The sequence below is a fragment of the Oncorhynchus tshawytscha genome, linkage group LG31 (genome assembly GCF_018296145.1).
Source record: "Oncorhynchus tshawytscha isolate Ot180627B linkage group LG31, Otsh_v2.0, whole genome shotgun sequence".
Lineage (NCBI taxonomy): Eukaryota > Metazoa > Chordata > Actinopteri > Salmoniformes > Salmonidae > Oncorhynchus > Oncorhynchus tshawytscha.
The window spans coordinates 18,085,727-18,229,905 of NC_056459.1; the positions used below are offsets into that span (position 1 = coordinate 18,085,727).

General features: G+C 42.0%; 3 protein-coding genes, 1 long non-coding RNA gene and 2 pseudogenes across 9 annotated transcripts; 4 read left to right on the top strand and 2 right to left on the bottom strand.

Annotated features, from left to right (window-relative positions):
- Positions 1-16,023: 16,023 nt before the first annotated feature.
- Positions 16,024-19,304, top strand: LOC112229577. The gene is made up of 6 exons (XM_024395505.2): positions 16,024-16,184; positions 16,533-16,579; positions 16,761-16,816; positions 17,169-17,548; positions 17,769-17,910; positions 18,005-19,304. Exons 2-6 carry the CDS (start codon positions 16,575-16,577, stop codon positions 18,076-18,078), a joined length of 657 nt encoding a protein of 218 aa, XP_024251273.1. The 5' UTR covers positions 16,024-16,184; positions 16,533-16,574; the 3' UTR covers positions 18,079-19,304.
- Positions 19,305-25,195: 5,891 nt separating this feature from the next.
- On the top strand, positions 25,196-29,004 carry LOC112229258. Its single transcript, XR_006080570.1, has 3 exons — positions 25,196-25,274; positions 25,788-25,807; positions 25,917-29,004. It is a non-coding gene; the product is annotated as an uncharacterized LOC112229258 (long non-coding RNA).
- An 11,868-nt stretch (positions 29,005-40,872) lies between these two features.
- Positions 40,873-43,997, top strand: LOC112229238 (annotated as a pseudogene).
- Positions 43,998-51,068: 7,071 nt separating this feature from the next.
- LOC112229237 lies at positions 51,069-53,420 on the top strand (annotated as a pseudogene).
- A 4,579-nt stretch (positions 53,421-57,999) lies between these two features.
- On the bottom strand, positions 58,000-86,497 carry eya3 (EYA transcriptional coactivator and phosphatase 3). 5 transcript variants are annotated; one of them, XM_024395500.2, is made up of 19 exons: positions 86,348-86,492; positions 74,537-74,607; positions 74,049-74,145; positions 73,229-73,278; positions 72,757-72,854; positions 69,869-69,952; positions 69,497-69,566; positions 68,631-68,740; positions 68,148-68,288; positions 67,509-67,585; positions 65,085-65,265; positions 63,956-64,125; positions 63,427-63,510; positions 63,118-63,266; positions 62,786-62,946; positions 62,144-62,258; positions 61,896-62,017; positions 61,573-61,673; positions 58,000-61,378 (listed from the first exon to the last, which is right to left on the bottom strand). In XM_024395500.2, exons 1-19 carry the CDS (start codon positions 86,348-86,350, stop codon positions 61,298-61,300), a joined length of 1,965 nt encoding a protein of 654 aa, XP_024251268.1. In that variant the 5' UTR covers positions 86,351-86,492; the 3' UTR covers positions 58,000-61,297. The 5 variants fall into 5 exon arrangements, with proteins under 5 accessions (XP_024251268.1, XP_024251267.1, XP_024251270.1 ...); XM_024395499.2 differs by having other exon boundaries at positions 62,135-62,258; XM_024395502.2 differs by lacking the exon at positions 74,537-74,607 and having other exon boundaries at positions 62,135-62,258; positions 74,049-74,148; positions 86,348-86,497.
- Positions 86,498-89,757: 3,260 nt separating this feature from the next.
- Positions 89,758-107,089, bottom strand: LOC112229574 (serine/threonine-protein kinase Sgk1). Of its 2 annotated transcripts, none has more exons than XM_024395498.2 (9): positions 106,842-107,089; positions 96,309-96,384; positions 94,686-94,758; positions 94,283-94,468; positions 93,864-94,108; positions 93,404-93,623; positions 92,744-92,899; positions 92,498-92,587; positions 89,758-92,250 (listed from the first exon to the last, which is right to left on the bottom strand). In XM_024395498.2, exons 1-9 carry the CDS (start codon positions 106,867-106,869, stop codon positions 92,089-92,091), a joined length of 1,236 nt encoding a protein of 411 aa, XP_024251266.1. In that variant the 5' UTR covers positions 106,870-107,089; the 3' UTR covers positions 89,758-92,088. The 2 variants fall into 2 exon arrangements, with proteins under 2 accessions (XP_024251266.1, XP_024251264.1); XM_024395496.2 differs by lacking the exon at positions 106,842-107,089 and adding an exon at positions 96,911-97,143.
- Between the last annotated feature and the right edge of the window lie 37,090 nt (positions 107,090-144,179).

Consider the following 144,179-nt stretch of genomic DNA (forward strand, 5'->3'; position numbering starts at 1 on the left):
TTTGGATAACCCTTCGTGGGAGGTTTTAGGCGAGAGACTTTCCAGTTGGAGATGTGTAAAATTGAGGCAGAACGAGAACAGCGGCATTTAGATTTGGAGATGTGTAAAATTGAGGCAGAAAGAGAACGAGAACAGCGGCAGATGACGTTTAAAATGCGCCAGATGGAACTGGAGGCAGAGACAGCGAGGCTAGCCTCCGGGATGCCTCTTCGTGCCAAGCCGCCAACAGGTGTTGCTCTAATTCGTACGATTGTGAGGTCTGCAACAAAACAGGTGCCTCAGGGTAACTGCAGTTTGAAAGTCTCAGTCCCCGACCGCAGTTATGAACCATTCATTTTCGAGGGGTTTGTGTCCCTAACGAATGATGAAGCGTCTCAGCGACCGGTTAAAATCCTTCGAGATACTGGTGCGGCGCAGTCGTTTATATTGTCTGATGTGTTGCCCTTATCTGACGATACATACTGTGGTTCCAGTGTGTTAGTGCAGGGTATTGAAATGGGTTTTGTCCCAGTGCCATTGCACTTTGTGAAAGTACACTCTGAGTTAATCAGTGGAATATTCAGAGTGGGGGTACATCCTATGTTGCCAGTGAAAGGTGTGACCTTTATAATGGGTAACGATATTGCCGGAGGAAAGGTAGTACCCGTATTGGAAGTATTGGATAAAAGTGACCACTCTCTCTCGAATGAGTTGGCACAGAGTTATCCACATGTGTTCCCCGCTTGTGCTGTCACTTGTGCTCAGTCACGACAAGAGGGTGACGTGATAGATTTGTCAAACACTGTTCTGTTCAAAGAGGATGATCAAGAGGATGGATTGTGTGATACCTCTGAGAAGCTGATCACCTCTGACAAACAGCCCAGGAAAGAATCAAAGAACGTTGAACTTATTGCTGAGGCAATACAGTTACCAGTCACTCGTGAGCAGCTGATTGCTAACCAAAAGGTTGATGACAAGCTTTGCTAAATGTTTTTCTAGTGTTGTCTCATTGGAAGATGTAAAGATGAAGAACATGGCTTATTTCATTGATGGTAATCTCCTCATGCGTAAATGGAAATCCCATGTTGACGCGGGTGGAGATTGGAATGCTGTTTACCAAATCGTGATTCCTACAGCCTTTCGACAAAATGTGTTATCCCTTGCTCATGATCACCAGTGGTCTGGTCATTTAGGAATCACCAAGACTTATGATCGGATCCTTCGACATTTCTTTTGGCCGGGTTTAAAACAAGATGTGGCTCAGTTTTGTCGGACATGCCACACATGTCAGATAACAGGAAAACCAAATCGGGTTATTCCTCCCGCTCCTCTTGTCCCATACCTGTCATAGGTGAACCATTCGAGCATGTGGTGGTTGATTGTGTCGGACCGTTGCCGAAGACAAAATCGGGTAACCAGTTTTTGTTAACGATAATGTGTATGGCTACAAGATACCCCGAGGCCATTCCTCTGAGAAGGATTACAGCCCCGGTAGTGAGTAAAGCCTTAATAAAATTCTTCACGACATTCGGGTTACCTAAGGTGGTACAAAGCGATCAAGGTACCAATTTCCTATCCAAGCTCTTCAAGCAGGTGTTAAAATCCTTGTCAATTACGCACCGTGTGTCACGCGCATATCACCCAGAGTCTCAGGGTCCGCTTGAAAGATGGCATCAGACACTGAAGTCTATGCTACGTAAATATTGTTTGGAATCTGAGAAAGATTGGGATGAGGGAGTTCCTCTAGTTTTGTTTGCTGCTCGTGAAACTGTGCAGGAGTCCCTAGGTTTCAGCCCGGCTGAACTAGTGTTTGGTCATACAGTGAGAGAACCAATGAAAGTCCTTAAAGAACAGTTCTTGTCCCAAGAGTTGTGTACAGGAGACGAGAATGTGTTGGACTACGTTAGTCGCTTTCGTGAGCGCCTACACCAAGCTTGTGCTCTCGCAAAGGAAGCTCTGTCTTCCTCACAGAGAAGCATGACAAGACACTATGATAAAGAGGCTGTTTCTCGTCCACTACAGCCAGGTGACCAAGTACTGGTGTTATTACCTGTTCCAGGATCTTCACTGTCAGCTCGTTTCTCTGGTCCTTATTTGATTGAAAAGAAAATAAGTGAAACTATGTGCTTCAAACTCCTGATAGACAACGCCAATCTCGTGTGTGTCACATTAACATGTTGAAAGCTTATCACACCCGACCCATCACACAGTTAGATAGTTCAAAAACAGAGGAAGGTACTGCTGTCTCCTCTGTTACTACTGCTATCATAGTGGACTGTCATGATGATGATGATGATGATGGATTGGAGTTGCGCAACACTCAACAGCAGTGTGTTAGATTGCCCAACTCAGAAATGCTGCTGTCTATCCAGTCCGGTCTGGTTCATTTAACGGATGGACAGCCTAATGATATTGTGAGGCTACTACACAGTTTTCCATGTCTCTTTAATGACGTTCCTACTCGCACAAATGTGTTGGAACATGACATTAATGTTGGAAATGCTACACCTATCAAGCAACACCCATATCGTATCAACGCTTCCAAGAGGAAGATAATGAGGGATGAGGTGAAATATTTGTTGGAGAATGACCTGGCTACGCCAAGTTCCAGCCCTTGGAGTTCTCCTTGCATTTTGGTTCCTAAACCTGATGGTACGTCCAGGTTATGTACGGATTATCGAAAGGTAAATTCTGTCACAATGCCAGATTCGTTCCCGTTACCCAGACTGGACGACTGTATCGACACTATTGGTGCTGCTAAGTATGTAACTAAGTTGGACCTCTTAAAGGTTACTGGCAGGTTCCGTTAACTTCACGTGCTTCTGAGATTTCTGCCTTTGTGACCCCAGACAACTTCCTACAGTACTCAGTCATGGCTTTTGGGATGCGAAATGCACCAGCCACTTTCCAACGACTGGTTAACTCCGTATTAGCTGGCGTTCCTAATTGTAGTGCATACCTTGATGACCTAGTGATTTATTCGTCTGAGTGGTCAGATCATGTTGACTCGCTAAGGGTAGTATGTGAACGGTTGGCAGCTGCTTCTCTAACCCTGAACTTGGCAAAGTGCGAGTTTGGGAAGGCTACTGTTACCTATCTCGGTAAAGAGGTTGGCCATGGACAGGTGCGCCCTGTTGATGCCAAGGTCTTGGCTATAACTGCATTCCCTGCACCTACCACCAGACGAGAGCTACGCCACTTTTTAGGGATGGTTGGCTACTACCGTAGCTTCTGTAAAAATTTCTCTGCGGTAGTTGCTAGATCTCTGCGGTAGTGGCTAGATCATTTGTGGTCCCCTGATTGTAAGAGAGCTTTTGAATCAGCGAAAGCACTCTTATGTAGTACACCTGTACTTGCTGCTCCAGATTTTGAACAACCGTTCAAACTTGAGGTAGATGCTAGTGCCAGAGGTGCTGGTGCTGTTCTACTGCAGCAGGACAAGAGTGGAGTGGATCATCCGGTTTGTTATTTTTCACATAAATTTAATAAATGTCAAACTATGCGACAATAGAACAAGAAGCTCTTGCTTGTTGGCTCTGCAATACTTTGAAGTATACATTGGTTCCAGTGCCCTACCAGTGATTGTGTATACTGACCATAACCCCTTAGTTTTTCTCCACCGAATGTACAACCAGAACCAGCGCCTTATGCGTTGGGCGCTGATTGTACAAAATTATAATTTGGAGATCCATCACAAAAAGGGTTCAGATAATGTGTTGGCAGATGCTTTGTCTCGTGTGTAATAATTGTATGTTTTGCAAGGTTGTTGTGAGTATTCATTAATACTGTGGGTCGCAATCCCCCCTAGGGTTGCTCTTTTAAGGGTGGGAGTGTTACGGATACAAGTATCCTGTGTCTGTGTATCCTGTGTACTTTTCTCTCCTTCTCCCCTCACAGGTGAACATCATCACTCTCCAATCAGTCAACAATCAATCATCAATCAGAAGACACACCTCCTCCTGTTTCCTACCCTATCACAGTTCCTTTCCCTTGGTTTAAAAACCCCAACAGTTGTTTGCTCTAGAGCTCAATCTCTCTGTAAATGCCATGTATGTAGATCTCTGTGTTTCACTCTCTCTTTGTGTCTTAACCTCTCTTTTGTTTGAGCACCTCCAAATCACTTTGTCATCTCCTGTGAGTATTGTTTTTGGTTATGGTGTTTGTTTGATTGCTGGTGGGAAAAGGGGAAACCAAGACAAGTCGCCCATGGGCATACACTACCCGTAGGTAGACTTAGTTAAAAACACTAGTTAGAACTGGGCGGACCACCCACTGTATTTTTGGTTAGTTAGCTGTTGTTAAAATAGGCTAGTCTAGTTTAGGGGTGTTTTGGATGCTTATTGTTTCTTTCCTTGGGTCCAGCTCAGCCCCTTTTCCTGCTCCCCCATTACCGTGTGTTTTACAATAAACCCGGAGTTTGACGGTATAATTTCAGTTGTCGTGGTTATTTCGTTCACACTTTTACTTTGTCACAAATATAATTTGCATGAGTTATGTTACGGGTCTCATTACCATCCCCCCCTAAGACTGTCGGGTCAAAAGGGATTCGTAACAACCTGTTTGTGAGCAAATGTGTGCACAAAATGAGAGAAATAAGCTTTTTGTGCCTATGGAACATTTCTGTGATCTTTTATTTCAGCTCATGAAACATGGGATTAACACTTTGCATGTTGCGTTTTATATATTTTTCAACGTATAGCACTTGATCTGTTACTCAGTGTTGAAAATGAAAGTTTTGTGAAATTGTGATTCCTAGGATTTGTGTGTGGTGTCAATCTGACTAATTTTTGTAACTACTTATTTTGTTCCCCCTGTTATTCAAAGGTGCTGTCAGGTGAAACTTTCACATCCAAAGCTACAGATGGCGAGACGGAGAAGTTTGTCATAAGGTTGCTGCAGCTTGCACCAGACCTAGACGGAGGCAGAAAGGAGAGGACCAAACACAGCCAGGAGAGTGCGGATAGACCCAGAGACTGATGCATTTACATACATTTTTAAAGGATAAATGCCAACACTTTGAACATTATCTGGAAATAATGGACTACTTGGTACTGCCTGAGTTTATTAGCACCAGATAATGTATAGAGTGGAGGCGTTTATCCCGCTTATACCAGGGTTGCCAAAGAAACAAGCACACATTTACCGGTAAAATGTTTTCATTTATATTTTAATAAGTAAATTCATCCTTTCATCCTGTCACTAAATCTGGTTAGTTCTATCAATTAGCTTGCTAGAGAAGCGGGCTGGTCGTTCATTCTCTTTGTTTGATTGCTAAGCTGGTTGGCAATGTTCTTATCCCTTGCTTGCTAGCTAGCCAACTACGTCTAACAAAGTCACTGTTTGACTGTTAAATGACGAGACAGAGGCTTTGATGCGAGTAACCAGTCTTGTTCAGTACATGACAACACATCCGGGTATCTCAAGCACCCCGGTAAAACACAAGAATTGCAGTAATAAACATTTACCAACAGATGGCATCACTGTGCCATCTTACACCCATAACATCTTCCATTTAATAAAATAGGACAGGAGGTGTCAATTCACTAACAAAACAAACCTAGTAACAATTTCCAACATGAACAGTTTAGTAATGTTTTTTTTTTTTTCAGGTAACAACACATTTTGATATTCTCTTCACTTTTATCTCTGTCAACAATCCCTGATGGGAAACCTACAGATTAAGTATTTTTGGTGGCTGGGACAGACTCCCGCAGTGTGAAAAGACAGGGGGCTTGTCTGCGAGGACTGCGGGTTCCCGCACAGGCGTGTCACCTGAATGTCGGTAAGGGGAGAGTTGATGGGCGAGAGAGCGGCCGACCTGTGATCCCCTGGCTCTTCGCCCAGTGCCTCAGGCCCCATGTGACTTGCTGGGATTCTGTCTTTTGTCATGCGACCCCTTTGACCATCAGGGTTCTGAGTAGGTGCTGGCTCAGCAATCCGAAGGTCAACCCTGTTACGACGGTACAGCGATCCATTCACTTCGACCAAGTAGGAGCGTGGTGCCACTTTCTGTACACAGGATCCGAGTCTCCAGAGGCCTGTCCGGTCCCCTGGTAGTGGCTTCATTCGCACCGTTTCACCCACCCTGAGCTCAGGTAAGTCTTTTGCTGATTTGTCGTAGATGAACTTGGAGACCTGTCTTCTGTGACGTAGCTTCACCAGCACGTCTGTCACCACACGTGGCTCCAGGAGAGTGCTGGCTACTGGCAGAGCTGCTTTTAAGCGCCGTGCCATGAGGCGCTGTGCCGGGCTGCTGTCCATACCTTCTGTCGGGGTATTGCGCCACTGCAGGATTGCTTTCCAGGCATCTTTGCCCTCTCGCAGAGCCTTTTTGCAGAGGTTCTTCGCAATTTTTACTGCAGACTCCGCCTTCCCATTAGCTTTTGGGTGTTGTGGTGATGAAGTGACGTGCTCGAATTCCCATCCTGCAGCAAATTTTCAGAACTCAACTCCGGAGAATTGGGGTCCATTGTCTGAAATTACCCTATCTTTCTGGCCATAGCGGGCAAACTGAGCCTTGCAGCGTTTGATCGTTGTCTCTGCTGAGAGGTCGGGGAGGAGGTCGATCTCCCAAAAGTCTGAGTAATGATCGACTACCAGCAGAAAGTCTTTGCCACTGTGCTGGAAGAGATCTAGACTTACTATCTGCCAGGGGCGCATCGGTAGCTCGTGGGACATCATCGTCTCTCTCTGTTGCTCAATGGCATATTAATTGCAGATTGTGCATTTACTGACAGTCTTTGATTTCACTCTGCATTCCTGGCCAATACAGTGTCACGTGCTTGTCTGTAACAGGCCTCACCTCCTATGTGACTTGAGTGCACGCGTGCCAACATCTCAGGGCGCAGAGACCGGGGAATAACGACTCTCTGACTCTTGAATATTACTGGTCTGTAACATTGAGGTAGTCAGCCTGGTTGATGTGTTCAACATCCACTTGCTCTGTTTGTAAGCTGCACACTGCGTGTTCATGCATGGAGCGTGTGTGAGTGCCTGATGCAGTAGCCCTGCTGAGCGTGTCACTCACATCTCTGGCCCTGACTTATACACCTTGAGGTTGTAGTTTTGTAGGGCCAGTAGCATGCTCTGCAGTCGTTTTGGGGCATTCAGGAGAGGCTTGCTGAATATAGCAATAAGGGGCTTGTGATCTGTCTCTGCCCGTACAGGTAGTGGTGGAAGCATTGGCATGCAAACACAATGCTGAGGCAGTCCTTCTCTATCTGGGCATAGTTCTGCTCTGTTGGGGTGAGTGCCCTAGAGGCGAATGCCACAGGCTGGCCCTCCTGCATGAGGCAACAGCCAAGTCCATACTGGCTTGAGTCACTCTGAATCATGACAGGTTTTGACACATTGTAGTATCGCAGTACAGGTGTCTGGGTGACCAGTTGTTTTATTTCCCTCACCGCTGCGTCATGTTTTGGGAGCCAATGCCAGATGGTGTCCTTGTCCATGAGCCTCAGTGGCTCACACACTTCAGAGAGCCGCGGTAGGAATTTGGCAGTGTTCTTTTCCTCGTCCATGAAAAATGCCACAATATCGGCATGTATTGGGGTTGTCTACTGCAGAGTTGGCTGTAGTATTAGCATTAGCTGTGGCAAAGGGGAATTTCTTTACTGGCTGCCTGAATGTAGCATTGACATTGTCCGTATGTTGCCTTTCTAGCTCCATGGACCTCATCCATATATCAGTAAGCTCTGCTGCACGGCATGTCTCCACTGCCAAGGCCAGCGTCAGGTCAGGTGCCCTCATCAGTTATGCCAAGCACAATCGTATTTCTGATCAGTTCATCTCTTAAAGCACCATAGTCACATGTAGCTGCCTTTTCCCTTAACCTAGTGACAAAGCTGTCAATGGACTCCCCGTCCTCCTGTTTGTAACGACTGAAAACATAACGCTCGTAGATGACGTTCTTTACTGGCGTAAAGTAATGTTCAAGAGCATCAAGAATAGCTGCAGCGTTACTGTTAGTGGAATTCTAAATTCCTCTGTATTATTTCCCAATCAGAATTATTACTCTGTCAATGCATTCTAAAGGGATTGTAAGACCCAATATTTTTATAAGAAATGGACAGAGTCCCGGTCTTAAGTCAGGTAGCAGCGTTTATTACAAGAGTACTGAAGCAAAATACAAAGAACCTTACATTTTAAAGAGGACATGAAATGACATCAGTTTCTCACACTCTCTCCGATCCACACAATGGCACAGAGTTTTCAGGTCTGGAGATGTCTGCTACTCCCCTCATAAACCAGACATTCCAATCTGTCTAAAAGATATCCACTAATGGAATATCAAGGACCATTATCTGTCAGAAAAGATATATCATCCCTCTCCCTTAAACTTCCCGCAAGGTACAGACAATTAATTCGTTTTACTTATATTTTCAGTAACAGCTTAACCAAGAACCCATACATTTCATACCATAACAGTATTAGAATAAATGGTTCTTAAATAAATGTATACATAATTAATCATTTCAACTATAATTTCCTCCAACAGTTACCTTGCTGTGCTGCTGTTAGGTTCAGGTTGTGTTTGTATAAGTGTCGGCATTCAGTTCCCATTATAGTCCTTAAAGTGGCAGCCACTACCTCATCTTCCTTTTCCAGAAGTCCCGTTGCTAGCGCTTAGTCCTCCCATTCACCTCTAAACGTATCCCAGTTCGTGCTCCAATCCCCGCTGAGCTTCATAACGGCAGGAGGGGGAATGTTCGCTGCCATGTCTAACCGGTGCTAACAACACTGAAGCTAACTAGCAAACTCACTCTAGCTTAAGGCCAATTCCGGGCGAAATTTTACATTTGTTTTAAACCAGAGCATGTGACTCTAATTTGCGGAAAGCATGGTTAGTTATTCGACTCTGACACCATGTTTGAATGTTAAATGATGAGACAGAGGCATTGATGCGAGTAACCAGTCTTGTTCAGTACATGACAACACATCCGGGTATCTCAAGCACCCCGGTAAAACACAAGAATTGCAGTAATGAACATTTACCAACAGATGGCATCACTGTGCCAGTCACGTCAACTCAACAGATGGAATAACATCAAAGTGTGCCTCCCGTGTGGCGCAGTGGTTAAGGGCGCTGTACTGCACACTAGAGACTCTGGGTTCACACCCAGGCTCTGTCGTAACCGACCGACTGGGAGGTCCGTGGGGCGATGCACAATTGGCATATCGTCGTCCGAGCTGGGGAGGGTTTGTCCGGTAGGGATATCCTTGTCTCATCGCACACCAGCGACTCCTGTGGCGGGCTGGGCGCAGTGCACGCTAACCAAGGTTGCCAGGTGCATGATGTTTCCTCCGACACATTGGTGCGGCTGGCTTCCGGGTTGGATGCGCTATGTTAAGAAGCAGTGTGGCTTGGTTAGGTTGTGTATTGGAGGATGCATGACTTTCAACCTTAGTCTTTCCGGAGCCCGTATGGGAGTTGTAGCGATGAGACAAGTACAATTGGACACCATGAAAAAGGGGGTAAAATAAATAATAACATCAAAGTAGCTGAATTTGCTGTTTTCTAGTGATGTTTATTTGGATTCATCCATCTATACATGTTGAGGGATGACAGTGTTTTCTTCCAGTTCTCTGCTGCCAATGATTGGAACTAATTGCAAAAATCTGAAGCCTTATCTCCCTCTAACTTTAAGCATCAGCTGTCTGAGCAGGTCTGGCCGGGTCGCAGTTGTAAATGAGAACTTGTTCTCAACTGGCCTGGTTAAATAAAGGTGAAATACAATTTTTTAAAGTCAATTTCATCTAGTCTTAAAATGAGAATGTATTTTATGTTCATAGTTTGTTTAAGAGCTGCAGTATTACTACCTACTTTTTAATATAATATTGAGTGGATTTGGGACATTGCTGGGAATATTCTGGTCCTAAAATTGCAGCTTTGGCTCAGTTCAGGCTTGGCCCTAGTCTGTACCGTCATTCATTTTGGTCTCGGGGCGGATCCGGCTGCCAGACCCGGGCCAGCAGTTTGATGTTTGTGTTTGTGCTACTTCGTCATCACAAATGACACCCTATTTCCTATATACAGTAATTCACTACTTATGACCAGACCCCTATGGGCCCATATGACTGGAATAGAGCAGTCTTCACTTTCTCCACCAAGGTGGCATAGCAGTTCAGATGTCTTTTGTCCTCGTCTTGTCGTGTCCTGTGTGTGTGTGTGTGTGTATATATGTGTGTGTGTGTATATATGTGTGTGTGTATGTATATATATATATATTTACAACTTTTTCACATACATTTTATTTTCCATCAACTCCTCTTCAAAACACTCTCCTGCAACCCGCCTCACCAATTTATATTTATAAAAAAGTATTATTTACCTCAAATCTGTAATCCTCCAAGAAGCTAGCCAGAAGCTAATCAGAAGCTAGTTCAGAAGCTAGTTAGCTTCTTTACTGGCAAATCGTTAGTATTCAGCTAACCACGGTTTGTGGTCATCAGCTATCCTTTAGCTCAAATCTATCGCCAGTTCTGTACGGCGCGGCTCGGAACGGAACACACCGGACCAATTTTTCTCTCCATGTCCCTGGATTTCGACTGCTCTCTGGACATTCATACCCGGATCTCACAGCTAGCTAGCTGCTATCCGTGTGACTATCGGCCTTCGTCGATTCCGGAGCAAACATCAATTATTCCGGAGCTAGCCAGCTCTGTCAATCACTCCTGAGTTCCATCAGTCACTCCTGGGCTGCAGTCACCTATCCGGACCCGTTTTACTGCCTACGCGGAGCCCCACCGGGCCTTCACAACTGGACTGCCGACGTTATCTACCCGAAGGAGTTATCCGGCTGGCTCCTCCGTCGCGACGTTACCTGAACGCCCATCTGCGGCCTGCTAACCGTTAGCTGTCTTACCGGCTGCTATCTGAATAGATAATCGGACAATTTATTTATTTTTATTATTATTATGTTTTCTTCTTGGGCCTATATAACTATCTATTTTTATTTTTGTTGTGTAATTTGGATTAATCCCCTCTACCACACGGAACCCCACTAATCTACTGACGGAACGCAAGAGGTGGCTAACAACAGACCTCCATCCTATGCTAGCTTGCTACCGATGGCCTGGCTGTGACCCCCAACCAACCTCTCCACTCACTGGACCCTTTTGATCACTTGACTAAGCATGCCTCTCCTTAATGTCTATGTCTTGTCCATTGCTGTTCTGGTTAGTGTTTATTGGCTTATTTCACTGTAGAGCCTCTAGTCCTGCTCACTATACCTTATCCAACCTATTAGTTCCACCACCCACACATGCAATGACGTCTGGTTTCAATGATGTTTCTAGAGACAATATCTCTTCATCACTCAATACCTAGGTTTACCTCCACTGTATTCACATCCTACCATACCTTTTGTCTGTACATTATACCTTGATGCTATTTTATCGCCCCCAGAAACCTCCTTTTACTCTATGTTCCAGACGTTCTAGACGACCAATTCTCATAGCTTTTAGCCGTACCCTTATTCTACTCCTATGTTCCTCTGGCGATGTAGAGGTGAATCCAGGCCCTGCAGTGCCTAGCTCCACTCCTATTCCCCAGGCGCTCTCTTTTGACGACTTCTGTAACCGTAATAGCCTTGGTTTCATGCATGTTAACATTAGAAGTCTCCTCCCTAAGTTTGTTCTATTCACTGCTTTAGCACACTCTGCCAACCTGGATGTTCTAGCTGTGTCTGAATCCTGGCTTAGGAAGACCACCAAAAATTCAGAAATTTTAATTCCAAACTACAACATTTTCAGACAAGATAGAACTGCCAAAGGGGGCGGTGTTGCAATCTACTGCAAAGAGAGCCTGCAGAGTTCTGTCCTACTATCCAGGTCTGTACCCAAACAATTTGAACTTCTACTTTTAAAAATCCACCTCTAAAAACAAGTCTCTCACCGTTGCCGCCTGCTATAGACCACCCTCTGCCCCCAGCTGTGCTCTGGACACCATATGTGAACTGATTGCCCCCCCATCTATCTTCAGAGTTCGTGCTGCTAGGCGACCTAAACTGGAATATGCTTAACACCCCAGCCATCCTAAAATCTAAACTTGATGCCCTCAATCTCACACAAATTATCAATGAACCTACCAGGTACCTCCCCAAAGCCTTAAACACGGGCACCCTCATAGATATCATCCTAACCAACTTCCCCTCTAAATACACCTCTGCTGTCTTCAACCAAGATCTCAGCGATCATTGCCTGCATCCGTAATGGGTCAGCGGTCAAACGACCTCCACTCATCACTGTAAAATGCTCCCTGAAACACTTGTGCGAGCAGGCCTTTCTAATCGACCTGGCCGGGGTATCCTGGAAGGATATTGATCTCATCCCGTCAGTAGAGGATGCCTGGATTTTTTTTAAATGCCTTCCTAACCATCTTAAATAAACATGCCCCATTCAAGAAATTTAGAACCAGGAACAGATAGCCCTTGGTTCTCCCCAGACCTGACTGCCCTTAACCAACACAAAAACATCCTATGGCGTTCTGCATTAGCATCGAACAGCCCCCGTGATATGCAGCTGTTCAGGGAAGCTAGAAACCATTATACACAGGCAGTTAGAAAAGCCAAGGCTAGCTTTTTCAAGCAGAAATTTGCTTCCTGCAACACTAACTCAAAAGTTCTGGGACACTGTAAAGTCCATGGAGAATAAGAACAACACCTCCCAGCTGCCCACTGCACTGAAGATAGGAAACACTGTCACCACTGATAAATCCACCATAATTGAGAATTTCAATAAGCATTTTTCTACGGCTGGCCATGCTTTCCACCTGGCTACTCCTACCCCGGACAACAGCACTGCACCCCCAACAGCAACTCGCCCAAGCCTTCCCCATTTCTCCTTCTCCCAAATCCATTCAGCTGATGTTCTGAAAGAGCTGCAAAATCTGGACCCCTACAAATCAGCCGGGCTAGACAATCTGGACCCTTTCTAAAATTATCTGCCGAAATTGTTGCCACCCCTATTACTAGCCTGTTCAACCTCTCTTTCGTGTCGTCTGAGATTCCCAAAGACTGGAAAGCAGCTGCGGTCATCCCCCTCTTCAAAGGGGGGGACACTCTTGACCCAAACTGCTACAGACCTATATCTATCCTACCGTGCCTTTCTAAGGTCTTCGAAAGCCAAGTCAACAAACAGATTACCGACCATTTTGAATCTCACCATACCTTCTCTGCTATGCAATCTGGTTTCAGAGCTGGTCATGGGTGCACCTCAGCCACGCTCAAGGTCCTAAACGATATCTTAACCGCCATCGATAAGAAACATTACTGTGCAGCCGTATTCATTGATCTGGCCAAGGCTTTTGACTCTGTCAATCACCTCATCGGCAGACTCGACAGCCTTGGTTTCTCAAATGATTGCCTCGCCTGGTTCACCAACTACTTCTCTGATAGAGTTCAGTGTGTCAAATCGGAGGGTCTGCTGTCAGGACCTCTGGCAGTCTCTATGGGGGTGCCACGGTTCAATTCTTGGACCGACTCTTCTCTGTATACATCATTGAGGTCGCTCTTGCTGCTGGTGTGTCTCTGATCCACCTCTACGCAGACGACACCATTCTGTATACTTCCGGCCCTTCTTTGGACACTGTGTTAACAACCCTCCAGGCAAGCTTCAATGCCATACAACTCTCCTTCCGTGGCCTCCAATTGCTCTTAAATACAAGTAAAACTAAATGCATGCTCTTCAACCGATCGCTACCTGCACCTACCCGCCTGTCCAACATCGCTACTCTGGACGGCTCTGACTTAGAATACGTGGACAACTACAAATACTTAGGTGTCTGGTTAGACTGTAAACTCTCCTTCCAGACCCATATCAAACATCTCCAATCCAAAGTTAAATCTAGAATTGGCTTCCTATTTCTCAACAAAGCATCCTTCACTCATGCTGCCAAACATACCCTTGTAAAACTGACCATCCTACCAATCCTTGACTTTGGCGATGTCATTTACAAAATAGCCTCCAATACCCTACTCAACAAATTGGATGCAGTCTATCACAGTGCAATCCGTTTTGTCACCAAAGCCCCATATACTACCCACCATTGCGACCTGTACGCTCTCGTTGGCTGGCCCTCGCTTCATACTCATCGCCAAACCCACTGGCTCCATGTCATCTACAAGACCCTGCTAGGTAAAGTCTCCCCTTATCTCAGCTCGCTGGTCACCATAGCATCTCCCACCTGTAGCACACGCTCCAGCAGGTATATCTCTCTAGTCACCCCCAAAACCAATTCTTTCTTTGGCCGCCTCTCCTTCCAGTTCTCTGCTGCCAATGACTGGAACGAACTACAAAAATCTCTGAAACTGGAAACATCTCCCTCACTAGCTTTAAGCACCAACTGTCAGAGCAGCTCACAGATTACTGCACCTGTACATAGCCCACCTATAATTTAGCCCAAACAACTACCTCTTTCCCAACTGTATTTAATATTTATTTATTTATTTAGCTCCTTTGCACCCCATTATTTTTATTTCTACTTTGCACATTCTTCCATTGCAAAACTACCATTCCAGTGTTTTACTTGCTATATTGTATTTACTTTGCCACCATGGCCTTTTTTTGCCTTTTACCTCCCTTCTCACCTCATTTGCTCACATTGTATATAGACTTGTTTTATACTGTATTATTGACTGTATGTTTGTTTTAATCCATGTGTAACTCTGTTGTATCTGTTGAACTGCTTTGCTTTATCTTGGCCAGGTCGCAATTGTAAATGAGAACTTGTTCTCAACTTGCCTACCTGGTTAAATAAAGGTAAAATAAATCAAATAAATTCAGCATCCAGAACAGCATCAGTTAAGACAACACCTGTTTGTGTTTGCCACCAGAGAAGCTAGCATGAGTGTTTAGCATCAGTATATGGAGTTACTGAGTGTGACCAACAGTTTGAATGCAATTATTCTGCACAGTAGACAATGATGTTAGCCCCCTGAACAAAAACCAAGGCATTTGTTTAGTCAGTTTCAGCATCATTCCTGTACTGCGCTATTTGTGAGGCTTTTTATAGGCTAGCAAACTGAATGGAGCTTTTACTATTGCTGAACTATATCTGAGTCACGAACAGTTCTTAGTCTACTTTTTAGGGGCACTTCTTAAAGTGTAATTCATCGCTGCTCTTCTGATGCAGTGCTCCCTTTGAAAAAGAGACTTTAGTCTCAGTGGGGCTACCTGCTTAAATAATGGTAAATAAAAGATGACAGTCTATCAGACAGCGATCCTTGATATAATTGAATAAATCCTATGGCTACATTTGGGGCCAGGGGTTATATAATGGGCATCTTCTAGTCGCTGTCTGTTCTTACCATGATAAATTTTGTGTTATATTCATTTTACCCATAAACTTAATGTTGTGCACCTGACTGCCCCCTCTTTTCTTGATTGTGTGCATTAGAATTATCCCCAGGTTATAGGAAATTGTGGCATCTAAACTTTTTGTTATTGTTTGTATTTACCACTAGAACGTTTGGGTGGTGCTCTCTAGTGGCAGAGTTTGTGATATTTATAGTAGGCCTACTGAGCAAATGGTTGACACTAGCTGCTACCCCCATATGGACAGCTTAGGATCATTTAGGTGGCAGGTTAGGATCATTAACGTGGCTGGTTAGGATCGTTTACATGGTAGGTTATGAGAATTAGGTTAGGAAAAGGGTTAGGGTTAAATAAAATGCTGGTCGTACAGTAGTTGTACTCTCCCTAGTCACAAACACCCTTCATTTTTCAAACCATAGAGAATGATTTTAGGCACAGAGTTTCTAAACCCAGAGTCGCAACATCGCAAGACTTCTGGAATCTCTTGCGAAGCAGACTAAGTAGACCAGGCCGGGGTTTCAGTTATTCATTTTCTCGAAATCTCAAGTCACAACCTAAATTCGAGCCAATTGAGAATTTGAACATGTTATTACTCCAACTTCGTGACAGTGACAAACTGACACGTTTTTGTTTTCGTCAAAAACGACTTAATACTGTAGGAGTGCCTTTGCTTTGACTGCCTCCACTTGCGCAGTTGAGCGGAAACTCAACCGGATGCGTCACACTTGTACATCCTGTGAATCATCTGGCTCATCTGACGTTGTTTACTTCAAACGCGGAAAAGCAAACAGAAGAAATTGCACAGCGGTCCGTTCTCTCTTCGTATCTACAGAGTGAGGATAGAAGCATCTTACATGCCAATTCACGACATTTCGTCACAATAGTGGCAGGTAAAGCTTAATTAAATTGGTGAAATAAATTATGATTGCGTATGTTGGTTGCATTTCAAGTTTTTGTGCTCAATAGTTTCACTTTCACTTTTGATAGCTTTAGGGTCTTTTTATGTCTATGTTTTAGAACATTTCTTTCAAACCTTTTCTTTTAGTAGATCTAATTATATCAAATATTTTTGACCTTTTATGTTACATGAAATGAGCAGTTGAACAAGCTGTCAGACAATAATAGCAGTTGAAAGCTGCGTTTTGTCTTGTCCAAACGTTATTCAACATGAGAGATGCTCCTCTAATGGTGACTGTCCATGCGTCCTGTCTTTATATTCTGTTTCCTTCCTAATTCAGAAAACGTCAACTGCCCTTGACCAGGCTACAGCACATACAGAAATGGCGTAAGGGATTTCTTAAATTGAGCAGACTCACTCAAATATATCTAGTTAGTGTGTTGTAATGACACTGCAATAAATCATGTGTGGTGGGGTTGACGTCATTAAAGAGCTGTACACACAAATCCAGTGTTAATTTAATAAAAACTCATGACAGTTTGTTTCTGTTGGTCTATATCCCATACAGATCTGCATGCTATCAGGACATTGAGAAAGATTTCATAAAATGTGGAGAAACACAAGGTACCTATTGATTTGTTGACTTGATCATACCTTGGCTTTGGTCACTCAACAGTTTGTGATAATATGGTAGCTGCATAGCAGTTGGTTAGCCTACAGCAGCAGCTTTTGTCACCAGTAACATTATTGTAAGCCTCAGCATTTAAAATAGATTTTAAGAAACATGTTTTGGTCAGAGTTTTAACCCTAATGAAGAAATATTGACCAAAATGTTGCCTTTAAGATCTATTTAACGTTGTGGAGCATAGACCTAGCATACAATAATATGTTAGGCTAAAACAAAAACCTGCATATATTCTACACCTGCTCTTCAGTAATTTAGTTTGACACTTTTGTTTAACAATATCTTCAACAGATTCAAGGAAATACCTACAGCAGGTGTCTGATGCAGTGTTCAAACATCATCATGCTAGTATTGCTCTCAAGAAGCCAAAGGAATCAGAGTGGAAGATTGCGGGCCTGGATGACACGTCCTACAAAGGAGAAGAGGAAATTAAGGAGTGGAAGAACTTCTACCTAAACAGTGTGGAGATGGAGGTGTTAGGAGCTGTGGAAAACCTCGTCCCGACAGAGAGTGGCCAGCTGGTCATAATGCTGTGTGAGGACCGTCAGGTGTATGCTTATGACGGAGAGGAGATGCACCTGGTCGCTCTGAGCCTGGGGGAAGTCTTTGACTCTGGGCTTCAGTATCCTGGCATCAAGTCCTTCTACAGAGGGGAGTGCTTTAAGAACATGGTGAGAATCAATCTGTAGTGAATCAAACAGTTGTTATAGCTGGTAAGAATTTAAAATGTAGTGATTCAAGTAGAGTAACATTTATCATTATTTATTTGGTATAGTTTTGTTAATATTGATATTGATAACGGATCAGGTGCATTTACAAATCTTGAGGAGTGATCATGCTTGATATCTAACACTTATGTTGTGCTGTTTTGCGTTGCATTCCGTTGTGTAGACTAAAGAAGACTGGGCCACGGTAAGACAGGGCATAGTGGGGAGGAGACTTGAAAAGGAGCACCAGGATTTACTGAGACAAGCCAAACCCAGCTTCCTGAGTTGTCTTGACTCCATCAAAGGAGCAAGCCGCACAGTCACAGGTGGGCAGGTTTAATGTGTAGCACCCTGTTTAGATAGAAAAGTAGCAATTTTTGGATTTACTCCTTAACAAGCACCTTTGCCCTTCCCTCACAGGTGCCTGTAGCTATCACAAACCAGTGGAACCTCCAACAGTACTTGATGGACTTCGTACGGTTGAAATCCTGTGAACGGGATCCAAATTCAAACAAATCTCATAATTCAAATTCCTCAAACATACACGTATTATACACCATTTTAAAGATACACTTGTTGTTAATCCCACCACAGTATCCGATTTCAAAAAGGCTTTACGAGCATACCATGCGATTATGTTAAGTGAGTGCCTAGTCACAAAAAACAGCCATTTTTCAAGCCAAAGAGAAGAGTCACAAAAAGCAGACATAAAGATACAATTAATCACTAACCGTTGATCTTTATCAGATGCCCCCCAAAAGAAATATGCCGTCTGTAGCCTGCACTCTTAATAGCGTTTGGAGATTACGTGATATGTTTTTAATTTTCCAGGTAGGCTACATCGTTTGTAAAGCGGATTGTGCTTAATTTTAAGAATTGAGCTATGAATATAGCAACATGAGAAAGCTGGGATCCTCTTTTAAATAGTAGCCACTCAAAACTCTGTTCTCACACACGATTGCGCAATGACTGGGCTTATAAGAACCCATTTCACTAGGCTCTGTAGGCTATGGGCTCTCCAACTGTGTTCCAGGGGTCTTGGGACTACATGCTACGTTTGGAGTTATTTGGCCACTTTAGTTGTGAATCAACGTTATCAAAACATATAGGCCTATGTGCTAGGCTACATGAAGCTTGCGAGTATGATTAGAAAAACTCCCACAAAAAAATGCATGCGCTGTTTCTTGCCTTAGACTGCACACGCTGGGCATCATTCACAAGTGATAATATTCTCACCCCCATCAAACTATTTTCAATTTAATCTAGTCTTTACACATACTAAATAATATGTGTGAAATTTGGTTTTGATTTAGAATTGGCCATTATCATGCACCTGTTGGAACAGGGGATGGGGGAAAAAGACATGTTGTCCTTGAATAGCAAATGGAGGATGCTTTCCCCTAGGTTAATTTTCTTGCCAGCCAGTTCGGCTACTCCAGTAGCCGAAGTCTTATCTGACTGTATATTTACAGCAGTGGTAGAAAATTCAGTAAACATGTTGATAACTTTGAATGTTTAACTTTTTCCCCTCCAAAGTACGCATGTTACCTGTTTAAACCTCTCCTGCACATTCTTCCTGTCACATCACTCCTGAACCATTCCATACTCTACAGCTCTACAGGAGTCTACACTACCAACCAATCACTTAATCTGCCCCAGAAGCTCTGTGCTGGACCAATCATATATTTTGTGCACTAATAAACAAATATACACAAATTAATTATTGTGGATCATTTTTATTTGTAAGTGTTGATTAGGTCTATGGGTGCATTTTAATAGTGTGAAGTGGTTTCTTCTCCATCTCAGAAAACAGGACACTGACAGGTAGAAACAACATTGGGGATGTCTACAGGGCTCTCATGTGCAATGATGTCAGTACAGATTAAGGAAAGGTGATGAGGAGAAGAAGCAGGAAGCCACTTGTGGTGCACCCTAGCAGCTCTGAGTTTGTGGCCAAAATAACAAGAATAATGACTAGTTTTTCTCCTTGATGTCGTCACGTTTGCATCAAGGGAATTCACTGCATTTCAGACAACTTTATATATGAATTTGTGAATGTACTTTATTACCTGTACTAACGCAGTTGGATTATATTCAGGGGTGTTTCTAGGATTTTAAGACATTGGGGGCTAAATCCCTAAGCAAGTAAGGGGTCTCAACACCTAAATGCAGGAATGAAAGAATTCCACAGTGTACAAACACATACACTCTCTCACCTACAAATGATTTGTAAACCACATTTTACTTTTTCACTGTATTTCACCTCTTGTAATTTGTGCAAATAAATATAACTAATTAGAATCTATAGAACAGCTTGAAGTGATAGTCTACTGTGTACTCAACCCACCTCTTTTCTGTCTCCATCTGCCCTCTTCTGTCACTTTCTCTGTGTCTTGTCTGTTGCTGTTTCAGGTTCTTGTTTATTACTGTCTCCTTTGTCTGTCCTTTTCTGTTCTTCTGGTGTCTATTATATCCTATTCTTATGTTGCTGTCTCTGTCTTGTCTGATGTGTCTTTAGTTTTGCAATCCAAAACGGTCAAGGGGACATTGGGGTAGCTTAACTTGTTTTGGGCATGTGTCTGGGTCACCTAAAAGGGGGCCCCCCTTTGGTGCATGTTTTGGTTTTTACATTAGCACTACACAGCTGATTCAAATAATCAAAAGCCTAATGATGAGTTGGTATTTGAATCAGCTCTGTAGTGCTAGGGCAAAAACCAAAACGAGCACTCGGGGGTTCCCAGGACTGAGTTTTGGAAACACTGATCTAAATCATCCTCTTCCCTACAATTTGCCCTTGCCTGCTGTTCTCATCTGTCCTCATCCTTAACTCATCTGAAAGGGAGCAAGGTGCCACATGTCATTATTTCATATTAAAGGGTGACTGCACTTCCTGATTTTGCTTAGTTTTAGATTTGGGACCATCAATAAATGACCATGTAAATTAGACAATTTTCATGCTGGACACCTTTTAGTTTTCTCAAATGCTTTCGATATTTATAGTTGGTTTGAGGTTTTAAAGTCATGGAATTTTGGAACTATTGGAATTTAACATAATTACTGATCGTCCCTAACTTGCCCCGTAGGAATATCCAAAGTCAACCCAAATTTACCACAGGCATTACATGAAAGAATAACATGTTTGAGGAAAGTGCACAGTTGCGGACTTCGAAAGTTATTAATAAACCAATTAGGCACATTTGGCCAGTCTTGATACAACATTTTGAACAGAAATGCAATGGTTTATTGGATCAGTATAAACTGTGCACATACACTGCTGCCATCTAGTGGACAAAATCTGGGCTGGGCTGGAATAATACATTATGGCCTTTCTCTTGCATTTCAAAAGTGATGGTACAAAAAACCGCATCTTTTTCTTTGTATAATCTTTTGCCAGATCTAAACTTCAAAGTGTTTCCTTTCAAATGGTATCAAGAATATGCATATCCTTGCTTCAGGTCCTGAGCTACAGGCGGTTAGATTTGGGTATGTAATTTTAGCCGAAAATTGAAAAAAAGTGTGGATCCTCAAAATATCACGGACAAAATGTTCAACTGCCCCTTTATGGATGGGAGGTTACCGTGGTAACAGGGCCACACAAGTCCGTGCACGTGAGTCTGTGATTTGGGTTCTGACAAGGGTCAGAACCCAAATAGCGTCTCTTTATAGCGTCTAAAAGCTATAAGTTGAAGCAGCAGATGCAAACTATAGTTGTTAAACAACCAAGACTTTTGAGTAAATTAGACCAACTTCTATGCCAATGCCTCCAAAAATGAATCCATCAGCACTTCTCTCATTGTACACAGCTCCCCTGCGTTTCTGCGTGAGGTGGGATATAGGATTCGTATTTATTTGTGCAAATTGCAGCAATGAAACAAAAGAGCAGAAATAAACTCCGCAAGAAAATAAATGTCCTCTCACTGTCAACTGCATCTATTTTCAGAGAACTTAACATGTGTAAATATTTGTATGAACATAACAAGATTCATCAACTGAGACATAAACTGAATAAGTTCAACACACATGTGACTAGCAGAAATCGAATAATGTGTCCCTGAACAAGGGGGTCAAAATTATAAGTAACAGTCAGTATCTGGTGTGGCCACCAGCTGCATTAAGTACTGCAGTGCATCTCCTCCTCATGGACTGCACCAGATTTGCCAGTTCTTGCTGTGAGATGTTACCCCACTCTTCCACCAAGGCACCTGCAACTTCCCGGACATTTCTGGGGGGAATGGCCCTAGCCCTCACACTCTGATCCAACAGGTCCCAGACGTGCTCAATGGGATTGAGATCCAGGCTCTTCGCTGGCCATGGCAGAACACTGACATTCCTGTCTTGCAGGAAATCACGCACAGAACAAGCAGTATGGCCGGTGATATTGTCATGCTGGAGGGTCATGTCAGAATGAGCTTGCAGGAATGGTACCACATGAGGTAGGAGGATGTCTTCCCTGTAACGCACAGTAATGAGATTGCCTGCAATGACAAAAGCTCAGTCTGGGGTTACTGCCCCAGACCATGACGGACCCTCCACCTCCAAATCGATCCCGCTCCAGAGTACAGGCCTCGGTGTAACGCTCGTTCCTTCGACGATAAACGCGAATCTGACCATCACCCCTTGTGAGACAAAACCGCGACTTGTCAGTGAAGCACACTTTTTGCCAGTCGTCATGCCTCCTTTCAGCGTGCCTAAGGCACGTTCACACAGATGAGCAGGGACCCTGGGCATCATTCTATTGGTGTTTTTCCAGTGTCCGTAGAAAGGCCTCTTCAGTGTCCTAAGTTTTCATAACTGTGACCTTAATTGCCTACCGTCTGTAAGCTCTTAGTGTCTTAACGACCATTCCACATGTGCATGTTCATTAATTGTTCGTTTTTACCTTTATTTAACTAGGCAAGTGAGTTAAGAACAAAATTCTTCTTTTCAATGACAGCCTAGGAACAGTGGGTTAACTTAACTGCCTGTTCAGGGGCAGAATGACATATTTGTACCTTGTCAGCTCAGGAGTTTGAACTTGCAACCTTCCGGTTACTAGTCCACCGCTCTAACCACTAGGCTACCCTGCCGGTTCATTGAACAAGCATGGGAAACAGTGTTTAAACCCTTTACAATGAAGATCTGTGAAGTTATTTGGATTTTACTGAATTATCTTTGAAAGAGGGTCCTGAAAAAGGGACGTTTCTTTTTTTGCTGAGTTTACTTTAAAAACAGCTACTCCAGCATTTTTCTAACCGTAACTCGCACATATGCTCATACTTGACTTTTGACTATTTTTATTCACAAATGTAATAGAGCACCACCGTGTTGGTGTCATAATACCCATAAAACCTAGTGGTCAAACAGGGATATTCCCCGTAGGGGATTTTAGAAAATAAGGGCTGTGTATTGTGCAGGCTTACCCTGGTGTGATGTTTTGGATAACCATGTATATCTCTCTCACACAAGGTGACTTTTATCAATTTATTCGGCTCTATTTACCCTCATATTAGAAAATGCTCATCAGCATCAAAGTAGACCTCATGCAAGACTACAAATCCCTGCAAGCTCCTGTACTTCATCTCCAGCTGACACCTTTGCTAAACTTGTATTGTCAATTTAAAGCTTGCATAAGACAGTTCACAGAATTGTCAATATAAAGAAATGTAGCCAATTTATTCATTACTACATTTAGCTAACGTTAAATAGATACATTCTTACCTTTGCCTCGATTCGGCAGTCTCGTCCAGATCACCATGGTATTTGTAGTTCTTTATGATAGCCACGTTAGCAGCTGATTAGCATACAAATAATATGGTTAAATACAGGCAAACATGTTGAAAAGTGACCTTGTCCTAGAGAGATTTACACTGTTATTAAAATGTCACGCCAGGATAAGCCTACACGCAACACATCATTTATTTGAAGTGTTTCTAAAATCCCCCATGGGAAAAATGATGGAAATATTATTGGAAAAATGTCCATGTTGACTGCAAGGTTTTATGAGTATTATGAGTCTTACTGTGGTATTCTTTGCTCTCACTGTTGAGCCCTGCAAATTGACCAACCCCCAACATAGCTGGTGAAATAGACATTCTTTACCCGCCATTGCTAAATCTACCCGCATTTGCCAAACCATGAATAACAGGCTCAGACCATTATTGTTCCTCCACCGAACTTTACAGTCTGCACTATGCATTGTGGATGCAGTCGCTCCGTCGCCCTCCTCTCGACACCATTGGAAGTTCGTTGTGCGGCCCATCTCGTGGTCTCTCGTGTGTGGTCTCGCAAGGGGCTGTGTACGGGGGTTCGTCAGGGTGGTGTCCGTCGGTGGGCTGAAGGCGGACCGGTGGGGAGTTGGGTCCGGAAGTTGGTGGCGGCAACTCTGGACGCGCGCCAGGCCCTTCTGGAAACCCATTTCATGAAGCCCATGACGAACAGTTATTGTGCTGATATTACTTCTAGCTGCAGATTGGAACTTGGTAGTGAGTGTTGCAACCGAGGACAGATTATTTTTATGCGCTACACGTTTCAGCACTAGGCGGTCCTGTTCTGTGAGCTTGTGTGGCCTACCGCTTCGCGGCTGAACTGTTGTTGCTCCTAGACACTTCACAATAACAGCACTTACAGTTGACCAGGGCAGCTCTAGCAGGGCAGAAATTGGACGAAATGACTTTTTGGAAAGGTGGCATGCTATGATGGTGCCATGGTGAAAGTCACTGAGCTATTCAGTACGGCCATTCTACTGCCAATGTTTGTCTATGGAGATTGCATGGCTGTGTGCTTGATTTTATACATCTGTCAGCAATGGGTGTGGCTGAAATAGCCGAATCCATTAATATTAAGGGGAGTCCACATACTTTTGTATATATTGTGTATAATATTTGACTAAAACATAATAATTTCAAACCTTTACATTTAGGGACATTGCCCTTCGTAGAGTGCCATCTTTCGGATGGGAAGTTGAAACGGGTGTCCTGACTCTTTGTTATCATTCAAAATACCATGGCACTTATTGTAAGAGTACTGGTGTTCATCCCGGTGTCGTTGCTAAATTCCCATCCTGGCCACATTCCATCATGGCCACCTAATCATCCCCCTCATTCCTAATTGGCATACATCACTCCTCACCTCTCCACCTGATAGCTGATGTGTGGTGAGTGTTCTGGCACAAAAATGGTTTCCATGCATCATTGAGGTGGGTGCTACGCATTGTTGGTGGATGTGGTGAGTTTCCACCTACTATGTAATGCGCTTTGAATACCTCAGTTGGTATAAAAGTGCTATATAAATCCAATAAATTATTATTGATTATTCTTTGTGTACGATCATGTCTCTCTATTATGCGTGGGAATATGTGGGAACAGATTTACTAAATGAAATCACTTGGAGCTGATTTTCTGGTGTTTTTACAGTCTTTTATGTCCAACATTTTATTTTTTATGAAAGAAATATAAACAATAAAATAATTATTTATCTATCTGTCTGTCTGTCTGTCTGTGTTTTTTGATTGTTTGTTATTTTTCTCAGAAAACTTGTGGGGCCAAATAAAACCAGTTGGGGAACCCTGGACTATGGTCTCATGAGTTTTCTCAATTCCGCCTGTGGATAGGTCAGGTACCACCAGAGGTCCTAGTTCCCCTAGTTGGGAACTAGGCTATTATGCGTTAGCCGATTTACTTTCATTTTCATATTTGCAACTACCAAAAAAATGGTGAGTAGCCTTTTTACTTCGTCTGTTGAGAAGAAATGAAGAAACACGACAAACATCAACATTTGAACACACATGATATTTTATTAATCTATCGATTTTGCCAAAACATATAAAGATAAATTCGAGCGATGTGAAGGGCACGCACGCGCGCACAGACACACCTATGCAAATTTTTATTTATCGAGACAAGTCAGTTAAGAACAAATTCTTATTTTCAATGACGGCCTAGGAAATGCCTGTTCAGAGATAGAACGACAGATTTGTACCTTGCCAGCTCAGGGATTTGAACTTGCAACCTTATGGTTACTAGTCCAACGCTCTAACCACTAGGCTACCCTATTTGGCCTAGTCTACCATCTTTGTCCTATACTCTCAAAAACGTAGTTTTTTCGGAAAGTAAATTTGGCGATATTCAAATAAGTATTAACCTTCTCATGACTTTTCATAATAGCAGTAGCAGTTATTGTAGTTTTAGTTTATTAACTGTTTATGACGTTATCTTTCCCATGACAGGAGACCGGACTACGAGAGAGGTGAGCCTCAACATAGTAACCATTAATTCTTCTTTTGATATTTCAATACATTAATTGATTACACACTTATTTATTGAGAAAATGTATATTGTGTCATTAAATTTTTTAGGGCAGAATTGTTTTTGCTGACTGAAGACAGTTTTAGGATGAATGCCTACAATATCATCTGTGAAATGGACAAACTACACGTAACTAAGGAATATGTGGATGAGGTATGCATGTACCCCTTTGAAGACAAAGGTAAAACAAGTTTCAGGTTGGATATTCGATGGATATTCACCTGCAGTTTTCCTTACGTCCACCTACAGCAGTTAGGGACCGTCAACATAGTGATAAATCACATTTTTGACATTTCAATAGCTCTTTAACCATTACTCCTAAAACTTTCAAAACTGGTTCTAGCTAATTTGATGACATAGACACACATTGCGCACACTTTTTTTTGTAGGTTTACATCTCGCACTATTTTAAATTCATTATTTACATTTTTGAATTTCAATAGCTCTTTGGTCATGTGACTTACTGACTTCAAACAAGGTTCAGAATGTACACTCAGTGGCCCTACGCAATGCACACCCTTTAGTTTGTCCATTTTAAACTCACACGTTTTTACATGAATTTTTCTAACTTTCAAATGTCAATAGCTCCTTGGTCATGTGACCTACTGACTTCAAACAAGGTTCAGAATTGTCCATTTTAATCTCACCAGATTTTACATTAATTTGCCTGCTCTGCCCCCCTGAAGGACAGTGTCACTCACACACCTATTCACTTGGGCCTTCTCCCTGGGGCCTTTCTGACCTCCAGGCAGGCCCCCATTGACCTGGTGACCTCTGACTCCTGACCTCTAGGCCTACACTCCCTGCCCGCCTGCCTGCCCTGGGCCTGAGAGTGTATAGCTTACTCCCTGGAACTACAGACCTCCATACCTACTCTCCCTACCCGGTCAACACCCCCTCTTGGTCTTAGAGTATAGCTTACTCCCTGGAATTACTAAGACATCTATAGTCCCGCTGTCAGGAACCACGTGCACCTGGTAACCCGTAACAGGCTCTGTGCATCTGGTAACCCGTAACAGGCTCTGTGTACCTGGTAACCCATAACAGGCTCTGTGGTTCTGGTGACCTGCCCGCTTTTTTCTGCTCACAGACTAAGTCCCCACTCCAACCTCCATGGCCTGAGTGCTGCCCCCAGCCCCTGATTAACGTCCGGTGGTATCATCAGAGGCTTTTCTGTCTTACAAACTGGACATCAGTTGCCGCTACAAACCTTCAGCTGACTTTGACTGTTGTTTTTACACCCAATCGACATCAAGTACCAGCGCAATACTTATAAGCTTGAGGACCAAATACCCCTCGCTGTATCTAGCGGCACCATCAACCGGGTGTCAGAAGAAGCAACAGAAAATAATCCTCCCCTTTCAATCATTTGCTTTCCCAGTCAGCCCAGAACCATAGGAACCACCTTTACCAGCGCTTCATCGATATTCCTCACTTTGACATGAGGGGGTCACAGTCACCCAACGGGTGATTTGAGTGTTACTGTGACAGGTCGGAACGCTCCTTTGAATTTGAATTTCAAGTTGACATTCATTGATCCATGCCCAGTGGGAACCTAGGCTTCTTCCGTCAATTTTATGGATCCGCAGCAAATCGATGAGTGTGGATGGTACTACCCACATCAGATGTAGGCCCCCTCCCCAGACAAGCTGGAGATACCTCTCCCCACTTCGTAGGGCATGAGCCAGATCCATGCAATGCCCTATCACTGCGGGCCAATGGGTTTAGTCTCCGCCTCAAGTGTAGTGAGCGTAGAGGAGACCTCCCCACCTACGGTGCTCGTTGGTGTGGGGGCGGCGAGCACCGTAGCTGGGGAGATCCGCGAGAAGGGCCTGGCGCGCGTCCAGAGTTGCCGCCACCAACTTCCGGACCCAACTCCCCACCGGTCCGCCTTCAGCCCACCGACGGACACCACCCTGACGAACCCCCGTACACAGCCCCTTGCGAGACCACACACGAGAGACCACGAGATGGGCCGCACAACGAACTTCCAATGGTGTCGAGAGGAGGGCGACGGAGCGACTGCTCCCCTTGACGCAGCTTGAGCTAAGCCCCACTTCGCACCCCAGCCCGACCGACCCAGCCCTTAGAGCTCTCTTCTACCCCTAAGCCATAAGACTACTGAACATCTAATCAAATGACTACCCAGACCTTTCACTGTAAGGTCTACACCTGGTGTATTTGGCGCATGTGACAAATGCAATTTGATTTGATTTGATTAAACTTGCCAGTCTATGTCATGGAAAGAGCAGGTGTACATTATATTTTGTACACTCCGTGTCTATGTTAACATATTTTCTGCTGTCTGCTCCCCATAGGCAGGGTCTATAATAGACTCTCCCTGCTCATGTACAGGTAATAAAGTAGCTAAATACATGAATGAATAAATATATACAGTTGTGTGAAATGCAGTGGATGATTTTAATGCAACAGTGAAGACTTCAAACGGGAGAACAACGATTAATTATTTTAGTTAATTCAGGCTGATTCTCACAGAGCTGCTAGGGTGCACCTCAATAGTCTACAGTAGCTTCATGCTTTCTCTCCTCATCACCTTTCCCAGCTTTGCTGTTGAACCCCTAACTTTATTGGATAACATTTTAGTTTAAATCTACTTGTAAATATGCATTTAAAAAACAACAACCTAAAATGACCTCTCAGCACCAATCTTTTCTGTGCTTGCTTGCCATTGGTGCCTGTCCCCTGTTGTGTAACATACGTTTCTGGCTGTGAACAGTCTGAGTATTTGGCACATGCTGGTGGAAGGTGGAGACAGAACGTCAGAGAGGCTGAGAGGGGAGAAACAGAGTCTGATGGTAGGGAGACAAACAAGAAGACGTATTGTAGAGCATCATGTCAAAGGAGCTTTATCAGACTGTTGATATTTGGTTTCTAACATTATTATGTTAGTCCTACTATAAATTATTTTGATGGAATCACATTCTGACATGCATTTGATAATGCAAAACATGTCCTTGTGTCAATTCTTTAAAATGTGTTATCAATACAATGAGAAAGGGAATAAACCATGTGTGGGTTTTTCTTTTTGCATATAATGTATTTTTATTCTCTCTTTTGTTATTGAATGGATTCAAGTGTGCAATTAAAATACTCTAAAATAAATAGACTCCAAACATGTCAGATTTCAGTAGTTGTGTGTGTGAGTTAGCAAGGAAAGCTACTTTCACTTCACAACCATGTCTTTGTCCTGCCTAGTTTTTAGTAATGTGAGGAACTGTAGCAAATTTTCATTGGCTCTAAATCCTGCTTTGCATAGTAATTTCTTCATGCTTTGCGGACTGTTTCATACTTTCAGTATCTAGGTTTTCATCCAATTGATGACAGATTGTCATGCAAATATTCTGAAATCTGCATAAAAACAATATGCACATTTTCCCACCAGAGTTGTTTCAGACTGATTAAAGGGAAAAGCTTCTTCCAGTCCGTGGTGAGTAATCCCAGTTCTGATGTCCATAAATTATTTTCGGTCATAAGAGACGGACGCAGCAACATTATGTACAAAATAAGTTAAAAATAGTTACAAAAACAACGCAAAAAATGAACAAAAAAGCACAATTGATTACAGGCATGTAAAACGTCAGCCATCCTCTTCGGCACCATTTTCGGGATAAGCTGTTTACATGCACCTTTGATATACCGATCACGAGTATCCCTGTATACGTGAATGAACTAAATATTCCTCATTTAAATTCATACGGGTTAAATGGAATAGTAACTGAAATATGGACACGAATGTAGGCCTATAACCTCTCACATGAAGCATTATATAATAATAACCAGTGGTGGAAAAAGTACCCAATTATCATACTTGAGTAAAAGTAAAGATACCTTAATAGAACATGACTCAAGTAAAAATGAAAGTCACCCAGTAAAATACTTTGAATTGCTAAAATATACTTTTTATTTGTATTCATTTTATCTTTATTTAACCAGGTAGGCCAGTTGAGAACAAGTTCTCAAATACAACAGCGACCTGGCCAAGATAAAGCAAAGCTGTGCGACAATAAACAACACAGAGTTACACGTGGGATAAACAAAAGTGCAGTCAATAACACAATAGAAAAATCTATATACAATATGTGTAAATGGAGTAAGGAGGTAAGGCAATACATAGGCCATAGTAGCAAAATAAATACAATTTAGCAAATGAACACTGGAGTGATAGATGTGCAGATGATGATGTGCAAGTAGAAATACTGGTGTGCAAAAGAGCAACAAAAAAAGTAAATAAAAACAATATGGGGATGAGGTAGGTAGTTGGATGGGCTATTTACAGATGGGCTGTGTACAGCTGCCGCAATCGGTAAACTGCGCAGATAGCTGATGCTTAACGTTAGTGAGGGAGATATCAGTCTAGAACTTCAGCGATTTTTGCAATTCGTTCCAGTCATTGGCAGCAGAGAACTGGAAGGAATGGCGGCCAAAGGAGGTGTTGGCGTTGGAGATGACCAGTGAGATATACCTTGTGGAGCGCGTGCTATGGGTGGGTGTTGTTATGGTGACCAGTGAGCTGAGATAAGGTGGAGCTTTACCTAGAAAATACTTTTTGATAACCTGGAGTCATTGGGTCTGGAGACGAATATGTAGTGAGGGCCAGCTGACGAGAGCATACAGGTCACAGTGGTGGGTGGTATATGGGGCTTTGGTGACAAAACGGATGGCACTGTGATAGACTACATCCAATTTGCTGAGTAGAGTGTTGGAGGCTATTTTGTAAATGACATCGCCGAAGTCGAGGAATGGTAGGCTAGTCAGTTTTACGAGGGTATGTTTGGCAGCGTGAGTGAAGGAGGCTTTGTTGCGAAATAGGAAGCTGATTCTAGATTTCATTTTGGATTGGAAATGTTTAATATGAGTCTGGAAGGAGAGTTTACAGTCTAGCCAGACACCTAGGTATTTGTAGTTGTCCACATATTCTAAGTCAGAACCGTCCAGAGTAGTGATGCTAGTCGGGCGGGCGGGTACGGGCAGCAATTGGTTGAAGAGCATGCATTTAGTTTTACTAACGTTTAAGAGCAGTTGGAGGCCACGGAAGGAGAGTTGTATGGCATTGAAGCTCGTCTGGAGGTTTGTTGACACAGTGTCCAAAGAAGGGCCAGATGTATACAGAATGGTGTCATCTGCGTAGAGGTGGATCAAGGAATCACCAGCAGCAAGAACAACATCATTGATATATAGAGAGAAAAGAGCCAGCCCGAGAATTTAACCCTGTGGTACCCCCATAGAGACTGCCAGAAGTCTGAACAACAGGCCCTCCAATTTGACTGACACTGAACTCTGTCTGAGAAGTAGTTGGTGAACCAGACAAGTCAGTCATTTGAGAAACCAAGGCTGTTGAGTCTGCCGATAAGAATACGGTGATGGACAGAGTCGAAAGCCTTGGCCAGGTCAATGAAGACGGCTGCACAGTACTGTCTTTTGTCGATGGGGGTTATGATAGCTTCCTATTTCGCAGGCCCAGACGGCATCCCCAGCCGCGCCCTCAGAGCATGCGCAGACCAGCTGGCCGGTGTGTTTACGGACATATTCAATCAATCCCTATACCAGTCTGCTGTTCCCACATGCTTCAAGAGGGCCACCATTGTTCCTGTTCCCAAGAAAGCTAAGGTAACTGAGCTAAACGACTACCGCCCCGTAGCACTCACATCCGTCATCATGAAGTGCTTTGAGAGACTAGTCAAGGACCATATCACCTCCACCCTACCTGACACCCTTGACCCACTCCAATTTGCTTACCGCCCAAATAGGTCCACAGACGATGCAATCTCAACCACACTGCCCTAACCCATCTGGACAAGAGGAATACCTATGTGAGAATGCTGTTCATCGACTACAGCTCGGCATTCAACACCATAGTACCCTCCAAGCTCGTCATCAAGCTCGAGACCCTGGGTCTCGACCCCGCCCTGTGCAACTGGGTACTGGACTTCCTGACGGGCCGCCCCCAGGTGGTGAGGGTAGGCAACAACATCTCCTCCCCGCTGATCCTCAACACTGGGGCCCCACAAGGGTGCGTTCTGAGCCCTCTCCTGTACTCCCTGTTCACCCACGACTGCGTGGCCATGCACGCCTCCAACTCAATCATCAAGTTTGCGGACGACACAACAGTGGTAGGCTTGATTACCAACAACGACGAGACGGCCTACAGGGAGGAGGTGAGGGCCCTCGGAGTGTGGTGTCAGGAAAATAACCTCACACTCAACGTCAACAAAACTAAGGAGATGATTGTGGACTTCAGGAAACAGCAGAGGGAACACCCCCATCCACATCGATGGAACAGTAGTGGAGAGGGTAGCAAGTTTTAAGTTCCTCGGCATACACATCACAGACAAACTGAATTGGTCCACTCACACAGACAGCATCGTGAGGAAGGCGCAGCAGCGCCTCTTCAACCTCAGGAGGCTGAAGAAATTCGGCTTGTCACCAAAAGCACTCACAAACTTCTACAGATGCACAATCGAGAGCATCCTGGCGGGCTGTATCACCGCCTGGTATGGCAACTGCACCGCCCTCAACCGTAAGGCTCTCCAGAGGGTAGTGAGGTCTGCACAACGCATCACCGGGGGCAAACTACCTGCCCTCCAGGACACCTACACCACCCGATGCTACAGGAAGGCCATAAAGATCATCAAGGACATCAACCACCCGAGCCACTGCCTGTTCACCCCGCTGTCATCCATCCAGAAGGCGAGGTCAGTACAGGTGCATCAAAGCTGGGACCGAGAGACTGAAAAACAGCTTCTATCTCAAGGCCATCAGACTGTTAAACAGCCACCACTAACATTGAGTGGCTACTGCCAACACACTGTCAATGACACTGACTCTACTCCAGCCACTTTAATCATGGGAATTGATGGGAAATGATGTAAATATATCACTAGCCACTTTAAACAATGCTACCTTATATAATGTTACTTACCCTACATTGTTCATCTCATATGCATACGTTGATACTGTACTCTATATCATCGACTGCATCCTTATGTAATACATGTATCACTAGCCACTTTAACTATGCCACTTGGTTTACATACTTATCTCATATGTATATACTGTACTCGATATCATCTACTGTATCTTGCCTATGCTGCTCTGTACCATCACTCATTCATATATCCTTATGTACATATTCTTTATCCCCTTACACTGTGTATAAGACAGTAGTTTTTTTGGAATTGTTAGTTAGATTACTTGCTCGTTATTACTGCATTGTCGGAACTAGAAGCACAAGCATTTCGCTACACTCGCATTAACATCTGCTAACCATGTGTATGTGACAAATAAAATTTGATTTGATTTGATTTGATAGCGTTTAGTACCTTAAGCGTGGCTGACGTGCACCCGTGACCAGCTCGAAAACCGGATTGCATAGTGTAGAAGGTACGGTGGGATTCGAAATGGTCAGTGATTTGTTTATTAACTTGGCTTTCAAAGACTTTAGAAAGACAGGGCAGGATGGATATAGGTCTATAACAGTTTGGGTCTAGTGTCACCCCCTTTGAAGAGTGGGATGACTGCATCAGCTTTCCAATCTTTAGGAATCTCGGACAATATGAAAGAGGTTGAACAGACTAGTAATAGGGGTTGCAACAATGGTGGCGGATAATTTTAGAAAGAGAGGGTCCAGATTGTCTAGCCCAGCTGATTTGTACGGGTCCAGGTTTTGTAGCTCTTTCAGAACATCTGCTATCTGGATTTGGGTAAAGGAAAAGCTGGGAGGCTTGGGCAAGTAGCTGTGGGGGGTGCGGAGCTGTTGGCCAGGGTTGAGGTATCCAGGAGGAAAGCATGGCCAGCCATAGAGAAATGCTTATTGAAATACTTGATTATCGTGGATTTATTGGTGGTGACAGTGTTTCCTAGCCTCAGTGCAGTATGCAGCTAAAAAGAGGTGCTCTTATTCTCCATGGACTTTACAGTGTCCCAAAACTTTTTGGAGTTAAAGCTACAGAATGCAAATTTCTGTTTGAAAAAGCTAGCCTTTGCTTTCCTAACTGACTGTGTGTATTGGTTCCTGACTTCCCTGAAAAGTTGCATATCGCAGGGACTATTTGATGCTAGCGCAGTATGCCACAGGATGTTTTTGTGCTGATCGAGGGCAATCAGGTCTGGAGTGAACCAAGGGTTATATCTGTTCTTAGTTCTACATTTATTGAAAGGGGCATGCTTATTTAAGATGAGGACATTACTTTTAAAGAACAACCAGGCATCCTCTACTGAACTGATGAGGTCAATATCCTTCCAGAATACCCGGGCCAGGTTGATTAGAAAGGCCTGCTCACAGAAGTGTTTTAGGGAGCGTTTGACAGTGATGAGGGCTGGTCGTTTGACCGCAGACCCATAACAGATGCAGGCAATGAGGCAGTGATCTCTGAGATCCTGATTGAAAAGAGCAGAGGTGTATTTGGAGGGCAAGTTGGTCAGGATAATATCTTTGAGAATGCCCATGTTTACGGATTTAGGGTTGTACCTGGTGGGTTCCTTGATAATTTGTGTGAGATTGAGGGAACCTATCTTAGATTGTAGGACGGCCAGGGTGTTAAGCATATCCCAGTTTAGGTCACCTAACAGAAGGAACTCTGAAGATAGATGGGGGGGGGCAGCGGCGATCAATTCACATATGGTGTCCAGGGCACAGCTGGGTGCTGAGGGGGGCCTATAACATGCGGCAGCAGTGAGAGACTTATTTCTGGAAAGATTCATTTTTAAAATTTGAAGCTCGAACTGTTTGGGCATTGACCTGGATAGTATGACAAAACTCTGCAGGCTAACTCCTCCCCTTTCGGCAGTTCTATCTTGACAGAAAATGTTGTAGTTGGGGATGGAAATCTCCAAATTTTTGGTGGCCTTCCTAAGCCAGAATTCAGACACGGCAAGGACATCAGGGTTGGCGGAGTGTGCTAAAGCAGTGAGTAAAACAAACTTAGGGAGGAGGCTTCTGATGTTAACATGCATGAAACCAAGGCTTTTACTGTTACAGAAGTCAACAAATGAGAGCGCCTGGGGACACACAGTGCCTGGGTTAACCTCTACATCACCCAAGCAACAGAGGAGTAGGATGAGGGTACGGTTAAATGCTATCAAAACTGGTCGTCTAGTGCGTATGGGACAGAGAATAAAAGGAGCAGATTTCTGGGCGTGGTAGGATAGATTCAGGGCATAATGTACAGACAGGGGTATGGTAGTGTGCGGGTACAGTGGAGGTAAACCAAAGCATTGAGTGGACATATGAGAGGTTGCGTCTATGGAGGCACTAGTTATGCTAGGTGCGGTCACCACATGTGTAGGTGGGACAAAATAGGTATCTGAGGCATGTTGAGTGGGACTATGGGCTCCGCTGTAAAATAAAACAACGCTAACTACCCTAAACAACAGTATACAAGGCATATTGACATTAGAGAGAGACATAAAGCGAGGCATAAGGCAATCACAGGTGTTGATTGGGAGAGCTAGCTAAGACAAGAACGAGTAAGACAACAACAGCTAATCAGCTAACACAACAACAACAGGTAAAATGGCGATGAATGGGCATAGAGGGTCAGTTAACTACACACAGGGCCTGAGTTCGAGGCTGGGGCCGACAGAAACAAAATAAACAAAATGGAGTAACGTGATTAATGAACAGTTAAACATCAAAAGTAAAAGTACAAATAATTCAAATTCCCTATATTAAGCATCATAAGTAAAAGTACAAACAATTTCAAATTCCTTATATTAAGCAGACAGCAGCATTTTCTTGTTTTTAAAATGTACGGATAGCCAGGGGCACACTCACTAAAGCATTTGCGTTTAATGAGTCTGCTAGATCATAAGCAGCAGGGATGACCAGGGATGTTCTCCCTGGTCAAGTGTGTGAATTGGACCCTTGTGCTGTCCGGCTAAGGATTCAAAACTTCTACAGGCTAGGGTCTATTTTTCTCCATTTCCGCCTGACTGACGTCCCCAAAGTAAACTAAACTAAACTAAATCCAGATATGCATATAATTGGTACCATTGGAAAGAAAACTCTGAAGTTTGTAGAAATGTTAAAATAATGTAAGAGACTATAACACAATAGATATGGTAGGAGAAAATTCAAAGAAAAACCAAACTGGACATATTTTTTGTTTTGAGAGCCCATGTTCCTCCATTAGAACGTATAGGGAAAAAATTAAATCCAGCTCCCAGTATGCAATTCCTATGGCTTCCACTGGATGTCAGTAGTCCTTGTTCAAGGTTTCAGGCTTGTTTCTTCCCAAACGAGGAAGAATTGTGAGTTTTAGTACTGGGATACAGACTTAGAAATCAGTCTATGCGCGTACGATGAAGAGGACGCGCACCTGCTAATATCATTTTCCTATTGAACATACTTCTTTCTGTATGAAATATTATAGTTTATTTACAATTTAGGGTACCTGAGGATTAAATAGAAACGTATTTTGACTTGTTTTAACAAAGTTTAGCGGTAGCTTTTGGATTCCTTTCTCTGCATGTTGATTGAGTGGATTACTCAAATCGATGGCACCAACTAAACAGACTTTTTGGGATATAAAGAAGGATTTTATCTAACAAAACAACACTAAATGTTGTAGCTGGGACCCTTTGGATGACAAATCAGAGGAAGATTTTCAAAAAGTAAGTGAATATTTTATCGCTATTTGTGAATTTATGAAACCTGTGCTGGTGGAACAATATTTTGATGTGGAGCACCGTCCTCAAATAATCGCATGGCATGCTTTCACTGTAAAGCCTATTGTAAAATCAGACAGTGCAGTTAGTTTAATAAGAATTTAAGCTTTTAACCGATATAAGACACTTGTATGTTCGTAAATGTTTAATATCCATAATTTCTATGATTTTTTATTTGAATTGCGCACCCTCCAGTTTCACCGGAAGTTGTCCCGTTACTTTTGAGTGTCACAGAAAACGTAAAAAGTACATTATTTTCTGTAGGAATGTAGAAGTAAAACAAAAAGTAGTCAAAAATGTAAATAGTAAAGTAAAGTACAGACAACAGAGAAATACTGAACTTCTCTAGGATAGGGGGCAGCATTCGGAATTTTGGATGAAAAGCGTGCCCAAATTAAACTGCCTGCTACTCATGCCCAGATGCTAAGATATGCATATTATTAGTAGATTTGGATAGAAAACACTCCAAAGTATCTAGAACTGTTTGAATCATGTCTGTGACAATAACATAACTTATTTGGCAGGCGAAACCCCGAGGACAAACCATTCAGGTTTTTTTTTTTTAGGTCACTCTTTTCAATAGGTTTTCATTGGGAATCCAGATTTCTAAGGGACCTTCTTGCAGTTCCTATTTTTTCCACTGTATGTCAACAGTCTTTGGTTGAGGAAATTGGTTGAGGATTTTCCTTTGAGAAACTAAGAAGTAACACTGTTCAGAATGAGGCTGGAGGGAAGTGTACTCTTTGTTAGAGGCGCGTTACACAGAGGCTAGCTAGACTTTGTTTTCCTCCTGTATTGAACACAGATCATCCCGTCTTCAATTTGATCAATTATTTACATTAAAAAATACCTAAAGTTGTAATACAAAAGTACTTTGAAATGTTTGAACAAAGCTTACAGATAACTTTTGAGATATTTTTTTGTTTTTCTGGATCAAATGCGCCAAATAAATGGACATTTTGGATATATATCGACGGAATTAATAGAACAAAAGGATCATTTGTGATGTTTATGGGACATATTGGAGTGCCAACAGAAGAAACTCGTCAAAGGTAAGGCATGAATTATATCTTTATTTCTGCGTTTTGTGTTGCGCCTGGAGGGTTGAAATATGATGGTCTGGGTTTGTTTGCTTGGGTGCTATCCTCAGATAATAGCTTGAGAATCTGACACGTTGGCTGGATTCACAACAAGTGTAGCTTTAATTTGGTATATTGAATGTGTGATTTCATGAAAAATTTATTTTTATAGGAATTTATTTGAATTTTGCGCTCTGCATTTTCACTGGATGTTGGCCAGTTGGGGTGCTAGAGTCCCATATATCCCAGAGAGGTTTTTAAAGTATTTTAAATACATTTTTACACCACTTTTATTAACTCATGCAAAATGACGCATTCTTGCAGTAAAACTATACAACAAATGTTCATTTTGTCTGGGAACAGGAATAGAAAAATGTTTTATTTCTTTCAGCATATGTTGAGAATTTTAATGCCTGTGTAACTTGTTATCTTATCAGGAACGTGTTTCATCATTTTCTCAGCTTTTCATTTACTTATAAACCTGTCCATCTGATGACATTTTGACATTTTGCACAGGACCAATCTTACCACAAGTTATTGCGTTTTCTCCTCGGTCCCTAAACCAAAAAGACAACTTTGGCAATCAACAGACAACTTTACCGGTCGTTGTACTATTGCATAATTTCTTTTTACTATGTTTTTGTTGATGAATGCACAAACTGTCAGATAAAGTAAAAGTTATGTTTGTGAGCAATACAAGCTGATACATTCACTTTGTAAACATAGGAGCTTTACCCTGCCTAGTTTTTCTGTGATGTGGTCGATTGTAACAAATTTTAAATTGGCTCAAATTCCTGCTTCGCAACATAATTTTCATGCATGGCCAGTCCGACCCTGTCACGTCCTGACCTTAGTTCCTTTTTAATGTCTCTATTTTGGTTTGGTCTTGGCGTGAGTTGGGGTGGGCATTCTATGTTGTTCATTTTATGTTTTGTTCTGTGTGGTGTATTTCTATGTGTTTGACCGGGTATGGTTCCCAATCAGAGGCAGCTGTCAATCGTTGTCTCTGATTGAGAACCATACTTAGGTAGACTGTTCCCACCTGTGTTTGTGGGTAGTTGTTTTCTGTTTTGTGTGTCTTCACCTTACACAACTGTTTCGTTCCCGCTCTCTCTTTGTTGTTTTTTTTTGGTTATTGCAGTTTTCAGTTTATTTATTAAAATGAACATGGACACTTACCACGCTGCGTTTTGGTCTGATCCTTCCTATTCCTCATCCGAGGAGGACAGACCCTTAATACTTTAATTTACTCCGCTTAGATGGAGTCTGTTTTTGATCCATAGATATGTGAGCGAGCATCTATAATTGATGGGAATGTTCTTTCAAAGTGTTTTAACAACCGAACCAACCAAGTTAGTGTCTTATTACTTTGCTTCTCTGCGTTCACGCTGCATCAGCAAATAACAAATAATGGCGTTTTTTAATCTGTTTGAAATAAGGTTGTTTCGTTTGTCAACTTTGCCCTGCCTCACTCTTATCAAATCAAATGTATTTGTCACATACACATGGTCAGCAGATGTTAATGCGAGTGTAGCGAAATGCTTGTGCTTCTAGTTCCGACAATGCAGTAATAACCAACGAGTAATCTAACCTAACAATTCCAAACCTACTACCTTATACACACAAGTGTAGAGGGATAAAGAATATGTACATAAAGATATATGAATGTGTGATGGTGCAGAACGGCATAGGCAAGATGCAGTAGAGTAGATGGTATCGAGTACAGTATATACATATGAGATGAATCATGTAGAGTATGTAAACATATTAAGTAGCATTGTTTAAAGTGGCTAGTCATATATTTTACATACATTTCCATCAATTCCCATTATTAAAGTGGCTGGAGTTGAGTCAGTGTGTTGGCAGCAGCCACTCAATGTTAGTGGTGGCTGTTTAACAGTCTGATGGCCTTGAGATAGAAGCTGTTTTTCAGTCTCTCGGTCCCAGCTTTGATGCACCTGTACTGGCCTCGCCTTCTGGATGATAGCAGGGTGAACAGGCAGTGGCTCGGGTGGTTGTTGTCCTTGATGATCTTTATGGCCTTCCTGTGACATCGGGTGGTGTAGGTGTCCTGGAGGGCAGGTAGTTTGCCCCCGGTGATGCGTTGTGCAGACCTCACTACCCTCTGGAGAGCCTTACGGTTGTGGGCGGAGCAGTTGCCGTACCAGGCGGTATAATGCCATCATTGTAAAATGTCTATTCTCTTCTGTACATAAATCATTGATAGGCACTGACACATGTACAGGCACCAGCATTCGAAAGCCTGTATCAAACTACTCAGAGTCAGAGTGCTGATTAAGGATCAGCTTGGCCTTTTAGATCATAATGAATAAGAGGACATCGACATAGGGGACCTGATCCTAGATCAGCACTGATGCGTAGAGGCCCAGGGCTGTCTACCCCTGGCTTATGCCGCATTCAAAGCAACTAGGAACTCAGAACTGGGAACCTCCAACATTCTACTTCAGTGCATTCAAAACATCTGGGAACTCCGGGGAAAAGAACGAGCACAGACTGGGATTTTTTTTGTTGAAATCTCATCCAAATCGGGAATTCCCGCTCGGGAGCCTTTTATTTGATTTCACCTTTATTTAACTAGTCAGTTAAGAACAAATTCTTATTTGCAATGACGGCCAACCAAAAGGCAAAAGGCCCCCTGCGTAGGACACATCACAACAAGGGAGACACCACATAGGTCTCTCTCTAAGACACCAACACAGCATGTTAGCAACACATGACATGGCAGCAGCACAACATGGTCACTGCTTTCTAGAGCTCTGACTTTCCCACCAGAAGATTACTGACTTCATGATTTGACCTCATATTTTTGAGTTCCCAGTTGTTTTGAATGTGGCATTCCTCAGGCCTTTTGTTGGATTGTTAAAAATGACTTTTTCATTATTTCGTGACAAGTTTACTGACCGGGACATAGTAAAACATAAAATCATACAGTAAAAAAATAACATGCTTAAGTTAATGTGTGTGCTGCCAGGAGCCAATTGTGAACTACTTTAATGGGGAATTTATTAATATTCCACTTTACTAGAATTTCAAAGTTGGTTTTCAGAAATAGTGCACATTATCCCCATCTCATCATTCAGAGAATAACATTCAAAAGTACGCTCAGTGAGTGGCCAGTTTATTAGGTACACCACCAATTACTCATGTGGCCATGGCTTGCTATATAATGCAGGCATACAGGCATTGGGTTAGTGTTCAGTTGAATGTTAAAATGGGCAAAATGTGTGACCTAAGCGACTTTGAGAGTGATATGATCGTCAGTGCCAGGTGCGCCGGTTCCAGAATTTTAGAAACGGTCGGCCTCCTGGACTTTTCACGCAAGACTGTGTCTAGGGCTGAGAAGGAATGCCTCCAGAGAAGGGTGTGACAAAAAAAAACATCCAGTCAGAGGCAGTCCTGTGGGCAAAAATAGCTCGTTGATGAGAGGTCGAAGGTGAATGGCAAGAATCATGCAAGATAACAGGCAGCCCCGAACAGGCAAATAAAAGTACAGTACAACAGTTGTTTGCAGAATGGCATCTCGTAACACACATCTCGTCGGTCCGTGTCACGGATGGTCTATTGCAGCAGACGGCCCCACCGGGTTTCACTCCTATCAGCAAAAAACAAGAAGAAGTGGCTCTCAGTGTCAATGGAACAGGCTGGTGGTGGTGGTATAATGGTGTGGGTAATGTTTTCCTTGCACACATTAGGTCCCATGATACCAATTGAGTAACTTTTCCATGCTCCAGAGAATTCAGGCTCTTCTGGAGGAAAAAGGGTGTCCAATACGGTACTAAATGGGTGTACCTAAAAAGCTGTTTAACTGAACAGCCACACCATCTCTCAATAGGTACTAACCTACCGTATCTGTCAGTATGTCTATCTTCTGTGTCATTTATTACATACTATTGTTGAGTTAGTGTAGTGGTTTTGACTTGAGGTTATTATTTATAGGGGTGCCAGGTAGGTTGTGCCTACCAGAGAAAACATTAGTTTCTCCTTTTAGTTTGGGTGGGAATGAGTCCCATCTGGTCCGTCAAGTCTACACCAATACAAAGGACTTATGTAAAAGTCAGGATGGAAATAAACTTTTCATAAACCCTTAAAACATTGGAAAGAACTTCAAAAACAACTATATTCTTTTGCGTGGGTTGTATTAGCAACAACAATGATTACACACATATAATATCACAATGAGTTCTGGTTCCTCCAGAAATGTCCTGTACCTCGGGCCTAAAGAGAGTCCAGCCCGGTAAAGGAGTTCAGTGAACTCAAGTGACTTTTGTCACGCAATGTTTGTCCGTTCATTCCGTGTAGCGTAAACCCAGTATTAAACATACAATCAATATAACAATTCATTTACCACAGAACTTTAAAGCGTATCAACTCTTACTAAGTCCTCAACTACAACTAACTACATAAATCACAGTATACATCACATCAAAACAAATGAAATACCGTATACAAAAAGGTGGTAGTCGGTCAGTCAGACAATCCAATCCGCCAACAGATCTCCAGCGGAGAAAGGCCACGAAGAACGGAGAGGTGTAGTCCACGGACGCAAAGAGTGGATCCGATCCTGGGTAAACTCTATTAGGCTACAAAACAAACGGAACTGAGGGTTGAACACGTCCTCATTCACGTCTCCATCACAACCCCACTTTTGCGCAGCTGATGCTGGCTATTTAATTGGGAATTAAAGGGAAAGCGCCCTATTGGAAGGAGCTGCACTGAGACGGTTCAGAATAATTCAGGGCCGTCACAATAGAGTTACTGTATATGTGGTAATTGTAGAATATTTCTACTTTCCAGCTGTGCATTCCCTGCGGTTTGTTAGTACTCTGGGACATCAGGAATACCAGACTTACCAGAGTTCGTGACTTTGGTGCTGGTGAATGGAAATCTCTTCTCCTACTATGACAGTAACATCAGCAGAATGACTCATTAACAGGAGTGGATAGCCAAGTCAGAGGGGCCTGACTACTGGGAGAGAAACACTCAGCTGTACATTGGTAATGAGCTGCTCACCAAAACCAACCTGGTTGTTTCCCAGCAGCGCTTCAATCAGACTGCAGGTGAGTGATGATAAACCACCCTTATTAACATCGGTATTAAATATCAACTTAACTAAGCATGTGTGTGTGTATTACCCTCCTCTGTAACCAACAGCAGAGCCTCCTCCCTGTGTGAGTCTCTGATAAGAGAGAAAGCAACGAACAGAGAAAGCAGTGCACTGTGATGATATCTCGACAACTCTTACTCTGAACCTCACTCGGTCTCTCTCGTTGCCTCTCTCTCTCTGGTGTGCACATATCCCAGGTAATGTATGGTTGTGAGTGGGATGAAGAGAATGGTATCACTGATGTGTTGTTCCAGTATGGTCATGATAGAGAGAATTTCATCTCATTTGACCTAAAGACAATGACATGGGTCACTCCAAAGCCACAGGCTGTCATCACCAAACACAAGTATGACAGTAACATAGCTGTCAATGAGGGGTATAAGCATTACCTCACCCAGAGGTGTATAACTTGTATCAAGAAGTATCTGCAGAATGGGAAGAGTACTCTGCAGAGGATAGGTACAGAAACACTGGGACAATTTCTTCTACATACACAATTCTTATTTAATACTGTTGAGTTTTTAAATGTGTGCATTGAATTGTACATAATTCACAATACTGTTAACACTGTGCATTGCTAATAACAACTTCCTTATTCTGCTCTACATCTTTTCCCTGTCATTCTTTCTCTCCCATCTCTGTCTCTTTACCCCACCCTTCTCTCTCTTCCATCCTTTCTTTCCACACCCATTTCTCTCCCCCAGTGTCTATCCTCCAGAAGACCCCCCCCTCTCCAGTTGTGACATGTCATGCTACAGGTTTCTACCCCAGAGATGGTGATGCGGATGAGAGGAGAACAGGATAGCCATGAGGATGTGAAGTATTGAGAGACCCTCCCCAACCACGACGGGATCTTCCAGATAAGGTCTCGTCTGACGGTGGACCCTAAGGAGTGGGACAACAACAACACCTAAAGTGTGGTCCAACAAGAACCCTGTATTACACCCTGATCTGTCTCCTATGTCTGCATCTGGGTCTTGCCCTGTGTCGTTATATCCTGAGGATGAAGTCACCATCTGGGTCTTGCCCTGTGTCGTTATACCCTGAGGATGAAGTCACCATCTGGGTCTTGCCCTGTGTCGTTATACCCTGAGGATGAAGTCACCATCAGACTGGAACACTCAGGTGTTCAAGACCAACTGGAGTTAGTAATTATGATCATACAGAGAAACTGTGAATGTTACGGCATACTTGTAGAGAGGCTACAGTCTACAAAAAGGACCTCTGTCATGTTAATTGATCATTTTTGCCTTTGAATATTGGTAAAACATTGAACTCTATGCATATAGTCATAGGCTATTAATTTATTTTTACCTCATAAACCACAAATTCCCAAACTTAGCATACCAAACGTTCAAAATAAAAACAAATGACCTCAATGATAAAGCATTTACTGTGTGGAAAGGTGTCCTCTTTCCTGGCCAATGAAGTCCAATTTTGGGGACCATTTTTTACTCATCAACGGCACAGTTGAGTTTTAATCCAAAACTAGTTGGAATACCACAGATCATAATTACATCACTTGCAATTAATATCTGCACGGTTGACTTCAAATTGCATAGCCAGTTACAATTTTCTCATGGACGTTTACAATAAGAACTGTAATGTGATCTTTGTAAGCACTGAGAAGCTGTGGAGGAGTGTCTCTAACTTATGTCATGTCATACTAAGACCAACGCCTAAACAAGTACCCATAATTCATTAACATATTTTTTTAATTCCAGAGGATGACAATGCAGGTTTCATCATTGGGAGTGTGGAAGCTGCTGCTACTTTCGGGTCCTCCTGGCTGCTGTCTGGTTAAACAGGGGCAGGACCAGGGAGTCATGCAACAACTACCAGGAACACAGAGACTAGTGGGGACCAGAAACATGGGGTAGATTCATTATATTCAGGGATGTCATTCCAACTAGTGTTCTCCCCTATCATTTGTATTTTCCTACATGGATTTCTTTAAGTATTATACAGTATATTCCTCCACCAGTTTCCCACATTATGAAGAACTTCTCATTCTAGATAACTATCAAGTTAAGTGGGTGGGTAATTTATTACAATATTATGGTTGTTCTAGTCTAGGTAAACATCCAAGTAATGAACATAATGTTAATATGGAATATGTGCAAAATGTAAATATAGAATATAAGTAATGTACAAAATGAGGACATGAATGTGTAAACAGATGTAAATATGTGCATCAGACCAAAGTCAATCCAAAAGGTAACATTTTTCACATTATATGTTTATACTGAAAGTTGCTGTATTTTTCTAGCCTTTTTTATACTCAAAGCAAACTTCATTGTGAAGTTCGTTGATCATAAAAACCTGACCTCGCCTACAGGTGCATCAAAGCAGGGACCGAGAGACTGAGAAACAGCTTCTATCTCAAGGCCATCAAACTGTTAAACAGCCACCACTAACATTGAGTGGCTGCTGCCAACATACTGACTCAACTCCAGCCACTTTAATAATGGAAATGGATGGAAATTGATGTTAAAAAAATGTATCACTAGCCACTTTAAACATTGCCACTTAATATAGTGTTTACATACCCTATATTACTCATCTCATATGTATATACTGTACTCTATATCATCTACTGCATCTTGCCATCTTTACGTAATACATGTATCACTAGCCACTTTAAACTATGCCACTTTTATGTTTACATACCCTACATTACTCATCTCATATGTATATACTGTACTCGATACCATCTACTGCATCTTGCCTATGCCGTTCTGTACCATCACTCATTCATATATCTTTATGTACATATTCTTTGTCCCTTTACACTTGTGTGTATAAGGTAGTAGTTGTGGAATTGTTAGGTTAGATTACTCGCTGGTTATTACTGCATTGTCGGAACTAGAAGCACAAGCATTTCACTACACTCGCATTAACATCTGCTAACCTTGTGTATGTGACAAATACAATTTGATTTGATTTGATTTGTAGTTGTAGCCTATTAAAGAGAAACCAGCTATAATCAGCAAGCCAATTTAAACTAATTAGAGACCACATTTGTATTAATGTTTGTATCTTTGTTATGAAAAGACAAAATGTCTGCTGTGTTTTCCTGACACGCTGATGTTGAAAGGCCCACAGTAAGTTCAGCCCTGTGGTGATGCTGTTCTGACTGCTCTGTTCCAGTCATATGGGCTCAAATGTCAGCCTATTCCCTATATGGTGCTCTACCAGGCCCCATAGTAGTTATGGGTCTATGGGCTCTGATCAAAAGTAGTGCACTAAATAGGAAATAGGGTGCCATTTGGGACACAACCATGGTGTCGGTGTAACAGAGTGTCACGTTCTGACCTTTATTTCCTTTGTTTTGTCATTATTTAGTATGGTCAGGGCGTGAGTTGGGTGGGCAGTCTATGTTTGTTTTTCTATGATTTGGGTATTTCTATGTTTCGGCCTAGTATGGTTCTCAATCAGAGGCAGGTGTCATTAGTTGTCTCTGATTGAGAATCATACTTAGGTAGCCTGGGTGTCACTGTGTGTTTGTGGGTGATTGTTCCTGTCTCTGCACCAGATAGGACTGTTTAGGTTTTCCATGTTTATTGTTTTGTAGTGTTCATGTGTACATTTACGTATTAAAAGAACCATGGACACTTACCACGCCGCATATTGGTCCTCTGATCCTTTTCGCCTCTCCTCTTCGGAAGAAGAGGAGGAAATCCCTGACACAGAGACACTGACTCAGCAGGAATTGACATTAGCTTTTTTTAGCCACAGTTCTTTGGACAAGTAGGACAGATTGTTTTAGCTCAAGGACCAGTGGAAGCAAAATTTCCTGCATGGAGCAGCAGGAAGCCTAGTGGTTAGATTGTTGGACGAGTAACCGAAAGGTTGCAAGATTGAATCCCTGAGCTGACAAAGTAAAAAACTGTCATTCTGCCCCTGAACAAGGCAGTTAACCTGCTGTTCCTAGGCTGTCATTGACGATAAGAATTTGTTCTTCACTGACTTAAATAAAAGGTCAAAAAAAAAAAAAAAATCAAATGTTTCACTTGACGCAAAACCCACCACTGGTGTGCGTGGCCAAATAGCTTTTTCTAACAAATTTAAACACCTAGAGTTTGATAAATGGCATTGGAACTGGTGCTATGGTCAGATGACATGAAAATAGAGCTCTTTGGCCACACACACCAGTGGTGGTTTTTGCGTGAAAAATGTGCACATACAGAAAAGTACCTCATACCTACTGTAAAATATGGTGGATCTTTGATGAATGCACTAACTGTAATTCGCTCTGGATAAGAGCGTCTGCTGAATGACTAAAATGTCATGTAAAATTTAAGGGGCTATTTTGCTCCTTCTAAAGCTGTTCTCCAATCTAGTAAAACATTTTAGAAAAAGGCTCAGTGCCATTTTCCTGACAAGGGGAGGTATAGTATTGAAAACGGGGATGCCAATCATTTTTACCCCTATCTTTAAGATAAAAAAGATTACTTGTTAAACAAAATTTCTCTTAGCAATTGTGTTAGTATAAAATAATATACAGTTGAAGTCGGAAGTTCACATACACTTAGGTTGGAGTTATTAAAACTAGTTTTTCAACCACTCCACAAATTCTTGTTAACAAAATATAGTTTTGGCAAGTCGGTTATGACTTTGTGGATGACACAAATAATTTTCCCAACAATTGTTTACAGACAGATTATTTCACTGTATCACAATCCAGTGGGTCAGAAGTTTACATACACTAAGTTGACTGCCTATAAGCAGCTTGAAAAATTCCAGAAAATTATGTAATGGCTTTAGAAGCTTCTGATAGGCTAATTGACATCATTTCAGTCAATTGGAGGTGTACCTGTGGATGTATTTCAAGGCCTACCTTCAAACCCAGTGCCTCTTTGCTTGACATCATGGGAAAATCAAAAGAAATCGTAGACCTCCACAAGTCTGGTTCATCCTTGGGAGCAATTTCTAAACGCCTGAAGGTACCACTTTCATCTGTACAAACAATAGTACACAAGTATAAACACCATGGGACCACGCAGCCGTCATACCGCTCAGGAAGGAGACGCGTTCTGTCTCCTAGAGATGAATGTAATTTGTTGCGAAAAGTGCAAGTCAATCCCAGAACAACAGCAAAGGACCTTGTGAAGATGCTGGAGGAAACAGGAACAAAAGTATCTACAGTATATCACAAAAGTGAGTACACCCCTCACATTTTTTTAAATATTTGAGTAAATCTTTTCATGTGACAACACTGAATAAATGACACTTTGCTACAATGTAAAGTAGTGAGTGTACAGCTTGTATAATAGTGTAAATTTGCTGTCCCCTCAAAATAACTCAACACACAGCCATTAATGTCTAAACCGCTGGCAACAAAAGTGAGTACACCCCTAAGTGAAAATGTCCAAATTGGGCCCAATTAGCCATTTTCCCTCCCCGGTGTCATGTGACTCGTTAGTGTTACAAGGTCTCAGGTGTGAATGGGGAGCAGTTGTGTTAAATTTGGTGTCATCGCTCTCACACTCCCTCATACTGACTGGTCACTGGAAGTTCAACATGGCACCTCATGGCAAAGAACTCTCTGAGGATCTGAAAAAAATAATTGTTGCTCTACATAAAGATGGCCTGGGCTACAAGAAGATTGCCAAGACCCTGAAACTGAGCTGCAGCACGGTGGCCAAGACCATACAGCGGTTTAACTCGACAGGTTCCACTCAGAACAGGCCTCGCCATGGTCGACCAAAGAAGTTGAGTGCACGTGCTCAGCGTCATATCCAGAGGTTGTCTTTGGGAAATAGACGTATGAGTGCTGCCAGCATTGCTGCAGAGGTTGAAGGGGTGGGGGGTCAGCCTGTCAGTGCTCAGACCATACGCCGTACACTGCATCAAATTGGTCTGCATGGCTGTCGTCCCAGAAAGAAGCCTCTTCTAAAGATGTTGCACAAGAAAGCCTGCAAACAGTTTGCTGAAGAAAAGCAGACTAAGGACATGGATTACTGGAACCATGTTCTGTGGTCTGATGAGACCAAGATACATTTATTTGGTTCAGATGGTGTCAAGCGTGTGTGGCGGCAACCAGGTGAGGAGTACAAAGACAAGTGTGTCTTGCCTACAGTCAAGCATGGTGGTGGGAGTGTCATGGTCTGGTCCTGCATGAGTGCTGCCGGCACTGGGGAGCTACAGTTCATTGAGGGAACCATGAATGCCAACATGTACTGTGACATACTGAAGCAGAGCATAATCCCCTCCCTTCGGAGACTGGGCCGCAGGGCAGTATTCCAACATGATAACGACCCCAAACACACCTCCAAGACGACCACTGCCTTGCTAAAGAAGCTGAGGGTAAAGGTGATGGACTGGCCAAGCATGTCTCCAGACCTAAACCCTATTGAGCATCTGTGGGGCATCCTCAAACGGAAGGTGGAGGAGTGCAAGGTCTCTAACATCCACCAGCTCCGTGATGTCGTCATGGAGGAGTGGAAGAGGACTCCAGTGGCAACCTGTGAAGCTCTGGTGAAATCCATGCCCAAGAGGGTTAAGGCAGTGCTGGAAAATGATGGTGGCCACACAAAATATTGACGCTTTGGGCCCAAATTGGACATTTTCACTTGGGGTGTACTCACTTTTGTTGCCAGAGGTTTAGACATTAATGGCTGTGTGTTGAGTTCTTTTGAGGGGACAGCAAATGTACAATATAATACAAGCTGTACACTCACTACTTTACATTGTAGCAAAGTGTAATTTCTTCAATGTTGTCACATGAAAAGATATACTCAAATATTTACAAAAATGTGAGGGGTGTACTCACTTTTGTGATATAATGTATATCCACAGTAAAACAAGTCTTATATCGACATAACCTGAAAGGCCGCTCAGCAAGGACATCACAGGGAAGGAAAATTACATGGATATATTGAAGTAACATCTCAATACATCAGTCAGGAAGTTGAAGCTTGGTCGCAAATTTGTCTTCCAAATGGGGGGGTTCTGTTTTTTGTGTGTTTTTTTTTTCACAAAAAAATATATTTTGTATCTTCGAAGTGGTAGGAATGTTGTGTAAATCAAGTGATACAAACCCCCCTAAAATCAATTTAAATTCCAGGTTGTAAGGCAACAAAATAGGAAAAATGCCAAGGGGGTGAATACTGTCACAAGTCACTGTATGAACTGTTTATAGTGACCACGGTCCATTCTTTAATTCATCAAATCTATCCTAGCCAGAGATGAAAAGTTAGAGCCTATGCATAATGCTGTGTGTAGCCTATAGTGTAAATAACATGTACTAAAATACCTACTAAATGATGAAGGTATAGCTAATCAAAGAGTACTCTATAAACGAGGAATGCATTTACTCAAATCGACTAATAAGATGTATTAGTCATGAAAGAATAAACACTCATACAATAATAGTGTACCTGGAATACATGACATGCAAAATACAACAGATGATCAACTAAATAAGACTCCTGTGTTTACTTACAGGTGTGTCTTCAAAATAATATCTAGAGAGAAAGTCTGTGTGTCTGGTACAGTGAATTCACTGCCCATTTAACCAAATTGAAAATGGGAAATTCACCCACAACTTTATGATATATACTTTGTGTCAATTTTTTTAAGGACGCAGCTCAAATATTGCCACCACCTAAGCACAAGCAAGCTGATGTTAGATGGGTAAATTGCTGAACCTGGCATTAGGGCCCATTATACTATAATCTCATATCATGTGGCAACCTGGTCTCAGAGCATTTTGTATTCTTCTGTATATCTGAAACACTCCATTTAGTAAAATGTTACATTTTGCCTATTTTTATGTAACCATACCAAATATATATATATATATCATACTATTTTGAGTGTATTATTAAACTAAATGTTACACCTAGTCTATGATACCAGGCTGTGTGTGGGCATATGAGTAATGCTCACACGCCTCGGTTTTCAAACATGTACATTGAAGTGCAGTAGCAAGTATGGAACTGTTGTACTTTAACTGTATGTTCCATGAGGATCCATAGGGACTTCAGTAACTTTGTTCATTTGCTTGTCTTTTATCATCTGCTCAGGTTGTGTACAACTTACCTCTCTGTTGTATGGCAATGTGCTTTACATATTTCTCTTCTCCTTCTACAAAACATGTTGGAGGCGTGGAGATTTGTTTGGAAGTGTGTGTAGTTAAACTGTCTGGACTTTGCTGTTTGCATACCTTCAGTTTCACAGTCGATGGGTCACTCAGTGAGCAGGAGTCACAAGTAGCGGCTGTGTTTTTCTTTTTCTTTTCTTTCCCATTTGAGGGTTAAATGCTAGAGCAACCGCAAACGTGTGGAATTGAGGTTTACTCAGTCATCATGGAGGAGGACGGGGGAAGCCCTCTCTTCAAGTACCCAGTATCTGACTTCCTGTTGACAGTCGGTGGTCTGGTGTTCTTTCTCCTGGACGTGGGACTGGACGCGTGGGCGGTGGTGTCTTTTTATCACGAAGAGGACTATGTGTTCATGGAACTGCTGGTGTTCCTACTCCTAGGTTCCTCAGCCCTGGTCCAGGCTTTCAGCTGGCTGTGGTACCACTATGACAAGGACGGGACTGAGACCAGGACTGAGAGCCTTGTGAAGAACCTCTGCTCTCTCAAGATCCTACATCTTTTCCAGATGGGAGTCTACCTCAGGTGGAGTTCAACTGTGTTTACTTGGTGTTGAACTGGAAACAGCACAGGCCGTGTTTATAATCTAAAAAGGTTGTTTTCAGAGTCCTTGTGAGTCTGGCAAGCAAGGCTCCTTTAAGAATTCTCCTTCTCTGTTTCCCTTTCTGCTCCACTGATTGTGTTGCAGTTGAAAGGAATAGTCCCGGCTGACAGGAAAAATACAGCAAATACAATTGCCTAATACCATGTTTTAAATGATACATAAACATCCCAGAGTACATTGTCAGAGTTGTACATTCATGAAGTAGTACATCATTGAAGTAAATGAGTAGCAGTTCTCTGAAAGAGTTTCCCACTCATCTCAAGGCAGAAACACCTTTGTAACCACACTTCTTTGTATTATAGAATTAAGATGGTGAATATAGTCTCAAGTTACACATACTGCTTGGCTGTCATTCTAGATATGCTGGTGTGGTGAGGATCTCGATATGTGGCTTCTGCTGTGGAAAGCGTTACATGGGCGGCGATGCTGTGTATCTGACCCATGACCTAAGCCTGCTGCGCCTCATCGAGGCTTTCTCTGAGAGCACCCCACAGCTTGTCCTCATGATCACTATCATTGTCCAGAGGGGAGAGGTTGAGCCCATCACAAGTACATACATGTATAGACAGAGACTACGTCCCAAATGACACCCTATTCCCTATATCATACACAACATTGACCAGAGCCCTATGTGCCCTCGTCAAAAGTAGTGCAAAAAATAGGGAGCCAAATGTGACAGTCCTAGAGGTATAACACATTGTGGCTGGTATTGCCCTGTAACTAGGCTTCAGAGTTTTATCCTGACCCTACATAATCTACGAGTACAGACTCCAAACATTATGATACATTTTATAATTTCATCCATTGTCAGTTAGTTGATCAGTCTGTTATTTAACATCCTGTGTTGGTGTTCTCTCTCCCTCAGTCTTGAAGGCACTTGGTTCAGCATCTGCCATTGCCGTCAGTGTGACCATGTACCACCGTTCCCTGCGCTCCTTCCTCCCTGACAAGGCCAGGCAGGGCTGGTTCTCCTTCGTGGTCTACTTCCTGTGGAACCTGCTCCTTATTGGTCCCCGTGTGGCAGCAGTCGCCCTCTTTGCCTCAGCCTTCCCCTGCTTTATCACTGCCCATTTCCTGTCTTTCTGGATGGTTCTCTTTTTCTTCGCCTTGCCGACTCAAGACAGACTTCATGGACAGCCCTGGTGGAGAATGGCTCTACTGGGCCACCATAGGACTCATCTGGTATTTCAGCTGGTTCAATGTGATAAAGGGGGACACCAGGTGCCAGAGCACCCTCTACCACACCTGGATAGGAGTGGATATTGGTATGCTTTGTGGTCTTTGGGTGTGGCAGATGAAGAAGAACCCTCCATATTTTGAACTGCCACTAGATCCCTATGTCATCCTTGGCATTATGATCTCATTCTACATTGTTGGGCTCGGTCTTAAGGTGATATACTACAAGTACAGTCACCCAAGGATCACACAGCTGAGAGAAGACGAGCGTTGCCTCGAGCCGGAGCCAAGGTCTGAGCCAGAGGATCTCACCTCAGATTGCCATGACGAAGTGGACTCTAGGCTTATGAGCCATAGAATGGGTCCTACAGAACCGGTCATCAGAGTCAATAAGAGGATGAGGAACTTAGCTGATAACTTCTACTCCTGAATTGATCATCAGAGACCTCCTGAACATGGAGAAGGCTGTATGGGCTTGTTTGACATTGCAGCCGACATTGCAGTCAGTCTCAATTAGTCATTCAGTCACAATTTACCCACAATGACTAAATGGTCTGTCACATGTGGAGATGGAATCCACATGACAGATGGCTGTGTGAGCCCTTCCCACACTGGTGAAAATACCAAGGTCCTTTAAAAATATATATTTAAACTTTATTTTGACAGGGAGTCATGCTGAGACCAAGGTCTCTTTTACAGATGAATCTGGAGGCGAAAGAAAGGCACACGTGTTTAGGCGAGGTGCTGGCTAGCGGAGTAGAACACGTGTTTAGGCGAGGTGCTGGCTAGCGGAGTAGAACACGTGTTTAGGCGAGGTGCTGGCTAGCGGAGTAGAACACGTGTTTAGGCGAGGTGCTGGCTAGCGGAGTAGAACACGTGTTTAGGCAAGGTGCTGGCTAGTGGAGTAGAACACGTGTTTAGGCGAGGTGCTGGTGCTGGAACACGTGTTTAGGTGCTGGCTAGCGGAGTAGAACACGTGTTTAGGCGAGGTGCTGGCTAGTGGAGTAGAACACGTGTTTAGGCGAGGTGCTGGCTAGCGGAGTAGAACACGTGTTTAGGGGAGGTGCTGGCTAGCGGAGTAGAACACGTGTTTAGGCGAGGTGCTGGCTAGCGGAGTAGAACACGTGTTTAGGCGAGGTGCTGGCTAGCAGTGTTTTGTTGTTGTTGGAACATCCCTTTAATGGAAAACTTCAGCTTCCCTAATTGTGATATTTCAACTGAAAATGTAGTTTGCTCACCTGCGCACATACTCCAACTTCTTTTATTAAAGAGTTATTTTATACCTCCAGCCAATCGCAATCACTCTATTGAGACATATTGCAGACTCGTTGAAAAATATGTTGGTAATCTCCTTCAGAACAAAACAGGAGTACATATCCTTCCATAATTTATCAGAAAATGAAACACAAGCTTTGCTTGATTTACAATCGATACATCAGTCCTTACCCCCCTGCTGATAAGGGTGGGTCGGTTGTACTCATGGATAGTACAGTTTATGTAAAGGAGTGTCATAGACAACTGCTTGACAACACCTTTTACAAGAAACTCAGAAGTGACCCCACTTCCTAATTTCAGAACACTATCTTTACTGTCCTAGATGGGTTTTAAGTTCTGGTCAGATCACCAAAAAAAACACGACTTTTTGGTTATTCAACACCCTAAAAGTGTCACTTTCTATACTTTGCCGAAATTACCCAAGAATGTTACAAAACCTGCAGGGCGCCCTATTGTAGCGGGCATTGACACAGTAACGGCCCCTTTATCGACTTTTGTTGACTTTTTATTAGACCACTCGCAGAACAGCTCCCCTCCTTTGTAAAGGACACCAGCAGTATGATCTCTATTAGTGAATCTCTTGATCCTCTCCCTGATTGTACTTTGTTAGTTACTTTTGATGTTGAGTCGTTATACAGAATATTCCACACGAGGGCGGTATTGAAGCCATGGAACATTGTCTTCTGCAACGTGAATGAATTACCTTCCAGTGCATGCATTATGACATTGGCTGAAATAGTACTCGCACACAACTACTTCATATTTCTAAATTATTTCTTTATTCAGATGAAGGGTACTGCTATGAGTTTACTAAGGTTTCTAACTACGCTAATTTGTATGTGGGTTACATGGAGAAACAGTCCATTTTCAACCCTCTCAACAACAAAACATCTTGTCTAACATTATTATTTGGAAACGGTACATTGATGTTTTTATTCTATTGAGGGGTGAAGTGAAACAGCTCCAGGCACCTGAGATTTACTACGCAATCTGACACGCGTCAAATGAGTTTGCTTGATCTTCTGATTTTGTTTGAGGATAATGTTCTATACACTGATCTTTACAGGAAACCTACTGATCGTAACAGTTTCTTGAAAAACAGTTTGCCCTATAGCCAATTCTGTCGAATCAAAATAATTTGCAAAAAACAATCAGACTTCGACAGAAATATGTCTGAGATGCAACTCAAGGATTCAAGGGTACAAAAATGGTCGGATTAATACTGCCATTGAAAAATGCTAAACTAATCAAGACATGAGCTTTTTCAAGGACAAGTCTCGCAAAAATAAGCATTCTTGCGTTCTAGGCTACCCGCTATTCAAAGTGTTCTGAACAAATTAAGCAAACATTGGCACTTTCACAAACATGTGTTTTCGGACCCTCACTTGGTCGTATTCTCGCGGGGCAGAAATCTCAGATAAATTGATAAACTCTAATTTACCTCCCTAAAACAACCCTGCACAACGTCTATTTGCGCATCTACCGGATGGAAACTACAAGTGTAATGGCTGCGCTCAATGCAATGGCATTTAAAAATGTAGATCAATCAAACACTCCCAAACAGGGAAACAGATCCCTATCAAAGGTGTTATCACGTGCTCCACTAAGGCAGTTATTTATCTTATATCTTGTCCTTATGGTAAAAGGTATGTGGGTAAAACAAAGCGCGAATTAAAAGTACAAATCTCGGAGCATCGTAGCACCATTAGGTGCAAAAACTCGATTTACCCAGTTGCGGCTCACTTTTTGGAAGTGAACCACTCGATTTCGCCCCAACGTTATATCGGCATCGGAACATGTCACCCTCCCTAGGAGATTGGGTGACCTCGACAATTTATTAATGAAACGAGAGGATGCCTGGATCTTTCATTTAAAGACCCTTGCTCCCTTTGGTCTCAATGTAGACTTAGATCTGAAACCATTGGGATTGTGCTACTCATTGTAAATGTGTGTAGCCAAATTGTATCTACGATCGTACGCTATCCATTCATGTTTTTTGTATGTTATTTTTATATCTGGAAATTAACCAATGATATCAGGCCATACCCGGACATGATTACAGACACCTGTATGTGTCCTGAGACACTAAACTAGTGCCCCATAGTGTTTGTCATTATACCCTGATGAAGACAGCTTTTCTGTCGAAATGTTGGATAATTAGGTTATAAACTGGTTGGTTCAGCACTGAATGCTGATTGGCATACCCATGGTATATCAGACCATATACCACGGGTATGACAACATGTATTTTTACTGCTCTAATTGTGTTGGTAACCAGTTTATAATAGCAATAAGGCACCTTATTGGGTTTGTGATATATGGCCAATGCACCACGGCTAAGGGCTGTGTCCTGGCACTCCGTGTTGCGTCGTGCTTAAGAACAGCCCTTAGCCGTGGTATATTGGCTATATACCGCACCTCCTCGGGGTCAAATCATGATGTCAGTGATCTTCAGGTCGGAAAGTTGGAGCTCTAGAAAGAGGCCCGAGTTGGATGACCTTTCAAAAAGTTCAAAGTTGTCTTTCTGAGTTCCCAGTTGTTTGAACGTGGCATCAGATTGTAACTATGGTACCTCAGGGTTGCCAGCACATACCCCACACCCCCTTCCAGGGGTTTTATTTTTTATTTAACTTATAAACTTCTCCTGTGTTTGCCCCTGTTTATTGATAAATCCCCCATCATAGTGGTTTCATCCAAACTTGACAACCCTGATAAACTTTCGCGTATGGTTAGGCCGGGCAGTCGGCTTCTATTTGAAGTGATGATCTGTGAGGTGCTAACATTTATTTGCTTTGTGATTTGTCAAAAACTGTAAACTACTTGTCAAGTCATGTGCTCCAGTTCTTGTATACACTATAACAAGTACATTGAAGTTTGGCCACTTTTCAGCATATTACAAATCTAAATTCATATTTTTCAGACAAAGGGCGCAGCCATCTTTGAATTTGTTTATTTGCGTTTTATAGTGAATGGCATTCTGGGATTAGGGAGTATTTACTTGTCAAACAAACATGGCTGCCATCATAAATCATTTAACTGCTGTTAATTTAGCTGACACGCATCGCTTTTCTAAACAATAATGCATTTCTCCCTTGTACTCACCAGAGATGTGGCACATTGTAAATAAGTCTAACTGTTAGGTTACTAACTTATGTTTTGGTCAGCGTAACCTGTTATTTAGACTGGTTTATGGAATGAGTTTGGCTGTGGATGTGTTCGGGTGATGTTTGGATGACGTTCGCGTTTATCTTTTACAATAAAAGATGAAATTGAGGAATAAAGTTGTGAAGACTTATTTCCAATTAGTACAAAAGATTATTTGGATGCTTTTCAGACAATGATAGTTTAGACGCGTTTGTTGCATCATACGTTCTGTTGCTACTGTTCCAATCATATTAGTGATGGTTCGCTGCAGGGACCGTGCACTCAACAATGATCACAAATATGTGATTGTATGCATCAAAGGGTTTTAATACATGCAATAGGACAGTGATCACATTTGATCACAGATTTACCGCCGTCTTGAATCTTTAAAAGTTATCAGCTCTTTAAAATCCTACTTTAGCAGCTCCGAATTAGGCAGTTTGAAGTTGTTAGACCCAGGCCTCTGGCATAGCATGGAAGAAAGCCACTGAGTAATAGCCTTAACAACCTTGTGCCCAGGATAACATTTCTGATCTCTGAGCTGCCGACGATTTGAACCGAGCTGGTGGTACATTCCATCAGAGGAAGGGGACAGAGCCTCTGAAGTCACCGGGGCATACTATTAGACGAATTGAGCTTCCCATAGCACGGTAAACATTCCAGAAATGTGTATTATTGTCATAAAGTTCTTACTACTGCAGTCTCGTGACCACAGCGGATCAGGGTTACATACTGAAACGTTGGCAGGGCCTCCAGCGTGGACATTTTTAGGATTCGATGGTAATAACCTCAGGGGATTTAATAAGTGTCATCTCTCACACAATCATTTTCATACAGCTGCTAGCGAGAGGTTCTGAAGCACTTTATGGTGTACATTTGCATTTTTTGTTCTTTGTATGCAAACATGACTATAAAATGTGCAAAGACAATGCAAACCAGGCACTTGCAAAGTCATTTTATTTGTATTTACAATTGCCTTGAGTGTTATTATACACAGGACAACCTTATTGGGCCTTCAACAGTGTTCTGGTCCCAGACAAAAAAAGTGGGGTGGGAAAACACATCCCTTACATGTTTTATCGTCAAGGCTTTTTTTCTACAGAAGATCGTCACACTAGCTGAGTATTCAAGAAATAACATGATCAAGTTGAGCCAGATATGTCCCTACAAAGCTGTGCCTTCATAGCTCCTTGCATTTGAAATGTAAATAACTACATGACAGCCAACAGAGACTTGTCAAAATGCACTTATAAAATTGTACATGGATTTGTGTTGAAGACTAAAAACTAAGGGAAATGTAAAAAGCAGACACAGCTTTTTTTTGTAACAATCAACTTGTTTAGCAACAGAGTACTTTAAATCAGAAACCTTCACTGATAGAAATACATGCACCGTAAACACCTAAGATAAACTAAATCATACCAATCAAAAGGGTGAAAGGCAAACAAAACTAAAGATGATCTAATGAACAGTTCAACAATAAAAAACAAAACAATAAAAGGGATTTGGGTTTGGGTATGCTGACTTCCAAATGTGTGTCAACTTCACAAAATGCCATGTCCATGACACCCTTCCATTCTAAAGGATCTAATTCATCATTTTACAATGCATCCATTTCCTCTCAACTCCATTAGGTAGTAACATGTACTGTTTTAGGAGAACATACACCAAACATACTGCAAGTCTATGTACATGCTTCACCGTAGGTGGTGGATCTGGGCACCATTCAAGTACCATGTGATACAGATTTGATTGTCTAAGCGGTAAAAGCCAGTCACAGCGACTCAGAAATGCTACATGACAGCATTGGGATTCAGTTTTCAACAAAGGGAAGGATGCGATGACTTGGTGAACAAAGCTGCGAATCGTCTTTAAAAGGAGAGAATTTCCGCTGTAACATTTGTCATCGGCAGGACAATCAAAACAAGAAAATAAAACTGATTCAAAAGGAAAAAAAGACATTATTCACATACAGTAAGCTTTTCAGTGCTACTGAGTTACAAATAAAAGATTTCAGCACCGATTAATGACGGTAAAAAAAAAAAGATATGAGTAGTAAAATAACACTTAAACTAAAGTGTAACAACAACCATGTTTGATAAATGCATTTAACACAACTTAAGTATTTCCCTTAGAGATGATATATTCATATACAATATAGATGGCTAAAAAGGCACAATACAAATATGTACAAGACACTCTAGAAAGATGCAAACAAATACACAAAGAACACATTCTTAACGGTCAAGCTGCAGGGGTGTGTAAATTTGCCAAATCTTCTTCAGGCTCAGTATTGTTTAGTCATAATCTCACACAGACCAAGGTTTAATAATATCAACCCTCTAACCACCTCTCTTGACCAGCTAGCTACATGCGGCAACAAAATGTCCCTTGAAATATAGACCAGTTAATAACAGGCATACCGTTACCACTGACGAGAAATGTATTGCACGGTCATCCCTGTCATCCCCCCCTCCCAATATGTATAATGATGAGGGTAGATCGACTGACTACACTGCAAACAGACAGCGGCTGTATATTTTTTGGGCACCCCAGCTAGTTCACAGATGAATTACCAACTTGGGGACATATCTTTGTATGCTGCTGTTTCTCTATTCAAAATGTGACGATAGGAACATCTGTGGTATTTGGAAAATGTGGGAAACACTTGGGAAATAAATCAACACATATTTTTGGTAAGTTACCCACCACATTGAAATAATGGTATCTGGGTTTGTGTGACCCGCACCATGCAAATCAGCTAAAGATTGATTTTACAATTGCGACCTACACACATTTCCATTTATCAATGACTCAAGCAGTTGATCTTTGATGGAAAATATCTGCCATGTGAGGTAATCAGGACCAGATTGACCAGACAAACCTCCTGTGACTTGGTCTAACATAATTTCCAGTATTGAACAATAACAACAATTGCACTGTATCTTAAACAACATGTGATTGGATTGTGCCATTTGCCATTCCTTTCAGCAAACTGCTTTTAAATGCTATTTGTCAAGTTTAAGTCCCTTTGCAGGAATTCAAGGACACTTAGGGCTGTGCTCGGAGGAACAGTTAGCCCAGTGGGGACAGCTTCTAAAAGGTTATTTATACATGTACACACATTGAACTTCAGTACAATGCTGAAGAAATTACACATTGTTTTGAAGGCCCATCCTTAGTCTTTTAAAGTTAATTTACAGAAAGGCCTGGTTTGGCTTATCTTAGGTAATAATATAGAGCAACCTGGGGTCCATAGATATCATGCAGTGAAATACAGGCTAGGTTCTTCATTGAGTCATTGTCTTTGCCACACATCAGTTTATGTAAAATGACCACAGAAGACTGTTAGGCTGTTGAAGTCTGACACAGTGGAGAGGTCGGGACAGCTGAGAGAAGGGTGGTTTTATAATGAGCACAACATTCTATCTCCATGGAGGACATTGTCAGTACTAGAGTATAACTAGTAGAAAGGTTACATCCAGAAGGCAATTGAAGGTCATTCCTAAGTAGCCATCTCATCATATGCTTAGAAAAACTAAAACAATTCCCAACCCCAATCAATGCTGCCTCAGTAACATTGAATCCTGTTTTCAAGCTTTGGAATGAGTGCAAAATAACCCCAAAATTAGAAAAATAATTCATTTTGTGACATTATCCTTTCATGTATAGCTACCGAGGGCTCTAAAACAATCCAAAGCGTCCGTCCGTGATGCCCGACAGTGCTGCAGACCTTTGCTTTGGTCAATCCACGAATGAGACAGTGTGCATCCCAAATGGCACCCTTTTCCATATATAGTCACTACTTAGTCAAAAGTAGTGCACTGCATAGGGAATAGGGTGTCATTTGGGATGAACCCAGAGGAACAACAGCCTGTGAGTTGTGGAGCCAGAGGTTTGTCTTCTTCCCTTTAGTTGTGTCCTCTCTGACAGCTGTGCCCCAGTGCCAGGATAGCTGCCATAGGGAGAGTGCTGCTGGGCAGGAGCCCTGCATCAGAGAGTATATCTGTCCAGTCTGCTTCCCAACCACTGCCATCCCCAAGTCCACCTCAGTTCAGTCCATGGCCATCACACTGGGGCAAGAGTAACTCACTAGGGCCAGCAGGTGTGTGTGTGTATTTCAGAGGGCTGGGGTGGAGCCAAGTACCTAATAATAATAAAGAAAATAAGTCACTCCACAAGCGAACAGTGGTGTGACTGACTGTTTCCCTCTGTGTCAGACCTCTATCCCTTCCGCTCTACAAGAAGTCTAGCTCCAGAGCTTGGTGCAGGGATACTAGGTCCCCGTGGGTGGAGATACGCCAGAAAGGCATGTTGTGCTGCAAAAACAGAGCAGAGATACCAACAGTCAAATCAATACACCAAGACTAATTTACTGCAGTGTTGAGTGTAAATGGTGAATACCAGAAGTACTTGACATACTGTATGCAACACAGAAGAATTACTGCCGGCTGTTTGTTCAGTCTTAATACCTTGTAATATGCAGCCGATACCCAAATGCACATAGGCCTACCTGTTTTGCTGCAAATTCCTCATCACGGCCATCTCCTACCACCACATAGGTCACCTTCTTCCCAAAGCGAGAGACGATGCGCTCAAAGCAGCTCTCTTTCCCTACAGAAAGACCACAGCAAAATCATTTTCCCTACAGAAAGACCACAGCAAAATCATAAGTAAATAGTCACAAGGACACACACTAGTAGATTGACTTTCAGCTGAGATACTCAAATGCTGGATTTAATCCATTTCATCCACCTTGGATCAAATACAAATCCTTTAAACCCCACGGCTATGGAGAACATGGGTTAAGGTCTGTGTGTTAGTGGTTTAGTTTACCTATCTTGGTGGCACTGTAGATGTTCTCTATGGGGAAGACGTCCCCCAGGCCGTAGAGCAGCACCTTGGCCAGAGCAGGCACCAGCTGGGTGGTCGTCACCAGGACATTCATACACTTACCTCTGTGGACACGGATGCACACACAGTGAGTAAGGCCACAAACTCCACTACAACCCCCCCCCCCGCATCAAATTACACTGTAAAATAAGAACAAAGGTTGTCTAAAATGTCAAACTCACTGTGCTGACCTGGACTGGATGAGCAGCAAGGATTTGAGTGCCGTACTGAGCCAGGCGTCCGTCACATTTTCCATCTCAGACTGCAGTCGAAGGAGCAGCTCCCTCTTCATGGGACTCAGCAGGCCTGGAGGAGAGCAGAGGCGTTAGATGTGTTATTACCAGGAAAAGCCCAAGAAAACAAATATAGCATCACTAATTTCTTGCATTGATGCCGTATATAAAAACAATACCATCAGAGCAGGGCATTTAGAGGTTATTACCACAGCAACCAGGAGATGGCGCAGGAACACATTTACAACCTCCCCATCGTCGCCCTATTCTTTTTCCATCTATTGGTATCTGGCTTTAGATCTGGCTGTTATATCAATGTCTGGTTAGATTCTACATTCTAGGATGCTGCACACCAAAAAATGGCTGTGCACAAACAGGAATATTCCTCCCAGGCGAAACTATGACACGGCAAGAGTACACAAAAGCATACCGTTTTTATTTGAACAATGCATCAACTTTTAACGTCTCAAAGTAATATTGCGGATATTAATATTCAGATGTCATCAGTGCTTGGACACCGTGCCCTAAGGGTTTCCCAGTAAGTCACAGTCTGGTGATTAGTCCAAATTTGAAGACAAACACAGTTGTCACACATCTCACCTCCCACATTGCATTTGTATCCGTTGTAGAGGTCCTTTAGACGACGGTAGCGGAAGGCCAGTTTCCTCATCCACTCCACTCCACCCTGGACTCCAGTAGTGGCCCCTGGGGCCCCTCCACCACTGGGGCCGTTGAAGCCGTCCGCCAGGAAGTTATAGGTGCTGAGAGGAGGATGAGAGGATTGTATGTGGCGAGCGAGGAAATTAGGGTCACTGAGTCTCTACCGTTTCTTGATATGAGCATCACAAATCATCACTATTTAGCTAAATAGTATGGCCTTTTGTATTTACTGGTTGTTTCCAGCAGCATCATAACTGAAGACATGTCCATACCTCAGATCCTGTCCATTGTCATCAGAAGCCATGTCTTCAACATGGACCTGGTCACACTCCTCCAGGTCATTGAAAAACAGGTGTGTGTCTGCCAGCTCAAAGATCAGCTCCTCCATCTGAAGACCCAGGTTCAGTACTGTGGCAGGGTCCTACACAACTCCAACAGAACAGAGGTTATATTCATATCAATAGAAATCTTACCACATCAGAGAAATTCATTCTATTATACAGACGTGTAAAATAATAGATTACAGCGCAAAACATGATAGTTGTGATTTCCCCAATGTTTCTTCATTCCCAAAGACACACCTTGCCAAACTTCTGAGCGAAGGAGCCGGTGAGCAGAGAGTGGAAAATGATGATTGTCTCATCCAGATCCCAGAGAAAGATTCTCTGAAAGAGACGGGAGAGGAATGAGTCAGTAACTAAAGAGTGGGATTAATCAGAAATTATTCCATTTATAAAATTACATGAACATGTAAAAACGAAATAACATGTTGTAGAGCAGATACATAAATAACAAAGACAATTAAAAGAACCAGTCACCTGAGTAGCTGGTTAATTTGTAAGTCTGTATATGAATGACTGTTTTTTTTAAACAGTCTGAGGTGGGGTTTTTGAAGTTTAAAAAAATAAAAATAAATGTATGCTTTGGCCACATACGAAGATAGGATGAGTCAACAACATTATTTGGGTACGAGTTAGACAACTTTTAAAAAGGGAGATTTTCACTTAAAAGTAACTTTAAAAATAACCTCATCTGAGTAGCTGGTAAATTTGTATGTGAATGGGTGAGTAAGTGGTTGTGCATCTCTGTTAATGTGGGTCCTATAGTTACCTCAAGGTCGTTGTCAGTGGGCTGGTTGCTGTCTGATTTCTTGGCCTTCCCCTTGGCCTTGCCAGCAGGGTTCCTCCTCCCTGCCTCATCCTGGTCCCGGGCCCCCGTGGGGAGAGCCACGCCTGCCGGGAGGGCCACTCCGGTCGGGAGGTTCTCACGTGGAGATGCGTCTGAGGGAGAGGGCAGACAGGTTGTGGATTGATAGCTGACAATTCAGTTGAGCACTGACACAATCTCCCATGTTGAACACCTCAGCCTAAATGGACTAACAAGCCCGTAATCAAAGCAATGTTGATAACACATTAACTACTGGATCCCAGTGTTATCCATCCAGCTATATTCTAAACATGGAACTGACATTCATCCGGTAAGGCATTGTGACACCGATAATGGGAGTTATCAGAAGTACCTATAGATACCTGCATGGTCATACGGTAAGACTAGGGTTGCAAAGGGAGGGTATATTACTGGAAACTTTCAAGGTTTACCAGTAAACTACCAGAATGTTGGCCTCTTTCAAGGATTTTATGTAATCTATCACAATAAATCTAATGGCCCTTTTGGGTACTTCAGGTTTTCTTTCTGGTGTCTAATGATCTCTGGCCCTCTATGTGGCCTCATCACATGTAAACTATTTTAATTAAACAAGATGATTTTAACAAAATATAATGACAAAGCTGTAAAACATGATCCTAAATATAAACCATAGGTGTTTAATATCCTTTATATTTTTCCCCACCCATTTATTTTAATATGTATTAGTCATCAATGTTTTGGTGTCAAACTGGTGGCAGTTGTGAAAAATGTCAATCAATGGAAGAGTTGCAGAGTTAGTTGAAAATAATGAAATTGTTGATTAGATGTTTTTTTTCTTCATTAAATTAGGATATTCTCTCTAGATTCATATTGGCCTATCTACTAGAAAAACTAATGGACACTGATAAACAATGAATACTATATAAGAATACATTTGTTAAAAGTTATTCAAGTATAAATGACCAAAGTTACCATAGATAGCCATTGATTCTGATAATTACCAAAATAACGTTAACTTTTGTAAACTACCGGTAGCTTTATAACCCTAGGTAAGACGGTACTGGGCTATTGTTATGAGGTAAGGCTGAAGTACCTGTAGTGCTGGGCAGTCCAGCGGAGGCACTGCCCTCCGTCTTGATGGCTGGATAGCCAGCCACACCCACACCGGATCCATTCCCTTCGCTATTGGGCTGGCCGGCGAGCAAGTAGCTAGGAGGCGGGGCATAGTACTGAGGGAACTGGGCCTGGCCCAGAGAGTTATAGCTGCTGAACTCCTGCAGCATGAGAGACACATACAGAGAATGGACATGAAACAATCAAGGATGGATTTACAGGCTGGGTCCCACAGGGCTTTGGTCAAAAGTATGGCAGCTGTGAGGCAGCCATACTCCATAACACATACTCCGTAAATGCATTGTGCCTTGACCCTGCACCACACTGAAGTCTCTGTATAGAGATTTTGGTCTTGCCGTAGGTTGTAACTTTACATATGCTCCAGTGAAGTTTTGCTACAGAGACTAGGGCAGTTGCAGTGACCATATTAGCGTCACACCGGCAGTCATGACCGCAGTAAAATTCTACATGAAAGTTGAGTCACGGTAATCTCCTCTTATGCACTCTGGACATGCCTTAGCAGTAGCCTATCCAACTGGCTAACGATCTTCAGGTCCTAATGGCCTGCTACTCAGGGCTCTATTGTCCCTCTAACCACTGACAATGCAAATGCAATGGAAAAATCACATCAAAAACTCACCATTTTGATTGATAAATTCGAAGAAAGAAGTTCAACAATAGGTTGAAACGGAGTAGAACATGGCCATTCTGGATGTTGTTTCAAGGCCTAACAACTAAAGAAATGGGACAGCGCTTTCTAAGGAGACGGTTCATTCAAAAATACCCATACGCATATTACAGCTTACTAATAAGCATAGGCCTACATAAACCCGTTATACAATACATAACCAATGAATAATACACATGGCAGAAAAACATTTATTTATTTATTTTAAATACTGATATCTTTGGTACATGGTCTAGCCTACATTAAACAAATTCTGATTTAGCCTACACTTATAGTGAATTTGTTTAAGATCTTGAATAGCTTAGTAATAGGGATTTTTAGAGAATATCTCACCACTCTTGAGTTTCCATCTACTTCATTCCTATCTCCAGCGCACAGAGAGGGGCTGTCAACAGTTTAATGAAAAATGTTTTGTGAAAACATGTTACTATCGATGTCCCCGAACAGATTTCACTTGGTTTCTCAAATTAAGCACTGGGTAGCTGCTGGAACAGGGTTGGAGAGCCCATGGCAGAGAGTTTGGGCGGAATGAATATCACCTGTGGTGCAGCGAAAATACCGGAGTAGCCTACCTAACATGAGTGAACAAAACATACCGTCAGAAAGTGGCCTCCATTCTCTATTCCAGTGCATAAGGATGAGATGTCTTTTTTGTCTTGACCCTGTTCCTGCCCATTTGATAAATAGGCCATTCTAAATCTAAATATATTTTACATATTGGTAAAGACAAGATTAAATTGAGAATAGTCTGATGGGTGAAAATATGATCACTTGATGAGGGAACAGTGTGTGCAACCTGAGGCAAGGAACAGAGCGCAAACTTTTTTCATGCAGCTCAAATATCTTTGGATTTCTACGGCCTTCTAATGTTTGTATCATTTATGACTAAAGTAGCCCCCCAAAATTAATACAAATAAACTATACATCTAGCATATAGGAACTGTTTCAAATTCTCACTTTTACGCTCAGCACTTTTACGCTTTCGCTCCGGAAAAAAATCTGTTCTATTTTATTTAGCTAAGTTCAATTATATGATTCATACTATAAAAAGGTAGCCTAGTGGTTAGAGCGTTGGACTAGGAACCGAAAGGTTGCTAGATCGAATCCCTGAGCCGACAAGGTAAAAATCTGTCGTTCTGCCCCATGAACAAGGCAGAACCCACTGTTCCTAGGCCATCATTGTAAATAAGAATTTGTTCTCAACTGACTTGCCTAGTTAAATAAAGGCGAAATAAAAAAATTATAATATATAAGTGGCACTGGACTTATAAGCATATCTGGTCAGCTAAATTAACAAGCCTACAGCCTATGGCACAGTGTAGTCAGATAACATACAATAAGGCCAACTCATTCTGTTCTGAAAAAACCCCCACCATTTTTCTTTAGACCACCTAAAATAAAATGTATTTTTCATTTTTTAATAATGAATGTATTGTGATGGTGTATATTAAATGTATTTATTAGACTTTAAATGTAGATGTTCCAAAAAGGCACATATTAGTGGCTTGTATGCTGCTTCTATGAGTGGAGCCTTGAGATGCTAAACATGTTTATGATAATTAATGGTAAATTACTATTAGACCAGCAGACTTTTGCATGACAATAACCAGCTGCCAAAATTTCATGACCCCGACAGCCCTAACAGAGACCTTTCAGATTAATTTTTGTTGCTTTTTGAGGCCCTAATTTCCCTGGTCAAAGCTAGCCAGTCCTTACCTGGTGAGTCACTGTAGGTGTAGCCGTGGTAGCTGAGGGGATGTTAGTGTACACACTGGATGTAGTGAAACTGGAGCCTGGCAGAGAAAACAGACACCTCAAAACATTGGAAAAACGCAGACAAGAATTAATACTTCATCTCAATCCATTTCAATTAATAGATCATTCACGCCAGTGAGCGCAGTAACCGTAGTAGTGAAAAGTGCAAAAACACATCTGCATAAATCATAGCACCGATTTCCTTGTCCAGTAAGCTTGTGCCTGACTTGCACTATGGGACTGTTCAGAACCGTAATGTGCTGGGTTGGATATTTTTCTTCCACATTGCCTTTTCCAGAACAGTTAGAACAACTATTGTGGATGCGTAACCAGGCCAGGCCAGCCCAGCCCAGCCCAGCACAGGTTGGCTCAGTTTGGTCCTGTAGTGTGAATCAAGCATATTATTATGAGGTGCACCCTTATTAGCGTTGACAGAAAGCGGATGTTTCCGGTTTTCAGGAACACAGTATTTTCAACCTAACTTCCATTTGCGCTGAATAATAGAAGTAGGGAATCGTCTCAGGCGTCTGTCTACATCTGCTACGTTAGGTTATATGATGTGAGTCAGGGTGGTGAGATTGATAGATGGCGATGGCTTGCCTTGGCTGGGGTATGAATAGTGCACCTGGCCTGGCTGGGTTGAGGTATATGCAGAGCTGAAGCTGAGAAACCCAGGCTGGCCAACAGAAGGCACTGCATCAGGCAGCCCTGTCTCTGTCTTAACGCCTGGCCACATAGCACCTGAGGGAGGGATGGACAGAGAGATAGAGAGAGAGAGAGAGAGGGAGAGAGAGAGGGGGAGAGAGAGGGAGCAAAAGGTAGGAGAGGGAGTTGTAAAAGGAAATTTAAAAAAGATGTAGAGAAGGAAAAGAGTTAAAGAAAGACCTTTCAGTCAAAGGAGTGAAAATTATTGGAAATTTTAGGGCATTTGAATCAGTGCAAAAGCTTGACGTAGCGTAACAAGCGTAATAATGAACGAACAGAAGCGTAGTGTTGGGTTATCGTGCAGGTGATGTTAGGAGAAGACCAGGGAGGTGAATAGTGTTTGTGTGTGTGAGAGAGCGAGAAAGATCAAGGACTGACCGAATGGTGGGAGGCCGTAGGTCTGTCCTGCCTGGGGGAAGGCGGTGTACACAGTGGACTGGGTCAGAGGAGGGAAGGCCACCTGGCTGCTGTACGACGTGACGGCTGGGCTGTGGGACAGACGGGGACTGTGAGAACTACTGGAGGAAAACTCTCTTCCCAATAGCATGCAGTGGAGAGCTGGGCCCGCATTGATCAATTGTTTCAGCGTATAAGTGCTGATCTAGGATCAGGTCCGCCCTGTCCATGTAATCTGATGCATGATGATTTAAAAAGCCAAACTGATCCTAGAGCAGAACTCATACCCTGAGACGCATTGAGAATATGGTCCTGGGCCCCCATTTATCAAGTGTCTCAGATAAATCTAGGATCAGTTTGACATTTTAGATCATTATAGTTCAGATTATTATGGACAGGGGGGACCAGATCCTAGATCAGCACTTCTACTTTGAGACACTTGATAAATATGGGTCCTGACCAGAACTTTTTAATGTCTAGAGTTTCCACAGACATATTCTTACATTAACATTTATACAGTAGAACTAGAAGTCATCACACACTGATTACTTCTGGCTGCACAAAGCATTTCCCTGCGGGAACAATACAGTTTGAATTGAACTGTCATGCAAGTCCCAACATACAAGTAACCCAGTGTTTCCCAATCCTGGTCCTGGGAACCCAAAGATGTACACATTTTTGTCCTATCCCTAACACACTTGACTTAACAAATCAACTCCTTATCAAGCCTTAGATTTGTTTTTTTGAATCTGGTGTGTTAGTGCTAGCAATTTAAAAAAAATATGCACCCCTTTGGGTCTCCAGGACCAGATAACACTGAATAACCTATGACAGCAGACAATACTCACCTGCTTCCATGGTAGATGTGGGAGTTATATTCAGAGGCTGTTGTCATGGTGAGCTCTTTGCAGGTCACCGCTGGAAAAACATGAACAATGGTAGGCAAGCCTCAGCTTAAACACGTTTTACAAAACATGGTCTCACTATGACAAATGAAAAGCTTGTGTAGACCCAAGGAGTGTTGTGCTCGAACCGGCGTGTGCAGGGCAGCGGTTTTCACCTTTTGGGTTTTGCCCCAGCACTACACAGCTGATTCAAATAATCAAAGCTTGAGGATTTGAAATCAGCTTTGTAGTGCTAGGGCAAAACCCAAAAGGTGCACCCCTTGGGGTCCCCAGGACAGAGTTTGGGAAACCCTGTGTAGGATGTTGTGCTCATACCAGTGTGTGTGTAGGGGTTCATGGACTCGTCACAAGCCTGAGGCCCTGCTCCTCCTCTGTCTGAACCAGACTGGTCCCTGCTCCCTGAAATCAAAAAGACAACAGTCAACCATCTACACCAATGAGTGAACTACCACTTATGTTCACTAACGCCATCTACAAGTTCCATCTATTCCTTATATGCCCACACACATGCCAGCAGCATACCACCCTGCATATCACTGCTGGCTAGCAGGGTTGGTCCTGGGCAGTTCCAGGATGGGAGACCAGATGCTGCTGGAAGTGGTGTTGGAGGGCCAGTAGGAGGCACTCTTTCCTCTGGTCTAAAAAAATATCCCAATGCCCCACTGCCCTGTGTAGGGTGCCGTCTTTCGGATGGGACGTTAAATGGGTGTCCTGACTCTCTGGGGTCATTAAAGATCCCATGGCACTCATCGTAAGAGTAGGGGTGTTAAACACAGTGTCCTGGCTAAATTCCCAATCTGGCCCTCAAACCATCACGGTCACCTAATAATCCCCAATTTACAATTGGCTCATTCATCATTGGCTCATTCATCGTTGCTGCAAATGAGAACGTGTTCTCAGTCAACTTACCTGGTAAAATAACAGATAAATAAACACAATAGATCAGGGCATAAAATGAACACCTACCAAATGTGGGTAGATTTAGGTATTTGCAGGTAAGAATGTCTATTTCACCAGCTACTTTGGCGGGTGGTCAATTTGCAGGGCTCTACAGTGAGAGCAGTGCATTCGCAAATATGAAAATATTCAAAAGTCAAGTATGAGCAGTAGAGGTTGACTGATTAATTAGGGCCGATTTCAAGTTCATAACAAATCGGTAATCGGCCTTTTTGGACGCCGATTATGGCCGATTACATTGCAATCTACGAGGAGACTGCGTGGCAGGCTGACCACCTGTTACGCGTGTGCAGCATCAAAAGGACCTTGTGGCTACAAGAAGCCAAGGTAAGTTGCTAGCTAGCATTAAACTTAGCTTATAAAAAACAATCAATCAATCTTCACAATCACTAGTTAACTACACATGGTTGATGATATTACAAGGTTAACTAGCTTGTTCTGCGTTGCATATAATCAATGCCGTGCCTGTTAATTTATCATCGAAGCACAGCCTATTTCAACTTCGCCCAACGGGTGATGATTTAACAAAAGCGGATTTGCGAAAAAAGCACAATCGTTGCACAAATGTACCTAACCATAAACATCAATACCTTTCTTAAAATCAATACACAGAAGTATATTTTGTTAAACCTGCATATGTAAGTAAAATAAATTAATGTTAGCAGGCAATATTAACTAGGGAAATTGTGTCACTTCTCTTGTGTTCATTGCAAGCAGAGTCAGGGTATATGCAGCAGTTGGGCTGCCTGGCTCGTTGCGAACTGTGTGAAGACAATTTCTTCCTAACAAAGACCGTAATTAATTAGCCATAATTTTACATAATTATGACATGACTTGAAGGTTGTGCAATGTAACAGCAATCTCTAGACTTAGGGTTGCCACCCGTTCGATAAAATACGGAACGGCTGCGTATTTCCTTGAAAGAATAAACGTTTAGTTTTCAAAATGATAGTTTCTGGATTTGACCATATTAATGACCCAAGGCTCGTATTTCTGTGTGTTTATTATATTATAATCAAGTCTATGATTTGATATTTGATAGAGCAGTCTGACTGAGCGGTGGTAGGCAGCAGCAGGCTCGTAAGCATGCATTCAAACAGCACTTTAATGCGTTTGCCAGCAGCTCTTAGAAATGATTGAGGCACAGGGCCGACTTCAAGCCTATCACCTTCCCGAGATTTGGCTGGCAATAGTCAAGTACCTATAAGAACATCCAATAGTCAAAGGTATATGAAATACAAATGGTATTGAGAGAAATAGTCCTATAATAACTACAACCTAAAACTTCTTAACTGTGAATATTGAAGACTCATGTTAAAAGGAACCACCAGCTTTCATAATTTCTCATGTTTAAGTTTCTTGCTCAGAACTTTAGCTTTTTTACATGGAACATATTGCACTTTTACTTTCTTTTCCAACACTGTTTCTGCATTATTTAAACCAAATTGAACACATTTCATTATTTATTTGAGACTAAATTGATATTCTTTATGTATTATATTAAGTTCAAATAAAAGTGTTCATTGTTCATTCAGTATTGTTGTAATTGTCATTATTACAAATATATATAGAAAAATTGGCATCAGCTTTTTTTATTTGGTCCGCCAATAAAATTGGTATCGGCGTTAAAAAAATCATAAACGGTCGACCTCTAATGAGCAAGTGTGAGTTAGAAAAATTGGGCAGTAGCTATTTTCAAAGTATGTCTGCGGTTTTGTTTCATAGCTAATCGCACAAAGAAATAGGAATCCCATATCCCACCTCACGCAGCAACACCACTGCCTGCCAGTGAAGTGCAGTGCTGATAGTCATTTTGAGGCACTGTGCACAGCAATAAAAGTTGGTCTAATTTACTCTAAAGTCCACAAAGTGAGACTTTGTCCTCGTGTTTCTTGGCTATTTACACTTTTTCACAAGGTCGGTTGTTTTTCAATGTTAGTTTGAGTCTGCTGCTTCAACCAATAACAAAGAGACGCCCTAGTCAGATCCCAAGTCACTCGCACTCAGGACTCTTATAGGGGCAGCTGAACATTTTGTCTCTGATATTTTGGTTAAAAGACTCAGGTCACCAAAAATTAAATTAAGCAAATCACGGTCATCCATTTTGTGAGTTGCTGGTACACTTTGTAATCTACCTGCCACAGGGGCTGGTGGATTAAAAAAAAGTACATTTTAGGCCCATAGGCAATAGATTAGCATTTTTTTTTGAGTAATTTATTTCTCAGGCTTTCATTTATTCAACTCACCTCCATCAAGCTGGGCATTAGACAAGGAGGAGAAGGAGTCATCCTGATCTCCTGAGCCCAAGAGAGTAGGGGGGCTCTGGTCATCACCACCCAATCCCCTAAAAAAACAACATCCATTTACCAAATATCACAAGCCTATTTACTACCCACCGACAGCACTACCTGTGCTAATGAGAGAAAAGTAAAACTGAACCATCAAACTATTCAGTAATACATTTATCAGTCTAGCCACCATATAGAATCTTTGAAAGGCCATTAATAAGAACAAACACCACTGTACAACCCACAACAGGAAACAATCACAAAATGATCTTCTAGTACATGTGAGAATGCTGAAAAAGCTGACAGACCCTCTCAAATGTCTGCTCTTTCAGTCACCTATTATCAGAACATAGATCTCATTCATCCGAAGTGGCTTTCTAGAGACAAAATGGGCCATGTTAAAAAGCATGTTAGAAATAAACAAACTGACCGTGGCTCTTTATCCAGTCCAACGTTGAGCTCATGCCTTGCCTTCTTGATCTGTGAAAGTAAAACACACATGAATGACATGTTAACCGTTCTTTAAGTCTTAAAACCCTTAGAAACAAATTACGACAGTCAATCAGGTAGTGTCAACTTTAGTGTCTGGCAAGTTGTGAAGTGATGTTAAAGGGAAATCTACTCAAAAACCCAACATTGCCACCAATTCTGTCAACAAGAAGTATATTACAAATATTTTCCGAGATGTGAGAATTAACTTGCTATCTGTAGTATTGTATAGATTTGGAATCGTGACATTACATACTTGAGGAAAATAGGCACGTTTCGACATATTCCTTCAATCATTGGATTCCTATCTCCTTTCTATAATATCTCTGGCAACGGCACCATGCAATGCGCACTGGACTAAAGAGGCAGACTAATTGGGAAAATGTGCTAGACCCTCCGTTAAATTACACCTTTCTTGAGGTAGGAATGTAGTAAAAATATGATCAATGGCTCATTCGAGGAGATATCCTCCCGAGTTATGACATTGGCCTGTATTGAAATCTGACATGTATGATAGATGTTTTCTTGATCCAAAAGTAATATTCCTATTATCTTTCAGTGTAGTGAGACCTTATCACGGTGCTACGTCATACCGGCAGGATTTCTGCCTGCTTGAACGCCAATAACTCAGATACCCATGAAAAAACATGAAATGACCCAGGGAATCAATAGAAAATCCCGCAGACGCAAAATAAACAAATGTAACATTCAAAAATCGGTGAGCCATTCCTTTAAGATGAATGTCTTGAGACTCAACTCACCGGCAGTTCAGGCAGGTCCTGCAAGTCATCCATGTCTGCTGAGCCACGTCCTCCTGACATATCTTCACTCTCTTCGTCTGGGGAGGCTGTCCGGACACTGCTTCACACAAACACGGTATGCCCAGGGTGAGTGGACAGGACCACTGGTTTAAGTAGCCAGCTATGATCCCCTCCCCCCTGACGCATCTCTGGGTGCCCCCCGCCCACCCTACTATCGTAGGAGTTGATCAACAGTGAGGCGTGATGTCGCCTACTGGGGAAGATGTGATGCACGGTCGGCCTAATCTACCGCAGGGGAGCGGCAGGTGAGGCACGTGCACCGTGGCCCCACCACTCCGGTGTTTACAGTTGGATTAAGGGGAGCGTGCCTCCTTACATGACCTAGCCTACATTTGAGGAAATGTATTCTCTGCGGATTATATGAGCGGCATTAGGTGTTCAGGTGCAAGCTGTCGTATCAATAGGTGGTCCACTGGATAAGATCTAACCTCATTTTCAGCCACCGGCCGCCCCCTTTAGCCTCCTCTCGGTGTGCCCTGGCCATAGAGCCCTGATCTAACTGGCATTTGCGGGAAGAGAAGGGAGAAAATAGTATTTTAGAATTTCCCACCTGACCTAATTTATCAGACACTTGTTAAAGAAAACCGTGCACATGAACAGGATGCCAGCCACCTGAATTATAGACATAAATCGAGGCACGTGTCCCAAAAACATTTACACAACTCTTCCTAGTAAAACGGACCACTACATATTTTTTAGGAACCATTTTTGTACACCATGCAGCTTTACGTCAGATCATCTTGCAACTTTCTCTGTAAAGCTAACTTTTGTCAAGTTAATATATTCTACAATTGGTTTCTCTTTTCATTGTCAGTAGGCCCATCCATTTTCAGCATTGATATCCATAACATCTAAGTGTTGATATTGATGGCTCATAGCTTCAGAAGCTTCTGCATTCACCACATTGTGTGCGCTTGTTCTGAGATGTATTTTTCAGACTTTTACTGAAGCAATTGTTGACATTGAAAATGTGTTTTAGCTAAGATACGCTTAGAAAATTCATACTAAAATGTATTTCTCATATATAGCAGTACTGTTCTTAATTTCAGATAAACACTTATCTTTCTATCAACGATCTTTTAAAATAGTCCTGGGAGTGTATTTTTCTAATTAAAGTGACCCAAAACATACGGACTTCATCCAGTGTCCTGAAAAGTGGATTAGTACATGTATCATTTGCATATTTTGTATGCAAACAGTATCAGAAAACTTATAATACAACAAAAAAAATTGAAATATTTGTGTTAGATTATAAATCAGTTTTATAGCATTCTTAGTATGAATAATTGTCTTTATATATCCTTAGAGATTCATTTCAATTATTTTATATATCCTTAGAGATCAATTTCAATGATAAATTCAAGCTCTTTGTGTATGAGAAGTAATTATTTAGTGGCCTGCAGTAATGTGTACTCCCTATAACTCAAGGCCTCTCCTGACAGATAAGAAGTTATGTGATATGCAGAGAAATCCTGGGTGATGGAAGAGTACTGAAGTGCAAATTTGTGGAAAGGAAGGGGCAAGAGGGTGTAAGTGGACACTGCACTGAATGTATGTTTTCACAGTCTTATGTCCAACAATTAAATGGATTTATTTAAAAAAAAATGCTTTGGATATATCAAAACGAGAAGAAAAACCCTATTTAGGTTGTGGTGCCTTGCATCAGGGATGCAAACTGGTAAGGGCCCAAAAAGGTGACACTTTCCCTCCCCCCACTGAAACATACAAAAAAGATCCCTGCTTAGGAGGAAATGCAGGTTAATTAAAACAAAGAAAATTATCTACATGATCAGCTTGGGTGTAAAAGAGTGGTTGATGTGAACCTAACTCACAGCTAAAAAATGTAAAGAAAGCAATCCAATGTTATTTGTTGCCTCGTCTTTACTGCAAATGACACTGACGTCTTGAGAAAAAAAAAACAATACACTAATATTGCAGTTAGCCATGACAGCCTTTATAATAGAATGCTTGTGACCACACACATAAATATTGCACTTGGGGAAAAGGACATCTTAAGTAGAAATATAATGAAACAGGCATTCTATTTTTGCTCTATTATAGTGGCCACTATATACATCGATTAAGTGCACAAGACTACATGTGTGCAAAAATAACATTCACTGAGTAAAAAACAAAAAGAAACAAAAAGCTAATCCCCCCCCCTCTCTCACTCACACGTGTTACTGTCAAGTTCAACACAACAAAAGCAATATCTTTGGGCTACACTGCACATTATTACAATGTACACTTTCTGGCTGTGGACATCTGTTCTACAATGTGCTAGCAAAAGTGAGAAAGGGGGAAAGTGTGTGGTGTTCCTTTCACCTCTATAGTGGCATCCAGGTTAAACCAGGCCCAGCTCCAGCTACACTTGATCCCTGAATCCACTTGTTTAACAAGCAATGCCTCATTTTGAAAATTAACCACATACTGTAGAGGGAAAACATTAGTGAACAGATAGTGGTTAGTTTGATAGCTAGTTAACATTTCAGACAGATTGACAGGGTCCAGTAAGCAACTAACGCATTACAACTTTGAGGAACGGTGTTTTGCCGAAAATCTCCAAACACACATCACTCGTTCTCTTACAGCCAGTAGTCATCCAACCCCCCCCCACCCCCAAACTTATCTCATCGGATCTACACGAATCACGTAGGTCACCTATTTTGGATTCAAAACGGCGAAAGAAGGAAAACCATCTCTGTAGCACTCCACCAATCAGGCCTTTATGGTAGAGTGGCCAGACAGAAGCCACATGACACCACACTTGGTGTGTGCCAAAAGGCACCTAAAGACTCCCAGACCATGAGAAACAAGATTCTCTGGTCTGATGAAACCAAGACTGAACTCTTTGACCTGAATTCCAAGCTTCACGTCTGGAGGAAACCTGGCACCATCCCTACGCTCAGGACCTCGGACTGGGGCGAAGGTTCACCTTCCAACAGGACAACAACCCTTGGCACACAGCCAAGACAGCGCAGGAGTGGCTTCGGGACAAGTGTCAGTGTCCTTGAGTGGCCCAGCCAGAGCCCGGACTTGAACATCTTTGGAGAGACCTGAAAATAGTTGTGTAGCGAAGTCCCCCATCCAACCGGACAGAGTTTGAGATAATCTGCAGAGAAGAATGGGGAAAACTCCAAATACAGATGTGCCAAGCTGCAGCATCATACCCAAGAATAATCAAGGCTGTAATCACTGCCAAAGGTAAAGTTCTGAATACTTATGTAAATGTGACATTTCCGTTATATATATACACACACACACACACACACACACACACACACACACACACACACACACACACACACACACACACACACACACACACACACACACACACACACACACACACACACACACACACACACACACACACACTTTCCTGCCGAGTGGCGCAGTGATCTAAGTTGTGATATTGCAGTGACGCCTCTATTGCATGCTCTAGCATCACTACAGGCGTCACTACAGACCCGGGTTCAATCCCAGGCTGTATCACAACCGGCCGTGATTGGGAGTCCCATAGGGCGGCTCACAATTGGCCCAGTGTCGTCCAGGTTAGGGGAAGGTTTGGCCGGGGGGACTTTACTTGGCTCATCGCTCTCTAGCAACACCTTGTGGCGGGCCGGGTGCACCTCAGTCATCAGTTGAACTGTTTTCTCCGACACATTGGTGTGGCTAGCTTCCGGGTTAAGCAGGCAGGTGTTAAGAAGATCGGTTTGGCAGGTCATGTTTCGGAGGACGCCTGACTCGACATTTGCCTCCTTAGCCCGTTCGGGAGTTGCAGAGATGAGAAGATTGAAATTGGAGAGAAAAATGGGGGTAAAAAAATGCAACAAGTGGAAACATTTCTAAAAACTTGCTTTTGCTTTGTCCTTATGGGGTAGTGTGTGTAAATTGAGGGGGGGGCAATTTAATAAGGCTAGGATTGCACATTTTTGGGAATATTCAGAGGTGGAAACTTTCCGTGGGAATTAATGGGAATATATGCAAATTAATATTAACACCATTTAAATGTAAATGCTTTTAAAACATATTTACCATATCATATGGAGACAGAAACAGAAACCTAAGTAGACAATTGCAAATGATTAAATCCTGCAAATGATTAAATCCTTCCAAAAAAATTGATTTAGTTACAAATTGAACCTTTAACCTTTAAATGAGTTGACTCTTCACATGGGATGATTTCACTGAACAACAAAAGGGAATATTGAACAATCTCCAATGATTCATCGCATCTCCCAAAACCGTTTTCAACATACATCTGTAAACGAATAGCCTAGAAACTAAAGCTTGTCGTCTTCCTCTCAGGCGTCCATGTCTTCTCCTTAGACCTCCTCAATGTCAAACTCTTGAACATCAGACTGAGGCCTCATCTTCACTATGACTTTCCAACCTTGTTGAGGATGGCTTGTTGTCAGGCTCAAAAAGCCTCAAATTTCCCTGGATGGCCACCAATTTTTCAACCCTTGTATTGGTCAGCCTGTTGTGTGCTCTGGTGTGGACCAGTTGCGCTCTGAGGCGGCTGATATCGGTGGGATTTGGAGGATGATGGAGGCAACAGGCGAAAGAGTCTCTGATCCACAAAGTCCCTTCCATCAGGTGGCATATTGCATCTCCATCCCAAAGCCCTTGCTTGGAAGTGTACCTCGTAAGGCCCTCATCCAGGCCAAGGTGGCGAGACACGGTAGTGATGACACCATAGGCCTTGATCTCTGAACCAGACTGGATGTACTTGCCAGCATACTTGGGGTTCAACATGTACGCTGCAGCGTGTATGGGCTTCAGGCAGAAGTCTTCACGCTTTTTGATGCATTTCAGAACTGCAGTTTCCTCTGCTTGGAGCAACAGTGAAGTGGGCAGGGCAGTACGGATTTCTTCTTTTACATCTGCAAGCAGAGTTTGAACATCAGACAGGATGGCATTGTCTCCCTCAATCCGTGCAATGGCTACTGCTATAGGTTTCCGGCTGCTTACCACTCTCCCACAAAATACATCATCCTGGAGGATCCTCTTGATGGGGCTGTCCATATCGGCAGACTGTGATATGGCCATTTCTTGCAGAGACTCCTTCCCCTCCAGGAGACTGTCAAACATGATGACAACACCAACCCAACAGGTGTTGCTGGGCAAGTCCAATGTGATACTCTTATTCTTCTCACTAAGCTTGGCGAGGTAGATTGCTGCTATAACTTGATGACCCTTCACATACCTAACCATTTCCTTGTCTCTCTTGTAGTGTTTTTATTGTTTTCAGTGCCATGATGTCCTTGAGGAGCAGATTCAATGCATGAGCAGCACAGCCACTGGGTGTGACATGAGGGTAGGTCTCATCCACTTCAGACCAAGCAGCCTTCATGTTAGCAGCATTGTCTGTCACCAGTGCAAATACCTTCTATGGTCCAAGGTCATTGATGACTGCCTTCAGCTCATCTGCAATGTAGAGACCGGAGTGTCTGTGCCCTTGTAGATTACTGGTTAAGGGGTGGAGATGTTCGTGGGCAAGGAACAATTAATTACATTCGACCACCCATCAGAGATGATTGCAATACAGTCTGCTTTCTCTATGATTTGCTTGACCTTCACTTGAACATCCAGCAAATGAGTAGATAAAGCATGTCTGGTTGGAGGGTGCATGCTGGTTGAAGAACATTCAGAAATCTCTTCCAATACACATTGCCTGTGAGCATCAGAGGTGAACCAGTTGCATATACAACTCGAGCAAGACATTCATATCAGCATTTCTCTGACTACGTTCCTCCATTGAATAAAAAAACTCCTGATTCCAGGAGGACCATGAGCTGTTGCTATCGATAAGGTGTCTGAAACATTATTTTCACCTCGAATAGAGGTAGAGGGACTTTTGTCAGAGGTTGCTTGTTGTGAGCGGTGAGGGAACTTTATGCACTTGGCCAGATGATTCTGCACTTTTGTTGCATTCTTCACATAGGATTTGGCAAAGTATTTGCACATTTACACAGCTATTCCTTCTACATTAGCTGCAGTGAAATGTCTCCATACATCAGATAGTGCCCGTGGCATTTCCCTGTAATGATTAGAAAAAGAAAGTTACAAAATACAATTCCATGTAAAGATAAAAGATTAAACAGCTTTTGTAAGATACATGTTTTAAAATGAAACATGGAAACAGGTGACTTAACACTCAGTGAGCAGGCTCAAGCAAGCTAAAACCCACATGGTAGCAAAAACTAACTAGAAGAAATTGTAAACAAGTTAGAAATGATTTAAAACACACTTTGCTGTAGGCTACTAATTTCCTAGTTAACAAAAAAAACAATGTACGTCGTACAAAATATATTCACCCCACCCAGTATTGTAATCAAAACTTACCAGAAAGCATGTAGTCCTTGGCTCAGCCAGTGTAGTAGTGTGGGCTCAATAGTATATCATTACTGTGAAAAATCTTGAGCATCAGCTGTACACGTGATGGAAGAATGCACTGTGCATGCATAGGGTTGCAATTCCATTGAATTGGGGATAGTTTAACCAAAATATGCCACAAGACCTAGAATTGCCTTGTGCATCCCACAAAAAAGATTCACTGTTATAAGCTAACTTTTTTGATGAATTCAAGCAAAATTCCCAGGCTTAACTTCCCATGAAGAAATTCTGGAAATTTACCGTAAAGTTTCAGACACTTTGCAACCCTAAAATAAGGCTGTAACATAACAAAATGTAGAAAAAGTCAAGGAGTCTGAATACTTTCTGAATGCACTGTACACTCCCCCAAAAGGGGTACTATAGACACACATTAAAAGTTACATTTTATATTTTGTGCATTCTGAGACAGTAAAGTTGTGATATTGCATGCAAATGTAACATCCATAATGCTAGAACTGCCCAGTAGTACTAAGATCAAAAGGCAAAGCTGAAGAATTCAAATGAGGGCACCTTTGACTAAATAAAAAGTCAAAAATATCCCTGTCATTCGCAGTGCAGTATAAACTTCAAAAATTTTAAATACTAATTTAATCTGATGGTTTAAAGATTTGCAAACAGCCCTGGCATTTTCTATTGAATATAGGCATATTATGAATCTGGCCTTTATAATCTAATACAGTGTTAAGATCTGGCTTGTGAGACTATTGTGAACCCAATGCAATCTCGGTTGTCCTGACAACCATACAAAAGCTCGAGCTACTCACGGCACCTGCTGTCGACATAGGTAACCTGCTGTACTGTACACAGTGATCAGCTGATGTTACCCTATGGTGTTTCCAGTTCTCAGAACCGTCACTAAACTTCTAGCCAGCTGGATCACAACACACACACAGGCACTGTAGTATGCTTTATGCAAAACAATGAAGCAAGCCTACCTGCTCCACAGACACTGAGGTATGAATCTTTTTTCATTTATTTATTATTATTTTTAAAATAGGCTATACTGTGGTCTACTTCAGTGATCATTAACTAGATTCAGCTGTGGGTGGATTTCTTTGTTGAGCGGATAGTCACGGGGCAAGAACATAATTACAAATACAAATGTTGGGCTAAAAGAAAATAATTTCAAGCTTAGCTTACATGTGTATATGATACTTGGGCTCAGATTTCTCAAGTTAAAATACTTTTTTTCCCTGGCGTTTTTAGTCTTATGTCCAACAATGAAAATGTAACGTTATTAAAATTGGGATGTCTCTGTGCTGCCTATGAGTATTGTCTTGATAAGCAAACATTGTGTGTATGATGATCTTACTGTTATTATTGCCTCCTCTAATAAGACATTGTGACATTTACAGGAGCACTGTGCTGATTTGACTTAATCTTTGCCCAGGAAAACCGGCCCTACAGTGCCTTCAGAAAGTATTCACACCCCTTGACGTTTTCCACGTTTTGTGTCACTGGCCTACACACAATAAACCATAATGTCAAAGTGGAATTATGATTAGGAATTTTTACAAATTAATTAGAAATAAAAAGCTGAAATGTCTATAAGTATTTTACCCCTTTGTTATGGCAAGCATAAATAAGTTCACTATCACTGTGTGTAATAGTGTTTAACTCATCTCTGTATGGTCCCTCAGTGGAGCTGTGAATTGCAAACTGATGCAACCACAAAGACCAGGGAGTTGAACATTGAATAACCCTTTGAGCATGGTGAAGTTAATAATTACACGTTGAATGGTGTATCAATCAACCCAGTCACTACAAAAATACAGGTGTCTTTCCTCTCAGTTGCCAGAGAGGAAGGAAACCACATGGATTTCACCATGAGACCAATGATGACTTTAAAACTGAGTTTAATTGCTGTGATAGGAAAAAACTGAGGATGGATCAACAATATTGTAGTTACTCCACAATACTAACTTAAAATTACAAAGTGAAATGGAAGCCTGTACAGAAAAAAAATAAAAATAATCTGCATTCTGTTTGCAATAAGGAACCAAAGTAAACATGAAAAAAATATGGCAAAGAAATTACATTTATGTCCTGATTACAAAGTGTTATGTTTGGGGTAAATTCAATACATCACGAGAACCACTCTTCATACTTTCAAGCATGGTGGCGGCTGCATCATGTTATGGGTATGCTTGTCATTGGCAAGGACTAGGGAGTTTAAGATTTTTAAAAAAAGCTAAGCACAGGCAAAATCCTAGAGGAAAACGTGGTTCAGTCTGCTTTCCACCAGACACTGGGAGACAAATTCACCTTTCAGCAGGACAATAACCTAAAACAAGGCTAAATCTACAATGGAGTTGCTTACCAAGACAACGTTGAATGTTCCTGAGTGGCCTAGTTACAATTTTTTATTAAATAGTTGTCATGACGTTGCCCTCTTTGGGTACAGCAAGCCCCATCCCCCTCTCCCTGCCTCCTTCAACTAGGCTGCTGTGGTCAGAGGAAGGTCGTAAATTCCAGAGGAGAAGACCCTGCCTCATGGCCACACAGTATAAGAGAGTGAATTTTCAGAGAGAACAAAGGAATTTCTTCCACCTCACAGAACTTGAGGTCCGAACAAATTTCATGTTCCGGAAAAGGTATAAAAGATCGGTGAAGAATCCAGCTACGAACTGGTCCCTTTGTTACAACTTGTGGAAGCTCATGGGAGACGGTGTGGCCACATTACCATAACACTGTTTATATAATAGCCTCAGATATGAGGTTTACATCTAATTGTTGTATAAGATGAATGAGTGAGTATGATACTGTTTACACAATTTTACAATGTGATGTTGGACTGTTTAATGAAGGAAACTCCAATTCCCTTTTGAGAACTAAATCAGAGGACCGCCCCTGAGCCCAGTTAGGGTCAGGCATCCTGGGACAGCCCCTTTTCTGCAATTCCGAATAAAACCCAACTTTGAGAAATTATCACCAGACCATGTTTCTCTCAATCACGGGAGTACAAAGGTTGCAGACCATTGCTGAATCTTTTAACCATACCGTGTGGTTAAACTCTTAGACTATCGATACCAACAGAATAAGAACAAGTCTTTGATATTAATTACTAGTCTGAAGCTAGGAATTCGGTATCATTGAACGCGAAGAACGACAACCACCCAAACATCCATTCTATAACAAATGAATGAATGTCAATCTGAACTAGAGAGAGAGAGGACGAAACTCTCCAACAGAAACAAACTTTTCAACTGTGATCAAGACGACACACTAAGCGTAAATATGTATTGATTGCAATTGTTCCCGAGTGAGCAAAGGATTAGCATTTCAATTGTTATAATTATCACTCTGTAGTGACTTCTCAGCTGACTCCCCCTTTTGTCCACCAAGCCACGATGCCGGTTTAGCCCACTAGGACACATTCCTCTATCATTTCTTGAAAACATATTTACCTTGTTTGTTTGTTTATGCATTTCTGTGAATTACTTAGTAATAAATACATGATTTAAGACAATTGATGTATGGATGACTGATAGTGAAGACTGGGTTTGTGCAGATAACCAACAATTTACGACGTTTGGAATGAGACTAACGTGAGGTAAAGTAAATAATTCATTCATCAGAAGACTATGGATCAGATATGAAAATATCTGAAAAGTTATTTTAGGAAATTATAACTAATTATAACTAATAACTTTAATCTGAATATTTTCCTTGGTGCCCCAACTTCCTAGTTAATTACGGTTACATGATTAATCAGTTTGATCGCATAATACTAATTACAGAGAATCTTTGATAAAAACGAAGTCTTCAATCTAATGATAGTAAAGACACGACATAGTCTTGAAATCTATGGCAAGACTAAAAAAAATATTGGCCGTCTAGCGATGATCAACAACCAACTTGAGAGTTTGAAGAATTTGTTAAAGAATAATGTGCAAATACTGTACAATCCAAGAATGCAAAGCTCAGAAGTTTACCTAGAAAGACTTACAGCTGTAATCACTGCCAAACGTGATTCTAACATGTATTGACTCAGGGGTGTGAATATTTATGTAAATTAGATATTTTCAATACAGTTACAAACATTTCTAAAGACACGTTATTGTGTGTAAATGGGTGAAAGAGAAAATATTCAACCCATGTTGAATTCAGGCTGTAACAACACATTTTTGAATATGTCAAGGCATATAAATACTTTCTGAAAGCACTGTATACATGTTTTCTGAATAACGTAGCTCATTGAGCTGGACTTGATTCATATTAAACATAACATATAGGGCCCGTTTCCCAAAAACTGATTAGGCCTGAACCTAAAACTAGTCATGGACAAAAAAAAGCAAGCTCAGCATGCTTTTAGTTCAGGACCAGGCTAAATCTGTGTCAAGGAAACCAGCCCATTGAAAACTGATGTACCGTTGGATTCTGTTCTTGCTTCTTTCTGACTCGTGGACTATTGGTAACAAATAATCTACTGTCTAGCTGGATTTCGATAACATCCTGCTATGGTTTCAATTAAATTATTTTAATTAAAAGCTACTCAATTATAAGCTTTGACCTTCATAGTAGTAGCTAGCTAACGCAGGTAAAAACCAATGACAAGCTGGCAGCATGCCATTGTCTGTGGTGGCGGTAGCAATCTGATTTTAACAACTAGTATTTACACACTAACGTTACTAGTAGCGTTCCTGGGAATTAACGTTAGCTTACAAAAAAAACATTAGTCCGCCGGAAAATTTTATTTCAACGTACTCTGTCGAGGGAATTTGAGAAAAAACATCTAAATGGAACAAACGTGAGTCTGTTGTAGACCCATGCAGTTTCTGTTAACTGTTACCTCATGGACATGTCAAAATAAAAGTCCCACACAAGTTCTTGCTTTTACTTGTGCAGGTAGGTATGGCGCACGTGCAGGATTTTGACATGAGGTTTAGTATATTAGAATCCCCAAGCTACTCTTCCCCAGATATTAAGATATAGCTAGGTAAGCAGAGAGGAAGTGGGTCTACAATAGACCCACGTTTGGAATGTCGGTTTAATTTGTTTTTCTCAATCCCCGCTGCATAAGGACCAACACTACGGACAACAGGCAGAATACATTTAAATGTAACTCACTTCAGGCTTCCTGCGGACTATTCCGTTTTTTTTACAAGATAATTATGACATCTGGTGGTAGCTGCTTTTAGTGTGTAAATACTAGCCTTGCTAACGGCAGCTATGGTGGTGGGTGTCTGAGGCTGACTTTAGACTGTCATTTCAATACGTTTTGAATGATAAGCGTGCAGATGATAGTAAAATAGCTAGCCAATTTTGCCTCCAAGGCAAATCCAAGTTCAATTCTATACAAGTGAGTGGGGGGTACTAATAAGTAATTAGCATGCCCAAAACAGGTGTGCTAACGTTAACTGCTCCACGCTCAACACTGGTTCCTAATTTCTGTTCATCTTTATCCAGAAACTGTATACACGATTAAGTGTTGCTAGCGATGGCACGCTTACTAGAACATTCTACATTTGTAGAGTCAAGGACAGCTTGTGAAGGTGAAGTCCAGTTATTGCTAGCAAATACGATGTCTAGCTAAGTTAGCCAAATTACTACGTTACTTAACCAACGGACTTTTCATTTTAGCAAACTAGGAGGAATTGAAAATCAATAGATATGGTTTTATATATTGCAATTAGCTGAGTACCGGGAACATAGCTAACTAGAAAGCGTTAGCTAGCGCATAGCAAACTGCATTGTTTTTAGCTAGCTAGCCAACGCTCTCGGGATGCTATGCTAGCTAACGGAGTATTACCGCAACGTGTTGGAACTTCCCTTCCAAAGTTAGAAATCGTTATCGCCCGTGGGTCTACATTGGAGTTAGTCAAACTTAACCTTACCATTGGTGTAATGTATTTTTGCTTTAGTCGAATATCTTCGTACTGAATCCACACCGCTTTGTCTGTTCGACCACTATTTAGCAGGAAGTTTTGTTTTATTCATGCTACGCCGTGTGCAAGGTCCTTGCAATCCGGGATCTTTGGGACGTCACTACCCACCATTGAAGCTGAAATGTTAAATGGTTATGGGATACTTTAGATATGTTTGCATCAAATTGACTGACTTGTCGCAGATACAAGGCTGTGCATGATGATGTATGGCACATAAACATACCCTTTGCGGTTAAATTCCCATGTGATGAATAAAAAAGACAAGTTAAATGGGTTTCCATCGCATTTTCAACTCTACTAATGGTTTTCTCACTTTTTTTGTTGTTGCGTTATATAGCAAGTGTGCCCACTGGTATTGGCATGTGCGCTCTAGCCAACTGCGCACATATAACCTACACAATAAGATTATTATGGATAAAAGAGCGAGATTATATTGTTATTTGTCAAACGGCAGCCAAGCATCAATGATCATGTCATCAGAATAAGACCCTTGATATTTATTGGAAAGGAGCATCAAACTCATCAATCAATCACTCATCAATCATGCAAATGTATTTGTAAAGCCCTTTTTACATCAGTTGATGTCACAAAGTGCTGTACAGAAACCCAGCCGGAAACCCCAAACAGCAAGCAATGCAGGTGTAGAAGCACCTGCATCATCATTTTGCACTTTGACCACACTGTGAAAGTCATCATAATGTATTTCATCTGTAGCCTAATAAACTGCATGCTTTCCCAACGAGTCATAGTGGGAAGACCACACATCATTGCATGACTCTACATTTATTTTGATATGATGGTTATTATATCAATATCTACAGTGGGGAGAACAAGTATTTGATAACCTGCTAAATCGGTAGTGTTTCCTACTTACAAAGCATGTAGAGGTCTGTAATTTTTATCATAGGTACACTTCAACTGTGAGAGACGGTATCTAAAACAAAAATCCAGAAAATCACATTGTATGATTTTTAAGTAATTCATTTGCATTTTATTGCATGACATAAGTATTTGATCACCTACTAACCAGTAAGAATTCCAGCTCTCACAGACCTGTTAGTTTTTCTTTAAGAATCCCTTTTGTTCTCCACTCATTACCTGTATTAACTGCACCTGTTTGAACTCGTTACCTGGACAAAAGACACCTGTCCACACACTCAATCAAACAGATGCCAACCTCTCCACAATGGCCAAGACCAGAGAGCTGTGTAAGGACATCAGGGGTAAAATTGTAGACCTGCACAAGGCTGGGCTGGGCAACAGGACAATAGGCAAGCAGCTTGGTGAGAAGGCAACAACTGTTGGTGCAATTATTAGAAAATGGAAGAAGTTCAAGATGACGGTCAATCACCCTCTGTCTGGGGCTCCATGCAAGATCTCACCTTGTGGGGCATCAATGATCATGAGGAAGGTGAGGGATCTGCCCAGAACTACACGGCAGGACCTGGTCAATGACCTGAAGAGAGCTGGGACCACAGTCTCAAAGAGAACCATTAGTAACCCACTGCGCCGTCATGGATTAAAATCCTGCAGCGCACGCAATGTCCAGCCCCGTCTGAAGTTTGCCAATGACCATCTAGATGATACAGAGGAGGAATGGGAGAAGGTCATGTGGTCTGATGAGACAAAAATAGAGCTTTTTGGTCTCAACTCCACTCGCTGTGTTTGGAGGAAGAAGGATGAGTACAACCCCAAGAACACCATCCCAACTGTGAAGCATGGAGGTGGAAACATCATTCTTTGGGGATGCTTTTCTGCAAAGGGGACCGGACGACTGCACCGTATTGAGGGGAGGATGGATGGGGCCATGTATCGCAAGATCTTGGCCAACAACCTCCTTCCCTCATTAAGAGCATTGAAGATGGGTCGTGGCTGGGTCTTCCAGCATGACAACGACCCGAAACACACAGCCAGGGCACCTAAGGAGTGGCTCCGTAAGTAGCATCTCAAGGTCCTGGAGTGGCCTAGCCAGTCTCCAGACCTGAACCCAATAGAAAATCTTTGGAGGGGGCTGAAAGTCCGTATTGCCCAGCGACAACCCCGAAACCTGAAGGATCTGGAGAAGGTCTGTATGGAGGAGTGCGCCAAAATCCCTGCTGCAGTGTGTGCAAACCTGGTCAAGAACTACAGGAAACGTATGATCTCTGTAATTGCAAACAAAGGTTTCTGTACCAAATATTAAGTTCTGCTTTTCTGATGTATCAAATACTTATGTCATGCAATAAAATGCAACTTAATTACTTAAATCATACAATGTGATTTTCTGGATTTTTAGATTCTGTCTCTCACAGTTGAAGTGTACCTATGATAAAAAATTACAGACCTCTACATGCTTTGTGAGTAGGAAACACTACTGATTTTGCAGGTTATCAAATACTTGTTCTCCCCACTGTGTGTATATCTATGCACATCATTTCCACTGACATTTCTCGGAAATTTCAGCTTCTTTCATACTGGACACCGATACATAAAAATGGTATCCATGACTTAATCTGACTCTGCGGAAATAGATAAAGGGCCTCATTGCCAAAATCCCGAAGTACCCCTATAGGTTTAGGAAATGTTTGTGGTTAGGGATGTCCTAAGCAACCTGGATTGCACTAACTACGCGTGTCACATCAGATCGTATAACATTTTCAGACCAATAGTATGGGAAAAAATAGTTGTCCTTCCCCTTTGTCCTCAGAACAGCCTCAATTTGTCAGGGTATGGACTCTACAAGGTGTCAAGCGTTCCACAGGAATGCTGGCCCATGTTGGCTCCAGCGATTTCCACAGTTGAGTAAAGTTGGCTGGATGTCCTTTGGGTGGTGGACCATTCTTAATACACATGGGGAAACTATTGAGCATGAAAAACCCAGCAGCTTTGCAGTTCTTGACACAAACCAGTGTGCCTGGCACATACTACCATACCCCGTTAAAAGGCACGTAAATAGTTTGTCTTACCCATTCAACCTCTGCATGGCGCACATACACAATCCATGTCACAAGGCTTAAAAATCCTAACCTGTCCACATTTACACTGATTTGAAATGGATTTAACAAGTGACATAAGGGATCATAGATTTCACCTGGTCAGTCTGTCATGGAAAGAGCAGGTGTTCTTAATGTTTTGTACACTCAGTGCATAAAATTGAATGTAGCCTATATTTCCAGGAGACCAGCACCAATAATCAAAATGTACCAAGTGTGTGGTGCTTTTTTAAATTGATATGAAAACGTGTTCCTTGGAATAGAATGTAGTCAGCTAAAACTGACTACTTACTATTTTAGCATACTACTTACCATATATTTTCTTAACTCCTATTTAGTATCAAACTGGCCTCCAGAAAAATCACTTGCTTCACACTTCCATTTGAATTTGGTCAATACATTTTATTTACCATTTTGAACAGATAACAATTCAATATTTTAATTTATCAATACTAGGAATTTGTCCTCTGGTCTTTAAACATACAGTACATTGTGTCATGACGTAAATAAATATATATGGAGAAATAAAATACAAAAACAAATAACATATGTAAAACATATGTAAAGCTTCCAAATATGGAAGAAAACCACCTAGAACTGTATTGCGTTGTTTGTAATTTTCTACAAGAAGGAAGCACAGAATGGTCACAACTTGTGATGGTCCACAGAATGGTCTGTAGATATTCGCTGCAGAGTCAACACTTCTTTGCAGACCAACATTTTCAGACTTGGCAGGATCAAGGAAGTTAAAGTGACATATCAAATTAAGTGTCAGTCCTTTATCAATTTACACTATATGAAAATAAATGTGATTTTCATCATGAATAGATATTTGTTCTGTCAGCCATTACAAGGTTATATCTGTTAAGGCCAAATAAAATAAAATCAGTTCATGCCCTTTTTTAAAAATTTTGACTACTGACATCTGGTAAACACTGTGATCTTCCATAATCTCAGTCATTTTAGAGGATGTTTTTTTTTAAGGCATGATGACTAATGGAAAAAATATATCTCTGCTCAATTAAAGGTGATTCTTGCCAAGCCTGCGATGTTATTGCACTATTTAGGGCCATCAGTAAATGAACGCCGCTAGCGCTGTTTACAAAGAGTAATTTCAGTCTAAGCTCGTCATTGCAGCAGCACAGCTTTTCAGGTCGTGGTCTCCAGACCATGAGGATAACGGAAGAAATAGATACAAATGGATCAGGCCTACCTATCCTACTGTAAATGGCTGGAACAGACAGGCACACTTTACAAAACAAAATGCATGTACAGTTCCTTTCTATATCAATCTAGCAGGAGTTCTGTACACAATGCAAATGGATATACATAACAATATAATGGATTCTCTAGAGTGTTTTGCCAGCAAAACAGCAATCACTTTCACTCGCAAGAATAACAATGATTGATATAATGTGTTATTACTGCAGAAGACCTATTATTGCTGGTAAAACTGTATACTCCATTTTCTGTATTTATGATAAAAAATATATTAATGAGTCTACAAACATTTATGTCAACACAATATGTCAACACAGTCTCAGGGGGGTAAAAGTGCAGGTATTAGAAGAACAAAGGCAAGAACATTTTGTTCACATAGGGAGTATAAATAGCTAAACATTTGGAGCTTCTTAATATATTACTATGGTTTTTGTTAAAGATTCAAGTGGAAAATGTGTTTTTAAAAGGAGTACTTTGTAATTTCTCAAAATGAAATACTGTAGTAAAATGAACAGTACCATTAAAATAGTAAACCAATGCATTATTTGGTAAGATTACAATTAAATTACTATGCCATGATATACAGATTTCTTGTAAAATAACATATTCCGTGTCTGCTTTCTATGCATCGGCATTCATTTGCTCTATTATTATCATCACTATTTGGACGAAAATGATCCACCAGTAGAATTTGGTTCAGATGGTACCATAGTACCCTATTTGGTCCAAAACAAAATTGTTGAAATTTCATTGTCCATTCTGGTGTTTTCCTACTTGTTTGAGATATGATTTTGTGGGTGAAAAGATATGCAGTTGACCAAGAGACAGAGTGGATGCTTAAGCAACGCAAACATTTTCTTTACCCTTGTTTCCTCAAGTGCAATCGACCATTCACATAACAAACAGATAACAAATGCATTGTGACTCGAACAGACATGTACATCTTCAATATATGCAGAAAGATTAGGAAGGCATGGACCTCTCTACAGCTAGCGCCAGAGTCATAAGTCCAAACAGACTGGAAAGTCTGCGAGTTTGATGCAGCCGGCTCTTCTTGCCTAGCTCTGTGGGTACAGTACTGTTCTCGCTGCCTTGAAACTTCAGGCACTTCATCCTTATCTCCGACAGTGGTCGTAGTCCACATCGATTTGAGAGAAATGTCATTTCTCCCTGTAGTACAAAACATAATCTCTGTTTCCCACCTTGGCACACTTTGGATCAGTTTTGGGGTGGGTGGGTAGGTAGGGCCATTGGTGTTGAAGATAAGAGTCCCATGCAATCTTCACCCCTCATGCAACAATCCAACAAGATCTGGAGTTTCTGGACCCCCTTTTCATGCCTCTTAGACATGTCACTCAGGATTTCCATTAGCAGGCCATGCAAACCTCCTAAACTGCTCTAACAGTGCGTGGTCATTGTCCCAGGCAGTGTTTGTCTGTTCCTATTCCCCCTTTCGACTGTGGAGGGGATGAGGATCGAGGTGGATAGAGGAGTCCTTCACATGAAGCTGTCAGCGGGTCCATAGGAGAAGCCTGGGAAGGCCCCAGCTGCCTCCTTGATGCTGCTAGTCACCAGCAGGCCGTCCGTGTTGCACAGAGATGAGGTCACAGGGAGGTGGGTGAACTCTGGGTCAAAGTGCCTGAGGTCCGTAGGCCCGCTCTGTGAAAGCCAACCAAACAGAGCACTATATTAGAGACGTGCTCTAAAACACAAACATCAAATTCACATTTCACACCCATACAGCCTCTAAATATATACATTGCTGTCATTGGGATGCAGTTTGTGACCATTTTTGAGTAAAACAAGATGGAAATTCTACTTGAAGTGAACAAGAAAGGGTATATTTGTACTTCTCTCATGTTAACCTGGAAGACTACATGTATACATTGTTGGTAGATGTACTTACCACTGAGGGAATGTAGGGTGGTGTGATGTTCCTTGCCATCAGGTCATCCCAGTTGATGGGTGAAAAGAAGGTGTGGAACTTCAGTTCCATCTAGAGGCAGATAAAAACACTACATCAATTCACTGGTACAGAACAATACTGAGACCTTAGTAGTATTTTTTTCTTGTGTGTTATTCATATAATGTATTTGTTTGTTGTACATTGATTGCTCTGTCGGTGTCTATGTCTGTGTGTGTGGGTACTTACAAAATCATCTTTCACTCCCAGCCTCTTAGTGCGGTCCTTTTGCAGGAGCCCCTCCAACAGTTCTCTGCCTGCGTTGGACACGTTGGGCTTCAGTACGAGAGGCTTGTTCAGGATATTGTTGTACATCTCAGCTGTGTTGCGGCTGTAGAAGGGGGGCTATGGAAAGAGACAGCAAAAATCAGTACATGCTACGTGGCCAAAATCCATACACACCACACACCATGATTGTCAGTGTACTTGTGTGATTCATACTGACATCCCTTATATATGGGGCGGCAGGGTAGCCTAGTGTTTAGAGCGTTGGACTAGTAACCGGAAGGTTGCAAGTTCAAACCCCCGAGCTGACAAGGTACAAATCTGTCGTTCTGCCCCTGAACAGGCAGTTAACCCACTGTTCCTAGGTCATTGAAAATAAGAAATTGTTCTTAACTGACTTGCCTGGTTAAATAAAGGTAAAATAAAATAAAAATATAACTGACATGGTGACATACGGTGTCCCACCAGAGTCTATAGAGCTCTGGTCAAATGAAGTGCACTATATAGGGAACAGGGTGCCATTTGGGATGTGTTGATAGTGGATATCATAACTAAGGTAAATGCATTGTGAAAACTGAACCATGAAAGAGATGCTGAAAAGAGCAGTGATCAGTAATGCCTCACCAGTCCATAGAGCATCTCGTAAAGCACGGATCCCAGGCACCACCAATCCACGGTTCGGTCGTATGCCTGCTTCTGCAGCACCTCGGGGGCCAGGTACTCTGGGGTTCCACAGAAGGTGCTGGTGGTCCCAGTGGGTGCAAGGCCCTCTTTGCAAAGGCCAAAGTCTGTCAGGACGATGTGGCCCGCAGAGTCTAGCAGGATATTCTCAGGCTTCAGATCTCTGTGAAGTTGAAGAGAGGGGGAGAGGGTTAGGAAAGTGCAACTCTCCCTATACTTAATGCATTTTTATGCAAAAGGTGGATAAACAGTGTTTACGTCCGTTTACCTTCCTCTAAACCACTGGCCCTTATTCAGTGGACCAGACTACACATATAAGACTATAAGTGGTATTGTTTCTGTCATATGCTATGAAATATAGTCACCACCAGAGGGTGGTGTATGATAGGATCTTAGTTCATACCTGTAAACAATATGCAGGGAATGGAGGTATCCCAGAGCACTGGCGATCTCTGCAGCGTAGAACCTGGCTCTGGGTTCTAGGAACACCCTCTCTCTCTGTAGATGATAGAACAGCTCTCCTCCATTCACATAGTCAAGCACAAAGTACAGCTTGTCAGTAGTCTGGAAGGAATAGTGCAGCCCCACCAGGAAAGGATGTTTGATATTCTTCATCAGGACACTTCGTTCCGCCATTATATGCTTTTGCTAGATGAGGGAGTAAGAGATAGATGAGCATACCACTCACAATGACATCAGTGCAATACTTAAATTAGAGCAACTGAGCGAGCGACTGAGTGGTTGTATGGGTTTGTGGCTATTGCACCTTGCTTGGAGTATTGACTGTGTTTTTATGGTGAAGATCAGTAGAGTAAGACTCACTTCTTTCTTCTTCAGGATGATTTTCTTCTGTAGAACCTTGACGGCGTAATACTCGTTGCTCTCCCTGTGTCGAGCCAGCAGCACCTTCCCAAAGCTCCCTTTGCCGATGATTTTCAGGTAGTCGAAATCACATGGTTTGATCGCCAGCTCTTCAGCTAGTGAGCTTCTGGGGGAGGTCAGTAGCATCTAAGAATAGAGGAGAGAAGGAGCTAAGAATGACCATCTTGGCTCTGGATAAAATGATCTATTTACAGTTCACTCTGGCAATTCAAATGGCACCCTATTCCCTATATAGTGCACTACCATAGGGCTCTTTTTCAAACTTGTGCACTATATAGAGAATTGGGTTCCTTTTGGCTCAGTCTGTCCCAGTGGCCAAGGCATGTGTTATGCTGATGCTCACCGGATTTAAGAGCTCAGCATTGTCCAGCTTCTCATTCTGGTTCTCATCGATCTTGAGGAAGTCAACTTCAGAGCTGAGGATTGAACAGAGAATGTTAGAATGGAATCCTCCTTCACTTATGATTCTCAAAAAAACTTATGGTTATTTTGACTGATACACTCATTGCCACTTTGTGATTTTATAGGGATGAGTGACCTCTCTAAGTTGGCATTGTTTTTTCTAGAGTGTTTAAATTATAACAGTAGTCTAATACTTAGATTGCCATCACAGGCCAGTATTAAGATTCAAACTATTTTTCAAATTTGTATTTTTTTAAATTTGACCTTTATTTAACCAGGCAAGTCAGTTAAGAACACATTCTTATTTTCAATGACGGCCTGGGAACAGTGGGTTAACTGCCTGTTCAGGGGCAGAACGACAGATTTGTACCTTGTCAGCTTGGGGGTTTGAACTCGCAACCTTCCGGTTACTAGTCCAACGCTCTAACCACTAGGCTACCCTGCCGCCCCAAAGTTGGACATCGCAGTAAAATGGTGAGTTTTACAGTGATTTAATTGAGTAATTAGATAGAGAAGGTTCCATTTGTCATAACTGACCCAAATGAGATACAAACCGGCCAAGACTGTAAATAAGGGTCTCTCCTCTAACTCCTGAGAGACAATAAGGGTCTCTTTTCTCTAACTCCCGAGAGACTATTCAGTTGTTGTTGAGCCCCTCCCTATACACCATGTAGCCTTCAGCACCATCTGAAAAGTAGTTCTAAGCCAGGGGATCAGACATGACTAGCACAAACAGCCCAGAATCTGACTGCTATAACAACCTAGCACCTGATGATTGTATTTCATTTTTTGTATATTTTATATAACCTTTATTTAACTAGGCAAATCAGTTAAGAACAAATTGTTATTTACAATGGCGGCCTACTCCGGCCAAATCTGGACAACACTGGGCCAATTATGTGCCGCCCTATCACAGCCAGATGTGATACAGCCTGGATTTGAACCAGGTACTATAGTGACACCTCTTGCACTGAGATGTAGTGCCTTAGACCACTGTGCCACTCGGGAGCCCATGGTGTTTTGGAATTTTCCACTGAGCTAGACCCCCCACCTGGCCCCTTTTTAGGCTGTTGAGTACAAACCATATTGTGTGGTGCGCGCTTAATTGAATTACCCGGTTATCCCAGTCAAGGGGACACAGGGGATTTGCAGAAAAGGTGCTTAAGCACTGGAGAGGCCATGGCGGGAACACACTTGACATGACATAACTATTCTTGTGCTGGCTTTGCCTGCTTGGCCCCAGATTACTGCTTTGACTCAAAATGTGAATAGTGACGTGCAGTTGATTGGATTGGAAATGTACAGTAGTTTACACACCTAGGTAGACCTATACAATTATAAATAAACACATAGACCTAATCTAATGCCATGGGAAGCAGATGAAATGTTGCACAGAGGCCTATTGTGTGCACACCTATCATATATCTTGACTATTTGATAAATATCTATACTTTCAGAAAATATCATTTGTCATAATATTATCATATTTCATTGGCAGCTGGTAGCTCATATATAATATCTAAACATCTCATTTGGCCATACAAGTGCTCCATATAATACTTACTGTTGACACATATGTGGGTTTGACACCAGCCTCGATATGAAGTCGTTAAGTCCAATTTTCCTCTCCTTGATGAAAGCTGCAAATCAAAAATAAGCATGTATGTCAGCTGGGCGCCGAGAGAACACAACGTCACAGATTTAACACAGCCCTTCATCAGACCTAAACTACACCATTGCAGAACTAGGGCCATGGATAGGCCTCTACTATCTACCTGGGATAACAGCTTACATTTCATCACAGTGCGGTGAACAGTCTAGAAATTATAGCCGTATGCCTATATTAAATCTGTTCAAAGCTTTCATTTTAAAATGTTTCAGAGGTTCAAACGTGATTTGGAATGGATCCCGTTATAACGCATTATGTGCCAAATTTAGTCGTTATGCAACAAAATATTACTATTCCTTTGGCGAACCGCCGCGTCGCATAGTGAAAAATAACACTCAAAGCCTATATCACAAACATGGACATGAGTAAAGGAGCATACAGTCCATCTACAAATCATAATCCAAATAATATTGATGCATACTATTAAACACCACAATGTAGAAGCTACATTCTAAATCAAATAATTGAATTTAGATTAACAGAAATAATATGCCTACCAGTGAGGACTGACACAATTCCTCTCATTTTGCAATAAGACAAGTCACATGGAGCCTTGGTAACAGCCATGGTGAATAAAAATATGTATCCACTTGTAAAACAGCGCCAAAAGAAAGCCCCTTTATGGAGAAGACACGCTGGTTGCTTTAGTACCAATTGCTCCAATTCATGCGCACTGGCTACAGAGAATCCTGCCTGCGAACACGATCAGTCCAAAATGTCTATCCAGGGCGCTGGGCGGCAAGGAGTTATATACTGAGCACATGGTATAAGGAGGAGCGGCATACTGACGTCACTTGGTTACCAAGCAACTGTCAGAGACAGTGATGTCACGGGATTCCGCAGCTCCATCTCTTGCCTGCAGGAGGCGGGGAATGACAGGAGGCACGCAGCAGCGCATAGGTGGAGCGCGCTAGATTGAACATCGCTCCCCCAACCCCCTTTTCTACCAATGGAAAAATACGGATGGCTGTAATCTCTCTAGAACCGATAGGATTAAAGGCACTCTGGATCATTTATAATGAAAAATGGAATAACAGGTGCATTGATCCTACACAGACTTCTGTCACCAGCCTCAAAAATACACTGAACAAAAATATAAACACACCGAACAAAAATATAAACACACCATGTTTCATGAGCTGAAATAAATGATCCTGTAAATGTTCCACACACAAAAACAAGCTTATTTCTCAAAAAATGTTTACATCCCTGTTAGCAAGCATAACTCCTTTGCCAAGATAATCCATCCACCTGACAGGTGTGGCATTTCAAGTAGCTGAATAAACAGCATGATCATTACACAGGTGCACCTTGTGCTGGAGACAATAAAAGGCCACTCTAAAATGTGCAGTTTTGTCACACAACACAATGTACAATTGGCCAGTGGTGGAAAAAGTACTCAATTGTCATATATGAGTAAAAGTAAAGATACCTTATTAATAGAAAATGACTCAAGTAAAAGTGAAAGTCGCCCAGTAAAATATTACTTGAGTAAAAGTCTCTAAAAGTATTTGGTTTTAAATATAAGTAAATGGAATTGCTAAAATGTACCATTTCAAATTCATTATATTAAGCAAACCAGACGACACAATTGATGATTTTTTATTTTTATTGAAGGATAGCCAGGGGCACACTCCAACACATAACTTACAAACAAAGCATTTGTGTTTAGTGAGTCCACCAGATCAGAGGCAGTAGGGATGACCAGGGAGGTTATCTTGATAAGTGTGTGAATTGGACCTTTTCCTGTCAAAATGTAACAAGTATTTTAGGCTATCAGGGATAATGTATGGTGTAAAAAGTACATTATTTTCTTTAGGAATGTAGTAAAGTAAAAGTTGGCAAAAATATAAATAGTAAAGTACAGATACCCCAAAAAATGACTTAAGTAGTATTTTTACTTAAGTACTTTACACCACTGAAACTGGTAGGCTGACTGCAGAAATGTCCACCAGAGCTATTGCCAGAGAATTGAATGTTAATTTCTCTACCATAAGCCGCATCCAACGTCATTTTAGACTATTTGGCAGTATGTCCAACTGGCCTCACAACCGCAGACCATGTGTATGGCGTCGTGTGGGCGAGCGGTTTGCTGATGTCAACGTTGTGAAACGAGTGCCCCATTGTGGCGGTGGTGTTATAGTATGGGCTGGTATAAGCTATGGACAACAAACACAATTGCATTTTATTGATGGCAATTTGAATGCACAAAAATACCGTGACAAGATCCCGAGGCCCATTTTTGGAGAAAGGCATTTCAAGATTAAAGTTTTTTAAGTTCTGTAGCCAATTCCCTGTTTGCATCATCAGCAAATATCCAATATGTTCTTATGAAAGGATGGAAGCAAGTCAATGCAAGGAACATTCACATGCAGGTGAAAATATGCCAACAAAAAAGTGATTTTCTTTCATATTCTGCAAGACATTATATTCTACAATACACCATCAAATCCTAACCCTGATGTTTACAAAATGGCCTCTCTCCATTTCCCTGACACGAGGCCCAGTTATGGAGCTATGCATACAGTGACAGTGCAGATGAAAACATTAAAACAAACCGCAGGATCAAAACAGAGAACTGTCAGGGGTAACTCCTAGGCTATGTCCCAAATGACACCCTATTCCCCACAGAGCACACTACTTTTGAGCAGGGCCCATAGAGCTCTCATCAAATGTAGTGAACTATGTAAGGAATAGGGTGCCATTTGGGATGTTTTGCTTGCTCAATGGCATGTGATAGTCATGCATACTTTGAAGGATGTCCCATCTCGGGACTAAATTTGACCGACAGTTCCTACTATATAAGAGGAAGCATGTTGCCAAGCTAAATACATGAAGAGGCAAAATGGTGTGAAGACAACAGCTAATCGTGTCATGTCAGGTTATGGTAGTATACTTTCCCAGCAAAGATCTATTTACACACTGTCAGGATCAGATGGCACGACATTGACACCTGGGTTGTGTCCCAAATGGGGCCCTATTACCTACATTATATTGTGCACAACTGGTCAAAAGTACTGCACTACAGGAAATAGGGTGCCATTCATGTAATTGTAACATACATTAATTGTACATACAAAAGGGCGCTCCAGCTGGGGGGGGGGTATAGCAGTTGTAGTGGCAACAAACAATGACAGACTATTGTTGTTTGTTTCATAGAATGAGCTAATTAGTACAGTTCCATTTCCTAATAAACAACGACAAACAGGTATATCTCCCTTGTCTCAAATACCCCTAAAATATAAATCAACTCCTAATATATAAAACAATCAATCCCAAATAAATATCTAAGACAATCACAATAGGCACCAAAAGGCAGACCATATGCTATCCCGGGCATTTTCTTCTCACCCTTGTACTAGAGTCTAATGACTCACTTCTGAGACATGCCACTATTTAGCCGTTTTTTCAGTGAGAACTTTAAACTGCCTATGGAGGTTATACTTTTCAAATGTTGTTTCATTTTGGACATAACCCTTATTAGGAGCTTAGGTAGAGGCTATTTCCTGACCTCACCAAGCCCTTATTCACACACATAACCTCCTCTCTGTCATGCTGGTGTGATATCAACACTTTAAAGGGTATTTGTAACCACAAATGATTGAAAACAGCTAGGGATATTCAAGTTCCCACGTACAGTTGAATCTATTTCAGTTTTGCTTGACTTTAATACACATTAACACAAGTTCTTTTGTGCACAAATACCGGCTCTGCAGGACTGGTTGTGTGTTTGTACTGCAGTAAATACACCTCGCTTTCGTCATGTGCACGTGTTGTATTTTTCATTTTTTTGGTAATATATACTGAACAAAAATGTAAATACAACATGCAACAATTTCATTGATTTTACTGAATTTTGGTTCATATGAGGAAATCAGTCAATTGAAATAAATTCATTAGGTCCTAATCTAGGCAGGTTAGCTGAGTGGTTAGAGCGTTGGGCCTGTAACTGAAAGGTTGCTGGATTGAATCTCTGAGCTGACAAGGAAAAAATATGTTGTTCTGCCTGTGAACAAGGCACTTGTTCCACAAGGCACTTGTTCCCCAGTAGGTTGTCATTGTAAATAAGAATTTGTTCTTAACCTGACTTGCCTGGTTAAATAAAGGTTAAATATAAGATTAGATTTCACATGACTGGGAATACATATATGAATCTGTTGATACCTTAAAAAAAAGATGGCCTCAGAATGGGCCTCAGGATCTTGTCACAGTACTTTTGTGCATTCAAATTGCCATGCAATTGTGTTTGTTGTCCATAGTTTCTACCAGCCCATACCATAACACCACCGTCACAATGGGGCACTCGTTTCATCACGTTGACATCAGCAAACCGCTTGCTCACACAAACGCCATACACATGATCTGCGGTTGTGAGGCCGGTTGGACGTACATTGCAGGTGGCTTATGGTAGAGAAATGAACATTCAATTCTCTGGAAATAGCGTGGGTGGACATTCCTGTAGGGAATATGTCAATTGCAGTATGTCAGTATGCCAATTGAGATATCTGTGGCATTGTGTTGTGACAACTGCACATTTTAGTGGCCTTTTATTGTCCCCAGCACAATGTGCACCTGTGTAATGATCATGCTGTTCAATCAGCTTCTTGATATGCCACACCTGTCAGGTGGATGGATTATCTTGGCAAAGGAGAAATGCTCACTAACAGGGATGTAAACAAATTTGTGCACAAAATTTGAGAGAAATACGATTTTTGTGCGAATAGAAAGTGGGACCAACACTTTACATGTTGCATTTTATATTTTTGTTCAATATATACAGTACCAGTCAAAGGTTTGGGCACACCTATTCATTTAAGGGTTTTTCTTTATTTGTACAATTTTCTACATTGTAGAATAATGGTGAAAACATCAAAACTATGAAATAACACATATGGAATCATCTAGTAACCAAAAAAGTGTTAAACAAATCACAATATATTTTATATTCTTCAAAGTAGCCACCCTTTGACAGCTTTGCACACTCTGAACCAGTTTTTACATGTTACAATGTAACCTTTTATTTAACTAGGTAATTCAGTTGGGACAAATTCTTATTTCCAATGACGGCCTACACCAGCCAAACCCAGACGACACCGGGCCAATTGAAACTGGCTCTCATGAGGAATGCCACAGGAAAGGAAGACCCAGAGTTACCTCTGTTGCAGAGGATACATTTATTTTAGTTACCAGCATCAGAATTTGTAACACGAACAATGGACATTAGACCTGTGGAAATCTGTCCTTTGGTCTGATGAGTTCAAATTTGAGATTTTTGGTTACAACTGCTGTATCATTGTGAGATGCAGAGTAGGTGTACGGATGATCTCCGCATGTGTGGTTCCCACTGTGAAGCATGGAGGAGGAGGTGTGATAGTGACACTGTCAGTGATTTTATTTAGAATTCAAGGCACACTTAACCAGCATGGCTACCATAGCTTTCTGCAGCGACATGCCATCCCATCTGGTTTGCGCTTAGTGGGACTATCATTTGTTTTTCAACAGGACAATGACCCAACACACCTCCAGGCTGTGTAAGGGTTATTTGACCAAGAAAGAGAGTGATGGAGTGCTGCATCAGATGACCTGGCCTCCACAATCACCCGACCTCAACCCAATTGAGATGGTTTGTGATGAGTTGGACCGCAGAGTGAAGGAAAAGCAGCCAACAAGTACTCAGCATGAGTGGGAACTCTTGAAGACTGTTGTTAAAGCATTCCAGAAGCTGGTTGAGAGAATGCCAAGAGTGTGCAAAACTGTAATCATGGCAAAGGGTGGCTACTTTGAAGAATCTCTCAATTATAAAATATACTGTATTTAGATTTTTGTAACAGTTTTTTGGTTTCTACATGATTCAATATTTGTTATTTCATAGTTTCGATGTCTTCACTATTATTCTATAATGTAGAAAATAGTAAAAAATAAAGAATCTGGAATGAGTAGGTGTGTCCAAACTTTTGACTTGTAATGTATGTATGTACAACATATATATTTATTATTTTAAATCTATTTTCCTTTATTATTTTCCCTAACCCTATCACCCCTTCCCTAATTAGAGTAAACTAATGGACAACAACACCTAGACTTCTACTTCCAGTTTACATTTACATTTTACACACACAGTATATTTTGGATTTCTAATTGCCATATATTTTTCCACTGTGCTGTGTCACAAAAGTTCTGATGTCCCATGTATTTTCCGAAATCAAATAATGCTTAGACCCTGCCCATCTGTCATCTACAATAATGCCAGCACGAGTTTCCTGGTGTGTACGCACATCATTACAATCACCAAAAGAGAGGATCAGGATTACAATGTGTAGATGGGGGAACTCCCTTCTATCCAGGTTTGGCTGCAATCCGATTCTCCTTCTGACAAATTAGTCATTCAAAGCCTGCGACTTGTGTTTAGTCTGCTTTTGGAGATGCTTTATGGCAATGGAAACATGTGGTGAATCAGAGGTGCTGAATCTACAGTTTAAAAGCTTTGCATGTTTAACAGTCAAAGATGACCTTTCTCTATTTCATTAAACAACACTATTTCACACAACAACACCACATAATGGCTTTAACGGTTATATTTAGCATCCTCCCAATCCTAAAAAAAAGCCCTTCATTTCTTTGTCTGATTCATGCCAAGCAGACAGGTGGTAGTATAGGCAACATTTCCACTGGTGAATACTACCCATGATGAGTCACTACTCACCAAGGACCCCTGTCCTCGCCAGCAGCGGCTGATAAATGCCTCTGTTAGTACTATCTGTTATTAAACCCCAGTCCCCAGCCTGACTGTCTTCTTTTATGTTACTACTTCGTGTTGTCTTTGCTACTTGTTTCTGGCTATCTCTCTATGTTCTGCTCCTACGGATGTTTGAGTTTAGTATTTACATCCAAGGCATTGTGTTGCTGGTTCAGGTCCCCACGGATGCATCCCAAATGGCACCCTATTCCCTTTGTAGTGCACTACTTTTGACCAGGGCCCCCAGTGCACAAAGGGAGTAGGGTTCCATTTGCATCTGTTTTGGATGGATCTGGTGGGAAGGCAGGACCTGCTGTGCAGCTAGACCCCCACCTGGCTGGTTAACCTGCTGCTGTTGCTGGGCTGAAGGAACCACCAGGGGAGGGGGGCGCACATCCAGGCCTCCCCCGCACCACTCACTCTAGGTGGGTCGTGGCTCCAGGGAGGAGTGGGTAGTGGGCGGGGGAGCCAGCCTCTCCCTCTCCCTCTGACTGTCTAAGAGAGGGAGGTAGTGTCCTGGTCTGCGTCCCAAATTGCACTCTATTCTTTACATAGTGCACTACTTTTGACCAGGGCCAATAGTGCACTACCCTATGTAGGGAATAGGGTTCCATTTGGGATTCAGCCCAGGGCTTTGACTTCCTGCCCCCACAGTTATGCTGTGCCATTGATTCCCCCCCCCCTCCACCTGGTGTGAGTCGCCCGGTTGAGTAATGAACCTCCAGTGTAATTCCCTACAATTTCTCACCTGCTACATCCCATCTCTCTCCACGTCCATCATTTTTGCCTTTTCTACTGCTTCTCGATTGCCCTTTTTCTCAATTTCCTCGAGAGAATCATCCCACCCCTCCCTCTTCCCTTCTATTGCTCTTTCTCTGTACCTATCTATGTTTGTGCTGTCCATTCTGTCTATGCTCAAGGAAACTTTGGCATTATTCAACGTCGACCCACAGAGACTAGAGTACTGGAGGTGTTGGGGTCCTTGAACAATGAACACTGCAATGCAGCTTCAGGTCCGAGTGAGTAGGAGGCTTAACTCATCATCCTAGCACAATCTGTACGGTAGAATTCTACAATTCCCAGAAACAGAGATGACTGATATTGAAATCACAGTCAGCTGGGATACGGATATGTGCCTTTGAGTCCCAATGACTCAAAATCAACTCAATGGTTAACAGCCACGGAAGCTCACTTTAGGTGAGAGTTTATGTAACGATTCTGGTGCCATCACCAAGTACTCTATTAGCAATGTCCTTCAAGCTTCTACATTAAGCCAACTGTTACTTTACTTTAACTTAAACTTAACCTACTATACCAGGCCTACCACAACCGCACCTTCTTCCTGCTGATGGTATAATTACTAGTGCATTTCACTAGCTACTGCTACTACTATTCATTCTAAATTAATATTTAATATGACCAATATCAATAGCCATTGTATTATGGGCAAAGCCAAATTCCCCCTGAGTCTGTTCTCTTAGGCTGTTCCAAATGGCACCCTATTTCATACATAGTGTACTACTTTTGACCAGAGCCCCATGGACCCAGGTCAAAAGAAGTGCACTAAAAAGGGAAATAGATACAACTCTGCTGGTGCAGCCAGAGCCAGGTGACTACTCTACAACAGGCCTGTCACGCTCTACTGACTTCCACAGCATTACCTAGCTCAACACGGTTCAGTGGATGGTACAGGGGAGCGTCTAGGGATTATACCACAGAACAACCACTCACATTCATTCAAAATGACAACACCAGTCATGTTTACAAGCATCAATAAATGAATCAATGGGGAGTGTTGTGACTCAAGTTCTCTCTTCAAGATGCTGCTTCCCCTTCCTTTGTTGGGTTGTTCCACCAATTTCGGTGACTTATGAAAAGTGTAACTTGGTCAAAAAACCTTGTGATTTCACCTAATTTAATTTTTTGGTCATAATAAGCACATGTTCAACTTAATAAAAACATGTTTTCCCATCGTAAGATATAAAATAAAAACAATACTATATGCCAAAGAAAGTAACAGGGTTGACTGTAACAGTAACCAGCCATAAATCCCCTCATGACAGGGGGAATGGAAGCTCGTTTTGTGCAACAGGGAGGTGCAATTGAATGCAAGCTTCACAAAAAATAATCAAATTCCTAAAGCATTTCTAACCTGTATGTCTATGGGTAACAGCGTTGGCATATTATACACGACCTGAAAGTATTCCAAAAAACACCAGAAAATGTCAAAAAAGAGTAGAACCAGCTCACCTGCTTTACAAAATGATTTGCCTATTAGATGTTCATTGTTTCTTTTGAATTTAAAAATATATAAATAATAGTTTTACCATATTAAAACGAGAGTTCAGTTCACTTAACAGTGTTGACCGTACAATGAGGGACAGACTAATCACATTAAATAAATACTAATCTTCAGAAATTACTGTGTCAAGAAAAACTAAATAATTTGGGCTTTACAATGATGTTAAATTAATTGGAATATTCCTAGAAGTGACACAGGGTTGACGCAGGGATATGTCAAAATGCTGAATCTTCGCACTTTAGCAAGCCTTTATAAAAATCTGATTTATTGAATAATCCATGTGGTCTATATTAAAAGGCACTTCATTTAATATAACAATATTTTAAAATGCAATATTGGTGGACGATTTCTACTTTAAAAAAAAAAAAATTATTTCACCTTTATTTAACCAGGTAGGCTAGTTGAGAACAAGTTCTCATTTGCAACTGCGACCTGGCCAAGATAAAGCATAGCAGTGTGAGCAGACAACACAGAGTTACACATGGAATAAACAATTAACAAGTCAATAACACAGTAGAAAACAAAGGGGGGAGTCTATATACAATGTGTGCAAAAGGCATGAGGAGGTAGGCGAATAATTACAATTTTGCAGATTAACACTGGAGTGATAAATGATCAGATGGTCATGTACAGGTAGAGATATTGGTGTGCAAAAGAGCAAGTAAATAAATAAAAACAGTTTGGGGATGAGGTAGGTGAAAATGGGTGGGCTATTTACCAATAGACTATGTACAGCAGCAGCGATACTTAAAATATCAAAGAGATGCAAAAGGCCCTCTTTTTGTGGAACGACCCTGTTTCTCTCTCACTAATCCATACATGGGATGGATCATGATTAAAGATGTGTAAATGTGAATGAAGCAATGAATGAGTGGGTAGCTGGCTGGAATGCACTTACATTCAAAGAACAGAGTGTGCTTAAACAAAGTGTTCTGTCTGTCTGATATTTCCTGTCACTTTCTTTTCCCTCGTACATAATCTCAGCGTGTTTAGTGATTACTGGCTGCTCCCTACCATCCAGGTGAGGGATGATTATAAAAGTAAAGTGGATTATGTCACCTGTGATGGGACAGATAGAGGTGTGATTGATAGATAGATGGAGCAGGAGGTGATATGAAATCCTGCCTCTCTCCCTGACTAAATTATTTAGAGAGAGACCATAAGAAGTAAGTCACGTAAAAAAAGGGAAGGAAAGAGAATCTGAAAGAGATGATGGAACAGACTGAAAGAGAGAAACAAACAAAGTTGAATGAAGACAATGAAGCACGAAAAGTTATATTTAAACTCCACTTGTTCTAGACCTACAACAATGGCCTCAAACATGTCACCCATGGGATAGGCGTTGCCAGATAAAGCTTATTATCACACAAGAAATGAAAGAAGTTCCTACCTATGAAGGATTTCTTGCCAGTCTTCATGTCCTCTTCTATTTAGGTGCAGTGTGTTTTGTGTATTTGTGTCTGTTTCTCTGTGTGTGTGTCTGAAGCAGTAATATTCCAGTGTATGTCTCTGTGTGCGTATGAATGATGTAATCTTGTCTCCAGCTCCTCTCCCTCAGTAATATCCCCCTCTCTATCTCTCTGCAGCACCGTTTGAAAGAATTTGACTCTGCAATTCACAAGACCAGCAAATCCTTTCCTTCATCGCACTTCCCTATCTTTCTCTCTCTCTCTCTCTCTCTCTCTCTCTCTCTCTCTCTCTCTCTGTGTCTCCCTCTCTCCCAGTACTGGCTGAACTGATGAAACCAAAGAGGCGAAACCAGAGAAGTGTGACGCACCTGTCCCCCTCTCAACCCCCCTTCACCTGTTCCTTTATCTACCAGAGAGCCACAAACAAAACAATAGCAGGTGTCAGGATACGGTTCCCGTGAGTATGGGAGTCCTGCCCGAGGGAACCTAGTCTGCATCCTAAATGCACCCTATTCCCATCACAGTGCACTACTTTTTTTGTTTACCAGGGCCCAGGTCAAAAGTAGTGCACTATATAGGAAATAGGGGGCCATTTGGGACTCAGGCCTGGTCTCTATGACACTAGAGCGCACCTGAGTCACCTGAGCAGTACAACACCAGGATTTTAAATCCACCTTTAATTGGGGGATATTACTCTAATGATGGTGATGATGATGGTGTCTCCATCCCCCTATAGTAGAGTATAGTATAGTCTTTCTATTTAAAGTCTCTGAAGTAATCCAGGAATTATAGTGATCTATTTAGGAACACTGTTACAGTTCTGATATATTTTACTGCCTGAGGTCATACGTGAATAGATACAGTAGGACAATGAATGTTGGTCAGGAAACGAGGTCTGCTTCCCAAATGGCAGTCTATTCCCTTCATATGACTCTACTTTTGGACCATGCACTGGTCAAAAGTACTGCACTATGTAGGGAATAGATTGCCTTTTGGGACACTGCCTTAGGTCTGTGGGCACACCTTGCTGCCATTCACTGTAGTTCTATGGCGAGTTCTATGCAACTGGGTCATTGACGCGATAAGGCCCTTTTCAATGAGGAAAACCTCATTGGTAAATAATTATTTATTTCTTTGTTAGTGCTAATCTAAGACACTGAATATGTGAAATCATTGTAAATGTGTTGTGAAATGTGATATACAAGTGTATGCAGGCGGTAGGTAGCCCAGCGGTTAAGAACGTGACAAAAATATGAAATGTAAATGTTTGCATTATTTAATGTATTGAATATAGTACATAGTATTTGACCATGGTGGTTCGTTGAGTGGGCTCTTGTAACAGAATGTAACACTGTGTCCAATACAAGTCCTGGCTAAAACTATTAGGTCCAGTTTCACGGACACATATATTAAGCCTAAAAATCATGTTCAAAGGAGATTCACCATTGAAAGTTCTTCTTCGTCTAAGATTAGGCTTAATCTGTGTCTGGGAAACTGGCCATTAGAGAATCATTTAAAAAAGTTGAGTTCACACATGGATGTTGCTGACTTTGAATCTTTCTGTTCACCAAGTCCTCTGTTAAAGTTGTAATCCTTAATGGTTAAACTGCCAGGTCAGTTTGCGACATTACTGCAACAAAGAAGTTACTGCAAACAGCGAACACCGTCTCAGACATCATTGCACGACCGATAGAAGAACAGTATAAGTACTGCCATTTTCTTCTCCCTTGAATGTGCAGCGCTCCCCAACTCTGCTTTGTCAACAAAACACTAACAATGGCTGTGGGGCAGACGGTGGCACTGTTTCCCCTACTTTAAACCAGTATCTGTCTGTCCCTTTTGGATTTTTCTTCACAATTGATTCACCTTCCACTTCCACTGCCACACCGCTGATAACCGAATACATTTCTCATCCACTTTGTGAAAGAAAATTCGAAATGCATATTACTACTATAACCCTGGACAGAGAAAGCATTTATATCCCAGGGATAGCAATTGTTTTATTTTATGTCCTTGCTGTAATAGAGGTCCATTTTACATCCCAAATGGTACCCTATGCACTACTTTTGACCCTCTGGTCAAAATGTGTGCACTATATAGGGTAGCATTTGGGACACACACACATTCTCAGCCTATATGGAAATAAGATGTGCCGTACCGTGTCATTCAGAAAACAATCATGGCTGCCTTTTGGTGATTAAACAGGTTGTGTAGTAGAATGGACTCCATGGCTGTTCAATCCACATTATCTGATGCTTCTGTTCAAGGCCACTTGCATTTCAATGCCTTGACGCATTCTACAACCCATTCATTCATTCATTTCTGCTGTATTGATATCGAGGCAATAGTGGTTATGTCCCGAGTGGCGCAGCGGTCTAAGGGACTGCATCTCAGTGTGTGAGGTGTCACTACAGACCCAGGTTCATTCCCGGACTGTGTCACAACTGGCTGTGATCGGGAGTCCCATAGTGCGGCACACAATTGGTCCAGTGTCGTCCGGGTTAGGAGAGGATTTGGCCGGAGGGGGCTTTACTTGGCTCATGGTGCTATAGTGACTCCTTGTGGTGGGCTGGGTGCCTGCAGGCTGACCTCGGTCGTCAGTTGAACTGTGTTTCCTCTGACACATTGATGTGGCTGGCGGGCGAGTGTTAAGAAGCGTGGTTTGGCAGGTCATGTTTCGAAGGACACATGACCTGACCTTTGCCTCCCAAGCCCTTTGGGGAGTTGCAGCGATGAGACGAGATTGAAATTTGGGGGTAAAACTTTTTTTTTTCTTCTCATGTCCAAAATGGCACCCTATTCCCTATTTAATGCACTACTTTAGACCAAGGGCCCTAGTGCACTAAATATGGAATAGGGTGCAATTTGGGACGAACTTTGTAATATTTCAGTTGACGCAATACAGCTTCCCTGCCCTGGTGTTGAAACCATGGATTTGAACAAACAGTATCACTCACAGGCCATGTAGATAAAGCATGCAGATACTTAGAGGTTAGTAGGACTTGTTACATTGGTGTATCTTTTACCTCAGTCTTGTTCATTCCATGTAATTGCATTGACCGAATACAAACAGTGTAACTATTTCCTCCGCAAGGCAATCAAACAAGCTAAGCGTCAGTATAGAGACAAAGTAGAATCTCAATTCAACGGCTCAGACACAAGAGGTATGTGGCAGGGTCTACAGTCAATCACGGATTACAAAAAGAAAACCAGCACTGTCACGGACCAGGATGTCTTTCTCCCAGGCAGACTAAATAACTTTTTTGCCCGCTTTGAGGACAATACAGTGCCACTGACACTGCCCGCAACTAAAACATGCGGACTCTCCTTCACTGCAGCCGACGTGAGGAAAACATTTAAACGTGTCAACCCTCGCAAGGCTGCAGGCCCAGACGGCATCCCCAGCCGCACCCTCAGAGCATGCGCAGACCAGCTGGCTGGTGTGTTTACGGACATATTCAATCAATCCCTATCCCAGTCTGTTGTTCCCACATGCTTCAAGAGGGCCACCATTGTTCCTGTTCCCAAGAAAGCTAAGGTAACTGAGCTAAACGACTACCGCCCCGTAGCACTCACTTCCATCATCATCCGTCAGCTTTGAGAGACTAGTCAAGGACCATATCACCTCCACCCTACCTGACACCCTAGACCCACTCCAATTTGCTTACCGCCCAAATAGGTCCACAGACGATGCAATCTCAACCACACTGCACACTGCCCTAACCCATCTGGACAAGAGGAATACCTATGTGAGAATGCTGTTCATCGACTACAGCTCGGCATTTAACACCATAGTGACCTCCAAGCTCGTCATCAAGCTCGAGACCCTGGGTCTCGACCCCGCCCTGTGCAACTGGGTACTGGACTTCCTGACGGGCCGCCCCCAGGTGGTGAGGGTAGGCAACAACATCTCCACCCCGCTGATCCTCAACACTGGGGCCCCACAAGGGTGCGTTCTGAGCCCTCTCCTGTACTCCCTGTTCACCCACGACTGCGTGGCCACGCACGCCTCCAACTCAATCATCAAGTTTGCGGACGACACAACAGTGGTAGGCTTGATTACCAACAACGACGAGACGGCCTACAGGGAGGAGGTGAGGGCCCTCGGAGTGTGGTGTCAGGAAAATAACCTCACACTCAACGTCAACAAAACTAAGGAGATGATTGTGGACTTCAGGAAACAGCAAAGGGAACACCCCCCTATCCACATCGATGGAACAGTAGTGGAGAGGGTAGTAAGTTTTAAGTTCCTCGGCGTACACATCACAGACAAACTGAATTGGTCCACCCACACAGACAGCATCGTGAAGAAGGTGCAGCAGCGCCTCTTCAACCTCAGGAGGCTGAAGAAATACGGCTTGTCACCAAAAGCACTCACAAACTTCTACAGATGCACAATCGAGAGCATCCTGTCAGGCTGTATCACCGCCTGGTACGGCAACTGCTCCGCCCACAACCGTAAGGCTCTCCAGAGGGTAGTGAGGTCTGCACAACGCATCACCGGGGGCAAACTACCTGCCCACCAGGACACCTACACCACCCGATGTCACAGGAAGGCCATAAAGATCATCAAGGACAGCAACCACCCGAGCCACTGCCTGTTCACTCCGCCATCATCCAGAAGGCGAGGTCAGTACAGGTGCATCAAAGCTGGGACCGAGAGACTGAAAAACAGCTTCTATCTCAAGGCCATCAGACTGTTAAACAGCCACCACTAACATTGAGTGGCTGCTGCCAACACACTGACTCAACTCCAGCCACTTTAATAATGGGAATTGATGGGAATTGATGTAAAATATATCACTAGCCACTTTAAACAATGCTACCTAATATAATGTTTACATACCCTACATTATTCATCTCATATGTATACGTATATACTGTACTCTATATCATCTACTGCATCCTTATGTAATACATGTATCACTAGCCACTTTAACTATGCCACTTTGTTTACATACTCATCTCATATGTATATACTGCACTCAATACCATCTACTGTATCTTGCCTATGCCGCTCTGTACCATCACTCATTCATATATCTTTATGTACATATTCTTTATCCCCTTACACTTGTGTCTATAAGGTAGTAGTTTTGGAATTGTTAGCTAGATTACTTGTTGGTTATTACTGCATTGTCGGAACTAGAAGCACAAGCATTTCGCTACACTCGCACTAACATCTGCTAACCATGTGTATGTGACAAATCAAATTTGATTTGATTTGAAATAAAAATGTGTTTTTTATTGAACGGTTTCAATGTTTGACGAGTTAGTTATCTTATATCTTGAGGGAACTAATATGTTTCATGTAGCAAACACACCTTGTGGGTTCTTTTCATTACTCTGTACAATCCAAAGCAAACATTTCACAGGGAAAGCAAACATACTAGATATTGGCTGGCTGATTCCATGGAACTTGATGACTGGGCCTGTTTTCACAAATCATCTCAGAGTAGGAGTACCGATCTAGAATCAGAGGTCCCCCTGTCCATATAATATTACTTATTATGATTTAAAAGGCTAAACGGATCTTTTATCAGCACTCCTACTCAGATACTCTTGATGAATATGGGCCCTGGTGTGTTGTGAGAAAAGATCAATAGGGAAACAAAACAAACTGAAATTTGGCAAAGGTTGGAAAGTGTGTCAAGCAGCATCTTTTGAAAGATTTTGAATAAACAGATTAGAGTGTTATGTACAACAAGGGAAAAGTGTGTCACACGTCATCTTTGAATGGATTTGAACACATTGTAATGTTATTTAGGGCAGAGAGGAGTAGGGTTTGAGAGGAGGGGCAAACGAGAGGAGTAGGGTTTGATTCACTCATAACAATACTTTTACAATCCCCATCCAGCCATTGGAAAATCATTAAGAATGGAAGATGGCTATTCTTTCAAGTGTTGACACTTCCTCCACAGATTGAATCAAATGTGATTTTTGGCAAGAGATGGCCTCAGCTGGTCATAACTGGCCTCATCTGTCATTATGTTTGCCCGATTCTTCGATATCCCAGTCACCATCCAGTATTGAGTATCCCAGTCACCATCCAGCATTGAGTATCCCAATCACCATCCAGCATTGAGTATCCCAATCACCATCCAGCATTGGGTATCCCAGTCACCATCCAGTATTGAGTATCCCAGTCACCATCCAGCATTGAGTATCCCAATCACCATCCAGCATTGGGTATCCCAGTCACCATCCAGCATTGGGTATCCCAGTCACCATCCAGCATTGGGTATCCCAGTCACCATCCAGCATTGAGTATCCCAGTCACCATCCAGTATTGAGTATCCCAGTCACCATCCAGCATTGGGTATCCCAGTCACCATCCAGCATTGGGTATCCCAGTCACCATCCAGCATTGAGTATCCCAGTCACCATCCAGCATTGAGTATCCCAGTCACCATCCAGTATTGAGTATCCCAGTCACCATCCAGCATTAGAACTAAGGTATCCCAGTCACCATCCAGCATTGGGTATCCCAGTCACCATCCAGCATTGGGTATCCCAGTCACCATCCAGCATTGAGTATCTCAGTCACCATCCAGCATTGAGTATCCCAGTCACCATCCAGCATTGGGTATCCCAGTCACCATCCAGCATTGGGAATCCCAGTCACCATCCAGCATTGAGTATCTCAGTCACCATCCAGCATTTAGTATCCCAGTCACCATCCAGCATTGGGTATCCCAGTCACCATCCAGCATTGAGTATCCCAGTCACCATCCAGCATTGGGAATCCCAGTCACCATCCAGCATTGGGAATCCCAGTCACCATCCAGCATTGGGAAATCATGAACACGACTAGCCAAGATGTGTTAAAATATTGACACTTGTCCTGCACGTTCTGTCAAGAATCAGATATGATGTCTGCCCTGAGATCAATCAAACTGCTTCAGCTGCATGGTCCCAGCTGGTCTCATCTGTCATGTTGTTATGTTTACATTTGAGTCATGTAGCAGATGCTGTTATTCAGCGCAACTTACAGTTAGTGCATCTATCTTAATAAGGTAGCTAGGTGAAAAACCACACATAAGTTATGATAATTGCATTATTTCTCAATAAAGCAGCTATAAGCAAAGTCCAACATTGGATATTTCTAGTAAGAAAAGACAAGTGTTAGTGCAGAGATGGCAACAGTGTGAGTATTTCTTATCTCAAGTGCACATGATCTCAAGTGGAGTAGTGCACGTGACTGATAAGATGGACGGATCACAGCATGATTTTGAAAGTGATCATATTTGTAAACGGCCAGAACATCCACCCATAAAACAAAATTAGTCATAAACCCTAAGAAATCATGGCACCTGATCAAAGGGATTAGGGATCTTTTAATTGTTTTATTTTTGGAAGTATAGGTTCCGTCCCAAATGGCACCTAACACGCTAGATAGTGCACTACTTTTGACCAGATCCCTATGGGACTATGTGCACTATTGTACATAGGGAATAGTGTGTGACTGAGATGTAGACAGTCACTCATGACAGCCTTTAAGTTAAAATGTTAAACATTAATCAAATATTTCCAATTTGGTTCTGGGTTTAGAGATTAGCTGAAGTACAATTTATGAGGTAAAAACAAAAACATTGCATTCAAGTTTATGTTAAAGTTTTGTCACATGCACAAGTAAAGTGCAATGTTTAACTTGTGAGCTCTACCCAATAGTGCAGTAATCAATATCTAAAATAGTTGAACTAATAAAAAAGTATATAATAAAGAACACAATAAGTAAGAGAGGAAGCTATAGACAGGGTCAGTGTCAACACCAATTTTACAATGTGCAGAGATACTGGAGTAATTTGAGGTAGCTATGTAACATGTAGGTAGGGATTAGGAGAAAATGACTGGTATCAGGGTAAATAATAATAATAATAGTAAACAGTATGGTAGCAGGGTGTGTGTGTACAAGAGTGTCAATGTAGGCGTGATCGGCAGATATACAGTACATGTAAACAGGGCTGAAAAGTGACTAGTAGCAGGAAAATAGTGTATAAGTACTTATGGTAATATACTAATGGCAATATATACAGTTGAAGTCAGAAGTTTACATACACTTAGGTTGGAGTCAACTCATTTTTCAACCACTCCACAAATTTCTTGTCAACAAACTATAGATTTGGCAAGTCGGTTAGGACATCTACTTTGCGCATGACACAAGTAATTTTTTCAACAATTGTTTACAGACATTCTTTCACTTATAATTCACTGTATCACAATTCCAGTGGGTCAGAAGTTTACATACACGAAGTTGACTGTGCCTTTAAACAGCTTGAAAAATTCCAGAAAATTATGTCATGGCTTTAGAAGCTTCTGATAGGCTAATTGATGTAATTTGAGTCAATTGGAGGTGTACTTGTGGATGTATTTCAAGGCCTACCTTCAAAGTCAGTGCCTCTTTGCTTGACATCATGGGAAAATGAAAAGAAATCAGCCAAGTCCTCAGAAAAACAATGTAGACCTCTACAAGTCGGGTTCATCCTTGGGAGCAATTTCCAAATGCCTGAAGGTACCACGTTCATCTGTGCAAACAATAGTATGCAAGTATAAACACCATGGGACCACGCAGCTGTCATACCGCTCAGGAAGGAGACGTGTTCTGTCCCCTAGAGATGAAAGTACTTTGGTGCGAAAAGTGCAAATCAATCCCAGAACAACAGCAAAGGACCTTGTGAAGAGGCTGGAGGAAACAGGTACAAAATTATCTATATCCACAGTAAAACAAGTCCTATATCAACATAACCTGAAAGGCCTCTCAGCAAGGAAGTAGCCACTGCTCCAAAACCGCCATAAAAAAGCTACGGTTTGCAACTGCACATGGGGACAAAGATCGTACTTTTTTGGAGAAATGTCCTCTGGTCTGATGAAAGAAAAATAGAACTGTTTGGCCATAATGACCATCATTATCTTTGGAGGAAAAACGGGGAGTCTTGCAAGCCCGAAGAACACCATCCCAACCATGAAGCACGGGGGTGGCAACATCATGTTCTGGGGGTGCTTTGCTGCAGGAGGGACTGGTGCACTTCATAAAATAGATGGCATCACGAGGCTGGAAAATTATGTAGATATATTGAAGCAACATCTCAAGACATCAGTCAGGAAATTAAAGCTTGGTCGCAAATGGGTCTTCCAAATGGACAATGACCCCAAGCATACTTCCAAAGTTGTGGCAAAATGGCTTAAGAGCAACAAAGTCAAGGTATTAGAGTGGCCATCACAAAGCCCTAACCTCAAAACCTATAGAAAATGTGTGGGCAGAACTGAAAAAGCGTGTGTGAGCAAAGAGGCCTACAAACCTGACTCAGTTACACCAGCTCTGTCAGGAGGAATGGGCCACAATTCACCCAACTTATTGTGGGAAGCTGTGGAAGGCTACCAGAAATGTTTGACCCAAGTTAAACAATTTAAAGGCAATGCTATCAAATACTAATTGAGTGTATGTAAACTTCTGACCCACTGTTAATGTGATGAAAGAAATAAAAGCTGAAATAAATCATTCTCTCTACTATTATTCTGACATTTCACATTCTTAAAATAAAGTTGGGATCCTAACTATCCTAAGACAGGGAATTTTTACTCTGATTAAATGTCAGGAATTGTGAAAAACTGAGTTTAAATGTATTTGGCTAAAGTGTATGTAAACTTCCGACATCAACTGTACATGTGAACAGGAGTAATAGTGATAAAAAAGATAGATACTAATGGTAATGGAAATCAATAGTCAATGAACAGCAGTGTAGTGGTAGTTATAAATCCAGTGTAGGTGTGAGGGGGAGCAGTTGTTGTTAGCCATTTAATAGTCTCATGGCCAGGGGATAGAACCTGTTAGGAGTCTGTTGGTCTGAGCTGGTCTGCATCTGTATCCTCTGCCTGATGGAAGCAAGGAGAACAGTCCATGTCTCGGGTGGCTGCAGTCTTTGGGAATTTTCAGGATGCTCTCCATGGAGCAGCTGTAAAAAGGGTCATGCCAAATAGTTTCAGCCTCCTGAGGGAGAAGAGGCACTGCCGTGCCTTCTTCACGATTGTGCTGATGTAAGAGGACCATGTTACGTCCCAAGTGATGTGGACACAGAGGTACTTGAAGCTCTTGGCCCTCTCAACTGCGACCCCCGTGGATGGGGGTGTGCACCCACTCCTATTTCCTGAAGTCCACGATCAGCTCCTTGGTCTTTCTGACGTTGAGGGAGAGGTTGTTTTCCTGGCACCACACTTCCAGGTCTCTGACCTCTTTCCTGTAGGCTGTCTTATCGCCGTTGGTGATCAAGCTGACTACCGTCATGTCGTCAGCAAACTTGATGATTGGGTTGGAATCATGCGTGGCCACACAGTCGTGGGTGAACAGGCATTACAGGAGAGGGCTAAGCACACACCCCTGGGGAGGTCCAGTGTTAAGGGGCCTGTGTGACAGAGGTGTTGTTGTCTACTCTAACCACCTGGGGGTGGCCCGGCAGGAAGCCCAGGATCCAGCTGCAGAGGAGGGTGTTCAGTCCCATTGTCCCTAGCTTCAGACTAAAATGTGGGTGGGGATGACAAAGAGAAACATGAAACTGCAAAGTCATTCCCCTCTTGTCTTGACTGTAGATAATGAGGAAGGGGAACTCGGTTTGGCCAGATCATGGGAGGAGGGAGGGTAAGGAGATGTGATGGATTGTTTACGGATGCTGTACAATAGTACACCCTCTAAATAACCCTAACTTTGGACTGATTAACTGGTCATCTTAGGTAGTATCGTGGGATCTGTTTAAATCATGTGGGCTGACTCACTCCCTGACTGCTGCTGACCTTGGACCAAAACGCCTGCAAGGCTATTTCCAATCTTCCCCTGTTGAGCAAATCTCGTGCACTCCTACACTTCACCTTTAGGATCACAGGTTCTTAAGACCTCAGACCTATTTATAACCTCCTGTGATAATCTGAGCTTTCCAATGTCCACAATGCAAAGACACCAACCAACACCTCTCTCCCTCTCAATACAGCTGAACTGCTTAGTGACCCAATGTCTTTGTGGGACCGTGTGGTCACATGCACCGCAGCCTATGGCCTGTCTAAGAAAACACAGGACAGGTGTGTCAGCTTGCTGGATTATTGTCAGGTCAACACAGCCAAGGTTGAGAGCTTCTCAATATAGCTGAACTACTCAGTGACCCAATGTATTAAATGGTTACATGCACTGCTGCCTAGAGCCTTTCTAAGAAAACAGTACAGGTGTCAGCCCGTTTCTATTTAGGTTTGTCAGGGTTTTAGAAGGCCAAGTCTCCAGACTAAACATATGGATCAAATCAGCGGAGGACATATAAGAAATATTGTGCGTAACACTTTGTCACTATGTAGAATTATAATACAATGAAATGCATCAATATAACACATCTTGATATATAATCAAGGCCACCTAAAGGACATAACAGAGCTGGATAGAAAATATGGGTTTAAAATAGACCCCCTACAGCATCTCAGAAGTCCAATAACTTTTTAGATAGATTAATCAAATCCAGTGTTTAACATTCTATCACTGTCAGGACTGATGGCCATAACGATGATATTATTTGCACAGCTATCTCAGATAGAAAATATCCCAGATTTGCATTATTTGTCAGATATAATCTATCTCTGACTTTTCCATGATGGCTGGTCCCGGGAAAGGGTGTGTATGTGTGCATGTTCAGTGTGTGTGTGTGTGTGTGTGTGTGTGTGTGTGTTTGGTAATCGTGTGTTTCTGTGTGTATCGATGCAGACGAGTGGGCAGCATGGCCTGAGTTGTAATGTGGAGCATAATGATTTTGAGGAATGCAAGGTTACAGTCCTCCTGCTCTCTGCTCTCTTACCCAATCCCGCTATTATGGTTGCAGTAGCATGATAAAAGGGATGGGCTATGCCGCAAATTCCACCCTATTCCCTATATACAGTAGCGCACTACTTTTGACCAGAAGTAGTACAATATAGAGGTGTGGGATCTTAATTTGACCAGTTTTGTCACAGGAGTAAAATTATCCTGCAGCTGGAGAATTTGATTCTTTAACAAAAAGTGATAATTTCTAACAGGAAATTAGTTTTGATAGGCTACAGTAGGCTATAGTGTAGGTGTGAGATCTAGTGAGAGAAAGAGAACTGAGGGGATTGAGTGAATTTATATAAATCACCAGACTGATTTAGATTTCCTGGAGCGTAGGAAAATTGTCTGCGACAACAGACTGATCAAATTATGAAACTGCATCTGTATACGGGATATATAGTGCCATGGGACACAACCAATGGAGTGGTCTATAGAGACCAGGCTGGATAGAATGAACATGTGTGATGTAATAAGAGAACCAACTGCTATCAGCTTTACAAGTGTTTTTATGCATGGCTTATGGAATTCATATGCATTTCATATCCCACATTACTCACCCATTTTAGGGATACCAGCTTCTCTTGCATAAATGAGGTGGCAGTCAGATATAAGTCTGTCTTATCTAGTCCTTACTTCACAATACAGTCTGCTGCTCATCCTCGAGATTGGTGTGTGTGTGTGTGTGTGTGGTGCATGCATGTACATGGATGTGTGTGTGTGTGTACTCGCTCACTGAGCACAGGGAATGTTCAGGGATGATAAAACTCTATTGGGGGGCCACCATAAACCATCATTAATGTTTGAGAGAGAACTCACTGGACTTAGCTGCATCTGGAAACTAATTGGTTTCAGGCAATGTTCTTTAGGCCTGAATTTCATGTTGTCAGAGCAACATAGTGGCAGTTTGCTTATTTGAAATGCATCCAAATGTACAGTAAGATGTTTATGTCCCCACATGGGCTTATTCCAGAACAGAATAAAAACCCTGCCTGCAAGCAGACGACTAAGTGGTCTTAATAATTAGTGTTTTAAATAGAACTTTGTCTCCTTGTTGTATGGGCACATACCTTTTCTGTAGTTAGACCGGCGGCCATCTTGTTACGTTATTGTCACGTTCTGACCTTAGTTCTTTTGGTATGTCTTTGTTTTAGTATGGTCAGGGCGTGAGTTGTGTGGGTTGTCTATGTTCCTTTTTCTATGTTTTGGGATTTCTGTGTTTGGCCTGGTATGGTTCTCAATTAGAGGCAGCTGTCAATCGTTGTCCCTGATTGAGAACCATACTTAGGTAGCCTGGTTTCACTTTTGAGTTGTGGGTGATTATTTTCCGTGTCAGTGTTTTGTTCCACACGGAACTGTTTCAGTTTTGTTTTTTCACGTTGTCGTTTATTGTTTTGTTCAGTGTTCATTATTCTTATTAAAAACCAAGATGAACACTTACCACGCTGCGTATTGGTCCGATCCTTGCTACTCCTCCTCAGAAGAGGAAGAGGAAAACCGTTAAAGTTATCTAACAGTGTATACAGTAATCTGCATTCCAAATGGAACCCTTTTACCTTAATGGGCTCTGGTCTAAAGTATTGCACTATATAGAACATAGGGTGCCATTTGTGAGAGTTGTTCGCTGCAATCTTTGTTTGAATGATGTTCAACAAACGTTCAACAAAGAAAAGGGAACTATGCCAAGTACCAGGGGTTAAGAGAAGTGGGAGTGAGAGTGGGACCACCCAAAGGGTTTTGGTTGATTCATGTTCAGATTACAAGAGCAGTAGGGAATGAAGAACTAATACGTAATCTACACCTCCATGAGGTGATAGAAACCCTCATTATTTAGTTTAATGATTTTAAATTTGAGAGTAATTATTTCTATAAAGCCTACACTTTCTTGTTCTGCACTTCTAACCCGAGTGGGGCGGGTGTGGCTTCGTGTCAATGATCGCAAAAGCAGCTGTCACAAATTTCACCGATTTGATGGTTCCAACGCAGTTCCACCTCCAACACCACCAAAACATCCGCTATGCGGCTTCTATTGCTATGCGTCTTCTATCGCTGTTTAACGCTTGATCTGATTGAATCTAGATCCTATTGTACATCCCAAATGGCACCCTATTTGCTACATAATGCACTACTTTTGACCAGAGCCCTATGGACCCTAGTGCACTATATAGGGAATAGGGTGCCATTTAGGAGGCTACCCTATAGTACAGGACAGCAGGGGATTAAATTACATCCTGTTAGCAGAAATACCCATCATCATCATTATCTGTTTGAGTGAGAGTTGATAAAGTAGATTACATTACTGCTATAATCCTCTTATTGATGTCTGATGGAGGGATACGGAGAAATGACCAAACGATGTGACTGCATTGGGCTGAAAAACAGCATCCATCTTTAGGGATCAAATTTGATACTTTGGAGAGAATAAAAGGTGTTGGTCGCAGGTGCAGGGCCAGGTCTAGCATGTCTGTTACAGATTATAGATTGTTATAGATTGTTTCATATCTCCCTAAAGAGAGATGTGTGTGTGCATGTGCATGTGTGTGTTAGATGTACTGTGCATGTGTGTCTGAGAGAGAGAGCGACGGAAGGAGACGAAGTTATAAAGAGGGAGGACAGAGTTATGTAATTCAATAGGATGTCTAATGACTTTGTAATGAGAGAGAGAAAGAGAGAGGGAGAACATTCACTTCCTTGCAGGTCTAAATAAGTTCATGCTGCAGACACGGGATGCGTCCCAAATGGAACCCTATTCACTTTAAGTGCACTACTTTTTCCAGGGCCTATAAGGCTCTGATCGAAAGTAGTGCACGACATAGGGAATAGGGTGCCATTTGAGACACAGACAGTCTTTCAGGGACATCCTCTTGATCTTTTCATCCACTCCCCTCTCACTTTTGATCTTCATCAAAACCCAGGCCTCTTAAAGAGATTTTCATCCAACTGACTAAGAGAAAACCCCGGCCTCTTAAAAAAGATCTTAATCCAACTGACTAAGAGAAAACCCAGGCCTCTTAAAAAGATCTTCATCCAACTGACTAACAGAAAACCCAGGCCTCTTAAAGAGATCTTCATCCAACTGACTAACAGAAAACCCAGGCCTCTTAAAGAGATCTCATCCAACTGACTAACAGAAAACCCAGGCCTCTTAAAGAGATCTTCATCCAACTGACTAACAGAAAACACAGGCCTCTTAAAGAGATCTTCATCCAACTGACTAACAGAAAACCCAGTCCTCTTAAAGAGATCTCATCCAACTGACTAACAGAAAACCAAGGTCTCTTTTAAATAGCTCTGCAAAGCCTTCAGTAGATTCTCCTCCCCTGCTAGATTTATTTATCCATTATTTTACCAGGTAAGTTGACTGAGAACACATTCTCATTTGCAGCAACAACCTGGGGAATAGTTACAGGGAGAGGAGGGGGAGATCTAGATCTCTAGATCTAATTCCTCATTATAGCTCCACCCTCCAAAATGCATTGTCTTGTCAAAGATTTCTAGTCTCTTTGAAAAAGGCTGGTGCCGTGCACTGCAGTGGCCTTGATTCTTGGCTTTGGGTATTATGTCTTCAATATTATGTAATTATGTCTGATGGCCAAGAGAGGGCTATGGCTTCATCCCATACGGCACACTATTTCCAATAGAGTGTATTTAGTCCATGGTCAAAAGTAGTGCACTACATGGGGAATAGGGTGCCATTTGGGACACAACCTACTGTATATTACAGCCCAAGGTGACAAAAAGCTTCCTCTCTTTTACCCTGACCCTGGCTCATAGCCGATCCATGAATCATTAAAGATGCACTCTTAAATGTTTGTATAATTCCAGCCAGTAGTTTTGAAAGTGGTGCTCACGAGCCAAAGTGGTCCGCGTTTTTTGTGTACTACGTCATCCAAATGTTTACCATGTCATTCATTTTGTGAAATATTTTACAAATGTTTGCCATTTGTATGATACAGTACTTTTGATTATCTGAAGTGGTCTGGTGTGGGTGCAATTATTGTTTTGTAAACCAATCGGTCATTCGATTCATTTAAAACTGGACCGGCACAGACCTAAAAACAAAAGTACTATAATTTGATAGTTTCCTAACAGCAAGTGTTTTACTGAGTCCTCTTTTACTGCTGTCTGCTATGTTGGTCTCAATACGTTAGTCTCTGAAGTATATGGCCATTGTCCAATCTCATCACCACATTGTCCTCAATCTCTGACACTTCATTCTGCATCACTGCACATTTACAGTACATACAGTAGTGAGGTACCATGAACAAATACAAACTGTTGTTGCCATTTACAGTACATACAGTAGTGAGGTACCATGAATAAATACAAACTATTGTTGCCATTTACAACAAATGTTGTCATTTGTGTGATATGCTAGGAATCCAATTTGTGCAATATGTTACAAATTTGTTGTGCTTAAGATCCCGGTCTGCATCTTTAAGGGAGGTTGGATTGTCTTTTCTATTTCTCAAATTGCTCTGTGTTGTGTCTGTATTGGATCCTATAGCTGGCTCTGTGACACTAGGCAAATAAACGTGCAAAGAACCCTTCCAATGGGGATGGAGGGGAGGAAGGAGTGCATGGGAGGGGATGGGAGGGGGTGAAACCTGTGTGTGTGGACTGGCTCTTCCCTCTCCCGTTCCCCAGGGTGGTTATGCAATATCCCAAGAGGAGAAGCTCCAAAGGAAGAACACAACGGGGGATAGGGGTCTGAAGGTCTGGCCTGCAGGTGCCATAACAGCGGGGGGTGGCCCTGTTTTTTGGAGTTGCTGTTGACTCCACGGTTGTGTCCCAAATAGCACCCTATTCCCTATATACTGTACTACTCTTGACCAGAGGGCTCTGCACTTTATAGGGAATATGGTGACATTTGGGATACACACACACCCCCAATGTACATCAAAAAACATGCTGCTGGGAAAAGCAGGGAGCCAAAGGCACAAACCGACTGAAACCAAGTCAATCCGGTCCTATCCAAGGAAGGAAGGTGTTCCTATCCAAAGAGAAAGTCTGGCCTGGATCTTCTTATGATGCGTTTAAGCAGTGACATCCCTTCCCCCTGTGGGAAAGAGGATCAAAGAGAGAAAATACAGAGTTTGTGCTTGACATTACACAGACAATGTTGTCAGTTTAAACAGGTTTCAAGTGCTATATTAACAACTGAATGAGTGGGTTTGAGTGCCTGAAATGCAAGGGGGTTTGAGTCACGATGAATAAAATGGAATCCTTGCTACGTTTGTGGAAATTACAGAGAATCTCTGTGATGTCTCTTAATTTGCATTATCTACTGTGGAAAACACCACAGCTGTAATAATAATAATAATAATAATTTGGTAGGTGCTTATATTTGTGCTGTTTCACACAAGCACAAGTGTGTTTTATATGCATGTGTGAAATGGGAACGTGTTTTTTGCATATCCCAACTCCCCTTGAGATACCCTTGGAGAGTGGGGACACAGCCTTGGAGAGTGGGGCCACAGCCAGGTTCAGCCATTATCAACAGTGACCCTGGAGCTTAATTTAGGGTTAAGGGCCTTGCTCAAAAGCACATTGATATATTTGTTTACCTTGCTGGCACAGGGATTCGAGCTACCAACCTTTCAGTTACTGGCCCAACCCTCAAACCACTAGGATACCTGAAGGAGAATGAGGACTTACAATGAGTCAGAGCAATCTGACAAGATCAGCTAGACATGAGCACCTCTTCATTATTCACAAGGGAACAACTGTACAGTGATATGCGAACCAGCTTGGATCTAACTCTATGAGTATCACAGTATCTCGCTCTCTATCTTTCTCTCTCTCTCTCTTTCTCTGTCTCTCTCTTTCCATCCCACTTTTTCTCCCTCTATATGGACCTTTCACAAACACAAACACAAACACACTTTGTTTACTTGTTATCTTCCTCTACCGTCTCCTAAATTAGGGTTAAACCTCACACTCTCACATGGTGTAAAGGTTGGGTTCTACTGTCTCCTGAGATAGGGTTAAACCTCACACTCTCACATGGTGTAAAGGTTGGGTTCTACTGTCTCCTGAGTTAGGGTTAAACCTCACACTCTCACATGGTGTAAAGGTTGGGTTCTACTGTCTCCTGAATTAGGGTTAAACCTCACACTCTCACATGGTGTAAAGGTTAAGTTTGGGGAATTTGTCATCATAGGGAAAGTGCCATTGTGAATTATATTGCCTGTGGCCGTGTGGAGTTGTACAGTGGACCACATACCCTCTATTCCATACCTATCTGTTATGCTACGCATGAATAAAGGTTGGGTTCGGGGAATTGGTCATCGTATAGAAAGCAGAATGTTGATTGACACAGGCTGAGTGTGGAAGGAGTTATACTGTACATATTTTCTACTTCATACACTTGCTGTCCTAAACCGGGCAGGAGAAGGGGTGTTTTGTTTCATCATTTGAATACCATGACAGGATACAAGAGTCACCGGTTTAAGAAAACAGACCAAGGGCCTCTCCTCTCAGGACTCAGGACACACAAAGATAGCCATTCCCTGAGGGACTGAAAGACATGGAAATGCACGTCAAGATGCACAAAGGCATGTTTATTCCCTTCTCCTTTCTCAAGAGGGTCCATTCCCAGCTGTTGATGTATCCCTTCTCTCTCAGGAGAGATTAAACAAATCATTAGACATTTTGGAAAAATGCCAATGCTGATAAATTCTCATGCAGCTATCAGCCCTGGTGAGAGGGAGAGGGTGACTTCAAAAAGATGTGGCTGTAGTAGCATTACCACTGGGCACAGACGTCAATTCAATGTCTATTCAACTTTGGTTCAAATTAATTTTATTGAAATGACGTGGAAACAACGTTGATTCAACCAGTGTGTGCCATGTTGACATAAGCACAAGCAGGCGTACAGATGTAGGATCATAATTTGATCACCCTGTGGACATTTAAAACTTGTAGTGTATTTGAGGTTTAAAAAGGCTTCTGAACTTTATAATTTCCACTGATATTTCAGACTTCATTTTCTCTTACGAAAACTTTATTAACCCCAACAAAAAAGTACATTAATTATAATCCACATAATAATTCACATTTCCTGTTGCCGCAGGATTATTTTCCTGCGCTAGCAAACTGGCTCAAATTAAGATCCCACATCTGTAGCATGCAAAACAGGTACATACTAGGATGATTCACCTCCACTAACCTGGAAAGAGACAGAAACATTTGAATACATGGAAAGTTGTTTCAGGAGAGAAGCACAGCAGATAATATTAACCTACATGAGGTTTAATATCATTATGACATAATGGATGGATGGATAGAGGGAGAGAGGGAGAAATAGAGTGGGAGGGAACAAGGTAGAGGTCATGTAGGGGAGGGAAAGAGGGAATATAGTAGGGATAAGGAGATGGTAGGTAGATGTCCCAAAACGGGTCCATGATAGATTTGGAGTCAACATGGGTCAGCATTTCGACACCTTGTAGAGTCCATGCGCCAACTCAATATTAGGAAGGTGTTCTTAATGTTTGGTATACTCAGTGTAGGTCCAGGTAGATCTCCACTGAGTGTACAAAACATTAGGAATACATTCCTAATATTGAGTGGCACACATACTCAGACATTTTAAGACCTTTAGACTATCCTGGCGACTTTTTGTAATTGTTCTGTAAATATATGTTTATTTTTTCTGTTGTTGTTGTGTTTTACATTTTGAAATGTAATCTTGACTGCAGCCAAATGAGTTGACTCTTGAGGACATGAACATTTTCTGAATCTGAATGTTGTTTAATACACTTCTAATCCTCCCCAGCCACTGATGTCTTTTTGCCTGATCGCAACTCTTGCTCTTACATATAAACCTTGGGGCTGACGCAGAAAAACACAAAGAGTCATGAAAGAAGGGGGAAAAAGCCATTTAGCCTCTTTCCATGCCACTCAAGTATGGATGCATGCACAAAAATTCAGACATTTGCGTGCACTGGCTGTGACAGTAATATGACCAATGAAAAGCCTTTGCTTCTCCTTCGCTCTTAGATCCTCATTCCCTGCAGTCTTGGCCTTTTTTTCCTTTGTAATTCTTATATTCTCTTTCATTGACTTTCACTCATCTTTTAGTCTCTCACTATTCTCTGTCTTTGACCCTTGCAGGATGGGCCCTGGGGTGACCATTTCCTATTCAGAGCGGGTTGCGTAAGGTGCTGAGCTAGCTCTTTCTGCCAAATTTCCACTGGTTTGCTGTACTCTATATCTAGGTTAATGCTGTGGCTTGGTAGGGGGTTTAAAACATAGTGGGCACAGCTGAGTCCTGGGGTGTGTCCCAAAATGGAGACCCTATTTCCTATGCAATTCACTTCTTCTGACCAGTACCCATAGGGCTCTGGTCAAAAGTAGTGCACTATATAGGGAAAAGGGTGCCATTTGGGACGTTGACTTGGTGTAGGTGGGAGGGGAGGACAAAGCCCTGACTGCAATCGAAAGGGAAAGAAAGCTAAAATATGTACAGTGCCTTAAGAAAGTATACACTCCTTGACTTTTTCCACATTTTGTCTTATAATGTGGGATTATTATTTATTTTTTGTCAACGATCTACACAAAATATTCTGTAATGTAAAAGTGTCCGGAAATTTGAGTGTTTGTAAAAAAAATGTTATGAAAAATAAAACACTAATATATCTTGATTAGATATGTCAGAATAATAGTAGAGAGAATGATTTATTTCACCTTTTATTTCTTTCATCACATTCCCAGTGGGTCAGAAGTTTACATACACTCAATTAGTATTTGGTACCATTGCCTTTAATTTAAATTGTTTAACTTGGGTCAAACGTTTTGGGTAGCCTTTCACAAGCTTGGCACAATAAGTTGGGTGAATTTTGGCCCATTCCTCCTGACAGAGCTGGTGTAACTGAGTCAGTTTGTAGGCCTCCTTGCTCGCACACACTTTTTCAGTTCTGCCCACAATTTTTCTATAGGGTTGAGGTCAGGGCTTTGTGATGACGACTACAATACCTTGACTTTGTTGTCCTTAAGCCATTTTGCCACAACTTTGGAAGTATGCTTGGGGCATTGTCCATTTAGAAGACCCATTTGCGACCAAGCTTTAACTGTCTGACTGATGTCTTGAGATGTTTCTTCAATATATCCACATAATTTTCCAGCCTCATGATGCCATCTATTTTGTGAAGTGCACCAGTCCCTCCTGCAGCAAAGCACCCCCACAACATGATGCTGCCACCCCCATGCTTCACGGTTGGGATGGTGTTCTTCGGCTTACAAGCCTCCCCTTTTTCCTCCAAAGATAACGATGGTCATTATGGCCAAACCGTTCTATTATTCTTTCATCAGGCCAGAGGACATTTCTCCAAAAAGTTGGATCTTTGTCCCCATATGGTGGTTTTGGAGCAGTGGCTTCTTCCTTGCTGAGCGGCCTTTCAGGTTATGTCGATATAGGACTCGTTTTACTGTGGATATAGATACTTTTGTACATGTTTCCTCCAGCATCTTCACAAGGTCCTTTGCTGTTGTTCTGGGATTGATTTGCACTTTTCGCACCAAAGTACGTTCATCTCTAGGAGATAGAACGCGTCTCCTTCCTGAGTGGTATGATGGCAGCGTGGTCCCATGGTGTTTATACTTGCATACTATTGTTTGCACAGATGAACGTGGTACCTTTGGGTGTTTGGAATTTGCTCCCAAGGAAGACCAGACTTGTGGAGGTGTATAGTTTTTTTCTGAGGTCTTGGCTGATTTCTTTTGAATTCCCCATGATGTCAAGCAAAGAGGCACTGAGTTTGAACGTAGGCCTTGAAATACATCCACAGGTACACCTCCAATTGACACAAATGATGTCAATTAGCCTATCAGAAACTTCTAAAGCCATGACATCACTTTCTGGACTTTTCCAAGCTGTTTAAAGGCACAGTCAACTTAGTGTATGTGAACTTCTGACCAAATGGAATTATGATACAGTCAATTATAAGTGAAATAATCTGTAAACAATTGTTGGAAAAATGACTTGCGTCATGCACAAAGTAGATGTCCTAACCGACTTGCCAAAACTATAGTTTGTTTAACAAGAAATTTGTGGAGTGGCTGAAAAACGAGTTTTAATTACTCCAGCCTAACTATATGTAAACTTCCGACTTAAACTTTTAGTATTCAACCACGAGTCAATACTTGTTAGAATCACCTTTTGGCAGCGATTACAGCTGTCTTTCTGCATAAGTCTCTAAGTGCTTTCCACACCTGGATTGTGCAACATTTGCTCATTATTCTTTTCAAAATTCTTCAAGCTCTGTCAAATTGGTTGTTGATCTCTGAATGCTTGACAACAATTTTCATGTATTGCCATATATTTTCAAGCAGATTTAAGTCTAAACTGTAACTCGGCCACTCAGGAATTCACTGTCTTCTTGCTAAGCAACTCCAGGGTATATTTGACCTTGTGCTGTAAGTTATTGTCCTACTGATATATTAATTCATCTCTCAGTGTCTTGTGGAAAGCAGACTGAACCAGCTTTTCCTCTAGGATTTTGCCTGTGCTTAGCGCCATTCCATTTCTTTTCCCCCCTGAAAAACTCCTCAGTCCTTAATGATTACAAGCATATCCATAACATGATGCAGCCACCACTATGCTTGAAAATATGAAGAGTGATACTCAGTAATGTGTTATTGGATTTGCCCCAAACATAACTGTTTGTATTCACAACAAAAAGTTGATTGCTTTGCCACATTTTTTGCAGTATTACTTTAGTGCCTTGATGCAAACAGGATGCATGTTTTGGAATATTTGTATTCCTTCTTTTTACTCAGTCAATTAAGTTGGTATTGTGGAGTAACTACGATGTTGTTGATTCATCTTCAGTTTTCGCCTATCATGTCCATTAAACTCTGTAAATGTTTTAAAGTCACTATTGGCCTCATGGTGAAATCCCTGAGTGGTTTCCTTCCTCTCTGGCAACTCAGTTAGGAAGGAAACCTGTATCTTTGAAGTGACTGGGTGTATTGATACACCATCTAAAGTGTAATTAATAACTTCACCATGCTCAAAGGGATATTCAATATCTGCTTCTTACATTTTTACCCATCTACCAATAGGTGCACTTCTTTGCGAAGCATTGGAAAACCCCCTGGTCTTTGTGGTTGAATCTGTGTTTGAAATTGACTACTCGACTGAGGGACCTTACAGATAATTGTATATGTGGGGTACAGAGATGAGGTAGTCATTCAAAAATCATGTTAAACACTATTATTACAAACAGAGTGCGTCCATGCAACTTCTTAGGTGACTTGTTAAGCTTATTTAGGCTTGCCATAACAAAGAAGTTGAATACTTATTGACTGAAGAGATTTCAGATTTTCATTTTTAATTAATTTGTAAAAACTATTTGAAGGCACTGTATGCTAACTGGAAGAAAGAATACTGGTAAAACAAGTAAAAATACATTTCTATCACATTTATAAAGACTTCCCAGGTCAAGTTTCCCCAAAACAGCTCTTCAAAAAGTATGACCAAAGACCAAAATATAATAGTATTCAAGAAAGAGAATTCACCATCCATTGCATTTCTCCATTGGATGTTACAACATCTTCCCACAGTGAGAGACAGACAACAACATCTCTTTTGTCCCAAAGGGGGTTGAATCGTCCTCATGGAAGAGCCACAAGGAAATTGAAAGCATCAGAGTAAGAGACACACATAAATGAGACGCAATGAATGAATGTCATGAAGGGCTTGAATCCATGGTGATAACAAAGAGGAACTTGTGCCTGTGGCTAGGAAACTGCAACCACACAGTAAGTGGGAAGAACTCCATTAAATTGCGACACACAAATGGTGACACACAGACACTCACGCACGCAAGCACACAGCCATCAATTCAGTCCATATCATCAATCCAAAACACACACTCACACCAAACCCAATCCCCAACCCAGTAGACATGAGAATTGCTTTGTGCTCTGGCCCTCTTTGGGTGACTTTACAGCCTGGGTCACATGACCAGACATTTTATAGTAATCATGGTCTGTGTCCCAAACAGCACCTGTTTCCCTATATAGGCTAGTGCACTACTTTTGACCAGAGCCCAGTCAAAAGTAGTGCCCTATATAGTGAACATAGTGCCATTTGGGACACAAACAGGATGTTTTATAGTAATCAAAGTAATCAATCAGATTGGGAGCTTAGTCAACACTGTGTGCCCCATTACCACTGCTCTTACCGGTATTGGAGAATATCCCAAAATAGCAATGGCAGAGGATTGTTGATGCATAGGTGACAATGCTCTGTTGGCACGGTTACAGAGTAGAGCCAGCCAGGGGCGCATGATGTACCAACCAACCCTCTCAGTGGGGAGTGTCAAGGTCGACCACATAACACAGACCTAGTAAAAGAACAACAGAAACTAGTAGCACTGGCACGGCAATGGAAAATATAACCAGACCCATCAATGGGTAATGGCGTAGTTCTCAGAGCTTATTATATATTACATTGATTGTCAGTTCTGTATTTAGTTAGTTGTGTACTGTGATATCTGCTGATTTTGTTGTAGTAATACAAGTAGTAGTAGTAGTAGCAGCATTAATAACAGTAGCAGTGGTGTTTTTCAGTAGCGGTGTGTGGGTAAGAAAAAAAAGCCATATTACAACCTGTGTTGTGATAATTGCGTTGTTTGCTCTATAACCTCTTAGTTCATATGCCTTGTCACCGTCATATATAGGCCCAAGGTCAAGACAATAAGAAGACACTGGCAGAATAAAGCTACATATTGAACTTTCATTCTCTCAGGCCAGGGGCACAATTTATTCATTAATGGTTGGATCAGAATCGGCGTTATAATTATTGGCCAGTACGGATAATTAAGTATAACCACAAGTCCAAATCCCTATCTCCATCCATGACTAATTTAGGAAAGGGACAATTTTAGCTAGCTGGCTAGCCACTCGAGGACAATGACACAACAAGGTGAAACAATTCAAGTGTTTTCTGTCAATAACGTATGCTCTCAATGTGATGTGATAGGTGTGACGCCAAATTCAAACTGGCTTCCCTTTCCTTTTTTTTTTGGTGTGCCAGGACCATTCACAGTTGCAAGTGATGTAATTCTTTGTAGAATCCTTTAAAGAGTTTGTGTCTAAAAGACACTTATGGCAGCATTTATCTGATGTGTGTAAATTCTTCAGTAGATTACACAACATAACAAAATAACAATTGAATTGTGTTGTTAGAAGTGTTGCAATTGTTACGGTTTTCTTCCGTCGAAAGAGAGGAGGACCAAAATGCAGCGTGTTTATCTTTATACATCTTTAATGAAGATGATAAATGAACAATATACAAAAAAGAAGAAACGTGAAAAACCGAAACAGCCCTATCTGGTGCAACAAACACAGAGACAGGAACAATAACCCACGAAATACCTAAAGAATATGGCTGCCTAAATATGGTTCCCAATCAGAGACAACGATAAACACCTGCCTCTGATTGAGAACCACTCTAGGCAACCATAGACTTACTTAGACTACTTCACTAACCACAATCCCATAACCTACAAAAAAAACTAGACAAAACACACCACATAAATACCCATGTCACACCCTGGCCTGACCAAAATAATAAAGAAAACACAAAATACTAAGGCCAGGGCGTGACAGCAATTGATGCCACTCTTTTTCACACACAGCTCCTTGAGAAAGTATTCATACCCCTTGATTTATTCCACATTTTGTTGTGTTACAGCCTAAATTCAAAATGGATTAAATAGATTTTTCTCTCACCCATCTACACACAATACCTCATGACGACAAATTGAAAACATGTTTTTAGAAATGTGTCAGGTATGAGGGTAAGACCCAGATGCAGATAATGTCAAATGAACAATGGTTTAATAATCCAACAGGGGCCAGGCAATAGAGTCAGGACAGGCAAGGGTCAAAACCAGGGGGGCGAGAAAAAGAGAGACTGGGAAAAGCAGGAGCTGAGACACAAAAACGCTGGTTGCCTGGACAAACAAGACAAACTGGCAACAGACCAACAGATAACACAGGTATAAATATTTATTGAAAATTAAATACAGAAATATCTCCTTTACATAAGTATTCACACCCTTGAGTCAATACATGTTAGAATAACCTTGCAGTGATTACATCTGTGACATCTGTCACATTTGTATGGAATGGGGTGAGTTTACGTTACATGTTAAAATCACCTTTGGCAGCGATTATAGCTCTTTCTGGGTAAGTCTCTAAGAGCTTTGCACACCTGGATTGTACAATATTTGCACATTATTATTTGACAAATTCTTCATGATCTGACAGGTTGATTGTCGACAGTGATGTCAAGTACTTATGTAAAAATACTTTAAAGTACTGCTTAAGTAGTTTTTCTGGGTATCTGTACTTTACTTTACTATTTTATATTTTTTACAACTATTACTTTTACTCACTACATTCCTAAGAAAAATTATGTACTTTTTGCACCATATTTTCTCTGACATCCAAAAGTACTCATTACATTTTGAATGCTTAGCAGGACAGAACATGTGCCAGTTCGCCTGCTTATCAAGAGAACCTCCCTGGTCATCCCTACGGCCTCTGATCTGGCGGACTCACTAAACACAAACGCTTTGTTTTTAAATGTGTTGGACTGTGACCTTGGCTATCTGTAAATGAATAAAAATATTGACGGTTTGCTTAATATAAGGAATTTAAATTATTCATACTTTTACTTTTGATAATTAAGTATATTTTAGCAACTACATTTACTTTTGATACTTAAGTATATTTAAAACCAAATACTTTTAGACTTTTACTGGGTGACTTTCACTTGAATCATTTTCTAAGGTATCTTTACTTTTACTCAAGTTTTGTACTTTTTCCACCACTGGTTGTTGATCATTGCTAGACAACGTTTTTCAAGATTTAAGTCAAAACTGTAACTAAGCCACTCAGAAACATTCGATATCTTCATGGTAAGCAATTCTTGTGTATATTTGGCCTTATGTTTCACGTTATTGTCCTGCTGAAAGGAGAATTTGTCTCCCAATGTCTGTTGGAAAGCAGACTGAACCAGGCTTTCCTCTAGGAGTTTGCCTGTGCTTGTCTCTATTCCGTTAATTTGTATTATTAAAAACTCTCTAGTCCTTGCTGATGTCAAGCATACCTATAACATGATGCAGCCAGCACCATGTTTGAAAATATGAAGAGTGGTACTCAGTGATGTGTTGTGTAGGATTTGCCACAAACATAATGCTTTGTAATCAGGACATAAAGTTATACATTTCTTTGCCACATTTTTTTCATTTTTACTTTAGTGCCTTATTGCAAACAGGATGCATGTTTTGGGATATTTGTATTCTGTATAGCAAGGGTGTCAAACTCATTCCTAGTGTCTGCAGGTTTTTGGTTTTCCTTTCAATGAAGCCCTAGACAACCAGGTGTGGGCAATTCCTTACTAATTAGTGACCTTAATTCAATAATCAAGTACAAGGTAGGAGCAAAAACCAGCAGACACTCGGCCCTCCGTGGAATGAGTTTGACACGTGATGTACAGGCTTCCTTATTTTCACTCTGTCATTTAGGTTAGTATTGTGGAGCAACTACAACGTTGTTGATATATTCTCAGTTTTCTCCAAACACAGCCATTAAACTCTGTAACTGTTTTAAAGTCACCATTGGCCTCATGTTGAAATCCCTTAGTGGTTTCCTTCCTCTCCGAAGGACGCCTGTATCTTTGTAGTGACTGGGTTTATTGATACACTATCCAAAGTTTAATTAATAACTTCACCACGATCAAATGGATATTCCTTGTCTCCTTTTTTATTTTTTACCTTTACCTATCTTCCAATGGGTCCCATTCTATGCGAGGCATTGGAAAACATCATTCTAAATCTCAATTTAATAAATATTAAAATCAGGCTGCGCTTACATCAAAAAGTGGAAAAGGTCAAGGGGTGTGAATACTTTATGAATGCACTGTATGCCAGCATTCATCTGATGTGTGTAAATGCTGGCTAATAGTTAAGCATTTGTTCACAGTTGGTGTGATGTAAGTGTTCAAAGGACCATTAGCTAGAGGAAGCGTTCTTCTGATGTGACGGAGAACAGTCTCAAGTAGAGCATCAAAATAAAGACCATGAAGGAACAGTGACACCCGACCTGGAACACGTCGTCATTCAGAAGCTATGTCCCAAATGGCACCCTAGTCCCAATAAAGTTCCCTGGTCAAAAGTAGTGCACTATAAATGGAATAGGGTGCCAGTTGGGATGCAACCAGAGAGGTCAGGACAGCCAGTCTGAGAATGTCATACATGACTGCTGCTCTGCTGCACCGGAGCACAACATCCTGTGGTTACTGTCACTTGGGCAGTCTCCCAAAGTCGGTCAAGTATGTCCATGCTCCCGGCTGCCAGGGTTGTCAGCCCAAGTACAACTTAACACCAAATGTCCACTTTAAAAAAAGAAGATGTGCCCGTCTCAAACCCAAACACACAAACAGGAATGTGCATACACACACCCGACACCGGCACGCACACAGTCACACACGCAGGCATGCACACACACACACCACGACTATGTTGTCTAATTCCCAGATCGGAGTCACTTCCACAGGGAGTTGTGATGCTTGCAGCAGGGTTGAGGTGAGAACTGGAGACAGGAACATCAACATGTCTTACTACTGGAACAGGGACATCACAAGCTCTCTCCAAATACTGGAAAATACACTTACTACTACTACTAAACTGGTTCAGTGCCCACCACTAGTTTACTCTATAGTCCTATAGTTTTGTACATAACTCAAATCTCATAAGCATAATGACCTATATTCCGCGAGTTCTTGTCCTGCAAGAATGTGGATTCATGACCTCACTCAAAATTTACATTGTTAACAAATAAGAACATTACTCAAACTTACTGTAGCTCTTGCTAGGTGAATTTTTCCTAAATTCCTGTTTTGATTGAATCAGCCCTTCCTTTTATATAAACTAAAACTCTTTTGACCTATGGTTGTCCCATCAACAGACATATTAAGCTGTGTGATTGAGATGTGCCATCTCTCCCTGCTAGGTCAGGTACCACAACAGAGAGAGGAAGAGTGTTTTTTGTTTTGATTAAAGAACGATTACATCACTAGGAGGATGAGTTTAATAACGTCTGTCTGCCATAATGGCTGTTTGACTCCTGCTGGCTAGTATGGGGAGAGAGAGAGGGGGAGGGGGGGCAACCATGGCATGGGTCAGAGATGGTGAAGCCTGACTTGGGCGTAGGGATTGAGAGCAGAACAGGCGATGTGTTATGAAACAGGGAACATCTGTTCCTCTGGCAACCGGGGCTCTGCCCTGTTCTGGCCCTATCCCAGGCCCAGGCTGATGCCATCTCACACCGTCATTCATCTAACCCATCCCACCTTGCCTACCATGCCAGCCAGATGCCACCTCAGAAAACCACAGCACTACTCCCCTGATCCCCGACCTGCCTAAACCTGCTGTGTAGGTAGCTGCTTTCTCCTTACCAAAGAAATAATACAAGTCATGTTATTTTATAAGTGTCCATTTTGGTTGGTCACAGTTGAAACATATAAAGTATAATAAGTATAATAAGTATAATAATAAGACATAATAACATATCCATTTAATCAAGCTATAACTTGATTAAATTAAATTAGTAATAAATAATTTCCTATTGCATAATTTTATTCTCAAAAAGGGTTGAAAGAGATCCTTGCATGTTGGGACGGGAGGCAGTTTGTTTACACTAATTAAGTCAAAGAGCACTCAAATTTGATCCTGTCTGCTCCTGCTCCACCTCTCCGGCGTACGACATTGCCAGAGTACTAACCAACAGTCCTGGGATTCATCATTATTTACACCTGGCAAGAGGCGTTTCACCTCCATCCCCTTGCTAAAACACCCAGATCCCACACAACCTTTTGTAGTGTGGGAGGTTGAGGTAGACGCATCGGAGGTGGGTGTGAGGAAAGTTTTGTCACAAAGACAGGGGGACCCTCTAAAATTGTATCCTTGTGCTTTCTTCTCCAAGAAACTGCCCGTGCCTCAGCGACCTTGGTTTCATATATCCATTGACTTTGTTACTGATCTTTCCCCTTCTGATGGCTTCACCACCATTCTGGTATTAGTGGATAGATTATCCAAGTCATGTCGATTAATCCCTCTTCCTGGTCTTCCCACTGCTCCCCAGGTCGCTGAGGAACTCTTCCAGCAGGTCTTCCAGTATTATGGTCTTCTGGAGGACATCGTCTCGGACCGTGGCCTCCAATTCACATCCCGAGTATGGAGGGTCTTCTTGGAGAAGCTCGAGGTCACGGTTAGCCTCACATCCGGGTATCGGCCTCCTTACATCACTCTTCCACTGGTTTGATCCCCTTCACAGTGTGTGTTGGGTTTCCAGCCGGCCCTGGCCCCATGAACCCCGGGCCAGACCGTGGCTCCTGTGGTAGAAGAATGGTTCCGGCATGCGGAGGAGGTGTGGAACAATGCGCACGTGAGACTCCAGTGCACCGTCCACCGTCAGAGGCAGCAGGCAGACCGTCATCGCAGTGAGACCCCTGTGTTCCATCCTGGGGATCGCGTCTTGCTCTCTACCAGGAACCTCCCACTCCGCCTGCCCTGCAATAAACCGAGCCCCCAGTTTGTGGGGTCGTTCAAGGTTCTCCGGAGAACCAATGAGGTGACATACAGGTTGCAAATACCCAGTACCGTATCTCACCCTCTTCATGTCTCCTCAAAGGCCGGTGGTTCCTGGTCCCCTAGCTGATGCTATTCCCCACGACACACCTCCACCCCCCTGGACATTGAGAGGAGCCCAGCAAATGCTGTCAGATCCCTACTGGACTCCCGACGTTGTGGGGGTCGGCTCCAGTATCTGGTGGACTGGGATGGGTATGGCCCAGAGGCGATGTGTTGGGTTTTGGTGGAGGAAATTCTGGACCCCAACATCATCAGTGATTTCCACCTTTGCCACCCGAACCGACCCGCTCCTCAGGGTCGTCCCCCTGGTTGACGTCTTCCTGCGGCTGGAGCCACACATCAGAGGGGTACTGTCACGGCTGCTTCTGCTCCTCTCCTCCGGCATACAACATCGCCAGAGTACTAAGCACCGGTCCTGGGATTCATCATTACTTACACCTGGCACTCATCATTACGCACACCTTTGAATCATTATGATTCACACCTGGACTTCATTACCTTCTTCATTTCCTCCCCTTTATATATCACTTTCCCAGGTTCACTCAGCTGTTGATATTGTTCTTGTGCGTCGGTGTACTGCCTTATGTTAGTGTCGTGCTCTTGGTTTTGTTGTGTTCTTAAAACATTTCACCTGCTTCAGACTCATCGCCCCATCATTACAAATGTATCCATATAAACCCACGCTTCAGGCCATGTTTACAACTGTGTGTGAGGTCTAGTAATCTCAAACGGACATTTTTTGCCATGTTCCTTCACACGTTGGCATGGTAAGGATGGAAGGTGCCGGAGTTACTAGAAATGAAATGCACTTCAAATGAAGGGGCACACGTGTACAAAGTGAGTGTTTGGATGTCGTAACCCTGGCCGCGGGCATATGTTTTGGGGTGGGGGTGCTGCCGATGGAGGTTATCCAGAATTGCTTTAGCACCCCTACTTCCGGCGGCCAAGGTTGTAATATAATGCAGACTATGTTCCTGATTTGGGTCAACAGTCAATTATTAAATGAAAAAAATATCCTTGTGAAATAAAAAAATCATATGATAAAAATCGACGTCTGTGTTTACTCTGCAACATTCAAGCTTGGGACTGACACTTGTGGTATTATAACATCATGTAGACTATGTTCATGATTTGGGCCAACAGTCAATTATTAAATAAAGCAAATTAGGACTATTTCCTAGTAAGATAAAGGTCCTATATTTGACCATTTACTTTAGAGTCTCTACACCATTGACATCAACTCCAGTACAGTAGGCTAAGCCCTTCACTCTAGTTTCATATTCTCCAGTCCACTGACTGGGTCTAATGAGATAGCAGGGACCCAATTCAGGGCTTGGCATATCAGCTGAATGAGAATCACTTAACATGCTGAGTGAGTCTCTTCCTGTATTACTACCCTTCTCTCTCCTTTTTCTTTCTTTCTTTCTCTCTCCCTCCATCCCTTTCTCTCTCTCACTCCATCTTTCTTTTGCGCTCTCTCTTTCTCTCTCTTGCCTCTCTCTCTCTCACCATTTATCTCCATCTCTCCTCAACCCCCTCTCTCTCGCTCTCTGGAATGCCAATGTTTTTGTGCTGAGCACTGCTCCTTTCCCAACCAACTCCCAGTTTCCCTATCATCCAGCCCAGGGATTCCACAGATAAGGGGGTTATTCTTCAGAACAATGCCCAGTTTGTCCAGCGTTAGGCTGTGTCCTAAATGCCACCCTATTCCCAAATAGTGCAGTACTTTTGACCCGGGTCCCACAGGGCTCTGGTCAAAAGTGGAGCACTATGTAGAGAATCGGGTGTCATTTGGGACGCAGTCTTAGTCTTCAGCGGACCGGACCACGCTGTTTGTTTGGCCACGTACCCAAGGAGGAATTTTCCACTTCGTGTTCTCCCTGGGGAGAACAGCCAGCGGGCCTCAGGCTTGTTGTTTTACAGGTGAACCTGGGTCAATTCAGTGCATGGGACTTTGTTTTGATCCAAGTATTGATACAACGGGATGGGATATTAATATTGCATCTTGTTATTATTATATGAAGTAAGACATAACACTTGCAAGTATTGATACAATTAGATCCAGGGATGATTTAGAGATTAAATAAAAAAGATTGCATGGCGCCTGGAATATTATTTGTGTATTGCATCTTAATAACCTACAATGATAAAATAAAACATTTCCATCAACTAACTAGTATGAATTGAAGGGAGGAGATGGAGAGATGATGCATTGAGTTGGTCTAAATATAGCATCTTATGAGTGTCAACTCGTTATTGACATTGACACAGTATGCGTGACAATGCTATTCTATATACTGACTTGTCCTATTGTCTTTTTACATAACACTGCTGTCAGACACATGATGGACCGGTTCATACACACACACACACACACACACACACACACACACACACACACACACATAGGATAAAAATACCATGGTAGCAAACTTCTTCAGAATCGGTGGGTCCCCCATGGGATGGTTGAGCTAACGTAGGCTAATGGGATTAGCATGAGGTTGTAAGTAACAAGAACATTTCCCAGGACATAGACATATCTGATATTGGCAGAAACCTTAAATTCGTGTTAATCTAACTGCACTGTCCAATTTACAGTAGCTACTACAGTGAAAGAATACCATGCTATTGTTTGAGGAGAGTGCACAGTTATGAACTTGAAAAGTTATTAATAAACCAATTAGGCACATTTGGGCAGTCTTGATACAACATTTTGAACAGAATGCAATGGTTCGTTGGATCAGTCTAAAACTTTGCACATACACTGCTGCCATCTAGTGGCCAAAATATAAATTGTGCCTGGGCTGGAAAAATACATTATGGCCTTTCTCTTCCATTTCAAAGATGATGATACAAAAAAAAGAAATTCTTTGTATTTTCTTTTACCATATTTAATGTGTTATATTCTCCTACATTCATTTCACATTTCCACAAATGTCAAAGTGTTTCCTTTCAAATGGTATCAAGAATATGCATATCCTTTCTCATTACCAGAGCTACAGCCAGTTAGATTTGGGTATGTCATTTTTGGTGAAATTGAAAAAAAGGGGAGGATACTTAATTAACATACCATGCTTATGATGACAACTCATTCCACTCCACTCCAAATAACAGTGATAATAGTTCAGCCTGTGTTTGTATAAATAGCATAGTGCTGTTAGTTTGACGCATCTCCTGCCTCACCCATCTGTCTGATGTTCGGAGTGAGACGTGTTATTGTAGCGGAGAAAGGGAAAGTGTCGAGGGGATCTTTTGTGCTGTCTGACGGTTCACCAGCTACTGAAAAAAAGACCCTGGAACAGAAATCTAGCCTACATTTTAGATAAGAGGATAGAACCTGATTTGATCAGCAATGTATTGTCATAGATGGGTGCAGTTTTGTTCCTTAATTGGGTGATTGTTTTGCGTTACTGAATAAGTTGCTGCTATCAGTCTCATACAGTAGGTGTTCTGTAATATTATCTTGACAACACAACAATCCAATACATGTACACTAATCAGAACAAAGTGGACAACAGCTTACGGTCAACCATGAGGATATTATGATATTCCTCATCATCATCTGTCACTGCAACACTACTTTACTATACTAGCTTAGCCTGGTCCCAGATCTGTTTCTGCTTTTGCCTACTCCATTGTCATTGTCATGCCAAACTTCACATGAGAATTCCATAAGGTTTGAGAAGAGAGCAGAAACAGATCTGGGACCAAGCTAAAACTAACCCCTGAAAGCCGACTGTCTGTAGAGTACCCTTGGATGTAGGGCAGTTACATCAGACCATCAACACCTCCTCTGCTTTCACACGCTAGGCCCAAAGGCCCAATTCTCCCAAGGTGTCAGGTTGATGCCAGGGAGTCCTGCCAGGCCTGGGTGGAGACTAGGCAGTGAAACTACTTTTGGCAGCTATAGGAGGCATAGAGAAAGTAAATATTTTAGTAACAGCAACGACCATAACAGACAGATGCTCCTTTATCCAAAGCGTCTGTATCTCTATCTACCAATTACATTACCCAGTATAGAAACAGAACCCTGTTGGGGTCTGGGACATTGACCAGTGTAGAAACAGAACCCTGTTGGGGTCTGGGACATTACCCAGTATAGAAACAGAACCCTGTTGGGGTCTGGGACATTACCCAGTGTAGAAACAGAACCCTGTTGGGGTTTGGGACATTACCCAGTATAGAAACAGAACCCTGTTGGGGTCTGGGACATTACCCAGTATAGAAACAGAACCCTGTTGGGGTCTGGGACATTACCCAGTATAGAAACAGAACCCTGTTGGGGTCTGGGACATTACCCAGTATAGAAACAGAACCTTGTTGGGGTCTGGGACATTGACCAGTATAGAAACAGAACCCTGTTGGGGTCTGGGACATTACCCAGTATAGAAACAGAACCCTGTTGGGGTCTGGGACATTACCCAGTGTAGAAACAGAACCCTGTTGGGGTCTGGGACATTACCCAGTATAGAAACAGAACCCTGTTGGGGTCTGGGACATTACCCAGTGTAGAAACAGAACCCTGTTGGGGTCTGGGACATTACCCAGTATAGAAACAGAACCCTGTTGGGGTCTGGGACATTACCCAGTGTAGAAACAGAACCCTGTTGGGGTCTGGGACATTACCCAGTATAGAAACAGAATACTGTAGCAGCTCTTTGATCTCTGACCAACGTGCAGAGCCAGAGGGAACATACACTTCAAATCAAATCAAATGTTATTTGTCATATGCGCCGAATACAAAGAGTGTAGACCTTACCGTGAAATGCTTACTTTCAAGCCCTTATCCAACAATGCAGTTCAAGAAATAGAGTTAAGAAAATATTTACTAAATAAACTAAAGTAAAAAATAAAATAGAAAGTAACAAATAAAATACCAATAACGATGCTATGTACAGGGGGTACCGGTACCGAGTCAATGTGTGGGGTTTAGTCGAGGTCATTTGTACATGTAGGTAGGGGTAAAATGACTATCCATAGATAATAAACAGCGAATAGCAGCTGTAAATAGTCCAGGTGGCCATTTTATTAATTGTTCAACGGTCTTATGGCTTGGGGGTAGAAGCTGTTAATAAGGAGCCTTTTGGACCTAGATTTGGCGCTCCGTTACCGCTTGCCGGAAGTTTGGCCCCAGTGATGTACACACTACCCTCTGTCGCACCTTACGGTCGGATGCCGAGCAGTTTCCATACCAGGCGGTGACGTAACCGGTCAGGATGCTCTCGATGGTGCAGCTGTAGAACTTTGAGGATCTGGAACCCATGCCAAATCTTTTCAGTTTCCTGAGGAGGACACTTCACTTAGACTGGCAATCACTTCCTTCCTGGTTGAATTAAACATACTGCTATGATCAAAGGTGTGTGTGTGTGTGGGGGGGGTGACATTAACTGGAGACAGAGAGAGAATAGAGAGAAATGTAGAGAGAGATGGAGGGAGAGGTTGTCCAGACCGTTTTCACACTTGCTTTGACCAACAGACAATAGAAAAAAAACATCTGAACATAACAGCATGACAGTGGAAGGGAGGACAGTAGCAGGTGACCCAACTGTGGTTTGTGACTACTATGATTTCCCATTGTAGACAATTAAAATGCAGTAATTATGTTACTGATTTACTATCTGGTAATGTGGTTACCAGTTCTCAGAATATCCCATATCAATGTTCTAGACACGTTTCCCATTAATAAAACGTGTTCAAAACATTAATATCTTATATTTTGAGAACAGGGCAACCATGTACTGTGCATGTTTGGTGTGACGTTGATGGAAAACTCTCCTAACAGTCAGGAAACTGAGCATTATTGCAACATTCCAGTGAAACATGTCTAGAACATTCATATACAGTGGCAAAAAAAAGTATGTGAACCCTTTGTAAATACCTGGATTTCTGCATAAGTTGGTCATACAATGTGATTTGATCTTCATCTAGGTCACAGCAATAGACAAATACAGTCTGCTTTTAAACTAATAACACACAATCAATTACACATTTTCATGTTTTTTTGAACACAGTGTGTAAACACTCACAGTGCAGGGTGGTTAAGTACGTGAACCCTTGGTTTTAATAACTGGTTGACCCTCCTTTGGCAGCAATAACCTCAACCAAGAGTTTTATGAAGTTGCGGATCAGACCTGCACAACGGTCAGGAGGAATTTTGGACCATTCCTCTTTACAAAACTGTTTCAGTTCAGCAATATTCTTGGGATGTCTGGTGTGAAGGGCTCTCTGGAGGTCATGCCACAGCATCTCAATCGGGTTGAGGTCAGGACGCTGACTGGGCCAATCCAGAAGGCGTATTTTCTTCTGTTGAAGCCTTTCTGCTTTTGATTTACTTCTGTGTTTTGGGTCGTTGTCCTTTTGCATCACCCACCTTCTGTTGAGCTTCAATTGGCGGTCAGATAGCCCAACATTCTCCTGCAAAATGTCTTGATAAACTTGAGAATTCATTTTTCCGTCGATGATAGCAAGCTGTCCAGGCCCTGAGGCAGCAAAGCAGCTCCAAACCATGACGCTCCCTCCACCATACTCCACCATGCTCTGTCATATTAGTCATTTTGAAGGCAGCTTCAGGGCCGAGAGGACTGCCTTATTGTTATCTGAAGAGCCTGTCCTGTTCATGGTAAAAACTATTTATTCTACATCTGTCAAATTCTCCCCGAGGAGATGTGGGTGTGGAGTCAGGCGCAGGAGAAAGCAAGTTCCGAAAAGTCCAAATAAAAATAAAAAAAACACTCAGACACAGTCCAGGGAAAACCCACCTGTTAAACAGAACCCAAGAAAACGCAACCCAAAACTAACTGACAGCAAACGAAACAATCCCG

Excerpts from the sequence above, each read along its gene's own strand:
- LOC112229574 (XM_024395496.2), bottom strand. The coding sequence starts at position 96,980 with ATGGCTGTTACCAAGGCTCCATGTGACTTGTCTTATTGCAAAATGAGA. Across the intron at positions 92,900-93,403 it reads ACGAGATGCTCTATGGACTG|CCCCCCTTCTACAGCCGCAA; the intron begins GTGAGGCATTAC and ends CTCTTTCCATAG. Across the intron at positions 92,251-92,497 it reads CACCCTACATTCCCTCAGTG|AGCGGGCCTACGGACCTCAG; the intron begins GTAAGTACATCT and ends TGGCTTTCACAG.
- LOC112229577 (XM_024395505.2), top strand. Across the intron at positions 17,549-17,768 it reads GGGAGTGCTTTAAGAACATG|ACTAAAGAAGACTGGGCCAC; the intron begins GTGAGAATCAAT and ends TCCGTTGTGTAG. Across the intron at positions 17,911-18,004 it reads AGCAAGCCGCACAGTCACAG|GTGCCTGTAGCTATCACAAA; the intron begins GTGGGCAGGTTT and ends CTTCCCTCACAG.
- eya3 (XM_024395499.2), bottom strand. Across the intron at positions 68,289-68,630 it reads CTACGGCCTCCCACCATTCG|GTGCTATGTGGCCAGGCGTT; the intron begins GTCAGTCCTTGA and ends TCCCTCCCTCAG. Across the intron at positions 64,126-65,084 it reads TGGACTGCCCAGCACTACAG|ACGCATCTCCACGTGAGAAC; the intron begins GTACTTCAGCCT and ends CCTCTCCCTCAG.